The 130159-nt window shown below is 28.8% G+C and overlaps 2 protein-coding genes across 4 annotated transcripts in view; both read left to right on the top strand.

Moving 5' to 3' along the window:
* LOC111037527 (potassium voltage-gated channel protein Shaw-like) overlaps positions 1-9475 on the top strand; it is a 65497-nt gene extending 56022 nt beyond the window's left edge. The window contains exons 8-10 of the mRNA XM_022320156.1: positions 5814-5924; positions 6029-6141; positions 8557-9475. Coding sequence (XP_022175848.1) covers positions 5814-5924; positions 6029-6141; positions 8557-8679 — 347 coding nt within the window. The 3' untranslated portion in view covers positions 8680-9475. The remainder of the gene's footprint in view (positions 1-5813; positions 5925-6028; positions 6142-8556) is intronic.
* A 35480-nt stretch (positions 9476-44955) lies between these two features.
* Positions 44956-110529, top strand: LOC111037528 (potassium voltage-gated channel protein Shaw-like). 3 transcript variants are annotated; one of them, XM_022320157.1, is made up of 5 exons: positions 44967-45395; positions 78807-78983; positions 97150-97238; positions 97329-97600; positions 110364-110529. In XM_022320157.1, the coding sequence occupies exons 4-5, from the start codon at positions 97335-97337 to the stop codon at positions 110512-110514; spliced, it is 417 nt and encodes a 138-aa protein (XP_022175849.1). In that variant the 5' UTR covers positions 44967-45395; positions 78807-78983; positions 97150-97238; positions 97329-97334; the 3' UTR covers positions 110515-110529. The 3 variants fall into 3 exon arrangements, with proteins under 3 accessions (XP_022175851.1, XP_022175849.1, XP_022175850.1); XM_022320158.1 differs by lacking the exon at positions 44967-45395 and adding an exon at positions 71366-71411; XM_022320159.1 differs by having other exon boundaries at positions 44956-45395; positions 97150-97600.
* The last annotated feature ends 19630 nt before the right edge of the window (positions 110530-130159 follow it).

Raw genomic sequence — 130159 nt, 5'->3', positions numbered from 1 at the left:
TGTGTGTGTGTGTGTGTGTGTGTGTGTGTGTGTGTGTGTGTTCTGCAAGATGGTTGATAGTTGTTTAATAACATTAGTTCTTTAGGAGTCAAAAAGTATGTAACAAGAACTTCGCCATCCAGTTTTTCGAAGACTCTAATATTCTTCAATAGTTATAAAAGCAGAAATACATAGTCACTCAGACCCTCCCCTCTCCCATATTCGATACGACCTTCTTCTCACAAGTAGCAAGTAGCTCATCCAAGCATGAAAACCCTGAGATCGAAATCGCACTGGAACTCAATATAGGCAATAAAAATATACGGAACCCGTGAACATGGTTTCCCGAAAGGAAATGACATACTTACAAACTTCTACACAGTATTTCGCAGTATTTCACAGTATTCCACCTTTTTTTCCGATCAACTCAATAATATCGTATAACACAAAAAGTCACCTATGCCATAGCAATAAATTGTTTTCGTTCCATACAATACTGTAAAATAACAATTTTTTTTTTCACTCCGCACTTGGTAATCATCAGTAAAAACAACACGTTTTGCGTAACAAATCTACTAGGTATTAATACGCGCACTATTGTAGGATATTATATGATTTTCTCCTTTCCTATTTAGTTGAAAACCAACTAGGTAATATGCGTGTACATATAATATTATGTTTAACTCAATAATAATTGTTATCATTTACGTAAATTTACATCTTAAAAAAATTTTACAATCTTATCGTACCTATTTATATTGACAGTTTATTCCAATAAACTACTTTACAAAAATCACCTAAGTTGAGTTTTAGTCGGAAAATATAATAATTTTTATTTAATATTGACCGTTCACCAACATATAACATCTTATGTTGTAAACTACCTACCTATTATCACTACAGATGAAATTAACATAACAGTATTTATACAAGCTTATAACTGGAATAATAATCATAAAACATTGTTATTATACATTTACACTACGCAAATGGTAACGTTTTAATTGTTATCTGCAATGTGTTGAGTACCTATATAATCGTGCCATTATATTACAATTTACAATACTTAAAAATAAAAATAAAATAAAAACAAGAAAACGATATGTTTACACAAGAAATACGTTAAACTGGCAGCAATATAATATGATGAACGCTACATAATAAAAAAGGCAAACAAATTAGATACAATAATACATTTATGCTTTTAAAGTATGGTGCATAAATACTATTCTGATTAAAGTTGTTAGTATGACAAAATGTTAACATTAAACTTAAAATATTATAAATGTATATTAATTTGTAAACTGTATTATATTCAGTATTCATTCACTTGTTATTAAGCGTGGCAATTTTAAACTTTAAAAAAAAAATGAAAAAGTATGACTAAAATAAATTAAAATACTGCAAGTATAAAAGTTTTTTAATATTCTTAATGTTCACTGAAAAGAATTATATGTATATTTTATTAAATTACTGAAATGCATACGATAATTATTATGTAAATAAATTAAATTTTAAAATATACCCTTAAAATCTAAAGAAAACACTTTTCGTGTATTTTTTACAGAATGAGCCTGACTATACTTAAAGATATTTTGTAAGGTTAGGTTTATGATATTTTTATACCATCAGCAAAACACATTAATACTATATTTACGCTCATTGTTGTAGATCATTTTAATATAATGTCATTTTAATGTGTTGTCCATTTAAACATCACCAGCTGACCATAAAATCTTGTATTTACCAGTGGATATTTTTTTTTTTTGCGGCACTTAACCAAAACAGTAACCAATGGGATCACCTACCTTACTAATATTTGACTATGGCTTCGGTAGATTTTGTGTTTTCCGAGTTTACTGAGTAGCTACTAAAAAACTAACAACATTGTTTTATCTGTATACCTACAGTACCTATATATATAGATATTGTGAATAAATAAATACGGCTGCATTTAAAATTGTTACGTGTTTATGTTATTATTTATTCATACTAATTATAATATATTAAGTGTTTCCCTTCTTTATACGTTAAAAATATAACAAAATTAATTTTTTTTAATAGCAATCCGTAATGTAAATTTCAAAATTATTCAAGTTTATAAACCTATTTGTAAAATGTTGATGGCCACATATTTTATATCATATAAGAGATTCAAAGAAGTCACTGCCCATTAGTTAAATTGTTACTGCTTATACCAGATAACTAAAAAAAGAATTGAAATACATAATATTATAATATATTTGACAACTAGACTTGAGAAAAAAGATTACCCAGCGATGTTATATTAATAATAAATGTATATTAGTGCCATCGTGTGGCGGAGTGACTGACCGCAATCATCTGCTAGCTCCCGGATGGGTGACCACCCAGGCTTTTAGCGACGAAACACGGCACACATGCAGAATATCACGTGTTATTACCCTATCAACTCAAAAATCTACTAAAAACCCTCTACCATACCACCCTATGCTCATTGGCCTATGTCGCAGCGGGTTTTCACTAATAATATATATGTATTATACATAAATTTATACATATTAAAATTAACATAATATTAGTAATTAATATTAGTAAAATCTCTAGTTAAACATGAAAAAAACAACGCAATAATAGACACCATTCTTTTAATATAACAGTTTAAATTTAAATTATCGTTATAATAGTAGGTTAGCATAGGTAATACATAGCCAAGCATTTTATATTTTTGCACTCGCTTCATACAAGCTATCAATATACCCACGGAACGAAGAAATCACAATATTGGAAGTGTAATGTGTGTAATAAATATTGTAATATTGTACCTTTAAGCGTGCTTACATGTAGTGGAATAAAAAGCTTAAATAGTTGTAGGTATAGTTTACCACCATTTGGTGATACGTATACCAGATATGGGTACTCCGATTAACGAAAACAGATGTACGCAAAATATCAGTTTCATTTTTTTAATTATATGGATGTAGTGTTGTAGTATTATACCATTGTATAATCCTACATTATTGGGTCACCGTTTGTTTCGTTTTAATTCCCATTGTTTCAGAGAAATTCCAATGGAATCACTATTTTTTGAAAGCTCCTATTATGACATATTATTTAGTAAAATATAATTTTGTAAATAATTGTGGACTGGCGTCTCGTGGTTTCTGGTGAGGATGTGAGGTTAGAATATTACGTTTTGAAATGCTAAATCTTTTCCAAAATATTTAGGAATAAATTAACTTCTCTGTACATTTTTAATATAATTATTAAATAGTGTTATCATTTAACATTATCAATCAATGAATACTATTAAAATGAATAACTATGTACTCGTGAGCTATATAGATGTAAACTACGATTCATTGCACATATAAAGTATTACGACAAGTTCACTTAAAATGTATTTAGGTATCAATATTATAGCTGTTATGCATACATATTCATCAATATTGTTTACGATTTCGCCGCATGACTATTACAATTACTTGGTTTTAGAATTTTAATTTATGAATAAATTAAAAAAAAAAAAATTACGACTATTCGCGTGGCTTCAGATGAGTAGATGACTGTCCGCAGCATTTTAACCCAGATATCGTTACATAATAATAATATACAACAACAATATCTATATATTATGCACCGTTGTTATTATTATAATATGGTGGTGCCTACCACTGGCCCATGAGGACGGACAGCTTTATTGTTGGTCGGGGGAGGGACGGGGAGTATGGCGGGACATTAGCATTTTTATAGCCCCGCGAGTCGTAAAAACTCACCCCCAGCCGGCCACCCAACGCTCGCGCCACTGCCAGAGACGCGTGACGTAGACGTATTTCATACAACGCACGAGCTCACTATATTACAATAATAATTCGTCAGAAAGGTTTCTCGTGTAGCTTTCAAAATATTATTTATATATTATTATATAGTACGTGAACGCGCGTATTGTGTGAGTATATTTCCCACGCGTGTGTGCTGCCATATACGCATGCTCAGAAATAACACTGCAATAATGTAATATGTATTGTATACAGGTTTATTCAACAAACATTCTCACCCACCTTAAATATGTTTTATTTTTCACGCATTAAGCAGCAACTGGCACTGAATTTCTTCATTTCATACCACCCTCGGAGTACATTGGTGGCCTGTGGGACATCCTCTCACTTGCCTCACCCAAGCAGCTGGTATTTACTCTCTCAAATTTGTTCTCGGAGTACAATAACTATTTCATTCTGTATCTGTATACATAATGATCTCTGCTGTCCCGACAAAATTCTTAAACACTAAGCTGTACCATCTGTTTTCGTATTTCTTAGCTCAAACAGTTTCGTGTTAGTTATCTTTCACTGTTTTTGGCAGGTGGGTGTGAATTTTGTAGGCTCGTGAGTTGTGAGTTGTGACTTATGACTCACTTCCCGGTTGCCATAACTTTTTCCCGTAAAATAGACTGATTTAGATTATCAGTAGTTAGAATTATTGTGGTTTGGCCTCAAGCTCGCCAGCCAACGTTCTTTCAGTATGATGAACGTAGTGCACCCACAACGCAGTGGATTCGGTTTTGGTTTCGTAAACAGCCTCTCCGTCACCGGCCAGCTTGCAAGTACCTACCGTATACGAACATATTATTCTAACGATCAAAATTCTGTATCTGGATGATCTCCATCCATGCGAAAGGGCTGAACATCATGAGATTACAATAATATCTTTCAAATATACAATATAATATAAATTATACAAATATACCAGGAAATTCCACCTTATTGTTATTACATCTAGAAATATTGAGGTTTTCTCCTTTTTTGATAAATCAAGATATTTATTTAATCAATGATCAAGATATCACCCAGATAAGGACCTAGTAGTCCACTTGAAACAATAGAGTATTGGATTTCACAAGCTAATTTTAATTTGTTTTCATATAAATCATCAAGAATACTAAGCTATTATATGGAATATTTTGCATATTATTTATGAATATTTTTTACTGATATATATATTATATACTATTAAAAAAAGAATATGTATATTATTATGTTGCGTGATTTCTAGGACTATAAAACTATAAAAGGAAAACATTGAAATTAAAATTCAATGAAGTTTTTTTTTTAGAAATAAAGGCCCTAAATAAGGCCCACATCTTACCTAAAATCAATAAAGCGCTATTGAAGTGGAGTGGTCCACTATACGACACTTATCAGGCTCTATAGATATAAAGTTTCTTCAAATATAATGTCAAATGGTCTTTATTAACATTTATTTGTACAATCAATCGTTAGCAAAAAAGACGTAATTCATTTCTAGAAGAATTTGAATTTAGATCGTAATAAATAATTAATTTTAACTAAACAAACATAATTACCATTTCATACATGTATAATATTGTTTAACTGAATTTGTTTATAGCGTTTATTTAAATTCTAAAAGCTAACCATGTTTAAATTGATATTACAAATTGAATACAAAATGGTTTGCTTATCGCGTGTTGTTTTTATTATAAATATACACAAATCCATGCTCTAGACGCATAACATAAATCATAATATTATTATCTCACCATCCCGCTATTTAGAAAGAGTTGAAATGACAAACCAGAGTAGATAATCTACTAATATTATTCTGGCATGCTCGAGTAACAACATATTATTGTATAATAAATACAATGTATTATATAGGTACCTACACGCAAGCGAATTGTTCATCAACATAAATATATTGTATTTTATATTATTATTAAATGCATATTGATTGCGTCGTCTGGTAAAGCTTACCTGCAATAATGACAAAACCTATGAGACATAATACCTACCTAAGTCGATTGTAATTTGTTTTCCTCATATTATGTTCTTTTGCAGGCAACCTAAACGGGATGAACGTGCTGAGTCTCGCGTTCCAAGCACCACAAATACCGGGCATATCTGCACCGTCTTTTCTGCCGTACAATTCACCCCCGAGACACTCGCAGGGTGAGTACATCCGACGACGGGATCACATCCCGGCGTCGCGTATTCGTGGGTGTTTCGATTATTTTTAGCTATCATATTTTGTGACATTTTCGTTCTGTTTCCAGGACCGCAAGACTCATTTCCCGGAGGCGTACTTAACGGCCGTGGCGGAATTGTGGCCCCGGCACCTCTCCAACCCAGGGCGGCGACTATCGAATCCGTATTCCTTCCGTTACAGGTGAGACGCGTCGTTATCGCTTCGATATTGTGAAAAAATATTGGTATTATGACGGTGTTGTAACTCCACCCGATGCGCGAATGCACTATATCGTTTTGAATTGGTTCGATCGACAAAACAACGAAAAATAATATTTAAAACAGTTCATATCGAGACTTGAGAGGACGTCTCCTCAACATTCTATGCATAAATAGTTTTTTTTAAATTGCGTAAAAATTGCTTATATTTATACGTCATATTAAATCTTTATTTATCAATTCCTAAATTTATGTGCACCAGCCACCACTGAGTATGGTAAGTACCTCGGAGGTTATATACATTGATTCAGTTCCGACTAAAACAAAATGAAATGTCATCGTTATTCACCACCGACGATGAATAAAGTTTTTCATTAAATTCCGTACTAGACCCGTTGTATCAATTAGTTATTTTATGATTACAGTACATTGACGATTCTTGATACTTATTTTGTGAGTCCCGAAAAGTAGGATTTTTGTCTGAACAAAATTATATTAAAAATACTCACATCAAATTGAACATAGTGTATAATATAATAATTAATAGGACTAGAATATATTATTTTCTTCGTTATGGATATGCATTGATTTGTTAGATATGTTAACAGTACTGTATTTTATGGCTTAGCGTAGCGCGGTTGTTGCAATCAGTTGCACAACGTGATTGAGAGTATTCTGCCACTAGTTCTCGGATGGGTGACCACCCGGGTTCTTAATGGCAAGAACCTTGCCATACATACACGAATTTCCAACAAACGTGCCAGCCTTAACTTTTTAAAATATCCAATAGCACCCAAATGGCTTATGTTGTCAAGGGATAATTAATAAAAAAAGTACTATATTTTGGAATTTTGATTATGTCTATAAAATGCCAATACAAATATTATGACAATTATTTCAATGGCATGATATAACGAAGCAATTAGTGTTACAATATTATTAAAAATGGTCTTGTTTAATTTTGATTCTATAATTAAATATATTGATTTGTTATCCAGTTATGTAAAGGGACAATACTGCAATTAGTTAATTTTTTTATGAATAATAATGGGGAAACAGAATCCATCATATTAAAAAATATAGAAACGAGAACAATGTAATATCCTATTGCAAAAGGTAGTTTTTATGTTTGAAAATAAATTTATTTCGATTGAAATATTCCGATAGTTCCTAGAATCAGGAGTATAATCTTATGGAGTTTTAGACCATCATTTCATTATGTATACATAAATTTGTTTATTTAGCACGTTGGTATTTATTACCTATGTCCGGCCGTTCCCAAAAACAATAACAGTACGAACTATTTGCATAAATAATGTATCATTATTTGTTGTTCGGTTTATCTACACTACATCATCAGCCGTAACCGGTACACTGCACAAGTACGATAATATTATAGTTTATCGCAGTGAATATTATAACCCAAACAAGTCCAAACGTGTTGAAAGTTCTATCTGATGGCAATGATGATCATAGTGTATGTATACCTACCCACATATAGTGCATACGTATCATGTTTAATTATAATTAGGAAATATTATATCGTGAGAGAGGATGAGAAATAGCAATATTATGGTCTGCGGGTGCCCATTATGACACAATTCAGAATAACTTAGAGAAATAGGTGCTTCGTAAATTTAATTAAAATTTGACTACCTATAATATGGGTAAAATACAACCAAAAAGTAAATCAAAACCGAATTAAACAAAATAAACTTAAACTGTTCAAGTTGTATTATACATGCAGTTCTCTCAACGTATTGTTATTTTAACAGACATAATTAAAACTCATACTGACTCAGAATTTTTTACTTTAAACTATTGTCTATTTATAAAATATGTAAATTCAAAATTTCACGATTGTAACAAAAAAAAAAAAAAAATCGATCTGCATACAATGTTGATAAATAATAAGTATTAATAATTTGAATTGTCAGGAATTACTTAATGACGAACACAAACCATATACTATGATCTGACCAAAACCACTTCTCGTATAAGGGAATAACTTTTTAAACCTCAACATAATATAATAATAATGTACAAAAAATAACAAAACAAAGATTTCTGGTTGACGACGACGTTTGCGTCGTTTTACAGACCCCAAAATATGCATGCACGGAGTCACCAAATCAATATTAACACAGTGATATTATAGACCTTAGGTCATGTCACATAAAAGTCCACCGGCCTCGTTTAGGTAACGCAATGTGGTTCAAGTGGTAACCACAGCGAATCGGTTACGAATACTGAATTCCGGTTGAGAATATGTACTGCAAAAGTACGAAACAATAATCAATGTACCGATTACCCAATTTAACTGCCGATACATGATTTACTGAAACATTATTTTACTGACATTTGGTGTTGATGTTTTTGCTTTTTATTTTTTATCTAGCCAAGTCTGTTGGTGTCCTTGGGCGAGGACTCGGGACACAGGTCTCAGGACATTGTAATGCAGAGGACGTCTTCGTTGCCAAACTCATCCGGAAACGATTCGGTCAACCCGTCGTCTTCATGAACATTTTGCTCACGTTAGATTGTTTTTTATTTTTAGACTCGTTTGCAATGTTTACATTGGCCCAACGCCATCTAGTGTCGAAATGACGGCGGTGATCGGCACCAGAAAACCGAATTCGTTCGCCACACAGATAGCGAATACTCACTCACGAACGCTATAATGTTATTATTACACGTCTTCTGTTCCAAACAGGCTGAATATTTTTCGTACATCTTACTTAATTCTAAAAATAATATTGATATTGAATGGACAGGCGAAGCCCGAGGTAAATATAGTTCATCGTTACTTTTAGATGCATCGAAGTGTGTCAATCCAACTTGCGATAGTCGTCGATTGCGTGAAGTAATTTTTATGTACGGTAACAGTTATACCTAATCATATTTTTTGAGTAACCTGCACCCTGGAACAAAAATTAATTATGTACCTATGTATATCATCATGATTCTAAGTCTTTGAAATTAAAATATGAAAAACAATACACGTGTGTAATTTAATTTTAGCCCATAAATCAATCGCACGTGCCAAATATCATTTAAAAAACGTATTGTATAAATATTTTTCTTTCTGTTATGTTTTACGAAAAACCCATCACCATGGTCCACTTTATGAAATTTGTTCAATCTATAATATAATTTATTAATAACATTATAATAATATAATATATTGTACGTTACCACGCTTAAATATTGTATTACAATGTCCAACACTACGTTAATTTTACCCTTTTATAAATATTATGTGTTTAATACATTTTCATTATTCTGTGATATTTTGTTATATACATATTATTATGTGTCTTTTTTTTTTTAATTTTAATTTTGATAATAATTTAGTCTAACTATATATAATATTATTAAAAAAATAAATGAAAATTGTGTATTTTCGATGTCAAAGTAAATCTGTTTGGAACCCACTAATACCGAACGACTGATAATAATATTATAAATTATATTATATATACATATTGAGTCTTGCAAGAAACAAAAGAGTATACGGGGTCATAGATGAATAGGCAATTTACGAAAATGTTAAAGTATTACCTTAACAATAATACATGTTGTCAATATGCATTTGTAAATTCATCGCACTGTTGTTTTTAATTTAAAATAAGAAATATACCAATCAATCTTCAATAATAATTATGTGATTATTGTGATTATATTTGGTTTTTTTATTTTAGTATATTGTTTGTATATTTTTACATGAAAACAAAATATTATACAGTTCGGAGATCAATCAATCACTGCTTAAGGCAAAAAAAAAAAAAAGGAAGACCTATTTCATTACGAATAGTCCTATGTGTTCTTTTATTTTCTCCCTTTATAATGTATACTCTCGTTTAGATAGAATACCTAATTAGGTTTGAATAACTAGTGTTGAATTAAATTTGTTGTTTCTTAATTTGAATATTATAGAATATAAATAAAATTTCATAATACATAATGATTTTTGGTTTTATACAAATTACAATAAAAGAAGAGTGACGTACAGTGGACGATATTGCGAGTGAAGCTATTTATTTAAGTGGCAGTTAGTCCAATGTAGTATAATATCGCTAATGTTGACGATAATTTATAAATTATAAAGATGACACTAATATCAAAATATATTTTTGTAAATCTGTAAATGAAAGACTTGTCAGTATCACTTAAAATATGCAAGCAATTATTTTTTTTTTTTTACTAATACGTCTTCTAATGACTCTCACAAAAGATCTGGGTATTTTATATTTTATAGTCATACAAAGACGATAAGACTCAAAGGTGACTTCACACAGCAACACTGTAATGACGTAAACTATGACTTCAGAAAAGAAAAATAATATTTAAATTTATACCTAGTAGTTTTTATTGTGATACAATTATTCAAGTATTTTTATTTGTGAACTAAACGGTCACTAGTTTATGCCTTGAATATGATAGATTCTATTATCAAAAATATGGAATATACTATGGTAACAGTGTGGTAAATACCGCTTGCTTACCAATCGATTCAGCCAATCACAGCGACAATTATTTTTCGGAAATCATGGTTCACGTAACTACGACAAAGTATAAAATCGCCTTAATGCACACTTTTCACTATTTTTATCTATTTTTTTTTTTTTGGTTGTTTATATAAGAATTTGTCAATTTTCATTCTGTCAGGCATCATTTTAAGTAATTGTTGTAAACATTGTTAAAAAATCTAAAAGTGGATTATCGTATAAATAATGAAAATCTAAACGCTAAAAGAATACAACACAGTTCAAATTAGTGTGATCCATAGATGTCAATGTAGAAATGTATTTTTAATTTCACATTCAAACCAAATATTAATTTAGTTTAAATAGTTGTGTGAAGCTCTTGCGGCTATTGCAGGGTTGTTATTTTTTGAACAACGGTGCTTATCTTATATTAAGATACAACAAAATAACAATGAATATTATGTAGAACTGCAGCTACTACACTTTACTATTTACAACAATTTTTTTTCAGAATATATTTAAATATGACATTTTTTTTTTAACTTTTGAAGGTAGAATGTTGACGAATATCGTTGAAATAAACATTCTCTATTATTTTTTGTAGTTAAAAATGCATTACATTAATTTTTATTTTAACAGGCTAAATAAGCACTTAAAGCTTGTCAATTCAACCCACATAGCATTTGTAAATCATAACAGTTGTATAAATATTTAACTATATGATTGAAATTCAAATTTTTAAACTTTATCCTACAGGTATTGAATGGTTATTGAATTGTTAATAAGTAACTGAAATATTCAGTAAGAATTAATTAACATTTGGAAAAAATTTTCAATCAAAAATAAAATTACTTAACATATTAAATTTTAAATGAATGTTGAAATAGGATGAATACTATAGATACTAAGATTAGTAATTGTTTATCATTAAAAAAATGTACCTAATTGGTAAATAAATATTACATAATAATATAACAATATGTATAATATAACAATTATTAGTATCATATAATATTAGGAATACATCTTATAAATACATAAAACAATATTTGTAATAAAATATTTCTCAAATTGTCCGTCGAGGTGTAATATCTTCTACCGTTATCATTAACACATTATATTCTACCGATTAATCAACATAACCAAATATATTCATAACTAAATTTACTGTTGATAAATTTATGTATTCTATCAATGCCAATCCCGCCATAGTCGGTGAAAATCATCAACATCTCCTCGACCTAACGTCAACTCAGTAGGTACGCAAAGTGAAGAGTTAAAGTTTTAAACAATAAAAATATCATCCCGTAGGTATCGTATTACATTTATAGCAATGTCTCTTTTCTCCAGTCTTGCCCAACGAGAATGCAATAGGTAGTGTTTTATAGACTATGGCTAACAAAGTTTGGTATTTTTCTCTTACAATAGACAAAAGACTGTCTTGGTCTTGACTCACAAAATTAAAATCCAACTTAACCTATTACTATTGAAAAACCTTTGCAAAGCACTCTCCCTTTTTAGAGTAAATTCTTCAAATTCAACGTAAAAACAATAATTCTACAATAATAAACTTTACTAATGCCCATTTGCTCGTACATTGTACAAATCTCAGATCTGAAGAGTTCCAAAACCATCTAACGTTAAATAATCCAATCTTTAGAATTACCAAAACTCTTAAACAAGTAACTATTTTACCAAACACAATATATCTAATAAATTCTTCCATGCAGACCTGCACATCAACAGTATATAGGTAAATAAAACAAGGTCTTACCTCTATGAATGGATACAGATTACAGGAAATAATAATTCATTCGATTTGATTTTAAAAAATATTAAATTACAATTTAGTATCACTTGTATTTCTATTTGTAGTATATTTAGAAATTCTTTATCAAAACGTTGACACCATCACTATTATTTAAAGTCTCCGAAGAATTTATAGACTTGTAACCATTTAATGTAACCTGAATATCATTTAAAAGCCACGTGCCGTATAAAACAATAATACTAAAATAATTTTCAATTGAGCCAAATAACATTGCAAGCTCATTGAAATGAGCACTTATATATACTTCTCATATTTAATAGAAAAATCGATAAAACACCATTTGATAAAAAAAAAATATGCGCTAAAGAATCTACATAGTTAGAATCTATATTATTTACATTTAAGAGAGCACTAATATTTAGCATATTATCATTTAAAGTAATTCAATTTTTATTTATTTATTTATTCATTTTTTTTTTTTTTAATTAGGTATTTTGTAAGATAAAATACTAGCTATAAGTTTTCGATGTCTTGAGGTGATTTAATCGTCTTTATTTTGAAGTTTTCATTTTTCTCTACAAAAATATCAGCATTCAGCATTCGATAAAAATAGAAATGTATCTTAAAGTAAATGTTGTTATTGCAAACTGAGTATGTCATACCGCGTGTTAGAATACAGAATTAGATTGCAAAACAAAGAAATTATGAAATTGCATTTGTCTACGAGTAGAGTCTAATTCAATTTTGGTGTCCTGGATTTCTTAAAATTAAATCTGAGGACCCTAAATTAGACTTCCGTTTGCAGCTAGAAAATATTGCAAGTACTTAGTTTAGTGATTAAAGAGCTATATAGTATATAGAAATGAAGAACTTAAAATACTATGTAGTATAAACTATAAATGTAAACTTTTATAATAGTTAATAATAAAATAAATGAGATATTTTTGGAGAAAAATTATTTCAACCTACGAAGCCTACCCTGAAGTACCGTAAATAATATACCTTACAGATCACTATCTACTCAAAATCATTATTTTTAAGCAATTAATTAATCGTTGAATTCAAATTTGACACATCCATTACTCGAAATGTCCTAATTTATACTACGACGGTTACCTACTTGGCTAGATTTTTCTCCTTTCAAAAACGAAGATTTATTATGTTATAACTTTAGATCATATAAAATAAGTAATTTCATCAAAATCGTTAATGGTTTTTGAAATAATAATTTCCTACCTACTCTAATTACTCTGTATTTCACCTAAACTACTTACATTTCATGGTACCTAAATAAGTATTGTTGCGTATCAATTCTTAACTACTAGCTGATTCTGCACGGCGTTACACATAAAAAATCAAATGGGCGCGGATTCACACCTTCTTTAACTCCGTTAAATGTAAGCTGCACAATATTTGAACACATTAATTTGGGTAGTTCAAAGTTTTTGGTCAGATATATTATATAGACAAATATACGGGTCTAAACTGATATTCAAACATAATAAGTAATAACTATTTTATTTGTTGTAACCAATGTCAATAATATATGAATAAAATCATGACGAGTCAATTACATATTTACATTTGATATTGATGTGTTGAAAAGTAAAAAAGTCTATGATAAAGCAGATCTTGCTGGATCTATTGACAAATATTTTATGAAAAATAGTCTATCCATCACAAGGTCATAAGTTTTAGTTATGTGATGATTGTATTTATTAATTATAGCTGATCCTGCACGAAGTTGCACATGACATATTAAATACGTAATTCCAGTGTACAGAGGGCGTCTCCAGAGACATGGATGGGGAGGGGGGAGGACTAAGTCACAATTTTCAGAAAACTTTCGATATTCTAAAAGGTTTTTTTGAAATTTTGTTTTTAAAAATAAGAGCTTGAGAGTGGTCCGCTGCCCCCCTGGAGCCACCCCTGCCAATGGAATGATTCTGTATTAAGCTACGTTTGAACTACACATATTTTAAACACATTAATTTAGGTGGTTTGCAGTTTTTGGTCAAATATAATATACAGGTCTAAAATTATATTATCCAAATATAAATATTGTTTTATATTCTGTGACCAACGATGATTCAAAACATACTCTACAAACATCCAAATATTCGTTTTTAGCATACCAACAGTCATGTGTTTGTACAAAAATGCAAAATCTAAATATTTTACTTCGAAGTGCACATCCTCAGGTATAGGGTAACTTAAGTTCCAAATTTAAAAAACATGATTTCGATGAACTTTGCTGTAAATCGCTTACACAAAAACATAGTTGAAAATATATGGTTTTCATACAGCCACGAATTATCTGAATATAATGGACAAACATTAACACAATTTTTCACAATTAAAATTATAAATTGCTAATAATAATAACTGTATACTTAAAATTTCAATTACAGAAAGTCAGATAGAGTTTAAATGTCTCGAAGACCTATTATTAGTTTTAACAAATAATAGATTTTAACGATAATTACATACTTGCAGTTGAAATAATAAATACAATAAAATTACTGATTTGCTGTTTCTTACTTCATTTTTATAAGCTTAATATTCCTTTAAATAACCATTTAATTAAATAATTACTAAAATTGTCTGCAGAAGGAATATTTGTCAATCATTATATCTTCTTTTTTTTGTGGTTGTTGACATCTAGTTCAGACTAGTTGTGACATCTACTTTTATTTCATTTTTTTATTGTTTATTATCATCGTCATATTGTTATTATTTTAATAATTATTACTACCATCGTTAGAGCATAGCAAAAAGCAGTTACTATTTGAATAACATAAATTCGATTGTTATCTGAATGATGGGTGGGTAACCAAGGGGGCAAAGAAAAAAGTGGTTCAAACGAAATCAAAAAAGTTTCCGAGTATATTCTAAGAAGAAGGAATTTATTCATTGTTTCATTGAAAGTTTCTTGTTAATTATTTATTTTTACTGTCGTTTATTGTTTGGGAGAATAAAATATTGATTCTTATACTTATCTTCCAATCGAATTTATAATAATTGGTTTTATATTGGTATTAATTTAGAGTCGATGGGAACTCTTTCAATGAGATTCTTTCAACCAAATAATAAAAAAATGTTTACCCACATAATATATTCAAACTCGTCAGTACCTATAGCTATAAAACTTTTGTTCAATATACAGTAGTGGCTCTAAATTTTGAAATAATCTTCATAGGTGCCAATTAGCAAATCATAATTTTCAATAATAGTATACATGATACATTTAATTATATGATGTACCTATTACTTAATTATTCAAAACTGGTCAATGTGGCTGTAGTTTGGTCACTCTCACCCATAATTATTCTGTGAGGTATAATTGTTTATGGCTTGATTTACTCGCATCAAATTATGATATATACGATATATGTTTGCATATGATGTGTAATAATGCACTCCATTGCACTTGCCAAACGATGTAGTTACTGGTTGAATAAGCAGTGGGCTGAGGTGTAGTTTATTTTTTTTACATTGGAAACCTAATAATTAAGTATTTCATTATTTGCTTTTAATAAAATAATAATCAGTCCTAAGGTACATGGATCTATTTGGAAACTATATTCTTATAGTGATTGATTGTGTTTTATCATGGTAAGTGGATAGGTGTTTTTTTATCTTCCTGGAAATCAAATTATTTTGCTATAATTGTTTTGACTATTATTTAAATATTATTATTATTATATTGCATACGACTTATTGAAATAAATATACATTTATGTAAATGTATATTATGACTAAATCTAGGTACTTATAATCCCTTCAAATATAATAATTATAATAATTAATAATTAATGATAAATGTTTTATTTTTATAAGAGTAAGAATTGATTTTAAAATAGAATTGTATGAATAGATTCTATAATATGCTTTAAGTTCCTCTTATAAATAAGGTCCATGTACAACTTATTAGTATCTATTGATGCATGTTGGCTATTATAATACTATATATTTATGTCCTCGATTAATATACATAGAAACACAGATAAATTTAAAACGTTTATCAATTTTTTATACGTACCTACTTTATTTTTATTTTTTGGGGTTCTTTATTTCTTTAAGTATGTTTTTTTAAATACAGCTATAAATAATATTTATAGTAATAATGATAATATAGTTATTATAGTAATATAGTTATTCGTTTTTTTTTAGGAATACACTGAACACAGCAATACCTTTTTAAAAGATTTATACATTTTGCTAATTAGACCAAGGAACCAAATTCTTATAGAAATATTGAAAAAACTTAAATTAATATCAATTTTACTTAGTTGAATACAAAAGAAATGACTTTAAATAGTCAACATTTAACAGATAAAGAAGGTCAGAAGATACTTTTGGATCAAGAAATAGCATCACTTCCGGTAGCAGAAATACACGATGTTCAAGATTTTAAAAAAGATGAAACTCTCCCCGTTAAATCTTTTGAGAGCCCGAAGTCTCCAGAAAGACAAGAATGCAGTAAAGTTATACTGGTGGAATCACATGCGAAATATGGAAAAAAAGAATGTTTATGGATAACACCTACTCCTGCATCGATCTTCGAAGAACATTTTGAATCAATACCTAAAGTCTTGTTTTTCTAAAAATTGCATTATTTTATAAAACCGATTATTTATACTGCACATTCTTAAAGTCCGTAAAGTATATTTAAGTATTGTATGTATTGTATAAAATACCCATCTCCGATCATTAATAACACACAATTTATAAATATACATTTTAATTGGAGTTCAATATGTTATAAATATGATACATAAATAGCTTAAACTATTGTAATTACATATGACATAAACAGTGGCGTATTTAAGGGGACATGGGGAGAAATGGTCCCGAGCAGCACTTTTTTGGGTGGCCACAAATCGAACACTTGTGTTGTATTTTTTTCTTAAAAAGGCGAGAAAAATCAGCACTAAATAAAAACTGGTGGCGGGAGCCGGGAAAAAGGTACTTAAAAAATATGTACACAGGGCAGAAAAATCCTAGATAAGTGTAATTTTGAATAATAATTATTAATTTATTAATTGTTTAGATCACTCATTTGTGAAACGCATTAGTAATAATATGGGTAAGTGACTACGGGAATAGCTTAACTACTAACCTTAGTAGTACGCCCAAAGCCCCAAAATTATATTATAATATTTAAGGTAAGTATAGCATATTATGCAGAACATGTTGGCCCATTATATTCTATTGAAGAACGAATGAAAATAAAAATAAACTAAATAAATTAAATATACAATAAGTAGGTACAACAGGTATCAAAAGATAAAGATAATAAACTATACTATACCCATTATGCTCAGGCGAGTATCCAAATTAACAAGGGTCGAAATTTATAGCACTAAAAAGTACGAGGATAACGCGAATTTGAATAAATACGTAGTAGGAACTCGTGTTGCTACTATTCCGGTCGTCCTAAAACTAATTGCATACCTAATACACACGATTCTAGCGGTCTTACCGGCGGGATAAACGTGTCTACTTCGTGTCACCTCTTTGCGGTGTTTTGGACGGTTCACGGTTGTACGCGGTGGATGTTACATTAAGTAGGTATACGGGGAGCGAAATCCGATTAATGTTTTGCGAGCATAGCAGGCGTATGACGTCGAAACATTGTTTTTATTATTATTTACGTTTGCGGTAAGTATAGGTTAAGTAGGTGAATAATATTATACTCTTTACTATAATACACGAAATGATAACAATACCCTGGTATTTCATCAGTTTTGATGTGGGATCTGATGTGTATCCACTCTTAATAGAAATTAAATTTAAGTAGGTAATCCCCGCATAATGGAAAATACATTCTATAAAAGTTTTAATTTAATTTGATTGTTAAAATTAGCGATTAAAACTTTACACTGTATTAACATGACTTAGCTAGGGTATGCTGAACAGTATACATTCATTGTAGTTCATTGATCTCGTCTTTCACTCCCGTTATAATCAAACCAAAAACTAAAAAATACACATGTTAGTGGTTCGCCAAATTGAAGTGTGACACACGAGGCAGCGATTTAGTGATTTCATTACTAAACTGCTTAGTTTTTCGACACGGAGCACAGGTCTTATTGACCAAATATGATCAAGCATCATCACCTTGACTCGAAAAAAAAATATTTTTCATATTTATTACTGATTTCCATTCAAATTTTATCGTACCTACTCTTATTTTTATCCTTATTTTGAATAAAAGATCACATGCATGTACAAAGTAACCCATAGTATTGATAAGTCACTATTATAAATGGGTATGTTGATGATTGAAAAGATATGTAACTTGTTTTAAATTTGTGATGGGAAACTCCCAATGTAGTAAACTAATAATTTCAAATAGAATAATAAAATAATGATCAACATATTGAAAACTACAAGAAATAGTCACCTACATAAATATAATTCAAATTATATTTTCAAACAAAAGTGTAAGAAAAATGATTCGAGTTATCACAAATAAAAACATTAATTCCAATTTTAAAATGTGAATGTATTCTATAAAATAAAATAATACTGTTGGGACTTTTTAGTTTTTTTTATTATAAATATTTACAATTATAAACTTAATACTTTTGTGTTATCACATCACCGGGTAACAATATTTGTATTAGGATTTTATCTAAAACCACCTGCGATCGATCATGTTTAATTTTAGTTTAGTGGTTACAAATCCCAAAACTTTTCGGAACCATGAATTTGTAATAATATTGTCGAAATGGACGTGGAAAATAAAGTAAAATGAACTGCAGCGAATGTCTTGTTTAGCATATTCTAAGTCGCGTTAAATCAGTGTTAAGACAGTATGAAGTTTTAATCACTCATTTTGAAATCATAAAATTAAATTTAAACTTGTATAAAACGTATTTTATATTTTTTGGATTTTACTTCAATTTTATATCCATTAAAAATGGCTACACACAATATCCTTTATCTAGACCGATGAAACATTCAGATATAATTGTGTTACATATAGTTGGAATTTTAGAACACCATCAAACTATTTAGATGTATGGCCTAGGTTGCTATAAGATTACATTAAAACTACCTGCTCATTTAGATGCCTATTGAAAATTATAATATCTTGACAACTGCATTGCCTACTTTAAATTAAAACTCTGTCCAGTAATAATTCACAAAAATAAAATGTTTTAAAGTATACCTAGAAGAAGAATCGAGAAGATGAATATAAAAATCGATTAGACCATATAGAATATTCTATTTTGAGGATACAGCTAGTGAAACTAAAGAATTTGTGATAAATATGTTCAAGCTGCAAGTATTTTTCATCTGTCGCCTGCTTGTCTATCACAACAAAAAAGTGACGTATTTAGAAAAATCGAATAAAAATATCATAAGAATAATATACCTAGTGGTTCAGGGGTGAAAACAGGCAACAGTTTAAACTTCTAATAAGTATTATCATTATATGTTTTCATAATATTATGAACGATAGTTTCATATATTTTTGTTTTTTGTAGTATAGTTCGTTAAAATATGTACTTTCATAAAATGTACACCTACGTGTATAATATACATAAAAACAATGATAACGATTATAAAAATCGCATTTTTTGACATACTTCAATACTTGCTAATTACTTCTTAAGACGACAATAGTAACTCAGAATGAATATTAAATAATGCTTCAGTATCATTTTCCCTAAAGTATTTTATGTATATTTTTATTCTTTTAAGTTATTTTTCTTGCCATATAAATAAATAATTATTTTAAGTGATGAAAAAATGTCTCTGTAATACATGTACGAATGTATAAGTACCTACGTCCTACTTAGATTATTTTACTAAAAATATCTTTAGATATCTAGATTTTAATTTATTTAGTATTGAGTCTTTAAAATATTAAAACAATGGCTTTTGATCGTTCATCCTAATACAATCTCGTCCAAATATAATACACTCATGAAAATAAGCAAGATTATTTTTTCCCTGTAACTAAGCCATATTAATTTGTTTACCAAATAACATTAAATGTTTCGATTTATATTATCGTGAATCACAATACTTTAATCACAATATTTCAAATGTCTTGTAGAAACCCAAAGTTTTTTAATTATATTATTTGGATCATTATCAGCTATAGGTACGAATATCTGAAGCCACACACATTTCAGACTTATCCATTTGATCGTCATAATAGCCACTTCAGTTTCTTTATTTTCTATGTTAATCACATACATTTTTAAATCTAAAATATTAATTAAAATAATAGGTTTACTTTCATAGTATCGTTCATTAAAACGTAATTTTAAGCATTATCAAATATTTAAATAGGTATTACTAAATCTTTTACGTTTTCGTCAAATTAGCCTCAGTAACCTTATAAATCTTTTACAAATTATGAGAACTTATTTCTTAAACTTTAGATTTCAACCTTGATTGTCTATGATTTAAAATTTAAAATCCTTAATATTTAACAATATCAAAGTTAATAGTTAATATGGTTGAGTATTTTTAAAATATAGATTTCTGTTTTGATATTTGTACTTTCTTATTTTCTGTATACTTATAACCTTTTTACATACGTGTGCGTTTAATTATGTTTTAAAGGCTTGAGTTTGACATCCGACAATAGGTATATACAGACAGGTGACAGCCAAATGCACATGGAAACAAACGAGTCATTATAAATAATAATAATATTATAATTATTATTATTACTATATTATATACTGTAGACGTATGTCTATAATAAATGTAACTGGGTTCGCCCGTTTAAATTATACAAATAAATAAATAAATTAATTAATATTGTAGTACTATATGTATAAAACATAGGAAACAAAATATTGTAGTGTTAGATTTAATAGTATTTATAAATTGAAAAACATCTACATGACAAAAAAAAGGGTACCTACTCATCCCTCTTCATCATAAATACGCCTTTAGTTGGCTTTTCTGTGATAGTTAAAGAGGACATTTGGGAGATTTAAGGATTTTTGTGATTAGTACGTTGGTTTTGAAATCTATTAAATTATCGGTGGGGTAGTTTTTAGATTCTAAGCGGAGTGAATAAGAGTGATGAATGTATTGATTTTACAATGATGTGTTTTTTATTTTTTATTATGTGTCTTTGTATACGATAGGTAGGTAGTAGAAATAATTCTTCGATTCACAACTTCAGTATCTTTTCCGATGGTAAAATAAATCTTGTTAGTTTAGGGGGTTAAACTTTAAAATTCGAAGTAGTTTTCAAAAGCGAGGAGAAAAAACAAAAAATTAAGAAAACTGGATATTTTTTGGTTTTTTAAGAAATCGATTTTGATTTTTGATTGTAACTATAAAACAAATGATCTTGGATATAAGAAGCTTTCACTGAACCACCATACTTTCAAAATATTTTGACTCAGAATTTCATAAAAAATTTTATATTTAAAACTAGAATTTGAAAATGTAATAGGTTATGTCTAGAGTAATATTAGAGGCTGACATATCGCCTTCACTGAGAATTGTTTAACATTGAATTCAAATTAAATACCACCCTTTGCAGTGACCACACTTGTAACCTACTGAACAGCAGAGCGACATCCACTTAACCGTTTTTTGAGTATAAGGATATGTAGGTCATTGTGTATAACGAGGTTAGCCACTTCATATCTTTCTGTTACACTCTGTTGAGTCTGTATATAATATATATTTAACATGGTTGGCATTGGTTAAAGTTAGTAAAATAGTGGAAAGCAAAAAATGTAATAGATAAATAAGTAGCTGTTAGTATTATTGTATTATTAGGTACAATAAATTCATATAAATTGTAGACAATTGAATTATATAAAATCATTCGAATTATAAATTATTCAAAAGGTTAGGTTAGTAAATAATAATTTTGTAATAGTATTAAGTTTCGAAAGTTTTTATAGCTAACAACAAATTGAACCTAACAAAATGTATATGTGTTTTGTTATGTGTGATCATAAAGCACATTCAACTGATGTCTTACATTTTAATAGTTATCAATAAATTACCTTAAAAACAATTGTCGTAATATGGTATAACCTATATGTTATCATTATAAACAAGTACTGAAATCGTACCGAAAATTACTGGTTATAGACCAAATCATTTGTTAATGGATTTCGAGTATACTATTTTACAATTTAAGTTACATATTTAATATTTATTTGTAATGAATATTTGTATTACCTTATAACTGTACATTTTACAACAGTAGATCTACACAAGTGTATAAGTTATAGCAAATTAAACGAAATAATTATATACTCAATATTTAAAAAATATATTTTTGAATTTAATTTAACACAATCTAAACCTATTGATTTAGTATTTAAAAGCACATTCAAATACCAAACAAAGATTATGTATACCCTTTGTCTTAAAAATAATTTTAGTAATTATTGTCGATGTCTGAATATTGAAAGAGTGGACTTCATTAAATATCTTGGACTACATATTGATTTCCAACTAATTTGGTTGGCTCATATTCTATCATTCTATTTTGTATTTAGAAGCTTATGGCTCATATTTAATAAACACCAACTGAGAGTTATTTAGGTACACCTATACATTTTTTTCAATCAGTTATTTCATATGGGATGGAGATATGGGAAGGAACTTACAAGTTACAATGTATAATTAAACAAAGTTAATGTTATTATAAATATGATATTTAATAAGATTTATAAGTGAATCTAGTTTTACAAAAACTGATTATTTATATAAAGAATTTAATGTGAGTCTTAAATGTTGATAAACAGCTTAACAAATGTACCCTATCAACAACTTATGACCATAAAAAATATTTTCCTACATACTGTCTAGATTCAAAAAAAAAAAATATCACTTTAAATGTGCCAGCTTACAATTAACAATTTGGTGCCTGCAAGTGTTGCCTAAATCGTGCAATAAAACTGTAGATACCTAGAAGTAATCGTGTACAAAATGTTTGCAGATTTGAAATTTAGAATTTGTTGATCTAAGTTATGTCTCAATAAGATGTAACTCTGATAATCGATAGATATATAATTTTAAGGACATTCGTAGGTTTTATTTATAAAAATAATTATTAAATTATGATTCATTAATAGCAACTATTTTTTACTAACTAGCTAGCTACAAATCAACTACACTGGCCACACTATAACCCAGAAAAAAACGATGCTACAAAGCTACTAGTACTTAGGTATACTAACAAATTGTTGTTATAACTTTATAAGTAGTTAGTTTATGTTTAGCGCTTCTCCGAGACACATCTAGACACTTATAGAAAAAAAAACTCTTTGTAGTTAGAATATATTAAATGACACAAATGATGGACGCTTTGCACGTTTAAATTCCATATAGTGACTAGTCGTTTGACAATTATTCCGATGAGTAACGATCCATAATAGTTGACAAGCAAGGTTTGGCTTTAGATAGTGAGATAACGGGTGGGTTACTGTTGCGATGTACCAACTAGTCATCACCCGAGCTCAGTATTGAATCAACAACTGTATATCACGTCATAGCAGAGGCCGACCCGTCGCCGGTGAAAACATTTAGCAAGACTACAAAGTTAGCCGGTGCCCATGTGGACACTCCAACATTCGTGAAACTAAATCACCGATATTAATTTATTGATCGAAGCACTGGACTAGTTTGTCGATTGGAAAAGCACAGCTGTCTAACAACCCTACGACACAAACTTTCTGGGAATTTTCAGTCGTCGCCAGAGCCAAGTCTTCTGTCCCCGGTACATGGCAGAGTGAACACCGTCCCTTACGTGTCAGAAGAATTTCCAAGTAAACCTACACGTGGATCGGTTTGGAAGAGGTCCAAAAGATTCGTGTTGAAATCCTTGGTGAATGTTGCTCGTAGAATGTTTCTTCCAGAGTTTTGTGGATGTGGAGTAATATTTGTAAAGTTTGAACTTCACAACATCTGACTCCGTTTGTCATGTTCGTCTATCTGCAAGCTCTAAGTTTTTCGTCGACTCCATTTGTCAAGATTTTCATTCCACGAGCTTAATTTTTTTGTAGTTCGAGGACACTCGGGGTACAAAAATATCCTACTATTCTCGTACTCCAAACATACGAGAGTTGAATAATTCATATTATAATATGTATTAATTATTTATTTACTTATAAATAAAACTGTTAGAACCCAATAATCAATATATTATTTTATGTTTTGTTTATTTAAAATTTAAAAAAAAAACATTATAGATAAAACTTCATACACATTATGTTGTATAATCTGATCACCGAGCAGACAAAGAGATGCAGACACTCACTCTGTGTGTTTTATTGTGTTTATGCGACGAAAATATAAATTATCATTCCTTCTTCGCCTATACAAAAATTACAGTATGAAGAAATCCTGCTGATGAAACAATGTTGGTTGTCTTAAAGGCTAAAATATAATAAGATGGCTTGTGGAATGTACGGCACATACTGAAACCCATTTTATTACATTGATGAAATTTGTTGAGAGTAATATTTTGGTTTACTAAGAAAGCACGATAGCAGCCATTGGAAACAACGATAACCTTTAATTATATATATAGCGTTTTATAATTCTAAATAGCAATAGTGGTTTAAATGATTAAACCAATAGAAAGACAAAATTATTACAACCACCGTAGAGTAATTAAATATATGTTATGTTTACGCGAGATAAAAATATGTCCAATGTATCTATAGGTAGGTAAGGGTTTTAAATAATTCAATCTCTGTTGTTTACAATTAACTTCACTAAGCGTTAAGACGGTCGTAAGAATTTACTTTAATCTCATATAACATTATAATATTATAAATTACGCTATAACGGTGAGCGGAATAAAAAATTTAGAAAAAATGGAATAACTACTCTATGGGCATAGTCATCGTTTCCTGAACAACGACCGATATCTAGCTTCTGCGTAAAGTTTTTGGGTTTCGGTAAAATTTGTGCCACTTCATTCGACTAGTGCTGTAGCATACACCGTTTGTTTATTGCAACTAATCGTATTGATATGCGAATATGTGATATTCGTAGAATATATAATAATGTATATAGTTATTGTTCGCGGCACAAGTGTAACGGGAAATTTTAAAACCAGTGGTCCAGTGCAATGTCTATAAGAATATCGATTGACTAAAATCAAATGATAATATATAAGTAACTTTTTTCAATAATCGTTAAATTTTATACATATACCATAATATATATTTACCATTTAAGTACTTAAATACGGCTGCATTTTGTACTAAGCCAATACGCTGAAAACTTAATGCTGCCTACTGCAGTGGGTACCGTTTAACGTAATCACATTAAAGGTACACTACATTGATTAAGCAATAAATAAACACTTAAACTTACTTTTTAGATTTGTAAATAGGACGTATAGGTGTTACATATTATACCTATAAATAGTAAATAAATGTATTATAATTCAATATACCTAACTAGAAGTCTGGAAATTTGAAAATTGTTTTATTATGATATAGCACTTATATTAACAATTAATTAACACTGCCTAATTTTTATTTGGTCGAGGAGTATAAGACTTTTTTGGAGCTTTATACTGATAGTAATTTTCAAGTTGATCGTATACTGAATGTTATAATAAATCCCCACCCCCTCCCAGCAGCTATCCATCTTCAACAATACGTAGTTGAAATGTAATATATCAATAGTATAGTAACATTTACCAACAATCACAATAAATATTATTTTACTAGTCATTTATTAATATACAAATTGATGGTTACTTACAATTATATTCCAACATTTTTAACTATAATTATTTAATTGATCATAAATTGTAATAATGATAAAATAGACAAATAGACTTTTGACCACGGACATATTTTTAGTCAGTGCTTTTAACCTTATGATTAATTATCATAAAAAAATCATTAAACTTAAATATCTTATTGAATAGGTTAAACAACTTTATACAGGTACTAAATAAAAATTACAATATTACAATATTATTTCAATAAAATAAAATAAAATTTTTCGTCTTCCACTCTAATGAAAATAATTAAAAGAGTTAGAAGAGGTGCTCTCAAAATATAAAAAAATTGAAAGGAGCTTCATTAATCTGCGCGCCCCTCCCTCCCCCCAATTTGAGCACTTGTTGATACACTTTAATTTGTCTGGTACTTACAATTAAAACACTCAAACTATCTGTGTATGACAGATCGCGTATCAAAGTATTGCTTAAAAAATTAAATGTGACTATTATTAGCTAACGTAAAAATATATATTGTCTATTACAAGTAATATAATATCCATTTTGGTCTAGGTAATAGGTATAAGTAGAAATAATTTTACATCAGACAGTCCTCATGGATTTTTGATTCTATTACCTAACTATTAATAATTGATGAAATTATAGCTGTGTAACTCAATGCACAATTATATGTCTACAGTGGGCATAAGACGTGTACCATTTATAACATATAATTTATCGAGGAAAAATAGAGGAAAAAAGCTTGATCAGAAACTGAAACTTTAGTTAAAAAGAGATCGTAAAAACTAAATATAATAAAATAATAAACGAATAAAATTCACTAGCGTTTACAATGTGAGCCCATGCCATTTAAACGGTATAAAACTATAAAAGTCGTTTGATAATAATTATATACTTTTGCAGAATAAAAAAAAAATTAATAATAAAACCTTTGCGTACGCATAACAGAATGCCGCCACCTGCACCATCGGTCGGACGCGCGTGCACTTTTTTTTAATATTATATTATATACATTTTTTCTCCGCAAACTCGTATGTATACACCATGTGTGTGTGTGTGTGTGTGTGTGTGTGTGTGTACATAAAAAATGCGCGACGCTATATAATATGAACCGTTGAGCACAACCGCTATATACCTACCGCTACCGCGGTTACCACGGATACGTGCGTTGTGTGTGCGCTCGCCCACGGAGCCGGCGCGCGCGGACCGTGTGGAGCGCAAGTCCCACAGGAAGAAGAGCGCAGTGCCGTAACGACCGCCGCCGGACGCGTGTGCGACTTTGGCGCGAGAAATTTGTTTGGATTGCGATTTTTTCGTCTGCGAACCGCGTCCAGCTCTCGTTTTAGCGGATAATTTTTTCGCCATTAATTTTGTCCGCAGACGCGTAATATACATTGAGTTGCACTCGTGACTCGTGCTCTTTAACTTTTACCCACCCCTGGCGATCCGTCGCGGACGACCACCGGCGGCGTGTGCCCCGTGGGGCCGGCTCGGATAACCGCAAACGGATTTCACCGGACACGAAAGCCAACCGGAACCGTAATAGTGACAGTGGTCGAGGTTGCGGCCAGAGTAACCGGTAACAGGCGTCAGCGGAGGTGGAGGAGGCGGCGGCGGTGGTGGTGGTGGAGGAGGAGGAGGAGGAGCCATGCGAAAACCAAAGGTAAAAATTATACTTGGATTACGATAACGACGTGGGCATTATGTTAGGATTTTTAAAAATTTTTATCACGTCCGACTATTATTAAATAAACGCGTTATTATTTATTTTACCGTCTTATTCTCCCGCCGTCGCCGCCGACGCCGCAGCGACTGTACGAAAATAAAGAGATTTGGCGGGACAGAGGCCAAAACGCTATTACAACGCTACACGTAATACATCTGTCTACCGCGTAGCCGTCTCGTGTCCGCGGCAGGAAATTCGCACTCGGCCAATTATTATTACCGTTTTATTATTGCATCACACAACCCGCCACACACATTGTGACGGCAGCCACTACAGAGTAGAAATAACGCTGAGGTCTAAACTATAATATTATTATTATTATCATTATTCCAGGGAAATTACTTGTTTCGTATAATCATGTTATTTGTATGTGTGGACGGGTTATCCCCGCCAGGAATATTATTGATAATCGTATTATTGTTATTATAATTATTAATATCGTCGGGGACTGCAGTTGGGGCACCGCCCTTTACTCAAATACTCAAATTGTGATCAGTCTCGAAAGTGACAAAAACACAAAATGCATAATTAATAGTTACTATTAATTGTTCATAATATTAAAATCATAACTAATTAGGCCGTGTTGACAGTAACTGAAGTTCTGAGCCAAGTTCTTTTGCTGGATAATATCATAAAATATATGATTGAGTTATGAATTTATGAACTAATTATAATATAGGTGAGGATATAGGCATATAGCATCAAACACAATCTAAACTACATTTAACTGTTTTACATCGGGACATGATCATGCCAGGTCATACATCATATTTAATGATTGATAAATATATAATACTAAATTAATTTTGAATAAAAAAATTAACTATTTAGTATTTAGTGTATTAAATTTAATACTTGACAAAATAATTAACAGACAATAGGCAGTATCTATTCAGATAAAGAAAATATTAGAAAAACAAAAAATAATTGATTTTGATGCACGCCTCCCTAATACTCATGGTCGCCCATTAGGGAGGAAAGGGTGCAGACATGTCCTCCTTGGAAAATAAAATAAATTATGCAAAATAAAAATAAAACACAAAACAAGCTTATCAATTCTTGACTAACTTAGTAGGTACCTACCTATTGCTATAAATAAGTTTAGGGACCTAGTTTAACTTTGTCCATCATCTGAAAATCAACTTATTGCTGCTCTTAGTGTTACTTATAGGTTATGCCGTTATGGAGTATATACTAGATCGTATTTAAGCTATATTGAATTACATAATACATTTAAGTATCTGAATATTTAAACCATTTGGTACCACATTTTCTTTTACAAGAACATCTTTGGCAACCCTGGAATAATGTGACACCCAACCAGAGGTATTAAGGGCAATGGACAAGCACTTAACTGGTTTCAGGTATATTATTAATAATTGTGGCAACGTATTTCTGCCCAAGTCTATACAATTATTTTGCATAATGATAAATATTATATTTTTCGGTCTTCCGTCAACATCGGAGAGATACATAGATTAACTCTTAAACAGTATCTGACGTTTGCTAGGAGAAACTTAGGTTAGGTTAGAATAGGTTATAGTCACGCTGATTTTAGTTCAGAAAACTCTGTAACATACTAGATAAATTTTACAGTAACTCACAGGGGACATTGTCCCTCGCACATATAAGTGCGTTTCACTCGAATCCACCCGAAATCGTTTCCGCGATTATGTCGAATAATAAGTTTATGAAAACAAAATAATATCATTATTCTGTATTATAGCAGTAGGTTTATTTCATACCGTCATAGATCATATTGTCATCGAGTTATATTTTTCATGTAAATAGTATTAATTACCTTATCTCATAATAAAATTTGTTTGATAAGTCAAACAATAACCATGTATGAAGCTATTATAGTATAATATTATTGGTACAGTATCGATTATCGAAAAAAATAACCATTACTTTGCGCTAGAAATAAATGAAAAATCCAAAAGTAGACATCCCCAAGGGGCATGTTTCTAGCTTCCCCGTTTAATTAAATGAAAGGGGACGCTCAATCTATGAAAAATGAAAGCAGACTTTTCCGTCCACCTGCGTCCGACACAACTGGAGCACTGGTTATTATTATTTGATAATCCTACATTTGTAATAACATAATTTTCTTCAAATGAATGTGTACAAAAAAGTAACAGAAACTTAGGTATGCGTCTAAAAACATTAACATAACTCAAGATACACTTTGACTATTTGTTGGATAATATTAAAATTATTACCTTAAAAGTCATTAACCAAAATGCATAGCTTATGTGTACATGGCCCGCGTAATACACATTCTATAAATACTTTCGTCACATTATTTTTATTTTTGGTACTGAATTCGAAGTGCAATTATTTCAGATTTTTATCTTGTATTTGTAAGTACACAGGTTTATGAACTTTTTTTTTATTACTAAATTCGTCTGCGCCAGCTAAAGCCATGAAAGTACGCTGTTAGGTTAAACAATTAAGATGTAAATTGTATTTTATGGTATAAATTATAAAGTTTGAAGTATTTGAATAACTTGATTGTAGCAGTAGATTTTGGCTTGAAAATTACTTGGAGATTACTTCTTTTCTAGAACACCATAACACCAATATGTAGCTCATTAAATTCAAACCCATTGCCCATTTGGATAGTTTTATTTCTGAACCAATAGTATCTCTGATTACGACTTGTTAATTTTCAACTAGTTTTGTTAGAAAATCTACATAAAAAAGTAAAAATATAATACATCGAAATTTCTTAACACCTACTTAATCAACATACATCATAATAATAGAAAGGTTAGGTTAGGTTAGGCTAATAAAACTTATTAATGTAATAAATACAATCTTTTTACTAAATTCCTAAAGCTTAACGTATGAATATAAAGCTTTAAACAATTATCTATAACGTTTGAGCTGAATTTTAATTAATACTTTCAGTAGTGCAGGATTTTTATCTCGATTACTATTCAGAATAACTGCAACTGAAAATCGAATGTAACAGATCATTTTATATTAAAAACAAAATAGAATAATTATGTTATTCATAAATAAAATAACATCAGACAAAATAATATAGTAAATAGCATTATTATAATAATAATTGGTTATATTTAATAATAAAATCTAATAATGAACGAATATTAATAGAAAACAATTAATACCTATATTATTATGTCTAAACCTAGTAGTTTAATAACTATATTTTGAATTTGGATATTTGTTGTCCAATTAAATTAAAATCGAAATAAAATAAACAAGTGGAAGTTATAACTTACAAACTTACTTCAGTAAAATATTTTGGGAATTTATTTATTGAAAAATATTAATAAATTATACAACCGTACTTGATATGTATTAATCATATAGGTACTTAAAATATATCGGTAGGTAATTATTATAATATTAGACATGTACAGTTCTTAAAACTAAATTTAAATAGGTGACTATAAAATATTTGAAGAAAATATATAACAGAATTAGGTTAATATGCTTTTATTGCTTTATTATAAATAGTTAAATAACATTACTAATTTTAAATACTTTTAATGAAAAAACTTAGGTGTCGGTACTTATATTTTGTATTCATGTTTAAATTAATTTAACCATTTTCCATATTATCTTTATACAATTATGACATTTTTTTTATCTATTATAGTACCTACTGGCTATTACACAATTTCTTCTATTATAATAATATTTCAGTAATAACTAATAAGTAATTAATAATCATCGTCGACAAAAACTTTTTTGATCTTTTTATTTATTTATTTTAATTGTCATAGCATTTATAACTAATAAGTTATAACATTAAAAGTTAAGCGGGGGATACATTTCATGTTATATCACATTCATATAGATTTAAACAAATTATTAATAATTAAATAAATAAGAAATAATTCTTTACGAAAATAAATTCCTGTAAGTTAATTTACTAATAATAGTACAGTAAGTGGTTATTGATTGAAAATAGGTATAGTCTATAATATTTACAAATCAAACTTATTACAAACCCAGGACTTACCGTTATTTTATTTTTAGAATATATAATTTATTGTATTTATAATCTTAGTCAGGTGTAAATACACGGCTGTACCCATTTTCACGTTTTACCCATTAAAAGACAATTGAAGATTAAAAATACTTATTTATATAGATCTATAATATATTAATTGTATAGAACTCAAATTACAGTTTGTATATTATTTTTCTAAGACCTTGGTACTTTGATTTTTTTATACTCAACAATGTAGGTAAATCGTCAATACATCCAAATTTATATTCAAATGTATTTTTTTTTGTTGCTTCCGAATGAATGATTAATTCCTAAAACATTTCTATCCAAAACAAAATAAGTAAGTATATTTATTCAAACATTTTTTTTATATTATACCTACCTATATTTATAAAATCTAAAAAAGGCTTCAACAATAATGTATGATATATTTTGTAATAATGAAGAAAACAACAAACATTTTTACAAAAACGATTCAAGTTGAGTTGAGTAAGGATCCCCTAATAGTAACACGCACCAAGTGACACTTATTATTTTGATCATTGCCAAGCAATTAATTGTGTAAAAGGTTACGTTTTATTTTCAGTTAGCGATTGGGATTTCGTGAGAGTGATTTATTGTGCACATTGTACATTATACGTCCTACTGATAAACAAAAACAAAGAATTATTATTGTAAAATATTTGGTTAGGTTAGGAATGTTCTGAATGTAGAAGTGCATAATAAAATATGGGTACCTGCCTATAATATTATTATGTATACAAATTAAGGTACATTTCCCAAACAAAAATAAAAAGCGATTTGCACAAGTACAAATTTAACAGATTTTGCAACGTACTTACAAATTAAAATAGTATATAAAATATCAAAGTACAAAAAAATTTTGAAAAATAGTTTCGTCAAATAATTATGGTAATTGGCAACTGATATTAGAGTTATTTTGTAAGTTGTAAGGAGGATAGCAATAGTCGTTAGATGTCATATGAAGCATAGATAAGCATAAATGTATTTAAAAATAGACAATAACATAGGTAAAGAATATCACGACGAGAAATTAAAGACACAAATTAGAAAAAGAACAAGCAGACGAGCCTAAAGATTTAGTTATCAGTAATCGGTGTCATAACAGGAAAATGTCAAGAGGAGATCTTCAAAAACTTGCTGTTGCTACAAAAAAGTTAAACTCTAAGCACAATACGTATGCTTGTGTATTGAAAGATTTATTGTGTGGATGGTGGTGTAATTAATAAATATGTAATACAAAATATCAGAGTTTTTATTCATTTTTCGCACTTGTTTCGTTTAATTCTCAGGATTCTGATATACATTTGAGTAGTGGTATTTCATCCACAATATGTCTTAGTCAATTTACACCCAGCTTATTACCATTTCTGAACGTCTAAAATTTGATGAAATTTATATTTATGGCGATGGAGAAGCAATGATCTAGTACGCAAAGTAAAAAAAAATATTTTCTTGTCGTTATTTATTTATATTTTGTTAAAAACGTGGATAAAGTATAGAAAATCCAAAATTGTGTCAAACGAATTTTGAGTTTTCAGAGTACCTTCTGTAAATCGCATTATCCAACAATTATGGATTTGCATACATATAGATTATCATTACTTATAAGTTATAAGAATATTTACCATTATACTAACATTTTTATTATTTTCATCATTATTCTCAATATTTACACTTTGCATTTATTATTCACTAAATATTCTATATAAATTGTTTTTGAATTTATACACATGTAAAAACTTAGGAAAACCGCATACTATTGTTGTTTAAATTATAACTATATGGTGTAGTATGAAGTGTTTAATAGCTTAATCGGTATAAATTTTTCATTCATAAAAGTTTAGTATGTGTAAGTACTCTGTAATATAACAAATCTACTTTTAATATTTTAAAAAAAGAAGCATTATCTATTAACTTAAAAATTAATAGCAGTATATTAAGACTTAGCGGGTCAATACACGAAACATTTTCAGTATCGTTTAATAAAACAAATGTAATTAAAATCTCATCCAATTACAGTAGGTTACTAACTAAAACTTCTAAAACATATATATACATGGTGTGGAAATAGTATTACCTGTATACTGTTAGCACTCCCGTAAATTCCCACGAATATTCGGAGATATTCCTGGAAAGTGGGAATACAAAATAATTAAAACTTAAATAATTTGTACGAGGATTTCTTTTTAATAATAGGTTCTGTGTTATAAGTTTTACCTAAATTATGTTTGAAAATATTATTATAACTGAGGTGGTTTTTATTATACTCTTGTACGTATTCATTTTGTATGATCTGCAGTAACTACAACACTGTGACTGTATAACCACAGAATAAAATAAATGAGCTTTTCTGTGGTATAATTATTAACTACCTATCACTATAATTGCCTTGATAAGCATCATTTGGACGTTTTAATTTACTAGTTATAAATAATTGACTATCAATGCTTATCTCATCTCTCGTTTTAATTCAACATTTAATACTAAAATCTTAAGTTAATTAATTTAAATACATAAATAAATGATACATTTTCAATTTTTATTAGATTTTAACCTTAGAACAAAAGTTCATTACATTATATATTTGAGATATCTATATTATATATTCTTAATGTACAAGATTATGTTGAAGTTAGATGATTATAGAAACAGAAAATTATGATAATATGAAAACTTAAACAAAAATGAGTGCAATTGTTTTATAATTTATATATTTGGACATTCATATATGAAAAAAATTTGTTTCAGACAATCTAATTCATTTATTATTTTGATTTTTATATATTTAACAACATAACTTAAAACAAATACTACTTATTTATTTTTTCACTTTCAAGTTAATTAATTTAAAAATTAACTTTATATTAATTTTGATAAAAAAAAACTGAAATATCTGATTGATATACGCCAATAGAAAACATAGTGATAAATAAATTTATTAGTTTTAATTGTTTTATGTTCCCGGTTTCCAAACATTCCAGGAAATTACCGACTAGTTATGTTATCGGAAATAGTCCAACCCTAATTAGCTTGTAGAAGTCTATCTGGGTAGCTACATACATACTTAATCATTAGTCGTTGGAAAATAAATTATACTTGTATTTCCGACAAATAGGTTTTATCATACAAATACACTGCAAGAGTATTATAAACATCGCAATATTTTTTATTCATTATTTATTAATCTGATAATTAAATTCCTGCGGAAATGTTATGACATTTGTTATGGATATTCAAGTAAAATAAAGTTTTGTGATTATTTTCACTAAAAGTTAAAACATTTTTTTAAAAATTTGAATTGTCTTATTAATATAAACAGTAAATGTATAACCTGCACATACTATGACATAAATATTACGAGACAATATTCAAATCTGATATAATGTTAAAATGTGTTTTAATGCACAATAGGAGAAGTCACCCATTATTGGTGGTACTCCCATACTGTAATAATTGTAAAAGATAAAATATGGTTTGCACATTACAATACCTACCTACATTTAGCTTTTCCTTAATCTTTGGTAGACCATGCTACCAATAGTAATTTGTAAATTCCAAGATATCTTACATTTTGACACAGTTATCGAGACACCCATATTAAAGCTTTAAACTCATAATTTATAATTAGGTGTATAATATACACTGTATTTGTATAAGGAAATTGGTGAAATACTCACGTGGGACTAAAGTTAATCATTAACTATTTCCCATGCTTGTAGTAATTGTAACAATACTTATGGTGGAAGGTGATTAAGGATCTCCCCTTATTCGGCTCACTCACACTAAAATACTTATAAAGCCAAATTCATTTTGATAACTATAACACAATTATTAAATATCAATATTTAGTTACTAATTACTATGCTAAAAGTAAATTTCCTAGTAGCATAATACAGCTTAATATGTTTTTATACATCATTTACATTTATTTAACATATATTTGTCTATATAATACAAGAATCATTTTTAGTAAATAACATGACCGTTCGTCAGTTAATTTGATTATTATTAATTGGATTACTGCAGTAGACGTTTTCCCGCTAGTAGCTTCAACGGAGTGCATAGAAGTTAACGACCAGTTTACTTAAGGAAATACTGTTAATTCCCCAAGCGCCTTTAAACATACAATATATAACGTTATAATTGAGAAATGCTACCTAGTAAGAAGATGGAATACAAGTAGAAGAAATTGAATTATATCTTAGTTAAGCTATTTCGATACAATTTGATGACCGTAAATAATTTCAAGTACAGCTACGAACTGTTGCATTTACCAATAACGATAAATAAGTAAATAGTAAAAAAGTAACACTTTTTAATTTTAGCTATTCAATGTTATACTTATTTTGCATTTCATAAACACCAATTAGATAGGTTTAGGTATACATTTTTATCTAAACACACAAAGAACATATTTCGTGTATTTATTTTATTAATTGTGTACATTAAAAAAAAAAAATTTTGTATAATTTATAAATACATTTAAATGAAATAAATAAATAGTTCTAAGGATGTTTAATTATGGGAATCCATTATAATAGTAATCTGATAGAAAGTTCAATTGATATTTATAATTTTAGCTTATTATTAGACTTCTAATGTATTTGCCAAATGTCAAACAAGACATCAATTTCCTACCAATGGTTTCCCCTCAGTTCTTTTGTCAATACTCTATATAGAAATGGAATAATATTATTAAAACTTTAAAAACTACTGTATTATAACATTTATTACATTAACACTTGTTTAAACTTTTTTTAAATTGCTTCATTCCAAACCATTAATTAATGTATTACCTTCAAATTATTCCCAGTATTTTAGCTTTTAAATTACATTTTTTAACTGCAGTAAGAATTTAAATTGTACCCATTAAAGCTTAGTGGTAACTCTAAAAATCATGTGTGTACAGCATACATTTTACGTCAGGAAAATACCATAGTTACTTTTATTTTGGGAAACCCTATAATATTATTTATTTGAAATATATTATACGTATTATATCATAAATTGTAAGTGTTCCATATTTTGGTATTATTAAATTATTTATAATATTTTCGTTTTAAATTAAAATAATTAAATTAACACTAAACATATTTTAGCTATGGTTTTATATTTTATGTATTATAATTTATAACATTATAGTACACTAAGTCAGATAATAAGTTATCTATACTAGTTTATTAAATGCATTTTAGGACGTCGTATTTAGAGCAATTGCATTATTAATTGTATATTATGTATTGTATAAGCTGTAATAATGTACAACTATCTAAGTATAAAACATCTAATATCTAAACTTTTAATTTATTTATGGGTAGAAATTAAGAAGAAATAATTAAACAAATAATGTCAGAAATTATATTCTGATTATGTAAGCAACTTATAATTAATAATATTTCATCAACATTATAAATGTAATATTTTTAAGATTTTAATTATAGAAGAATTTTGTGATTTAAATATACATAAAAATAATAGTGAGGCTGCAGATAAGTCAAATTAATACGAATTAAAAAAAAACATATAAGTGAATATTTAAATATGTCTCTCGAATCCATAAAATATTCTAATATCACATTGTTTACACATTTTATTTTGTCATAAAGTAAGAAACCTTTTTAATATTTTTTTAAATTAGCCCTCAATTCATGCGATTGACATATCAAAGTAGCTTTCAAGTTCAAAGTAGAACTGGATGAGCGCGGGGAATCTACCTTTAAAATATTCTGTGGCCACCTATTTTACTTTGTACTTTATGTAATCTTTACATTTCAACACCTGAAAGAAACAAACATTTGAACTTGAAAAATTATTTCTTTAGGTCATATCTCAAAACTATATGAACAATTTACCCAACCTTTTATATCTATGTCAAACAAATTAGCTACTTCTTATCGTAATTTACGATCTATAAGTTGTACCTAAGTTATAACTGAATGTCATGAATATAATACTCGATTGTTTTTACATATACCTATATTGCAATTATCCATTTGATTTAATACTTAGAGTAGGTATTTATTTTATTACATATGGTTCTTGAATAATTATATGTAAATTATTTAACAACACAATTTAAAATACGATGAATTTTTATTTTCTCGGTTTCCCGCATATGTATTTTCCATATATATATAAAATACAATTTTAGCTTTACATTCAACTACGTGTAATATTTTTGCTAATTTTAACATATTTTTTAAAAACCTTCTTAGTTTATTGTCACTGCATAAGTGAATAGGTACACAATTTTACTGCTCGGTATGATGGGTTACACTTTAGATTAAGGACAAAAAAAAAATATTCGATGTAATGGTCTTATATACAACTTTAGTGGTTCGTGGTTGGGTTTTTGCGCTAAGTATAAACACTGTTGTCTGTTGTCCTGTAGCCTGTAAATTATAGGAGCGGACAGTGAAGTAGAGCGCAGTGTGATGTAATAATATCCTGAGCACAATGTTTTTATCAACGAATCAAGTGTGTGTAAGACCCGGATGTCGTGTATCTATAATAGGGATGGTGTAATCTCCGGAAATCCATTATGTAGCTGTGGTACAATAGTGGTGGAACTTTTGAGGATTACGGTAGAGGGCTCAAGACAACGACTTATTCGTTAATTTGAATCTGAACTTTTCATACAAATTAAACTCTTTTAAAATTATAAAATTCAAAAGTTTATATTATTGTTCTATAATATAATCTCATTACAAGGTGACCAAACCATATGCGGAAATCAGGTACAATTATTAAGAAGAGGGGCTAACAACATAATGCCTAGACACAATAAAAACTAATTGTCATTTCAACCGAAAAAAAACATAATGATAATTTCATGATAGATGTTATTATAAAATGTTTCAGTAACTTTGTTTAAGAGTTGTTCGAAACCATGTACATTTGAAAATAATTCGTACTTCTCAGTGCATAAAATTGTCAATTTAAATACCTAATACTTAAAATTATTTAACACACAGATTCCTATAGATCATTAGATATAAAAAATTTACAAAAAAAAAAATTCACTGATTTAAAACGCCTATTAATAGCTTAAAATAAGTTGAAATTGTGTAGAATATAATGTACAAAATCATAATTTATGGAACATTGGAATTTTTCAAATATTTATGAATAATAGTTTTTGAGTTTGAACAAAAAAATCTAAAATCTAATTTTAATAAAACATCGTTAATTATACATAAATATTCAATTTTTTTAAACCGATACTGTAGAACGTTCATTAATTTATCTCTATGACTCGTAAAATAATCCCGAGTTTTAAATTTTTGAACTTAAACATAAATATTACAATTTTTATGAATTTGATATTACAATATACACAATAATTTTGCAAATTTTAGTCATTTTGATGAAATTCGTAAAAATATTTGCTATTGACTCCTAGAAATATTGTGACAATGTAATTAAAATGTTCGATATTTTTGAATTTAATATATGAATAACTTGAGGAATCTGCAATAAAACATTTTTTCCCTAAAACCAAAAAATTATATTCTACGTGAATCGAAAAAAAAATAGAATCATTAGAATACTATATAGCACAAATGATCTAAAATTATTTCATGCTTAGAAAATGTTAATAACATGAATTTTCAGTGAGCAAATTGAAATGATCATAGTTATTGATTTTATAGTTAAAAAAATGTATAGATACAAAAACTTGAAAATGTATTATTTATTTATCAAAAGCTGATTTTGCGTAAAAATTCCTTTGTATTCAGTATTATTATTTTTTTCCCGGATATTTTGTAAAGTACTAGGAATATTTTTAAGGCACCCCCTAAGTAACAAACAGATTTAATTTACTACCAGAAACCACGCTCAAAGTTAAACATTATTACTGGTCAAAAAGGTAATGTCAGAGGGAAAAATAAACCTTACCATTGTAAAATCAATACGTGCATTACACTGTTTAGAATTTAATAACAATTTTTATCAAACGATATTATTATATATGATTGTATAACATAATTGTCTATACTTTATAGACAATGACATACTATTTTAAATATTTGAAATAGTTATTTCATTTCTATATTATAATAAATATTAATTTTAATATAGGGACCTGAAGGTAAGTATACAATAATTTCGATTCCAATAGTATTGTTTAAATGTGTAAAAATATTACTAGGTAATATTAATTTGGATAACAATATGAGATTTGTATATATAAAGTATAATTAGAAAAATTATCCATTTACCTGACGTTTCTTATACTACATATTATAATATTATTATATTATAGTATTATGCCTGTTCAAGGATGTACCTGTTTGCATAACTTAACACAAATTATGGTTACTATCGATTTAATTGTTTTATATGCAGTAAAAGCATAGTACTATAATTTATTGTCAAGTACCTCGAGTAGGTACTTGAAATCATTTTTTAAATAACTACTTAATTTAAAAATGTTTCAAGGGGAAAATCAGTTTTCAGTTCTTTTATTATTATTTTTTATTTGAAATGAATCAGATATTTTCAAAATGACTAGTTTTTTCATTTTAAATTTAAACTTACCTATAATATGTATTCTTCTGGGTATAATATATGCGTAATATTAATTGACTTCGAGTAACGGTGGACGTGACGAGGGGCTAAAAACTGTAAAATCCTCGTTTGGTCGTGTTATATTATAGGAAAAGCTAGTAAAATAATAATGAAAAATAAAATCGTATACTGCAGACTAGATGAAATCGTAAAACTCCCTGGGCAGCTGACAGGCTTTTGTGAGAATTTTCAAACTAAAATTCTCATACTTTCGGTTATATAACCCGTATACTACGTATTCCTACAATCGTAAATCTAGATGTATATACCTATATAGATTTTTTCTTTCTCTTTTTTTATGTTTTCTGTTAACATATTCGTACGCTACCCGATCGTAACACATTGATTGATGCTGCTATCAAATCCAGACATCAAACCCAGTAATACAAAGGTAGGATTGAAATTTGTGTACCTCTATAAGGGAAATGGATCATCCTGGGTACCTGAGAGTAAATTATACTCGCAAAAGTGAATACCGATCCTACCCTATATTTTGTATAAAGGAGTAGTATCCATTTTACATCTATAGAAATTGCTGCGTCACTTATGATGCAGTATTCATTCACTATCACTTAAAAAAAACTTTATACAGAATATCTAAAACAACCAGTCATCACTTCGTAAACTTTAAGTGCTCAGTGGAGTATTTCGGAATTAATTGCCCATAACTTTGAGTTTAAACTTTTACTGAAAGATAAATATAATTTGTATTTAACTGAAAATAAAATGTCCATGCTAAAGCTATAATACATTATTTTGATCCAACATTGAGTGTTTAATGAAATAAATAATACCATTAAACATTTATTAAAATTAAACCTATAGGCTATAAGTGGTATGTATAGCATTGTATGGATACTATTTTATTTAAATTTCATCACTATTCACCGTTTACAATATGTTAAGCTATTTTTGATTGAATTACATACAATATTACATTATGGAATTTGTTGGTTACTTACATGTATCAGTGATTTTCAACCGGGGTGTCGCTGCACCCTTTCTTAAGTTGTGAAAAATATTAAATTGACAGTATTAAACTGGTAATAAACTTATAATTCCCAATTATATACAATAATTATTTTGTATTTTAAGTCTAATTTTTCCATCATTTTTAAAAGATTAATATGCGTATTTATTTACGAATAAAAAAATTAATATTAAATTAAAATAAAATATAAAAACTATTTTATAGTATAGCTTCACAGTTTTAAGTAAAGATTCAAGGTGCCACGGTTAACCCAAGATGTAGTATCACTGGATTTTATAAGTATCATAATGTTTATAATCCTCTAATAAGTTATAATATTATATATGATTATTCTTTTAAATGTATCTACATTTTATAGAAAAGTTTTAAGGTTCTATATTTTTTTCTTTGATAAATTGAAATAATTGATTACAAAACTTAAGTGGAAAAAAATTATAGATTTTTTAATTTTTTTTTGTAAACAATTTTTATTTTTCTGTTTTTTTTTAATAAAATGATACATTTTTAATTTCATATTCCAAAGTTGAATGACTGAATTGTTGAGTATTTTAAAGCAAAAATCTCGAATTTCGAACAAGCCGTTAATTAATTATAATTTATAAGGATTTAAATTTTAGATGAGTAGTGTCATAGTGGGCAACATTTTTCGGTTTACTCTTGGACACTCCACTCAGTTCATGAAAACTTAAATACTTTTAATTGAGTTATAACGAATTAACTACTAGTTTAAAATTCAACTTTTATAAATTTAAATTCTTTTCAAAAATGTTGTTTTATAATCATAATGGCTTCAAATTATCCTAAAAAATGTTTTACCACAAACGTACCACTTTTTGAAAAAAATTGTGTATCTTAAAGCAATTTACTTAATATATTATTTCAATGAACATTATAAATTATATACAATTATTTTCAAATGTTTATTTATATTTAGTTGATTTGTTTATAAAATGCAATTTACTACAAACCATCTATAGCCTATAGGCAAAGTAATTGTATGTAGAATTCAAAGTCTCTATTTTTTTAATTACAGGAGTTTCAACCACCTCATATTTGTTAAATACGATATTACAAGAGGTATTAAAATTGTATTTGTTCAACAAATAACTATCATTTTATTGTGTTAAAGTTTAAAAATTCATTAGTGCAGTCTTAAAACTATATTGTATCGAAGTCATTATACAATCATATTTTTAAAATATCTATTTTCTGACCTCTAAGAAAGTTTATGCACTATTTAGACACTTAGATGTGAACAAGGTATTACAATTTAATTCATCTAGACATCAGTACATATTTTAAGTATTTTAAGCGTATTTAATTGATCATACTTCCTTTCAAAGTATATATTTGTTAAAAACTATAAAAGTTTTCACAAGTATGGACTTTCCTTCATTTTTAATTAATTTAAAATAAAAAAAAACACCTATTTTATATTAGGTATTATGATGATATTTTATAGCGAAAGCTTTTAACTAATTTGAACGTATATGTGCATAAATAAAAAAAGTGCGTAAGTGGATAACGACTCTACTGTACAGTTGCAGTCGAGTGTACCTCGTCATTGAGTAGGTCACTGTCATGGATGTGTTAAATAATTTTAATTCAATGATAAATCATTGCTTACGAAAAACGATTTTGTCCCAATACTGTCTAACAGCGTATAAAACTAAGTACCTATATTGCATCATATTTTGTATCAGCATCATTTTAATTTGTAATACTATTAGTAGGTAACACATCAGTTATACATTTATTTATTTATTTATTTTTGAAATAATATCATGTATAAACAATTCTTATGTAAAATATATTTTTTGAGGATTTTAAGCATTTGATCAAATTCACTTTCCTCTCAAAAAGGGAAAAAAATTGTAAATACAAGTTGAACAGGACGTACCTTTTAATAAAATATAATATCTCCATTTATGTTATTAATTTTATGACGAATATTGTATGATTTATATCACAACTATTGAAAATTAATTTCTGAAAATATATCATTGACTTAAAAATAAACTATTTGTTTATTATTTATCACAGTGGTGCTACACAATAAATATAAGTTTTAAATGTAAATAAGTAAATAATAATTATTTCATTTTTAAAAACACTATGGCTAACCCTGAATTTTTTTTTATCTGAATAATGAATTTTCGAAATAATTGAGGTGGTCGTGTTTTCATGTGGTTATGGTACTTAAGGTTAAAGCATTCCTCAATCACACACTCATTTATAATATATAGGTATACATTTACTGAAGAAGTTTTCAGCCAGCAGGATTTGTTATTATAAGTAGATTTATATTACGCTGGATTAAAGATGACTGCGTGTGAACACGTTTGTTGTGTCAAATAACCCAAATGTGGGGATGAGTGTGGTATATATTATAGTGATTTACGCTTATATTGAAGTTTTGTTGACGTACCTACTGTAGTATTGTCATTTTGTTTTTTTACAGGTACTTTTTTCATGTTGTTCCCCCCTAAAGATAATATGTTTTTATTTTTACGTATTTCAAAACAAGATTACGATTTGACGTTCCTCATCGTGTGTCACTCTTGTCTATTACGTTGATCATTTACTAGTAATATGGCCACATTTTTATATATTTCTAGGTGGTTGGGAAAAAATAAAAAATTATAATGTAATCATCAAACATGTCTATAATGAATGCAGACAATTCAAAGAATCCGAATAGTATTATTTTTCTTTTATGTGTACAAATAAGGTTGAAATGTAACTTGTTAATAGTATAAGAATCAATACAATTATTAAGTTTAAAAATAAAGTTGCTTAGAAAAAGTATAATTAAAGTTATACCATACTATTGAATCGTATTGTTGTTCACTAAATAAAATGTATATTTAATTCTTGAATTTTCCACTAATTTATACTTGAGTAAAAATATTATTCGGTTGTTTATTATTTCACCATCAATATATGTATTGATAATATTATTATACCCAATGAACATAGTTATGGCATTGTGCTGTTACAGTATACTAATTTATTTCTTATTACGAAATGAGATTTAACAATTTGTTTATTTAGATTTATGTTATATTTTTGATATTGGTATTCTATTTTTATTTTATTATAACATCAAGAATTGAAATTACATGTATACTGTGGTATGCTTTATTTTATTATTGGCACTCAGGTATATACATACAAATAATAAATACTTATATTCCTCGGCCACCGGGCGGCATTTTTCTCCGGACAAGTCGCGGTGACTGGAGAAAAAGTGCTGCCATCCCCCACCCCCGGGGCATGGCAGAAACCTACGGGTGCCTCATTCGAAATTCTGCCAAAAACAAACACACACTTGTTCCCCCCTACCGTACCAAAAAAAAACCTACAAACCATCAATACAAACATACAATACCTACTAATAGCTAATGGCCACAGTTGCCGGGCTCAAAATCAATAAAAAAAAAAATAAATAAATAAATAAATAAATACTTATACCTAATTAAAATTTCATTTGAATACCGTAAAATTACATCAGTATATTATTGTTTTTCTCCCAGAATACATTATGTAAGTGACTTAAAATATAAGTTTAGTAGCGTTAAATAACATTCATAAGGATTTTAAAATGCGCATCCATAATTTACTTGACGATTAAAATATCCAAAGAATGTTAGGCGGTAGGGGACCTAGATAATATTATTGCCTTCAATTATGCTAATAAGTCAATTAACTATAATATATTACAAATTACTGAGTGTAAAGACGTACACTTATTTTCCGAAATCATACATAGTATAACATTATAATAGGTATATTTAATTCGTGTTCTAGGATCCGAGAAACATTTACAACGAGTTTAAATGCATGACATCAAAGTTACAAAGCTTAGAAAGAAATTGATATAACAAATCACATGAAACTACTAAGCTGCTAGTGTACAACTATAAGTATATGGTCACAATAATAAATAATGGCCAAATTTACAGGTAGGATGTTAAATCAGTTTATCCACCTAAAATTTGTAACTCGTTAGTCGAAATTTATTATTTTTCTAACATAATTACCTACTACTAATTATCAATAAGTAAAATATAATTTCTAATAATAATTATTAGTTAAAATAAAAATGGTTATGATAATATTTAAACGCATTTTACCATCCCAATCAGTTTTCATTTTGAATATAATATTTGGCCGATATGGTATATATTAAAATTTAAAGTCAATATTTTGTGGATTCAAATTCTGTTTGAACTTTAAATAAGATTTCATCTGAGTTTCTTAGAATAATAAACGTACAACATTGGTATCGATAGAAATACGCCCGTTGTATTAGCTGTTGTTATAAAAATGTACGTTATTGACGTAATCTTTGCAGCTATAAAGACTGATACGATTTTATTTTCACATCGCCTGACAGTTGGCAATCATCCGTGGACTGTGCATGAGAGAAGAAGTAATGTTTACAGAGTGCCGATAAACCTATTTGGAATAAATATTTATTATCCACTACCCTTCTGTGTACATTTATAAGTATATTGCCCCTTCCATTTAAGATAGTGGTTTATACATACCGCAATCGAATGATAGTTACGGAGGGGATGCCACTTGTTAAAAGAAAAGCTTTATTTTTATTCTTCCTGTTGCGTATCTTTAAAAAAAGATATTCGTCGTTAACCGGTGGCTGTCATCGTTCTCTTTTTTTATTTTATTTTTTTCCTTTATCGAATAACACATTTCTTGGGTCAAACATTACGGTCGTTGGTCGTTATGTATAATTTTAACACATTTAAGGATAAAAAAGTAAAAACAAAAACTTCTTGATGGATGTTACAATCACGGTGAGTTACGAAAAGGTATCTCCGTTAAATTATTAATTGACTTTGGTGGTACCCCACTTTCGACCGTATATCGAGTGACGTATTCGTAAATTCCCAATACCCTTTTTATACCACTACATATTCCCCACCCACACAGATACTACTGTACACGCCCACAATAGCATTATTAACCCTAACATACGATCACAGCTCTAACTCAAGTCCCATCTATGTATATAAATATTTTATATGGACATTCGTTTTTTCTCATCTCGCCGTATAATACACTAACACACTGCAATCATTTTAATCTGAAAATAACATGCGTTGTAGCAGTTTACGCAGGTACTCGTATATTAATGTTTTGCCCGAACCATAAGCTATGAAAATATATGACAAACGTGAAATTGTTCGAATGGTCTGGTAAAAATAAAATAATAACAAAAATACATTGTTTTCATCAAATTTTTACAGTTGTTTCCATTTGATATTATGTGACCCATTTATTTTGTTCTTCTAAGACCATTATTTACCGACTCCAAGCCCAATGCAATGGAAAGTGCGTGTTTTTCATGTCTAAACTACTTTAACTGTACAAGTAATTATTTATATTTCTTTGCCACTTTGGTCCTTGATTTTGAAACGCAATAATATTCTTTATTCTAGTGACTTTTGTTAAAATTAAAAACCCAATAAGTCTATTATTACAGCTAAAATAGTAGTCGATTATAATATCTATTATTGAAAATAATGCAACATTTAAGAGTTTTTTTATTATTAATAAATTATTTATAGGTTTAAGTTAACTAGAATATACATAAATATATATATATTCTACATATGTATATACATGTTTTAATTTGTTTCGTTTAATATGTGAAATTGTACCTACTCAGTATTATAATTAAATGTCTTGTCAAATTTAACATCAAAACCCTTTTGGATTTGCTCGTTCAGTATTTACGTCATGATTATACTGTATCAGAAATAGACAGCGTTTTATGGTTATGGCCACCTAATAAAGTATAACTAAATCTGTATTACAATATTTTTTATACTTATACAATTATATTTTTACTAGTGTTTTTTAATACAATAAGAGAACAATAGCAATTATTTATTACATTGAACTCATATAAAGGTATCATAAATAATAAGTGAATTGTAATATTCTCTATAAACTGTAAAATGTAATTTCTTTGATGTTTCGTTTGATGAATCATATACTAGACAAAGCAAAATGGCAAGTAGCAGTTCTCTTAAGACTCTTTGGAGCTTTAAATATATAAATTAAAAATTAAAAATAATTATTTAATTGTTTTTAATATTTTATAATATTTTTTTTTATGCTTATATAATAATTCTTATTTTATTATGCATTACATTATTACTTTTTGTAGATCAAACTTAGTCTATATGTATACACACATGCATTTAAGAAACCATTGGATATTTTCAACAAATACTGCTTGTTTATTTGTTTTAACAAAACCAAACAAAATTTATAAAAAGTATACATTATTGTGGTAAAAGTTTGTTTAAGCTGGTTTTAGTTCAGTAAGGAGGATCAGTAACCTATATATGAGTATTCATATTATTATTCATAGAAATTGTTGATAATTTAAAGCTTATATGTATAAAAATAACTAAATTATACAGCTAAGCCTTAATGTTTTATTTTTTTCAAATTATTAAAAAAAAGTTCAACAGTATAATTCATTCTTAATAGTTATAGAATAAATTGGTAATTTTGGGGGGTTGGTAGTGGCTAATGTTTAATAACATGTAATATAGTGGTTGGGTATTATATATTTGTTATTCTCATAGTTAAAAAAATTATGGTGTGTGCCACAGAATTGTAGTTTAAATTTAAAATGCCATAAAATGGAATCATCACTTCGTATAATAGAATTGTTATTTAGCCAATTAAAGGAGCTAATCTATGAAAATACGCGATGCTGTACTCTTCTACAATTAAATTTGATTAGAACTCGTATAATGGTTCAGCTCTAAATCAAAACATTATTGTGTTAGTATTTTAATTTTCAACATAAGTTGTAACACGAAGTAACGTCTAGTATAATGAGTTGTTGAAAATAAAATTATTTCGTTAAGACTATACCATTAAGATTTTCAAGATATAATATCGTCATGTGAATGTGTTTTGTTAAATTCTTGCAAAACGAATGCTATAGTAGTATACAATATAGTAGTCCTTGTTTTTATCCCTGTTTTTATACTTCTTTACGTATTTTGCATTACGTACCAACAATTATACAAACTTTTAGTGAACCCTTTGTTGAGCACCACTGGCTTAAAGTAATATTTTTCGATTCAATCTAAATAATTTGTAGGGTAGAATCCGAAGATAAGTGTTTTGCCAAACATTGTATACTTGCTTGCAAAATTAATTAGTATCGAAATCCGTTGACTTTCTATTTCCGAATATAGATAACTATAATGTATCCTAACATAATAAATGTTTCTGACAACTAAACCCCTGACTTCATTGACCGTGGCATGGAGTTGCACAGTGGTACAGCCGTAGAGTATCTTCGGAAAAGGGGTTGTTTTGTTGTCGGCAGCGGGTGGATGGTCGTGGCAGATGGGTGGAGGGCGGTGACTGCTTAATGATATCCGGCAGACCGGTTCACGGTAGTCGCCTGTCGCGATGTCGCCGAGTCCTTGCGCGCGAATCAAATGTCACCACCACCGGCCGTCGGCACCACTGCCACAACAACCACCACCATCGTCAAGGCCGCTGGCGGGTACGAATATAAACGTTTCGGGCGTTGGTGGTGGTGGTGGGTAAACGGAACGGGCGTATTATTTCCACGGACACCACCGCCGGCCCATGCGTAAATATGCAATCGAGGGCTGGTGGGTGGGTGAAGTCGGGTAGGAAACGCAAGCGGAGGCGGATGACCGTAAAATCAATACGCGCGACGGGACGGCGGCAGTCGTGGTGGGCCGCCGCCGGCGTCTTGGGGAAACACCTCCAGCCACCCCAAGCGAACACGCACACCGACTCTCTGCCGATGCCCACCCGCCCACCCGCCAACCACTGCGCCACCACACTTCGAGCGAGCGTACCCCCTTCCCCTTCGGGATCCCTAAGCAGTATATACACCCCACCACCGGTCCGTCGGTTTTAATATTAAAATACGAATCGGATACACGCACACACGCACACGCACACACACGCACACACACATACAAGTTATTTACGTACTTATATTCATATACATCACAACAAAGGTCACCCAACGACGAGGGTGGAGTACATATCACAAGCACACTGTATATTATAAATAACAATATATGCGAGCATAATATATACACACGAAGACGGTACGCTGCGGCCTACAAGTGACGTGTTGCGCTTCTCGCGGGGGTGGCCGTTAAAACGTTACGTGGTCCAGTATTATAAAGCGCGACGAGGGGTGACGTTTATATTATAATATAAATATAGTCACGTAGTACTGTAAGTTCTTCTTCTTCTTTTTATTATTATTACTATTGTGACATCGTAGTTGACTCTTTAATACGTGACCATAATATCATACATTATTATCATTATCATCAAAATTGGAGAAAACAATTTTTAAAAGTGCACTTGTTTAGAATGAATATCCAATACTTAAAAAATAAGTAAAATTTCCAATGTACTCTGTAAATTTAAAAAAAAATATTTCTACAAAATACATTCCTATTACATCTGCATTATTTAATCAAATATAATGGCTAATATAAAATTATTTTATTTGGGTAATATCGGTTAAGTTTACCATGATTATATTCAATAAAGGTTTAATATTTTGAATAAGTATGTATAAGAAATGTAAATTATCATGAGTATATATTTTTAGGTAGGTGATATCGTTTATATTTTAATAATAACTTAAACTGAATTATAACCATTAATTTAACAGCAGTCGAAATAATCAAAGTTCTAAGGTTTAAGTCCTCATAAATAATATACCGACTTAAATACAAATAAAAAATACAACAATATAAATTTACTGTTATACATATTTCGAGATACCTAATATGTGCTAATGTATACAACTTTAAGGGAATAATTTTGTTAAGTATAAAATAATAATACCATACTGCTCTGTTATAAATTAAATAGTAATAATTATATAAGGACTATACATAATTTAAAGAAAATATTTATAACATTTTGAAATTTTTTTAATGTTTTAAAATTGTTTGAAAAATTGTGAAGAATACAGTATTGAATATATAAGTACAAAAATAGTATTCGAAAAGGATTCTGAATATACCTAAGTATCATAATTGTTTATTAATATAATATTATTATCGCCATTGTGACGCCAGTGTAAGTCATTGTCATTGACGTCTCTGTCAGCACTCTGCGGTCATCGATGTCCAATAACCATCATGCATCATATTTTTCATTTTTCATATTATCATATAAATCACAATAATAGAAACTATACTTGTTTTTTTTTTGGCTTAGTTTAGTCCAACCAGCTGCATACGCCAAGTTAAAGATATTTTCACATATTTTTCACCAACAATTTTTATTGTAAATTGTTCAAAACGTGGTCAGTGCTAGATTAAAATACTGAATTAAAAAAGAATTACTTTATCTGAAAATTGTTTATATTTAAGCTTGGAAAAAATAAAAATATTTCCCTAAAAATTGCCTTTTAAAATCACCGTTAAAAACTGTTAAAAATATTAATACTTTTATTAAAAGACACATAAAATCCTTAATTGTTTAGAACGATTTGTAACAAATAAAATTGCACTCTGAACAATAAATATTATGCGTTTTATGTTTTTCTCCTTTTATTACAATTATTAAAAATGTAATTTTTTTATAATGGACGTTTTCAAACTATACATTTCGGTCACAATAGAATAATTAGTAATATGTATTAAGTAAAAATAATAAATAAAATACATTTTGAAAAAATCATAATATTAAATTAATTTATGGTACAAATTTTTGTCTTTTAAAGTAGATTTATATGATAATATAATATTTGTGTTGATTATTTATTAATAAATTACTTAAATACATAACATTTTAGATTCTGAGTATTGATTTTTCAATCATTTGTGTTTTTATATTCATTAATTAATTAATTAATTTTTTTTTTTAATTTTTTGTGACTGTCATGGTTTTGGTCCGTTGTTATGACTTTTTTCAACAGTAACTTTTCTGGTAAGAAAATGAATCTAGTAGGTCGAAATTTAAAATATCCACTAGTTTTCAAAAGCAACAGGAAAAACAAACAAAAAATTAAGGAAAAACGAAAATTTTCAAGCAAAACCAGTTTCGAAAAAACGATTTTTGTTTTTAGTGTTACCCTAAGGATAATTACTGTAGGTACATGAAGTTTTCACTGGATATTTTTATTAACATTTTTTACACACCATTCAATTTTCAAAATATTTTGATTTGTTTTGAGTTATTTACAGGCATATGAAACTGTCGATTATTTTTTGTTTTTTTTTTTTTAAACTAAATATGATAAAAAAAATTTTGCTTTGTCAAAGAACTTGTTAATGTAATACAAGACTTATCGTAAGTTGTTATTAATGGAAATTAAAAAAAAAATTTAGTTCCATAGTAATTTCTTATGAGCGTTTAAACTTTGAATTTTGACAAAATTTGTATAAATCACGAAAATTAACAAAATTATATTTAGTTAGAAATGTATAAAAAATAACTGTAGACACTTGTAATGTACACCATATGTTTATTTTATCAATCCATATACTTGATACAATTTTCAAAATATTTTGACTCGTGAAATATATTAAAAATACAAAGGCGCGATTTTTTTTATAATCATTAAGCATTTAAAGTTCAAATTTGGACAGTATTTATCAAATTGAAAATGGAAAATGATTTTTTAGTTAAAAATGTTTAACATTTTCAATTTTTATAGCTAAGGATTGAAAATTTAAAACAAAGTTCCACTTGGCAGTATTTCCCGAATAAAAAAATCTAAAAAAATAAATGAATACAGTTATTTTTTTGCAGATATTGTAAGTTCAAATTTGGATAAAATTGCATATTAACACAAGAATAATGACTTTTGTCATTTTGTTGTAATTCGCGTCAAAAATAGTACAATTTTACATAAGTATATTTAATATTTTTCTAGCATCACTGATAATTTAATAATAATTAATAACGATTTAAAATATCCTAGTCTAACATACCGTCTCCGCTCAGAATCGTTTTTCGTATACAATGATATATCATTAAGTTCAAATTAAATACAATCTATTACCTAACCTTCTGGACACATAATGTACAGCAATGTGACGTTCTATTTTTTATTTATGATTGAGAAAATACTTTATTTACAATGTATAATAAGTAAATGTTATAATAATATAAATAGTGATACAGATAGGTAACTCTATAGGTGTGAATGGGGAGACCATTAAACAACAGCACGTAATGTTTAAAGCTTTATGGGCTCAAGTAATAAATTTGTTTATTATTTTTTTTTTTTTTACTTAAGAACATATTTTGGCAAATTTATATTTTCAGTCTTCTAGTAAATACAAATTAAATTGATTAATAAATTATATTTCCTAATGAACCATAATTATTGTGTTTATATTTTACACATTTTAACACATTCTGGTACCTCTATTATTACAATTTCGAGAACGTATAGTTATTTATCTCAAGTTTTATTTTATTTTTTTCATCACATGAATTGTTGTCACATATTTCGCAGTAGATGTTCATTTATTCATCAATTCGTTTACATTATTCAATTATAATACAGTTACAATATTTTCTTACATGTTTTTATGTGAACCAATCATTTTCTGTATAGAATGTTTAATATTTACAGTAGGTACGTGATAGGTTGGTTTCATGCAATATATACGGTGTTTGATATCGGTAAATATATAATTCATTTTTATCATGAAAAATAGTAAGCGATGTGTTTTTATTAGACTATGACTTTATATAACATGGTGAACTTAATAATATGTGCACTTAAAATTAAATATTAAAAAAAATTAAAAATTTTTAAAGTATTTGAATTATATTTTTTAATAAATGTAATTACGAAATACTTAGTATATACTTCTTACTTAATATGGACTATGGCCATTATATCAATATTTTTATAGTAATATAGTCATTCTATTTGTATAGGTCTGACTTGTGGATCGAAAACATTGTGTAATATTCCATCATTCACAAACAATTATACTTTATTTGTATTACGGTAGATGTTGGTAATAATATAGTTAACAGTAATAATACTGCGGTCACTATAATTCATCAGTAGATAGGTATTCATTTCAACGACGATACCAAAATTATTATTTTTTTTCACGGGTAAAATATTTCAAAGTTATGGTGCTCTCCTGCAAATAAGTTCCTGGAATCGTGCCTGGTAAATAGCACTTCATTCTTTTTGAAGAAATAGAAGCAAATAGTATGATGTGTGTCATAAATTATAGTATAATATCACATCATCACTTTTTATGAATACATCCAATTTATTATATATTTTAAGTTTAAATCACTGTAACTAGTTAAAAAATCTTATATCAAGGTTTAAATTTTTTAAATTTGAAAAAACATTTTTTATAGCTGTCGTCGTAAACGGTGTAGTTGTTATCGTCAAAATATACTGTTTCTCATTTTTATTTTTCTTTCCTCTTGTTTTTTTAGGAACTTTGGTGAGAATTTAAACTAAAATAATTCCGTAGGTGTTCATTATTCATGATTTAAAACGACTTTTATTTAAAATATTTTTCTCTATCTTCCTTTCTTTTTTACTTTTTTTTCTTAATATATACGTCATCCTTTATTTGTTTAGATTTTTTAAGTTTATTACAACGATAATATATTTGAACACATTTAATTATACCATCACACTTATTACGTTTTTTACGAACTAGAAAATTATAGAATTTAGTAATTCACAATACAAATACACAAAAAAAAGTGTAATTCCTAGTTTTTTGGAGATACTTTACCTATAATTGGCTATGGTAATTTATTAGTTATAGAGCAATTCTAATATTTCTCATACCATTTTAATATTATTTAATGATTAACCATTAAAAAATTATTGGTATTGTGCCTTTCACGACATATAATGATCTATTGCTTATTCGATTACGTTTTGATCACTAATTTGGTAACTTCTGTGACATTTCAAATAAAATATGCAGTTGAAAAAATGTTTTCCAATAAGTACCAATTCTCCGTTTTAAACAGTATAATATGAAATTATTTATACTAAACCAGTCGGAAATAGTTTTTAAAATATAGCATATTTTATCATTGTTTCTAGTCACCCGATACATTGACAAATCCAACTTCTATAGCATATTTTTTTTATACATTATAATGTAAACCCCAACCTAATTATTTTGAATGTTTTCCTTCATTATTATCCAGTTAGTGTTATTCATCATTTTTTGTTTCATATAATTTAATGTAATGCCTCTATCTATATTATTATTTATTATTATCATTTATTAATGATTAATTACATTCTTATTTAATAAACAAATTATTTATGATATTATACGTTTATATTTCGTTTATTTATGTACTAAAATATGAATAAACATTTTATATTTTACAAAGTAAACGTTACAGCTGAGGAATGGAACAGATAATAAAGGTAAAAATTTACCCAATGACAATAAGCCCAGAGTGAGATTTTAGTTACTTAGTCTCTTGGTAAACGTTGCTTTAGTCTCTGTAAAGGTAATGGATTATCAGGAATTGTGTTCGGTAATAAATTACTTATATAATAAGAGGATTTTTGAGTGAAATATTTATGTTCACTTTTTGATAGTTGGTGAGTTACAGATAGTTATTTCTTACTACTTTGCAATTGTTTTTGTAATTTATTGTTAGTACTTACTGTATACCCTGGGATAAATTTGTAACTTACAATACGTAAATTAAAATATATTAGAACAGTTTTTTATGTTGGCTGTTGTGGTAACTTTTTAAAACTACTCAAACAGAATCTGTAAGGAGTGCTTTATAATATTATATTATTACTATTCTTAGTTTTCCATACTTATAGAAAATATTTATTGGATAAGAAATTAAACATATAAGATAACATTTTAAGTCGATTGTTTTTTTCTTTTATAGTTTAAATGATAGTCAAACCAGGGTATTGTATTATTGTGTCGTCGTATTTCTTTATCATTTATGTTTCCATATTTATTTGTAAAATCATAATTGCATCGTCAAAGTAGAAATCGGACTTATAGTATGGTATAATGTATATAGTTGGCTTTAACATGTCTTTGTTGAAAACCGTTTACAAGAAAAGTTTTGTATTATTTCTTTGACAATTTTTCCATCCTATGATTTCTATTCTATGCATTGTCACCATTTCATACAATGGAAAGTCCAGAAATGATGATTTCAAAGAAGCTTTCCATTCTAATTGAAAAGTAAAAACCAACGGATCGTTCAAAAAAATTCATTTTCTAATCTAATACTACCGTTGTACTATTCTTTGTTGAATATCATCAATAACTATCAGTGCTCCTGAACACATGAAACGTAGATATAATTTTTAAAGAAACCAGGTAAACTTTATCAATATTATTTTAAATTCAATTTCCTAATTTTAATATAGATCAATGCTTTTTGTACATTCGTTCGGGATATCTTTATAATCTTTATAATATCCAGTTAGGACTTAATTTTAAGTACCTATAACAAAAACAGTATTACAAATATATAGATAACGTCAATGCCCAGAATCCGTTCCTCCATTTTTGTTCTACATTTTATATTCGTGGCCAATTCAGTAAACATTTGGAGGACAGTTTATCAGTCCTTTGTATTGCTTTCTTTTTTTTCTAGTACACCAATTGACTGTTAAAAATCATTGTTATATTAATTGTACACATTTAATATTTTAATTATTGAACTGTAATAGTTACTAAAGAAGTTCTAAAAATAAAAAATAATAAAACAATCATTTTTACAACAGAATACCCATAAGAGTATCTATATGAGCTTAGGGGGGTTTGGCTTAGCCACCCCAGTGTGAATTATTGTGGTCGATTTCGTTCAGGTAATTAGTAAATATAATCTTGCTTATCATAACCTAACTTGACGTGACAAATGGCATTATAATGCCTATACTTACTATTGTTATCAATTTTTTACCTATCCATCAGAATTTTTTTTTTTTTATTCGTGGTGCAGCTTCATGGTTACAGCTAAGGTTCCATAATATAGTAAAACAATAGTTCCTTAACTTAGTTTGTCCATCATAATTATCTGTACATAATAAATAACATAACTTATATTCTGAGAAAAGGAAGTTGCTGATTTTAACAGGTAAAAATTGAAATTCCCAGTACTTTTCTTGATAATAATCGAAAAAAGAAAAAATAATATGGGAATTCGGGGATATTTACTACGCAATGCCAGTTTTCAACAAAAGTTATATTGTGTTTTTTTTTTGTGTAGATTACTCAAAAACAAATAAACGTAGACATCTACTTGAATTTTTCACTAAATTGTTTATAATTGTTGAGCTAATTTAGACATTTTATGAAATATTGGATCTTATGTAATTTTTCATACTCAATAGTACCTACATAGTCCCAAAATAATTATTTATTTTATATGTTAGAATTTTAACAAAATTCAGAAAATTCAGTTAAAAAATGTGCATATTATTTTGTCACAAGTTTACTGGAAAATCGCATTAATTTGTTATCAGCGTTTGAAGTTCAAATTGTTTCTAAATTGGATATTCACCCATGAACTATTTCTAATCAATGGTTTTTTGATATTTTGATGTGATTCGAAAACAAATAATCGTAGATACGAACTTGAAATTTTAATCGAATCCTTATATTACTATTATCTAAATGTCCATGGTAATATTTTTTTCACGTTTTGATATTATAGCAATTTAAAAATATTATACCTAGGCGTGTTGTTTTTTTTTATAATGAATATCATTTACATAAATCAGTAAAAGGAGCTGTGAGGGGGGGGGGCAAAGAAAATTGATAATTTTTATTGGAGCTCAAGCCCTCTAATATATTTGATCACCTTACGCCCATGAGTATACCTAATAATGTAATTGCTAAAAATACTATATTAATATATATATTTTTTTTCAATACAATTTTTATTTACCAGCACATTCCCTGAACTTGTTTTTGAAATAATAGATGAATAATTGTATAAGGCGCAACCTTCATTCAATAATATTATTAACATCACCGTCGCAAGTGAATACAGAAATAAAAACTTTAATACATGAATTAATTTCCATACGATTATCATAAAATACAAAAAAAATAATATCATAATTTAAATTGTAGGACTTATACTAATGAGCAAATTTTTGTTTTGTTTTATTTGTTATGTTTTTTTTGTATATTGAATACTTTAGTTCTCCAATTTTTTAGTTAGGTAATATTTATATATTTAATAATCGTTATCAACTAAAAAATATTAGAGTATATAGTATATACCCGACTTAATTTATAATTATGTTGTAATACAACTAGGGTAAATAGTGTTCTTAATTTGTATCAAAAGCTTATAGTTTCACTGTTAAATAGTTAGGACTCCTGCATAGGGTACAAAGTGATGTGGGTTTAAAGTATTCAGTTAAGTTGACATGTAATTTTTGTAATCGTAAGCTAGAATTATTAAAACAAACATTTGGTTAAAGTTTTTATACTTAATATCATTATGTTTATAGTTTATGTCAGAAAGAAGACATTTTTTTCTACGTCAAAATAGAATTACTATAAAAAAATAACTACACTGCAAGCAAGTTCTGTTGTAATCAAAATTAAAGAGGTATAAACATTTTAACAATAGAATCATAAACTGCTTATTTATATTTTTTGATGTTGTAAATTGAATATTAAAGTTCTTTTTTTAGAATCAAACTATAGGGTACAATTTAAAACTAACGATTAAATCAATGAGAAAATTAATTTTTTTATTCATTAATTATTGTTAATAAAAAACCTCAATAATTTATAAAACTGATATTGGTTTATTAAAAAAAATATTTTTTTAAACTAAATGTCCATTAAATGTCAATTAATTCGTGGAAATATTTGTAAATCGAATATGATGATTATTTTTTGGAGGACTTAAGGTTTTAATTTCGAACTTGTATATAATAATAATTTCAGGAAATGCATAAAATTAATTATAAATATAAACAACTTATAATATTATCAAGATTAAAAATTCTGTTTTTTAGTATACTCTTATATATTTTTTGGTGAAATGAATGTTAAAATTAATATTTTAGAAACAATAATTTGTTTGAAAGTACTGGATTTAAATAATAATTATAGTTGTTTTGTAGATTATAATTTAGAGTCATTAGTCCAGTTTTAATTTATTTCATTTCAAATAATTTAAATAAAAGCTGTTATTTTTAATCTAAATATAATATTTTTGATTGAATTAATTTATGACTGTTTAACCAGAAACTTTAATAATATTTTACTTGTATTCACTATACAATAGGATTGGCTCAATCGTTTTATCTGGTTAATAAAGTATAAAATTAATTATTATTCTGTAATCGTTTCAAAAATATCCATTGTTTTCTAAGTCAGTATACTTATTTCAGAAATATACGGGTTTTCTTTTAACCGTATGTACTGTATCACGTATGTTAAATATGATAATCATCAAAAGTTGTTTTCGAAGTCTTTTAGAGCTTCCTTTATGAGACGCTTAGCACCTTATATCTCATTAAATAATTAATAAACACTCTTCGAACTTTTCACTTTGAATTCCTCTTATTATTCACGTTAGAAAATGTTTTTTTTATTAAATGGGTGCAAGTATAAAGCTTAAAATGAAAACACACTTTAAGAAATGTTTCTTCAATAAACGAAAACGGCAAATTCTAAGATTTTGATTTAAATTGTTCCTATCTAGCCATAAAATCAAAATGCATTTTAATTTTCAATCTTTTAGAAATAAGATAAAGATAGGTCTAATAAAAATATATTTATTTTTTAGACAAAAAAAAGTAAGGCAAATATTTTTAAATTAATTTAATGTTACCTACTTGATAATATAGTTTAAAATGTTCTGTTTGTATGAAAAATATTGATACATAAATAGATATTTAATGTAATTATTCTCATGTCAATTAAAAATAAAGGAAAAGTTTTAAAATTAAATACAATTAATGTGTTTTTTTTTATTTTAATTTTAATAAAAGTAGAGTTTAATTCAAAAGGACTTGATATGATATATTTGGAAACATCTAGATACTTTAAAAATACAAAGAAGGTTTTTATGTAGGTATCTAGTATATAATATGATAAATGGATATGCTCACTTTCAAAGGTTTAAGCTAATCGTTTAACGTGAATAAGCTTATCCCAAAATCTTTCTCCATCTGTCAGTTATAATTTATATTTTATACAGTTGTGCATATTTTATTTCTGCTTGTGAGAAATAATAGTAAAACATTATTGTACAGGTTAGAAACTTTATATTATATAACGTACACTCATATAATGTGTAGTAATTCTGTTTCATATAATCTAATTTTATAATATAATAAAAATTAATTATATTTAAATACGTATCTACCTTTATCGTATGATGCAAAAATTAAGTTGTAAACAATTTTTTTTTGTAATTGGTTCGTTACAAATTATAGTTTAAATATATGTATTGAGCTCAAACAATGATTTGTTTCTTTTGTATGCAATTTAATATCTGAGTATCTGACACAAAATCTGAACATGCATTTTTTGGTACATAATATACGATTATTATTCAGACACGATATAATAATAATTTATGTATAAATATTAATTTATTTAGCTCGTGCTTTTAAAATTGTTTCATAAGTTTAGCCTAATTTCGAGTAATCAAATTAATAAACGAATATTAAAATATTTGCTTTTTGTGTTCCTTTAAAGTTAATAACGATGTCGATAGTGTTCATAAAACAATAATTATATACGTATCAAGTATCAATACAATGGCTTTGAAGTCGGTACCTATATACTTGAAGGATCCTTATTGACGTCACTTTGTTTTTTATTCTTTTTTATCAAAAGCATTTTATATTGTGATTGTATTAAGTACAACAGTTTTTGAAATTGTATCACATAGGCATGAAATAATAATAACGTTTATATTATCAAAGGCTTAATATTATTGAATTATTTCAATATTATAATGTTTGTGTTTTATTATTTGTTTATCAACATATTATATTATTTTTATAGTTTGGTATTTCACACAATGATTTTTTATTCATGACTTTTACAGTTGAAAAAACTAAAAATGTTTCCATCTCTGTGAGTGGCATTTGTTTTCTTAAATATCTATTTAATCGCATTATAAAAACTATTCTATCTGGAAGTTTATTTTAAAATGCTAAACATGTGTCAATTCTTACATTTTCTATTATTTTTTTCCAAAATATTATGACAAATAACTGGAAATTGTATATTGCGCAACAAAACATTTTGAATTGAAATTTATTGAATATTATTTTCAGTTTTTAAGTTGGAATAAATAATTTTAATAAGCGGTTTTCAAAAGATAATTCGAAAGAGATCACAATAACCAAACATAAATTACATAAATTTGAATGATTTATTTCTTGTATTTTATTCTTATTCTTATTCAATTTTAAGAATTTAAAAACTAAGTTATGTTGGTATTTGTTAAACTATATTATGATTTGTACATTTGCTATTTTTCTGAAAAATTTACAGGCGTCCGAAAACCCGTCTTTAAGGATGCTGAAGGTCTGAATATATTAGAAGCTTAAAAGTCAAACACAGTTCATATCTTTATTTGAAATATTTAACATATAATAAGCGAAACGCTAGATAATATACATTTAAATACAGACTTAAAAACATTCAGTTTATACTCGTAATTAACTATGCACAGTTTTGAACTTTCCAGTTTAAGCAGCAATTGAATCGGTAGTTTTATTCGTCTATCGTCGTCAAATTATAACTGATTATAAAATATGAAACCTTGAAACGTATTTTAAAGTCGTATAAAAAATTTACTGTGGATTTCAGTGTTAAAATCATATTAACAACTTTAATGGATACAGCGCAGTTACACCCTTTATAATAAGCAACAATGCTTATTATTTTCTCACCCTCAGTTTAACCTACATGGTAGTATCAATAACATTATAATATAAATGATATTTAATCCTTAAAAATTATAATATCTCGGGATTCCATAATTTACTTTTTTAATAATTTATCAGCGAAATTCAGCTAATTTAGCTATCATTCGTGTTGACATTTATTTCATTGGACAATAAAAAACAATCAATTTAAAAATAGCAAATCAATGACAAAATCGTCTCTTTTTTAAGTTTTTAAACCTATGAGTGAGTACTTAATATCTATTATACTAATTTAAGTTGTTTCAATGCATTCAATGTATCTATTCTTGTTAAATCTTTATTGAATTATGGTTAATAGAATTTATACAGAATAACTCGATTGTATTTAAATATTAATATATATATATACTTTTTTGTTACAAAATAGCCAACGACTAATAAATTAGAATATTATACAATTTATATAAACTCAATAAACTAAAATTAAGTTTATTTATTTATTATTTTTTTATGTTTTAAACTAGTGGTTTTTGTATGATCATTTAAAGAAAAAAATTAATGCCTACATAATATACTTTATTTTTAATTTATTACGATAAAATCCATTCAGCGAAATATTGCACAAACAACACACTGCTCATATTGTCAAGCATATACTAGCTATCAAATATTATTTTGCACCTATCGAATACAATTTTACTGTTATTAATAGTACGTAATTTTACCAAAAATCTTTTTTCGTTACCTATACTACAAAGTTGTTCAACAACAACGTTTCGGTCGATGACGGGAAGAACACTCCCTCCCTCTTCCACCATGTCAAGCCTCTGAGGCGGATCCGATCATTACCTTTATACATGCCTCATGAGCCTCTTTGGTCCATGGAGTGTGTTGATGGCGGCTGCAGTGGCGAGCGTATTGTGTACATGTACACATAATATAATATTATATACAGTACTTAGCATATACTCTACTGCATAACGCTATAGCGAACGGCGGAAAGACATTAATTAATGCTCTGCCACTGCCACGGGAACAAAGGCAGAAAATGCTTCTGCAACTTTAATCTCCGGCATCCGTCGAAAAACGCTGCCAGCGTCCGCTGATCGATTGCCCCGTTCATCCGAATTATTACTATATTATACTATCGTACTTCCACTCTCTCTGTTGTCACACCGCCGTCGTATTTAGTCATCGGACCCGCGGGCCTCGATGTTAAGCGATTGTCGTCGTCATCGTCCACGAGTAACAACGAATTCGAAGGGATTTTATGGAAATCGTCATTATCGTTGGACTCGTCTGGTCCTGCGCAGTTATGCCCATATCGCACGACCTCAATGTCGATTTCGGCCTGCCGATTGGTTTTTGTTTCGAACAATTTTATTTCCATGATTATTCCCTTCGGGCTGTGGCCGTTGTGTGGCGTACCTATCTATAATATATACAGTGTCTTTCACTTAAATAGTAAAACGGAATATTTCAGCCAGATGACCCGAGTTTGAAGTGGGTATTTTTTAGAAAGGCAGAGGATATATAAATTCACATTTTGGGCACATTATCAAAATGTTCTGTAGAGTGATCGCGTTATACAACTTAAAATTTTTATAAATGGCAACACATTATTATCTATTAACGAATTCAAATACCTAGCCTTATTTTCTTCAAGAAAAATTAATGAATACACTTATTTTATCTCATAAACTATAGACTAGCTTACAGCAATTTAAAGTTTCCCGATTATCGTTGGCTTTTAAGGTAGAGAAATTTTAACATGTCAAATTAATGAATTATGACAGAATAGAAGTATTAAGTTTTTTTTTAATTAAGAAAAAACTATATAAGTTTAAATTTTTAACCGCTGTAATTTGGTCAATTTTTGAGGTCAAACAAAAGTTTATATGTCAAATTCGATTGAAAAAGATAGAGCTTTTGAATTTGGTATCTAATAATAATATGTAATTATTACCATTTAAAAATCATCAGTATTATAATTAACGGTGCATGCGCACTCCGAAATAGTAAAAAAAAAATATATTATTGACCCAGATTTGATGATCAAATGTCTCCTCAAAAATTCACATTTCAATTTGAGCTCATCCGGCTATAATATTTCGTCTTAATATTTAAATAAAATATGCTTTATTTTTATGTTACCGGTAGTATTAAAAATATCACGTATTCAATGGCCCAACTTTGAGGAGGGGGGGGGGGTGTTGTAATCGCCGAAAATGAATCACTTTACGTATTGTCTAGGATGGTATCTAAATAGTATCATTAAGTCATAAAACTGTAATAAATTTATTGAAGTAAAATGTATCGCATAGATATTTCTAATGTTAGATATGTTTAACACGAGACAATAATAATGAGAGATGGGGATCTGATAATAATTATATGATGACGACTAAGCAAATTAACATAGTACACGATAATAATAGCAATTGTTAATAATTATTATATTTTATTATTTAATTTCTCGTTATACATGCCTTATAAGTATTTGAAAATATCAATTTTAGATAAAAATAATACCACGAATTTGTCATTTTTGTCACTAGGCTATTTAGATTAAAATTTCTACTACTAATCGTACCAATGTACCAATGTGTATGGTTACCAGTATGCTACATGCTAATATAATTTTACAAAAGACCTAAACTACAGTAAATATAAATGTTAGACTATTACTTGTACAATAATTTATAGTCTTTAATAATATTCTATTACAAACATTTTTTATACGGAGATTAGAATCTGAATATTATAACAATGATAAAAACTATGTTACACAAAATATTTAAATTTTAACTGTATTGTATGATTGCTAAACTAAAAATTACCAAGTTAAGGGTAATACAAATTCTTATAAGGTAAAAATATCATTTACGGTGTATTTTTAACTCTATTATAATTTATGCTTCATGTAATAAATTGTTGTGTATTTTGCGGACTGTAGTTAAATTATAAAAAAGTTAGGAGGTACACTACTTCTCATGAAGACTAAATCGATATTAATATTATCCAAGATTAACTGGCTGATTTTAACACAACACCAATTGTGTTAAAAATGTATCAAACTGCATAGCTAAATGTTAACATTTTCCAATAACTATTATATTCATTAAGCTTAACGCCTACGTAATATCTAATAATATTAAAAATACTAAGTTTATAGGAAATTAAAGCCAATATTTGTATAAGCTTAAATCATATTTTGATAATTATAAGTGTTGTAAAAAAACAATACCTATGTTAAGACATATTTACATTTTTAAACCTAAGATCATATAAAAGTTATAAAATAATAATTATGCTTTCCAATAGTTTATTTTGAATTGAATGTTATCTAGATATATAGGTATTTTTAAGTTTAGCCTCTATATAGCATTACATTCGTATTCAAAATACTCATACATTGAAAGAGGAAACAGACACCAAATACGTCCAGGCAGTTATGAATTTGTATTAATACATAGAAACAGTAAACAATTGTTTCTCTTGGTTTTAGTTTTACTTTTAAACAAGATAATACCTTTTTTATGCAAATTAATGTGTTTGTACATATTTTTTTCTATAAAGAAATAACATTTTATTAGAGATTTGCATAACTACTGCTGAAACTGGAAAGTATATAAATGTATAGTATTTTTTTGAATTTCAAAGCTTAGGATAATTTAAAGTTATATATTTTTTTTTAAATGTCCAACTTTAAAAGTATAAAATGTGTAATACTATGTTCTCCATAGTTTATTGAAGCTTATAATCTTATGTCCCGCATGGTTATTATAGTGTCATATAATGTATCATTCCCATTGTAAACTAAAGACAAACTGAAATAGTATTGAAAATGGATTTTTCTACTTGCATTGTTTACGATCAAATCCCGTGGAATCAATAAATTATGATTGTAAATTCAATTAATATAAAGTTAAGTACAATTTTGCACAATATACTCATGGTATACATAATATAATGAAATAAATGGTATAATTGTATTACTATACTACAGTGTAAAATGTATGTAATTCATCGATTGCAGAATTATAAATTTACAACTTGAAATATTAAAGAATTTATAGTTATAAATACAGTAATACGATAGATTTAATTAATTTTTAACAAAACAAATTGCATACATTTGGTAAATAATTAGTATTGTTATAGAATGTTATAATAATAATATTACTAGCTGTAACATCAGGTACTTAACTAAAAAGTCAAAAATGACCTGTTATAGATCAGTATGAATGGGTTCGTAGTACAAATAGCTTAAAATTAATCTACTTAGAAAAAATAAGTTTGTATTTAGTAGCTTAGTAAATAATAACATACCTATGTAATGGTGAAAAGTTTCAAGATTCTACGAACAATATTTTCAAGTTTTAACGGAATATCTAAATTAGTTATTTTTTGATTAAACATGATGCGATAAATAACAGCTAGTTTACCTTTCCAGCTTGACGAATAAAATATGGTAATTATTTATTATTTTAAAATTGAGATTTCTGTTATTTCTTTTAAATTTCAACGGAAATATAAATCATGGTATATTGCCACTTTCTTAGTTTTAATAAAATAATTTCAGAATTAATATTAACAATACAATTAATTAATTAATAATGATTATTTTAAAAATTAAAAAGATATTTTAAAACAATGACACACATTTTTGTATTTCTATTGACGAAGTAAATTTAGAATATTCAATTAACTTTTTTAATGTACGTATCTATATGTATACATACATAAATTAATTATATAGGAGCTCAACGTTTCACCCTCGATTAAATTATTATAAAGCAAATATTTTCATCGATCCAATTATATTATTAATATCACCCTGAATTTATATACGTGGATATTGTAATACATAGTTTTACGATAAAATCATTTTTTATGCGATTTGGAGCGTAGCCGTTTTACATTAATTTCCTGTACGATACCTACTATTCAACTAAAATACCTATTGTACGCAAAACAAAAATATATTTAAATTTTTTTACTAAAGATTATATTATACACGTTTGGGCCCAAGATTGTGAGACTGTAAATTATAAACTGGCATCAGCACCCTTTAGTGCCATATTTTAGAGTCATTGTAGCACCCAGTGAATGCAAATTCGGAGTATGTGGCTTTTTTACCATATGGTACCCACCTATATTCAGATGTTTAACAATAAAAATAAATGATTATTAAAATTGGAAAATTAAAAATATATTATACCAATGTGCCATTAATAACTGCAACGATTATTACTTTCAATTTAACACAGATGTAGATTTTAATATGATGCCTATAATTTTGGTCGTTTATATTGTACCTACTCGTTTTAAATATTTAAGATTTAATTATCGACTGCCTACTTTTCACTGAGAGATTCGATTGAGAGTACCTATTCACATTACAATTGTGTCAATTCACGAATCTGTTTGTTGTAGATAATAATATATATGTACATTTTAATTTACTGTGGCATGTGTCAGTGGCGTAGAGCACGCTATAGCCCTTTTGGACTAGTAAAATAACTCGAGGGACTTTAAAATCTACTGGCCATAGACTAATGACTCAGACTTCGTTCTCTGTTAGTGTAAAATAATGTTCCAGCCAATCCTTTGCTCCTTCTTGAAAGGCGTGGTTCTTTCAAATAAATGTCTTATCGACTAAGGAAGAATCGCACCAGACGTCAATATTAATAAATAATAACCAGCAAAAGTGCAAACGGTTCTAGGAATTTCGTAATATGAATTAAATACATCTTAGTCAATTAGATTATTTCGTCGGAATTTTAAAAATCAAATGTTTTCTTGTATTTTTAAAAACAATGAGTGTTGTGTTACAACTGTTATACGTATCCCAGTGGTTAAATATTCAAATGATGCTAATTATATTAAATTTTTTAATTTTTAACTGTTTAGAATAAGCGTGATTACAGACAAGTGTTGTTAATTAAATTTAAGTATATTTAAAACTGGACACATTATAAATTCTGCTTTAAATATTGAGTTTTTTTTTATCAAGTTTACCGTAAATCATAATGTTCATAATATTAATAATACCTTTGAATGTTTAATTAGTAAATTTTGTTTTAATCAGTATTACGGTTACACCCTACGAATACTATACAGTCATTGTTTGAGTTTGGTAATTCCATTAGCAATTTTTGGATAAACGTTTTTTTATATTTAATGTTTGTTTTTTTAAAATTCTATATTGCATGGATTTATTTGAAATACCTATTATCATTTATTTAGTACACTAGAATTTACTATCAGAAACCAATGCCCCTTTATAGGTACCTAATAACTTTTTTTTTTTTAATAACAATATAGTTAATATTTATATTAATATTATTTAATAATTATATAAAATGTATAATAATATATTTATGTTAAAATTGATCAATTATTTAAATTCAATAATTTAATAACAATATGTATAGGAAATATAACTTGAATTAAATAGGTAAATTAGGAAAATAAACGATCATCTGGATTAAAATGATAATAATATATTGATGCATCGGTCGTTGTTTTAAACAGACTGTGTGATAAACGTTCAAGTTTTTAGTTCACGCTGCGTGGTTATAAATAATATTTTTGTTTTGTTTTTATTTTAATCTGACGTATTTTAAAACAATGGGGTAACCACTATTTTATAACATTTTTTCTGCATTTAAATAACTTTGAAAATAATTGTTATTATTTCATAAACAATAATAAACGTTCGTCGTCACCGCAGCGCGGCGTACCGAAGCTACAAACAAACAACTATATGCTAATGTAATATTAATGAAAATTACCCACCAAGTAATTTAAAAAGCGAAAAAAAAACAATAAACTATTTTTTATAGACTCGTGTAAATCATTATATGCTGCGTGAGTAACTTCAAAACATTACAATATTATTATGTTGTATAAGATAGGCCATCGCGTGGCAGACTAACCGAAGACGTCACATGGCTGTTTTCAATATTCCAAAACTTGTTCAATTATGGAACCATTAAACCCACCCTTACTTTCAGCTTTTTTTATAGAATTGAACGTCCTAGTACAATAAAGTACGCCGGTAATACATTGTTTAATATGTCACTAGTTGGGTTACCTACCTAAGTGACTTTATATTATATTTCCTAAGTAGAAACTAAATTTAGTTGATACGAGAATTTTTTTCAAAACTGTGCGTTTTATGCTAGGACTAGTTGACGAATATATTGCGAACATTTTTTATAAATTTATTTTTAACAATACTATGTCAACAAAATGCAATGTAAATAACCGTTTGATACGTTATAGCAAGATAATCCCATTTTGTGTAATATATTGTCCGAACATCAGTCGAAGTATCTTGCAATGTCAGGTCCCACGCTTATACTACAACAGAATTAGAACGAAAATCGTAGATATCCTTTTTTACCCGAGCAACAACGGTTGAACCATTTATTTAATGTACACTCGACGCCATCCGTCTTTGCCGCCCCATGAAGTGCGTACACGTATATACGGAAAAAAGAAAATATTATACATCTCGCTTACAAATTGGCTTGTCCATTTAACTTGTACGCACACTGACACTATTGCATTATATAGAAACGATTTTTAGATATGGATATAGTACCGATGATCAAGAAATAAATAGTATAAGGTGTACAATTTGAAAGTATAATAACCTAATTTATTCACTTGATTTAGAAATTGTATCAGGCATTTCCAACTTTTTTATATGATACTATTTATTTCAAATATAATTTAATTTAAACTCATACAGTAGGTATTAAAATATATATGATAACAAAGTTAAAATTAAATTGATTTCGGTATATTTTTTTTTAATGCGAACATTTCATAATAATATAGGACACTCAAGTACTTAAATTATATTTTTATAACCATTTATTTTTAATGATTTTTTTTACTTTTAATGGAATGTTAATTTTTACTTCTATAGATTATGTTAGTTAGGTATAAACTCAAAATTAATAATATTTGATTGAAACCAATTACAATGAATGTTGCATACCAAATTATTTTTTATTCCATCAGATTCGAAAGTCACATAAATTTGATAACACGTACCACTTAAATTAACGTACCCCTGAATTAGTGCAATTTATTAGGTTAAGTTAGGGTGTGGAAACCTATGTGCAGTTGTCTACGAAAAAAATTAATTATCCTGTACCCACGCAGTAAAACACATAATTATAGCAAAATCGAATTAAATTATTACAAAACTAATTCTCCCCGTTTAAAGATATCATTACACATTGATATGAAAGATATTATATACTATCAACTGTCTTCGTGATTTATACAAAGAATTGTGTACAATAAAATGTATAATTTACATGAATAAATTATAAAAATCATTAAGATTGAATATTTATGCATTTTCAAAAAATCACTTTTAATCGCTTACATTACATAATGTCGTTTGGTTTATGTGTTTCATAATAATGTATAGTTTATACATTAGCTAGAATTTTATAATAATGGGTATTAGAAAAAAAAACCTCTGGAAAAAATCAACGGGAAAATAACAGCCAAAAAATAAGAATGATTTAATTAAATATACAAATCAATAAATTAATTATGTTAATTGAATATTATGTATTGCTAGTAGTATACCTAAAACGGCTAAAACCTATTATGTAGCTTTATTTAAATTTATGTACATTTTGATATTTTTGTTGAAATGTATCTTTAAAATGAATTTCACTGATGAATAAAATAAAATAAAATAAAATACTTATGAAATATGAATGAGATAAAAAACAATTATTAATTATTTTGAAGTGGTGCAAATCATAATGTTGACAAAATGAAAAATTGCACAAATCACATTTTTTTTTTTGTGTTTGGTGCAAATTACATACGCTTGATAGTTTTTATAGATTCATAATCATAACTCATTACTATGCATCTATGGAAGCCCTGACAGCGGCGTTAATTTCTGTTGAAGTGGATCAGTGCCTAGTGGTGGTATTGATACGTTTGATTGTGCTTTGAACCCTTGGATTTCGGCCAAACTAACGTATGCAAGGAGAGGGAAATAAACTAGTTCTCACTGTCCTCTACTGAGTCTACCGTATATATAAATATCATAAACCAAAATAGTAATTTTAAGGAACACCTAAAGCACAGTATTGGTGGAGACTTAAGTTAAACCACGACAATATGGTCATACCCATACGAAGTAAATAAATATGACAGGTTAGTTTGTATTATTAACGGCAATACAATGTCGAAAACATATGCAAATTGTAAAACCAAGTATCCGTATAGAAATAACTTCTTTGAGTGAAATGGGTTTCCGATTGTTTCTCGAGCTACGGCAGAGTATTAATGATATAGAATGATAAGTTATTATTATTATTACTATTTCCGTAATTCTGGCCACTGTAGATCTTCTCGGAGCATAAGCCGCTCTTCATCATACAGCCTCCTTCACCGACTATACGAATCTATCCTCGTCGTCCTGGATCGGCTAATCCACCACCCGGTTTCTCACGCGACGAGTTAATCGAGCGCGCAGTGGTTACGCGTGGAGCGTCCTGTCGTCCCACTCCTCTACCATTGAAGTCCGCTACCGTTCGCAGACAACGGGTGGGCAAAGAAAAGGGTTGTACGCGAGCGGAAACGGTCATTAATTACCCCGAGAATATACACACTCACGCGCGCGCACGTATGTATACTAATCCAGAACGACCTTCTTAAGCACCGACGCCGCCGCCGCTAATACCGTTAGCGTCTCATTCGAATAGCCCGTAATTTGTCCCCGAGGAGCTCGCGGGCTCGGGGCTACCCCCAAAACCCCCCACCGGTGAGCCGACACCGTCATCGTCTCTGACAGAACGATATAATAATATAATAATGTATGCAAATCATATATACGTACGTGCATAATATGTTCTATAAATATATAAGCTTGGGTGTAGGTAAGCGTACCTATATAAAGACACAACAGACATTATTATGTTATTATAGTGTCGTAGTAGTGAGATGGCAGTGGCAGCGTGGTGAGAGACGCCTCTCGAAATTCATACGGGACAGAAATGTAAGGAATATTATACATTATGTAATACAATATAACTTGTGCATGGATATATGAGCGATTGTGTAGCTTAAGTCCTCGTTTTTTTAGATTCTGAGTGAAGCTATGAATGTATTGGAATTTATTACATTGATGTGATTTTGTTTGGTGTCTGTCATCTTCAACCCCAATATCTCTTCTAACGGGGAAATCAATTTTTTTATTTTAAATAAATTTCGATAAAAATAAGTACGCCTTATCAAAATGATTGATAATTCGTACAAGATCCAAGATAAGTTGTTCTTTTAATAGTATTTAAAAAAACGTTGATAATACGACATAATATATAAATTATCCCTTTTTTTATACCTAAGCATTTTAAGTTCAAATTTTGACGACATTGGATGTTTTAACGATGAATAACGAAATAAGTTATTATTTGTTGGAATTCCAATGGGTAGCATATTGGTGGAGCCTGAAATGTTTTGGTGTATTACTATATTTTATTATATCCAATGCCATTTTTAAAATATTAAGGGTAATAATAAGCTAGATATTGCTTATATTTACACCTTATAACTTGAATTGAAATAAATTAACACACTAGTAATATAAATATATGATGAGATGAACACAGAAATATAGACTGACAAACCGTCTCCGCTCATAAACGTTTAAGCACATACTATAAATTTAACACTTACATTACAGTCACGGACGAGGAACATTTGACTCCAACTACTGTACAGCAGAGAGGTTACTCGCCAGTTTTTATTTGTTTTGTCCTTGCTTCATGATTGGTAGGTATATAATATTATATTATACCAGCGATACATTTCAAAATATTTTGATCTAAAATTGCATTTTTCATTTTAATTACATCAAGTATAATATATTTTATAAATTATGACTTGCTTCCGAAATTTCGCATACTAACATAATGAATGATTTCGTCGCGATTCATGCGTTGCCTTTGTATCGTATACTAATCTACTTTATCGCAACTATATAATAATATATTGTGTATAAAATTACATTTTTAAAACTTTACCTAATTATCGTAATTGCATGTTTGGTGTCATAATCATACTCGAAATAATCACATTATAAAAGAGTATATTAAACATTTTCAAAAAAACATTTCAATATATAGTTTGAATAAGTTAAAAAAATAATGCAATTTACTAATAGTAGTAACTAATTATAGGGATAAGGTCATTATTGTCTGGTATCTATATCAAAACAATAAATTTACCATGAACACGGGACAGTATTTTATATTATAGTAATTTATCATTACAATTGAAATTATAGTTTTGTCATGCGGTTAATGTTGGTTATTGTTGCTCTATGTTGTTCATATGATTAATGAATTGCCTAATTATAACGTATTGTTTTTATAAGGAGTGTTCTGCGGCGATACAAACTTCAGTTTTTCAAATTAAAACATATATCGAAACATTATGAAATATCAAATAAAAAAATATCATAAATATGCTAAAATATTTTGAATAATTTAAATTTAAAAAAAATTTTCCTTTACACACAAACGGTCAAAAATTAAAAGAAGAATATTGTCTTATTATAGAATTTGATTGAATAATTACACTTGTTTGTACTTATTGTCTCATACTTAATTATGTAGGTACCTATTTCTTGACAAATAACAACTGTATGATATTATATACCCAACAACCCTCACCATATAGGTTCTTAATTTCAAATTATAATTGATTCAAATTATTCATAACTAGTAATAATTATGTAGGTACTAAATTAATATTTTAGATAACTACATTGCATATTATATAAACATAATATATATAAATATTTACACATATGTCGCGAATAGTCCAAAAATATCGTGATTATATGATCAATTAAAATGTTTCACTTATTTAAAATATGTTACCTACTGTTGTCAATAAATAATACGATATCTAAATCATTATAATAATAACCAGCCACTCCGACAAAGATATTTTTAAATTATAATAATAATTTACAAAATGTATTTTGAAAAATAAAATTATGAAAATATTTTGTTCAAACGACATTAAATTTAAAAAAAAATGTTAAGTTCGTTTCTGCACAACATTTAGATACAATAAGTACATATAAATCATAATTCATTTAACTCGCAATTAAAAACAACAACAATGCTTAAAAATGCAGTTTGTTGAAACTGTTTATTTGAATTTGAGTCATATTTTGTTGTAATTTGCACAAATATTAATAATTTTAAATATCATTATTAGTATAAAATCATAAAATAAACAAATAACTGTGAAAGATCCGTTGAACTTTTCTTGAAATCTGTTTCTTAAATTGAAAATTGTATTTATTGTAACTTTAACGGATAGACATTATATTATATTGATTATCGACCATTCAATACACTGAAATCTGCTAACTTGATACATTTTATTTCTTAAAGTTTATGATTTCAAATTTCTAGAAATCACTTTTTACAAGCTTTTTACAAGAAACCAACTTAATATAAAGGAAAAAATCATAAAATAGTAAACACACTTGTACAAAATAAATGTCTAAATCAATATATTGTAATTAAGTACCTAACCGTAAATTGGAATTTATTATACCTATTGTTGTTATGATTAATAAATTATGATAATTATTCTTTGCCAGTGGTTTTTTGATAATTGTAATAATTATAATAAAGATAAGTATGCGCAGGGACAATATTATGTTATTAAACAATGGGACATGTTCAATCAGAAAACAAAAAAAATGGCAATTATTATTTTACTCTGTGCTATCAATTTTTAAGACAAATTGTTCTATTTAATTTTTTTAATTAGCATTTAAGTAATTAAATTACTTTTCTCAGTGAATTTGATTGTATTTCAAAGTATAATTCAGAATTTTTAATTTTATTCGTATTGTTAACATTTCCTTTGTTAAAATATGTTATTATTTTTGAAAATGTCGCTCAACTTTTCAACAACCCTTGATATTTATCTGTACTCTCTTTAAAGCATTATAAGAATCTGTTTTTCTTTTTAATTTCATTAATTTAATATAAGTTTCAAATTGAACATTATTCATTTTTCATAAAACAATGACAATTTTTTAAAACGAATTTTGTGTAAATAAAAATATATTTGTAACTGGAAAACAAACTAATTAATAGGTAATAAAAAACAGGTATTGTATAAATTGAAAGTGCAATTGGTATATCATTTTTATTCATACAATTTATTTATGCAGTGGTAGAATAAAACTTCTTAAAATCATTTTCTCATTTCGGCCATCGTTATTTTTCAGGGGCCGTATATATATATATATATATATATTTTTTTTTTTGATTGTTTTAAATAAACATTGTACAGTCGTCGACGACAAGCAATTATTATACAAACACACAGGTTTTCTTTTGTACACTTGTACACTCTCTGTAGTAGCTGTTGGTGATTATATTCTGAAAACAAAGCCATTCGCTTTCACGTAATTAATTTGAACATTCGCTGTATACACGATAGTAATGTATAACGTACTACCCCTGAAATATTTAATTATATAGGTAAAATGTCTTTTTGGACGAATGCAATAAAGACCTATTCTGTTTCCATTGATCGTTTGGTTAGGTTTTCGCTCACATCTGCAGATATATTATAATACGACTAGGTAGCTGATTTCCTATATCCGCATTGTAATGTTTTGACGACAAAAAGTTTGCCCCAACTTTTCTCATTAAGAGGTCCATGTTTATTATTGTTTCGTTGATACGAGCCGAGTATATACTATATATATATATAGTTTAGGTTGTATATACATATATATAGCAAAAGCCGGTATTTAAATCAAAAATGTATTTAATTATTTTGGATATTGCAGTCATATCACATTTCATTTTTAAATAAACAAATTGTAAACGAGGACTTATTTGATGAGAGTAGTAGTCGTCCGTTTCACCGACTTTAACATTAAAGCCAAGGCGGCTATCTAGTTGTATTATATATCTGTGGTCACGTCATTATTTCCGCAGATACGTGGACCGCAGCGTATCCGTTTTGAGTCCCAGGTGTTAACAGTAAATACAAAAGAGGGTATATGCGGAAATGAAAGTTATAAATTATGATAAACCACACCATGATAATAATATTATTATATTCGAGAATATATATAATTATTTGTTTTGTATTTATGATTGCACATTAAACTAAACGCATATAATAAAATAGTAATGTATATAATATTGCACAAAAAATAAAAGTGGCACATCATTAATGTGTGCTTGGTATAAAATATAATGATCGTCGAATTTATTGTGATTTATAAATTATAATCAAACAATGCGTTGCAACGTCATCACTTGCAGAATCATCAATAAAATATGTCCATGTTCTATTTGGTTTATTCAGTAGTTTTTCACTGAAAAAGCTTTTTCGTTTTTAAAATAACCTTTTAAATTAATCCAATATCGATGACACGAAAATGTAATCATATTATACAAGTTATATCATACTTAAAAAAGATAATACACTTTCTAATCATATACTTAATCATTATTTTCAATGAATTTGCATAAACCATAACATTTCATCTCCAATTAAACTCAAGTTAGTAAATAAGATAATTTGATTTAATTCTAAAAGAAAATTGTTTTCTGCAACCTACCTATCACATATATCGTTCAAACTCGTCTCATTATATTCATAAATAACTATTGTAATATTATATATAAAAAACTAATATCTGAAATTCTATGACATAGAAAACTATAAACTATAAGCCACATAAGCCACTGAAATGTTAATCAAATCAATTTATTCTTTTTTTTTCGATTGCAATCTAGTTTTATTAAATTATTCTATTTTATTTTGTTAACATTTTTAGATTTAGATAATTCAATATTAATAAAGTAGTTTGTATCTACCTATGGTTATAAATATAAGTAGATATTTAATAATGATTTCTTATGGGTGTATATAGGTAAATTATATATTTTGTCGTTTGAAAGGTAGCTTAAAATTAAATTTTTTGATAATAGTCCAAACAAAATAGACAAATTTAATGTAAGATATTAATTACGACAATCGTGGATCATTGGATGGATGAGTAGTATTTTTTATCAACTGAGATTCATTGGGAATTAATTGATTGGAAATTCTGTTCCACGATTATAATAATATTATATTTATATAATATTCACCGTACTTGGTATTTGTGATGACTTGACATATATTGTGCTTACAGAACAGTTTGGCAGAAATCTGACGATAACACTTCATGCGAGTACACACTTTACCGATACATGAATATATGTATAAAATTCACACAAAGTTGGCATTTAAGTAAACAATATAGTAAACACTTGTGGTCTAATGCATAATATTTGATTTATTTATGCATAAATTCTTAATTTTTATTAAATCATAGTATACAATAATATAATAATATAATGGTTTAAATAATAGTGGTTATTATTATTTATTACCTCGATAATCTCCAAGCTTGTCCACGAAGATAATTATTATTTAATTATTTTGCTCATATATGACCCTAATACTTAGGTTAATAATATTTGTATAACTTATGTGCTTTGACTCTGTGTCATGCTTGTAATTTTTATATGAATTAAATAGTTATCAAAATGTTTTAAATTCTGATCTGAACGATGAACGTATTGATTTTTAAAATTTTAAAATGAAGTGTTTCTGACTTCTGTGTGATGTTTTGTGACCTGTGTACACTTTTTATGGTAATAAAAATACTTCGATCATCGATTGAAAGCGTAGTTTTTAGTAATAAACTAGATCTAGTTGGTACGGGGGGGGGGGGGCAGAAGAAACAATTATAAATACTATTTAAAATACAAGATCGGGTAAAATAAAAATATTGCACAAAAACTAGTTATCAATAAAATCAACAATTGTTTATTTATTGTAATTCAATTGTGTTCAGTTTGTTTTTATTTAAATTGATGCACTTGAAATGTTTACCAAATATTTTAAGTGTATCAATGATTATATATAAACAATTGACAAAATATAACAATTTTCGTTGTTATTGATCAAGCTTAAAAATGACATACAATATGCCTTATAGGTTTTTCTGTCTTAAAATTTGGCGAACGGGAGAACGGTTGTGAGGTGCACAAATTTAGAAGGTGAAATACAGAGAAGAAGAAATATTCGTATCACACGTTCAACTATTTGCCATTCTAAAGCAGAGCATGGGCCCCAAATCAACAGTATTATATTCAACAATTGGGTGGACTAGAGAATAATAAAGATAACCTATATAAATATAATATAACAAATAATAGGAATACGATTATACATTTTATGAATCGCACACATCTCATACATTATAGATACAATTATTTAATAATCAATTACTAATATACATATATTACTATCTCAATTATTGTGGTATGCAAAAATCACAACAAATCTGCTTCGACCCACCACAGCCTTACTGCGTTGTGTATACTATTAAAAATGACATACATTGATAATCACAATTATTATTGGAGCTGAATAAAATACGACACTTAATAAATAATATATATAACACCTATACGGTTTGTCTCACCCCCAGCTACTATTCATTCACTCACATGGCCACATGTTAACGACACTAAATTACTTCCACATTATTTCAACATAATTGTAAATAATTGCAGTAGTAGGCAAATCGTACATAACAATTAAATTATTCTGTTTGGATATTTTTGAGACTAAATGAAATGTCATCATCCAATCCTTACTTATGGCTATTTTCCAATATTAATGTACTTTAAATTATTGTAAAGATAGATATATTATTGATACCATTTTCATATTTTAAATTAAATATTAAAATATAAATTGGTTATAGGTAGTCGTAATTGAAACGCAAATTATATTAAAGTTAATGCATAATTTAACTGACCGATTGGTACACATCGATCTGTTTTCAATCCTTTTGTGGTTAAACTTTTATCTACGTAATTAATATTATCAATAAACCAAGTTTAAATTAACCGTTCAAACAATCGGGAAAAAAATATCGCCTTTTTATTCTACCGTCGATAGTCGAAACAATATCTTTTTAATGTTATACAAAATACACGAATTTAAACTAAAATTTAAAATTATGTCCCGGGTGATTAATTATTTTGTAGGTTATATTATGAAGGTTCTAGTTAATATTAACTATTTAGTCTTACTTGTATTTATCATTATGAAATAATAGTGTATTAAGTTGTACTATTATGTTATATATACATTAAATCTGGGGCAGTACTAGGGCAGTACTTATATATTATACTTACCAACTACAATAACATAACATTTATATTATATTATGCCATACCGTGAATATCTTGATATGAACAATGAAATAAGTTTTCTTAAACAAGAAATACACTTCGCATTAATATTTGACTTAATATTTGTTTTTGTCTTGTAGAAATGTCACTGTCCACGCAAAACATATGTGTGTCTATGATCCACACCCCATGCATGTTAAGTCAACGGTGGCTGCAGTGGTAGCAGTCATAGTGACACCGAAGAAACATCATAATTTGACTGTTCTCGTGAGGAATAAGCGGCGTAGAAAATTGACACAGTCGCCTGAGTAAATATCGTGAGTAGAAATCAGCAAAATATTTGCTTTTTCCCCCCTTCATCATGCTATATGAGCAATTTTTCCATCGTCATGTAAACCACTGACGACACTTTCCACCACCTCGTTTGACCCTCTCATCACCCCGACCCCTGCAGTCCGCACCGCCATTTCCAATTTATTATCGAACAACATTTCGGTCCCTCCTGCGGTAGCGGTAGCGGTGACAGCGGTGGCGGACTCTTGCGGTCACTGTATATGTATATATATTACCACACACTGTAATATAATTTGGTTTGGTTTATTTTCCGATGCAGTAGAAAGCCGTCGAGTGAAAGTATATATATATATATATATATAAACTAAAGTATCGAATTGAGGTTTAATTTTCGTTCGTCCCCAGTGCATTGAGATCAATTCTAAAGAATTGTACCACTTTGCTTGGGTTTTTATTTTAGTTTTAGTTTTCCACACAGCGAAAAAAAAACAAAGGCTGATGGTAGTATTTTATTTGAATTGTTAAAAATAGTTTACCCCACGAATATAAATCTATGTATAAATGTTTGTATTATAATAACCGTAACTATACTCTTATGACGATTTATTGAACACAGTATTTTTAATTTTTATTTTCCCAAAAAACTTAACGATTTCACCTTAGCGTTAGATAGTGTGTTGTATAATCAAAGTTCTTAATCCATGGTTCGAAAACTATAGAAATAATTATATGTACCATGTTAGTTTGTTTCACAGTGTGTCAAAGTTTGAAATTTGATTCAGTTATGCAAAATTATTTAATTTGCTTGTACTCTCGAATAATTTTTGATATCTATGAAGTTGACTCACGAGTTTAAAATTTACATTTAATCTGAACGGCGCATATCGGGTTAAATCCATGTTAATACACTTTACAATATACATATATGGTCCAATTATACTGGTCGACGTACAATATTATTATTTATTACAAGAGATTATAATAAATTGTGGTTATCGCACGTCACACAGAATAATATGTTAATTGCATGCAATTAAATTTTACCAATGCAATTTATTACCTACATAGACATGCATTACGATATTCACAGTCACAATAGGCCGAGCTCATAATATTTATTCATCTGTATAATAGAAATTGCTCGTTATTAAAATTTTAAGTTACAAAGTCTCACCGTATTTGAGTGTCAGGTGAAGAGTACAGAACTTATATATTTTATCTCCTCCAACTTGGGAGGTAAATGGCTGTTATATAGTGTCCCTTTCGATAAAAAAAAGTATGGAATTCTCAAACTGTCGGAGTCAGGGTAGGGTGACAGCCACGCGTTGAAAAATAATTTATAATAAAAAAATAAAAATATAATTTGAGGGGTAGAGTTAATAGATGGTTAGTGGACTACAAAAAATGAACCTTTTGAAGATATATATAATAATAGTAATATAAATAATAAAAATGTAGAATATCATCCAGGTAAAAACGTTTGTTAATTTATTAATATTAAAATATTAAAATCAAACTCAGTATTTAATTATATTTTACTAGAGTTTTTCTTTATGAGAAATTCATTAATGTACCTATTGTCATACGCGTTTACGGATATTTCGTTTTATATATTATTTTATTTTATGTTTTAATAGTAATAGTTGCAACTTGCAACTGAAGTCTAGATAAATATAATCTAACACAATCACTAATGTTTTGACAGTGATAATATATTGTGTTCGAATAAACTGTATCTATATGTTATTACGCTGGAATGATTCTCTAATTTAAATATAATTTTCAATATAATAATATGTATGTTTGGTTTTATTTTTATGCATCTGAGAATTTAAATGACTCTGACAGTTACATAATTTATTATATAGTTCATTCATCGAATAATTAATATAGGTGGATAATTTTCAGCTCAACAATACAAAATTTAGTTGTTATGTGGTTTTTCTATTGTTTTGTTGAACAATTATTTCGAAAATGAAAATCCAATGAAACGATTAAAATTTAACTATACGAGAATGAACCCTATAAAGGTTATAACTCAATTTATTATGAAATATTACTTATCAGTTAAACTGTATACAAATGTACATATTGTATATCAAGTTAATTTTCATGTTTGAAAAAAAATCGTTGAACATTTATTGAGATAAAAACTAAAAATTAGTTAGAACTTTTAGAAACCAAAGTTGGACTATTTTAATGTTTGAGGATATCGTCTCATGATTATACTTCATTCAGTTTAATAATTATTGTTAAGAATATTGAAAAAATTAATTGGAAATGAGCATTTGAGGTCAATTTTTAAGTCAATTATTTTTTACATAATATAAAACATGAAACCTTTAAAGTTTATAATGTAAAAAAAATCTTATACGGCCATGATACAATTCGGTTAATGTGAAAACTTTTTTCGATTATAAAATTATATTGATGGATGGATCAATGAGTATTCGGTTATAAAAAGCTGGTGCGGTATATAGTATTGAGCGCATTTGTACGACGGAGTTTGATTTTCGGTATTATATACGCAGTTTTCAAATATTCGGTGAAAAGTTCATCTGGGTGTAACCGTCATACTTTGCTCGGCATTTCCGACCAAGTGAACTTGCACAGAACTATTCGATAAAACGTTCAATATATTTTATTTGATTTATTAAAAATACCTCGACGGCCACGCCCAAATAATGTTTCCTCTTCAAAAATGGATTTCTTCCGACGCGAACGACGATAATAATAATACTATTTTAACCGGCCATATCGAGGAATATCAAGTTTTAAACAAAGTGCAGAGTTATAATTATTTCTGTAGGATATTTGTACAATAATTTACAATAATAATTACGTATAAAACATGATTATACTCCCGTACAATAAAAACGTTCTGTCATGTTGTCTGCAGCAGTTTAATATACCGTGTTGACGGCAGATTTGTATATTTGTACTGTGAATGATAGATATAAATGTATATTAAAATATGTATACCCCCAGTTGTTGCACGTAAATATCGTTTACCCAAAACACTGATAACACCGAATTAGAGCTGTCGTTTTAACCCCAAGCGAACGCCATCGATATGACGGACGCACGTCACAATATTATTGCGGCCACATGAAAAGCGTATCATTTTGAATTTCCACTAATAATAATATAATGTTTTGGCTCACGATTTAAATTATTATTAGTTGTAGTAGTATTAGTTATCGCGTGGGTGACGGTATTGCAGGTGTCTGTTAGATAACAATATAGGTAGGCAACTGATATAATATTGTAATTTTGTGCAGGATATTGTACTATAGGTACAATAAAGGGAGGTCTGACACTGTCATGTACAGTAAAGTTTTCGTCTAAACAAAGGATTAGATTTTCACGATGATAATCAACCCGTACCACTCACGGTTGATCTCGAGTCTTTGTCAATCACACGTGGTATTCAGTATACTACAGCCTATTATATAGTTGTAGGATAAAGAACATAATGTGATACACATCATCCCTATTGAGACATTTTAATTTGAAAGGAATGGCGGGGGGGGGGGTGATTGTAGAAAAATGAATTTTATTTGTAAAATATTATAAAAAATAAAGTAAATAATACTGTGCTCTTTTTGCAACAAACATATTTTGTACCCGATGGTGCTCGAGTAACTGAAATGCAGTAGGTATTGAACTATAAGAAGTGTTTTGAGTAATTGTATATATTTTTTTATACAGTTAACTTTTAGTCGTTTAAAATAACGCGTTTAGTTACCTAATAATCGTAATGAAATTTAAAAAAATATATATGAGTGATTTTCGTACTAAAAAGGATGTACCGTGGTCCCTGCCCCCCTATCCTTAATCCATTTCATTGGACAAATTAAAATCACGATCCACGTGAACACTCATTGCCCGATACTCAATGTTTAGGGTTCGTTGTATGCACATATACACGGAGCCATCTATTTGATATTATAATAATAGGTATGCAATATGTTGTTCTCGACTTAAAACCAAACGTGGATCGCGTAAGTCTTCATGAGTGTAGCTATTTGACTATTATAGGTTCTACCGTGATAATTATACGTGAGCGAATGACTATCATTGTACTATATGTATATACGCCAACGCCGCAGTGGTAAGCAGACTTAATATTGTTGATATCGATATGAAAATGTTGTATACACATGCACATTGTGCACTTGAACTTTTAAGTCGATATAATATGCATAACACACATATGTATAGGCATATTGTACATATTATATCCAAACGTGTACCTATGAAGCCCTTTTTCGGCAGTGTATTTTTAATAGCTGCAACCTATCGCAATGTACATAAACGTACTTACCCGTATGGGCACGTGACCGAACGACGCGCCCCGCAGAATGACCTCCGAATTCCTTACATAAATGAGCCTCGCGAAACGTCTTCTCAGCAGACGTCCTCTATATACCTTTTGAGAGCGCAAATACCATTAATCACCGCCCCCCTCGATATCTCTCTTTCTCTCACTCTTTCTTTCTCTTTCTTAGATAATATGTACGATATATTTCCCGTTTATCTCCGCGGTGCTCGTAATCGTCCCCTCACAACCATCGTCACCAAGACGCCGCGACCGATCAGAGGTTCAAATACCTATAGGAATGATAGCAATAATAATAAAAATACCAACTACAAAAAGTCTCGACGACAGTCGACAGACCGCTGCCGCTGCGGTGGAACAAAAACGCATTTTGTGGTCAAGCATATCGTCGGATTTATGTGTGCATAATGTGAGCATTTTGACTGTCGACATTCCACGTTCTATGTACAGGGCGTCCAGTGAGGATTTACCCATTGCGATATCTCCTGAAATACTGGAGATATCAGCATTCTGATTTTTGTACATGATTCGTATGGCCAAGGACTATGGGTATTTCATATTTTAATTGAATTTAATGGTTTGATAAAAATGTTAAGAAAAAATAATTCGTTAAATGATTTTAAAGTAAATTGAAAATAACAATTTTGTAGATTTATTTTTCTGAAAATGTCGACGTATCAACATTTTATTTTCATCAATCTATTGATTTTTAATTTTTTTTCTTATTTTAGTGAACATTGTGTAGAGCAAATGATTAAAGAAGTATTATCAGAAAACGAGACAAGATAATATCGATACATTAAAATTAACGATTATGATACTAATTAATAATTCTCAATATTTTTCTCGAAATTAAAAAAAACACTGAAAATCATGAGATTAAAATTAATGAAAATAAAATATTAAAACATCAAAATGGTTATTTATATTATTTTTTTTTGAAAACAAGTTAATAAAAAAAGCGTTCAAGTGTGTGACGTTTTGTTACATATAGATGGGTTACATATAGATAATGCTAATATGAATATTCAATGAAAATTGGATGTATTTATTGTAATTTTTTTTATTGTTATATCCAAAATAGATTTTGTCAAAAACCGTTTTTGGTAATAACTTTCCATTAATTTTTGGGGGTTTTCCTAGGTGCTTTTGAAAACTTCTGAGAATTTTAAATGTTGACCTCCGGTTTCTCCAGCTATATTTACTTTCATTCAAGGAAACGATATTGCAGTTGAAAGTAGAAAAATAGAAAAATAATTGAAAAATAAGACACATCATTGTAAAATCAATACATTTATCGCTCCATTCAGAATCTAAAGTAATTTTTTTAACCAAAACATTAAATTAAATTAAAATATGAAATATTTATTTTCATTGTTCCTTAGAGTCTTATAAGCAAATCAGAATTATGATATATCCATTATTTCAGAAGATATCCCAATGGGCAAATCCTCACGGGACACCCTGTGAAGTCAAAAATATATCTGTAGATAATAATATACAAAGTGGCCCAACGGTTTTTTTGGTTTACTACTTTTATTTGTTTCAACTTAAGACAGGAAATTGAAAATTGAATAAGGCCACTCCATGTTTATATATAATATTAGGTTTGACAGATTTCAAAAATGATAATCACATAATAAATTCCACACAGGTGTCTTTTTTTACCCTAGAATTTGGCTATGTTATGCATCGCAGTAGGAATACGCTTACATTCTGTACTTCTACGGACTGCGATGATTATATTATTAAAATGTATAACTTTATAAAGTGATTTTTTTTTATTTTGTAAATAAAAAAAATTAATGAGAAAGTAGTAATGTGCAAAAAGTTAATTAAATGAATATACCAAGCATAAAGTTTTTTTTAGGCAATCTTCAAATAGGTTTTGTTAAACTTTTAATTTTTTAATTCCATAATTTATTCCAAACAAAGTTGTAAATTCATAGCATGCGCATAAATTCAGTAATTCTGCAGGCATAGTATTTAAAACAACTTCCAACTTGAATACATTTATAAAATAACAGACTAAATTATGTCAACGTTTTAACGAATTATATTATACGTACAATAATATAGATATAACTTCACCGAATACAAAAAATTGAAATATTTTAGACAAATCTGTCCAATTTGTATTAATTAATGGATGCTTAATAACACAAACAGGCACTGTGCAGACAAATGGTTATTTAGCTTTTTAATTTTAACTACAACAAAAATCATTTGATTTATAGAAACTCGAACAACTAATTTGTCTATTCAACGATAGGTCACTACAACTATATCGTGTTTAAATTGCTGATGAGTGAGGGCGGGTGTATACGAAATACAGATACAATGGAATCACTCTCTGGTAAATTCCCTACAATCACACCACCTACACAATAATATGACATTTATTATGATAATCATTGCTTAAAACCGTGTACAAATTAGATTGAAATTGAACAGTAATAAATAATAAAACACAATATTGTATTCAACGGCCGTTTTGTTACGATAATATAAAATATATTTGGTACCTGTTGCCCCAAGTGTAGAGTACCTATACGTATATAAGCAGTGCAATGTCCCCGAAATATTGACTTTGTATAACTCGTACGCACAATATTATAACATTACAGAGGCCGTAAATATTTTTCAAATCATTATTATTTTTGCCACAGCAGCATACTTATATATAATATTATAGATGTATACTACTCGCCAGTCACTGCAGTTGGCACTCGAGATCTGAGTGTATATAGGAGAGGTGGTGGTGGTGGTGGTCAGCAAAACTTCAAAGTCCTCGTTATACACACTCACGGTCAAGTGCGATCACAGATCTAGAGGACTCGACGACGTTTTCGGCCTTTTGCCGCGATCCACTCACCCTGTGGCGGGGGGCAATGACGGTGGCGGCGGTGTGTATAGACGCGTGACGGATGTGTGTGCGAGAAGTTTGGGGTACAAGTCCGTGAGCAGAATACGCATTACGCTGCTACCGGCTGGGGCGGGCTGGGTGGGTACTGTGGTGGCGAAAAGGGGTTGGGTGTGTGTATGGCGGGCGAGGGGGTGGACGACTCGTGAATCGATATAAGGGTGGCACATACCCCCCTACCGCTATTACTACCGCCACACTACTATATTTATGTACACAACCACCTCCGATACCTCCACTCTATCGCGACCGCTACTGGTGACGTGGTGGCGATGTGTACATAGGTGTACGCTAAAATCGATATCGGGCGGACACACGCCGCACGACTTAGAGGTTTTGTGGATATTTTGACATTCGTATATATATTATATTATATAAGGCGTAGCGGGGTGATGGCGTAAGGGGGTCAAACGTAGGATGGAGCGGTCGGGTAGGTAAGCGGGGATCGCGATTGTTATGGGATTTTTGGACGGCGCGATGTGAGGGCGAAGGGTTAAAAACTTACTCTCCTGCTCTGCGTGCACAAACACACAAAATATAGTTTTTTCTAATGACCAATCGTAAGACGATATTAAAATTCACGGTTCGCGTGTTCCAAGTTAGTTTTCACGAAAACCACGGAACAGCATAATAAAACGGCCTAAAAACGTGGTTTTTACGTTCAATTCCGTATATACATATAATATAATGTATATTATATGTATATATATAATAAACATTATGTAGGTAGGTAGGTATACTGCGCTAATGTTGTAAAATAAAAATAAAATTCCACGCACGTGTGGTCATAGTGTTACACCATAGGGTAGTTACTATTATATTATAGTACAGTGATGTGTATAGTATTACGGTGCAGTATAAGTACGCACCATAATAGCCGGATTTTTGGTCGCACAAAATGTTATTAAAAATTACAAAGAGCTGCTATAATGTCAATATAACGCGCCAATTAAAAAGTTTTTTTTCAGTTTTTTAATACTTTAATAAATATTGTATTCAGACCGAATTGATTTATTATGAACAGCCTCGACGTAGAAATACGCAGATAATAATACGCATTTGGTACCTATCTTGTACGAATTTAAAAACGGAGATCCTAAGAGTATAAGTTTGATATTTCACACTTTCAAGTAAATAATATTTATAATTATAAATTACGTTATTTACATATGTACAGACTGATACGTTTTATATTTTCATTACACTATGTCACTATGATCATTTATATCTCGTGATTTTGAAACACGTACGAACGCTGCTTGTTTCAAAGATGAAATAACATAACTACCCACTATAGTTTTGAACATTTTACATACCTATTACGTTTGTAGCTTATACTTAACTTAACCACGCCCGTGTACAAAATTAAAATGAAATTAAAATGTCATATTTTTTTAAAACCTAGACATTTTTTTAATGAAATACAAACTGATACAATTTTATAAAAATAGGTATCATATAAAAACTATAAAAAACGCTTGCCAAGTCAGAGATCGGCATGTAAAATTTTTCTTGATTTTTAATTTTTAGAAATGTATAAAAAAATGTATAAAGACACTCGATGTTTATTTCAAGGAAATTATTAATTGCAAATTGATATATTGTGAAGATATTAGATTATAGTTGAATATAGTAGGTTGAGTATAACTGGTTTGAATTTAAAAGGTATTAAAGTCATTTATATTTATATTTGTTAAATTTGATAACAAATAGTTTACCTTATGTGAATATTTTCAGATATCACACCCAAGCGGTATAACAATTTGAATCCAGAAAATCGTTGGTGTGAACAGCCCCTCAAAAAATTTTTTTTGAGTTTGTTGTTTGGGGTCTTGTTAGATTGACATTGGCTAGGAGAAGTGCAGTGAAGATTTTTCAGAACTTAATCTAGTTAGTTCACTACAGACATTTAAAAAAAAATTAAAACACATTTTATTGAGCTTTTTTATATATTTTCAGCTGTAAGCTTTGTAGTAGATTAAAGATTGCAGATTAAGTTCTAAAAATCTTTACTGCACTTCTTCTAGCTAATCTGATTCGAACAAGACCCTAAACAACACAATCTTTTCTCCAGTTTCGGAAATCTACTCCTCTAAATGAAAATCTAGCGAAAAATTACTAATTTTTCAACTGTGGAAAATTAAATAATTTTTTTACTAAAAATTTTTAATTTCACATTTCGTATCTACTTGTAATCCCTTTTTAATGATCTATCAACTAACTAGCTATTATAGTTTAAGAGAAAAGTTCAAAAATAGGAATTTTGGGACTGTTCACGCTGACGTTTTTGTAGATTCAAATCGTTACACCACTTGGGTGTGATATTCTTTCAGATATCTTATAAATATTTTATATTCAATCTATCTTAATTACCCATCCACTCATTATTACTGAGTTACATTTTTACTATTTTTCTATTTAACACAAATTCTTGAAGTTTTCAGAATTCAGAATTTTTTCATTTCAATTGCCATATTTACCTGATTAAAAATCCAGAAAGTAATTTACACAAGCATAGTAGATATTAATATATTTAACATTTGAATCGTATTATAATTTATAAACTATTATGATCAAATGTATTTTATTTTGGGAATTTAACATTTCGTTTATTCTTGGAACATAACGTTATACATTTTTTTTTATAATTTTCATATTTAGCTGAAAGTATAAATTAGAAAATTGAAAATATAAATTTATATTTGTTAATGTTTATTTATAAGTCATAATTGCACTGAACTTCTATCAAATTTTATTAAAAACCCATTTAAATTACTTCTTAGCCAAAAAAACCATTCAATTTATCGTAAAACTTTCTTAAAATACCGTTAAAAATTGTATTAACAAATGATAATAAATTTATACACAATTCGTATTTATCTTCAGAAATCGCAATGAATATTTAAATGTGTATAGGTACTTAGCCTTTGTAACAAACGTCACCGTCGTATACTCGTGTGCTTCAATATTATATTTTTATAAAAAGGAAACCATTTTTTTCTTCGGTTGTATAGAGGCAATAAATTAATTGTACTTTTGTTATTATTTTTAGAATATAAGAATAATTAGTTTTCTTCTCGTAAACAACAATTCATTCGTCAATGTATAATAACACGATGCAAAAGAGCTAACCAGCATTCATTTTACTGGCTTCGACATTAGTGAAAACATCGGGTAAACAATATCTACACAATATATGTTATCTACAAATTTTAATACATAATTTCGTATTCTATCTACGCATAAATCATGTCTACACGTGATTTGATTGTGCTCAATTTCTCTTTGAATAATTGGTAACAAAGTGGTTCTGTCTCTTTTTCTGAACGATAAACAATCTGTGTTCTACGATATTATCAAGTCTACAACACAATTCATTTTTATAAATACTCGCGATGGTTGTACTCGTAAAACGTAATTTTGATTTGTTTAATTAATTTGATTTCAATATAATTTCTAGATTCTGATTCAATAATTTCTTCTCTAGGTTTACAAACTCCCTGACGGCCGCCATTGTACTTCCGCTTGCTTCAAATAAAGATTCACCTATTTCATATTTGCACTTCTGTCCCTACACCAACCATAGTCGTTTGTATGAATGTTAACTTCCACCTGTGCATTTCATAATCTTAGCCATGCCATTTGCCCAGTACCAGACGAGTTCTACTATATTTGATATACGCTTAATTCACTTATCAAATTTTCCATTAATTCGATATAAGTGAAAAACTGATTTTTTTTACGAAAATACCGATAAGTTTGACACAGTTGGGTGTTTGACGACCCAAGTACCTACATGTTTTGATTTTATAAGTTGCCCATCGGAATTTCGTTTGCCACTATTTTTGTAACATTCCTAGAGAATAGCATCAACAACTTCATTGTTAACATTATTAATTTTTTCACACACTTCTTGTTTAGGGTAGTATAAGTTTCATCACTATAAACACTAGGTCTCTACAAATCACCAATTGAACTCATTTTTTAACTCATATACAAATGTCAAACACACATGAATGGTGTACTACGATAAATAGTATTTGCAGATAGTATACGACATGAGCATTTATTGTGTAGTACTGTAGTAGATAGGACACCACTACCGAAGTTTTAAATATGCACTATTTCCCCCCTCAACCTCACCCCAACCCTTTCGATTGAATTTCGGTGGTTTGATACTTGTTGGTTTATGCTCATTTGCAGACGTTTGTAGTTGATATGTTCACACAATTTAATGTTTATATATTTTACGGAAATCTTATTTTAATAATAATATTTACAATGCTTGTAAGTGTATTATTTAAACCCGTACAGACGTTTTCGAGGTACCTATGCAGAGATTGTAGGTAGTATAAGGTGTAGCGTAGATTTACTGACAAATACTATTGTAATATTATACGCTGTACCCTAGCTTAGCAGTAAATTGTGTTCTTGTAATAACATGAAAATAGTAGCAAGAGCCAAGAAGGGGTCTATAGTTCAGTGCTTATGCGCTTGTGCGTACCTACATATATTGTTTCGTATTATTTTATATACGAGGATAGTGCACGCAGAGGCCGACTTTAACTCTGCAGTGTAGGTACGGACACTGCCGCCTGTAAATAATTTAATTTTCGTTACACAACTATACGAACTAAACATGAATTACTCCATGGAAACAACTGCTATGTATATAATACTAGTACATGGTACGACTATTTTCATCACGAACCCGGCAATATATTTGTGGAAAAATTTAATATTTTTTGTTAATCGAGCAATACATATTGTACACTGTTTTCATTATTATCGTTGTAGCTTGTCGAATCAGAATAAAAAAAATTAAGTTCCTCTTTAAGAACAGATTATGTATAAACTGTATGAATAAATAAAACACTCGAATTTCCAAATATATATATATTGCTAGGTTTTGCGATAAAAGAATCAGTCAATTTATATTATAGAAGTTCAAGCTCTCCATGCTACAATAGTATACCTATTATAGGTATTATCCTCCGGGCTTTGACTATCTTTCTCTCAATTATGTATGTGTAAATGTTTATTGTTTACCCTGTTTATATAAATGCAGCACCTTTATACTTCGTGACGGCGTCGTTAGGGGTTAGGTCGTTAGGGTACTATCCAAACGTCCAAAACTTCAATAGTCGTTCTAAAGCTTCGTTTATATAGATAGGTATAATTCCCTTCTCGGATTATTTCGAATAAACATTTTGCAAATTACAATAGTTCAATATTAACGAGGCAAACGATTTGATCCTGATGGGCTGTCAAAATGTATTACCTTCATTACATCGGACGAAATAAATGATTTATTAAAATTTATACGACAGTGTTTATAGTGCGACTATACATAAATACGTATTTTTTATAGGTATAATATAAACGTTTCGTAATTTAATTTTTTGTTGTTCCATTCAAAATATTTATTGTTGTTAATATAAAATAAATTAGTTAACTATATAATTTTATTTTATTTAACCAAAGCAATTTTTCATAATTAATATTTTAATAATGTGTGGAATACATAATTACTGTATATACCATTAGAGAACATTGACAATTTTTTTCCCCAAATCAAACACCATTAATACTTCGAACTGATAAGAACTATTGCAATACCTACGGATTGTAAAAATCTTTGGATTTATTTGTGATGCTATCTAACAATTTTAAACTATCGACCAGATACCTATTTATTATTAAATAATATGCATTTTAAAATGTTTACAATTTTAATTCAGGGTTTTGTTGCACATACATTTTTCAAAGTACAGGTAGTCCCGCAGGTAGGAGGTGCATATTTCACACACAACCCAACCACTTCTAGTAACCTACCAAAAGATTCAAAAGATATAATACACAAAGGTTTTTACATAACTGACAAAAACTGGATGGCCAACCAAATAACTCATATTATTGTTACGTAGGTGTTGTGCGGTCCGACCAAAACTTTGAATATTTTTTCGACTTTTTAACTTGGTTGGAGTAGTTATGGCCTTATAGACTTATAGTACATAATGGTGTAATGAACTGAAACTTACTTACTGTATTTTTTTGTTCGGATTGAAAACAATGTTTTTTTTTTAAATTTTTTGTCAGAGGTTGAATTTTCTGTAATTAATGGATTTAGTTCTAAATTCATTTTTGTAGGGTAGTCTGTAATCTAATTGTTTATGAACAAAAAAACATATTTTTCATTAATTTTAGACTCTGAGCATTGGATGTATTGGTTTTATGATGATGTGTGTGCGTTCTCTTATTTGTGTCTGTAAACTTTTTATGGTAAAAAAAATAGTTCAATCTTAAACTTTTAGGATGGTTTATATAGGAAAATTATAACTAGTTGGAATTAATACTTTGAGGAGGTTTAATTTTAAAATTTTCCAGAACTATGAAGAAAAATCGAAAAAATCAAACCAGTGTATAAAAAATAAGAATAGGTAATGATTTTAGGTTATTTTTTGAAATCCAAAAAATATTATTCATAGGTTCTTAAAACTTTTCTTTACTACGTATACCATTTTAAACTATGTGTACACAATTACATTTTCAATTATTCATACTGATAAGTACCAAGAGACAAGAACCTATTCAAATTTCAAATGGTATGCCAGGTATGGATAACAGCTACTTAGTAATATTCTACGAGATATTATTAATATTAAATAATTACTAAGAATATAATATTTGTACGATTAGTTCTTGGAAAAAATTAGTTCAACCTACCGTAGTGCTTGTTGAAAACTAAAATTACTAATAACAATTATTATATATCAAGTGGAATCATCCAAAGTCGTTTACCCATCGAAGAAAATAATTAATCATTGAATTAAAATTTAATATATTATCCTTCACAATGACATACTCAATGACTACAATGAGGTACACTTTCCCCCTACTATACAGTAGATCAACTTCCCGGTTTTTTTTTTTGCTTGTTATTTATTATTACCTAGCATCAACTGAGTTAAATTTATTTATTTTCATACGCATCCTTATTTGGAATGAAAATAATTATAATTATAATAATTTGTCTCTGAATACATACTCGATAATTGTATGATTCGATTAACGAATTTAAAACATACACTTTTGACTTGTAAAAAATGATTTTTTATAGTCCTCAAATCCATAATAACAATATTTTATGTCTTTGTTATATATAAAACTTACCTTTAGGCTTTAACTAGACAATTAAAAAATATATACGGACTCAAAGCTTAATGTCTGTGATCAGCTCTTTTTGATTACCAATCAAATAATTTTTAATTAGGTATCGTTTTATATTTTAGATTCTGAAGAGTCTATTGATTATACAAATGCGTGTTTGGTTTTTTAAAAATGTTTTTGTGTCTATATACTCAATAATACAGTCGATAAAATGCTTTGATCTCATCTATATTTGAGGGTAATTTAAGATAAAATAAGGTGTATCTAGTTGGTGTTTTTAAGAGGATAAAATTGAAAATGTTCACCATTTTTCAAAATAATTGGGAAATCTAAAAAAAAAAATTAAGAAAAAACAGCTTTGATGAAATCGATTTTGTTGTTTTTCGTTGGAGTAAAAAAAAGTAAAAAGTCATATATATTTGAATTTTTTTACCAAACGCTTATTTAAAAATTGTCTATATAATTATTATGTACATGTCGCTATAAAAATGTTCTTAATTAAAAACCATGAACATTTTATATTAGGTAGGTTCCTCATAAGTGGATATTGTACAAATTAAATTATATTGAAAATACATAGTCACAATATTATTTTTAAACGTGTAAAATTAGTTCCATGAGGTATTTCTCATAAGCCTCAGAAATTTCCAAAAATGTGAAACATTTTTAATATGCGCACCTAAGATTTTATAGCTTAACACAAAGTTCTTTACATGTGGCTTTTACTAAGTTTAAATAAAAAGTTGATTAAAATTCCACAAATATTTTTTATGAGCGTCAGAAGTTTAAATTTAGATGAAATAACAAATTCGCGAATAAAATTTCATGAGAAATTTGAGTTATTATTTTCTACACTAGTATTATATCAATTTCAAACGATTTTGATTTGTTGAGTTGTGTATTGACATTTTTACTTTTTTTTTCTATAAATAACTATAAAATATTTTAGGTGATTTTTAGGCGCATTTGAAGGTATAAATTTGCTAAAATTTACCAATATTAAAAGCATTTGGAAATTACTTCGTAGTTAAAAATGTATAAAATATAAATAAAAATATATTATTATACCTAAGACTTGAAAATGTAATACAAAGTTTCTAATAAATAGCTTATTTTGAAATAAAAAATCTAAAATAAAAAATCTTTTAGACATTTTAAATTCAAATTTCGACAGTGAGATATTTAAACAAAGAAAAATTGTCTTAATTATTTTATTTTAATTTCTTATGCAAAAATATTATTCACGAGGACTTGTAAATTGTGCGTATATTGTTATATTTTAATATACACACAATGTAATTTTTAAAACATTTAAATCTATTGTATCATGGGAGCCCATAGGTTAATTTTCAGGTGAGGGGACAAAATTAAACTACAATACAAAACATATTAATCCGTAATTAATAATTTTGTTTTACATACTTAATTATTTTATAATAGAGCAAAGGATAGGGCATTGCCTCATTCCCTAATGGGCTTCGTTGAATTGTATTCTATTGCATATTATATTAATACTGCTGACTTATACCTACAACATTCTACGGCGAGTAGGTATTGACTCAAAAGTCAATAACAATAATAATAATCTATAATATTTTTAAAATATACTATAGTATAACATAATAATTATCAAATATTAATAGTATAATAAATGTAATGTTTTAAAAAAAAATTTAACTCAATTTACCGTATTACTATAGTAGTAGGTAATAATATAATTACCATAATTATATCATAGGTAAAATATTCTTAGTAATATAAGCTCATAATACTGTCTTCGTTCAGAATTGTTTTTCGAATTGCAATGATTCATCATTGAATTCAAATTTAACACATGCATTACAGTGACTTACTGAGTAACCTTTACCAGGTTACGCTCTGTTTAATAAATTATTTTCTTCTCCCCTTTTCTAATTCATTAAATAGGATTTGATATATTTTAACATTTATCTAATCGGTTATTAAAATTAAAAACTATTGGCGACTTTGTGATTCGATTAAAATTAAATCAGTGAGCTCAAACTGCAAGTATGCATTTCAATAATTGCCAAATAACTAATAACTTGAATTTTGTAGAGTAGTTACAAATTACCAAGTCTTACAAAGTATCTGAAAAATATACTGTAATACAGTATAATATTATACATTTCTCTAGAATATCTCCTACCTACTCACAAAAAATTCTTGAGCGGTTAATTTTCCCCAAATGAGGTATTGTAACCACATGCAAGGCGATGTTGACGAGATCACTGTAATATGTAGTACTGAAAATTATGAAATTGTCTACCATCATAGCGGTGTGGATGATAGACAACATTTTGAATGTTTTCCCCTTTATCGTTAAAAATATCACGTACGCGTGAAGTCATGCGAGTATGTGTATGTGTGAGAGGTGAGAGTCGTTATCGAGCGTGGTAAAGATATACCTTCCTCTCCCCCCTCCCCGTTATTTGCTCCGTCACACTCGAGGGTCTGAGTTTATTTGTTTTAAAAAAAAAATGACTGACTGGGTCTCGGCCAATGGATACGATGATGGTTGATGATGTGGCTGCAACAAAAAAAAAAAAAAAATAAACTACTATTAAAAACCTCTTTTGTCGCTGGAAATGTTGTTTGCACAAGCGAAACGAAACGTTTTCATCAATGACGGCCATTATAATTAGAATGAAGATTTTTCGAACACAGAACGGAAACCTGCACCTTATTATAATAATAATCAGGAGAACGATGTAGTATACACCGAGTATAGTTGACAAGCGAAATGGAAGTCTTTAAACGATGCAGCAACGTCCATCGCGTGTTGCAGTGGCCTCTCATCTGGCAATGTTGTATACGCGTTTGGATATTGTGCACACGTCTCATTCGCTCCGTTGGTAATAAGCCGATCTCTTCTTTTTCATTAAACATCTAACCCGTGCTAAACGGAATAAAGGGTTCAGGAGCCATAGTATTTAATCAACTCTTTCAAAAGCACCGTAATAACGAGCCCATTTAATCCTTTCAACGATGACTTTCAGTAATAATCTGAAACGAAAATGTGATATATCGAATAGGAATTTAATAGAAGAAAATAATCCCGATTTTCTCGAACAATATACCGTGCAAAATCGATTCATTCAATATTGACGTATACAATAATTGCAGTGGCTGCATAGTCACTGGTGTGCAGGATGGTTATTGAAACCTTCATCCTTTGTATTTTATGTCATCAGTAACCATTCGAATAATCACATACGCAGCGTGCCTCGGCACATAGTCGTTTCTTTTTATCACCAAACTGTGCTCGAGAATAGTCGTTCAAGACAGTCGAGGGATGAAATCACTTCGGGGATATTTCTTATAGGTCTTTTTTCGCATTCTCAAAAATACATTTTTTTTTTTGTTAAGAAGACCTATAAAAATATATCGTTGGACGCAAAACTATATATAAATACTTAAACATAATATACAAATGAAACTAAATTAATAATGATTATAGTTAATGTAGGTAATGTAATAATAAGTGTAATTGTGATGGCGAACGTCGACACGATGTTTGTATGGATTTCCATTGTCACAGGAAATAATAAAAACGATCACGGGAGGCGAATAACACATTGAACATATCGATAAGACGGTTTTTTAACATCGATATCGGATATAGACAATATATAGTATGGTTTTTTCTAAACGATAATTATTCTGTATACCGATCTCTATTTGTTTTATATTATGCGTATTGTGTTAACTAACCCAATTTCGTCTTGTGTTGCAGAATGGGGTGGGAGATTGGCGTGTGGGTGATACGATCCACGGTCGAGGTGCATCTGGGTTCAACTGCAGACATGAGGACGCCATGTTAAGGTTTGTCGGGCGTAGTGGTACAACCGCGGTAATCGGAGCTCGGCCGATGGTGACGATAAACGGTGGCTGCAGTGGTTTCGTTCTGTTCAGGTTAACATGGTAGGTGGTCACCAGCCGCAGTCGACGGGAGGCGCCAACTGCACGGGCACTATGATGAACATACTGAACATAGACGCCGAGAACCGGGTGGTGCTGAACGTCGGCGGCATCAGGCACGAGACCTACAAGGCCACCCTGAAGAAAATACCCGCCACGAGATTGAGCCGGCTGACCGAGGCGTTGGCCAACTACGATCCGGTGCTGAACGAATACTTCTTCGACAGACATCCCGGCGTGTTTGCTCAGGTCCTCAACTATTACAGGTGGGTGATTTATACTGTATTACTGTAAAAATAATGACATTCGACTATAATTCAATCATGATATAAAAGTGCAAAACGTTCATGATTTGTATTGTATTGTATCATTAATGATATTTTAATGAAATATTTACTACTCAGTATAGGTACTTCAGCTCGCACCTCTAGCACAATATACTGTCACAACTCAAAATTTATAGTTTTGATAAAAAAGTGATTTGAAGTTTGAATTAAGATATCTTAAAGAGTTTTTTTTACCTATGCTTTCGAATCTAAAAAATCAAATACTCGCAAACACACTTTACAATATTACTTTTTTAAATATTACGAAATACTCTCCTGAACCCAAAAAGTTAGAATTGTAACCTTTAACAACTTCCAAGTAAATGCATGCTGTATTGCATCAAAAATTAATTTTATCACGTCCATATTCTAAAATATAGGGTATGGAATTTCATATTATAGCTGAAATATCACAAATCGTACATTTCATTCAACATATCACACAATAATTAGTTTTTAATTAGTTCATGAACGCCACAAATTGAAAGAAGGCAGTCTTGAATTTTGATTTTGGTGATTAATTATTAGGTAAATTAAAATAAGTATACTGCCACACAGTAAATATAGCTCTCTTTCTTTGAAAATTAAATCATTCAATACTGACACATCTTTTTTGTGGCTAGATGAAAAAATCATACTGAATGTGACTTTCTTGCATTTGATAAATCTATTTTTTCGCTATTCTAATGTAATCATAACTCAAAATTAATGAATATTCGATGGAGTCTTATTCTAGAGGTGCGATACTATCGTAATATGGAATCATGCATAATATTGTTCAGTGTCAAGGGTGTGTGAGTTTATGGAAATAAATAACATATGTTTTTTAAAGTTAAATCAAAGTATTGAACTTAAAATTATCAGTAAATAGTTCACCAGTAATATATTTGACTCTATACGCTTAAAGTTAATACTTAAAACAGTAATTACTTTGCTCAATTTATTTTTAAAAAATCAATTAATTTTTTCTTTTCATAATCACTCTTGTTCTTCACATAATATTATTGATTGTGCAATATTCCAAATGTATTCATAATAATTAAAAATTAACCATTTTTTTTTTAAACATTCATACTATACTATCAGAACTGTTGTGAATAGACTCATGTTTCTGAAAAATTGTTAAACGAAGAAATATGTATTGGTTTGATTGTATTTTAAATCGTTGTACACATGATGGTGTATACAGCGTGAAAAAATATAAAAACAACTTATTTTTGATTATAACTGTCGTTAAACATATATATATATATATATATATATATGTATGTATAAACAATATTTTTATTTAATAACGTATCATTTTTTAATTTACTAGTTAATTTATTAATTTTATAAGACAATTAACTATGTATTTATGTTTAAATGTTTTAGACAAATTAACCTTTTATCTAATTTGATGTTTCGTATATCATATGCTATACAATTCGTTATATGATAAAATCGTGTAAAGATTCTTATATACACTACCATGTAATATAATATATACGAGTAACGAAATATTCACGGTCTATATTTTAAGCTGTGGATCAATAATATTTATAGCTACTCGAAGATTATATTACTTTATTGCAGATTTCAATAAACATGAATATTAGATTCATAGAATTTACATTTAAAAAATATACTATTGTGGTCTGAGTGTACATTATTATTATATGTAATCAGCTTAAGCCAAAGCACTATGATTCCGTTCGCAGCATTAACTCCTGATCGGATTTAAAAAAATGACAAAAAAAAACAATAATATCCTTGAATAATGTAAAATATAGTAGATATAGAAATTCACAATAGAAATACATTTAAATTACATATAATATAATATTCAAGCTTTATTGTATGTGTGTCTTACCACATGTTAACATTAACATCCGAATATCGATTCGTGCGATTTGTTGGTTAAATGAAATTAGCCACCGCAATAATATTATATTGTTGCGATTACCCACTAGTGTATAGGTAAAGGTTTTTTGGTCGGAAACAATAGCTATGTTATAGTCACTTGTAGTCTTTGATCAAAGTAAGCAAATCTCGTGTACCCTATATTTTACGAAATGTAAAAATAAATGTCACGATTCTTTTTTTAAATTAAAATTTTATCGAAAAAAACAATGCGTAGGTATGTATTATAGAGTAAAATTCAGTTTCTGAATTAAAAAACAAAAAATGATCATAAATAAGGGAAAGTTACAAAATTATTATGGTATACCTTTTATAATGTATGAATGAAATATTTTCAATTGTTAATCGGACATATTTTTCTACAAATAAACATGGAAATGGATTTTCATTTTAGACCGGCTATATATATCATTTATATATTGCTCACATAGTAGTTTGTCTTATATATTATGTAGTTGCGTTTTCAAAAGTTTGTTTTCTTATTTTATTTCTTATTTTTTTTTTTAGACAGTGAGCTGTCGGAATATTCCTTTATACTCATCCATCTTCCATAAAACTCTCACAACTCACTAAATGCCTACTTTATGTCAATCATTGGTGTTATAACTTGGTTTCGTTTAAATTTTCTCGCTGCAGCCATAATAATAATAATAATAATAATAAAATTAATATTAAAATGACTTTTCAGGGTTAATAAAAAAAAAAAACCATTAGATTTTTTGAGTAGAAAACTAACGAGACAGGTTTAATTGATTATTCGCACCTACACAAACAAACGGACCCGCCCACGAGCCACAACACGAATAATGTCAAGCTTTTAACTTCATTATCGTATCATTCTCCCTTAATATTTTCAATAAGTTTATCATATAATAATCATACCATAAAATAATGTTGTGTTTAACTTCATTCAGCCTCGTGTTGTAGCTCCGCCTATATTGTCCGTCCGGCGGTAGCGTGATGTAGCGTCGTTATTTTTCGTTTTTATCTTGTTACAGCACTACTGTAGCTCGTGTAAAACAATAATAATGATAGCAATAAAGTACCGGCAGCGCGCGCAAATCGTGGATATGAGTTTTACCCTCGCCCTAAAATTGTAGGAATATCGAAAAATAAGGGTTGATTGTTTCAAAACATTTTTACAATGTACTACCTATTTAAAATTGTATGTACTATTAAAACTTGTGTTCGATTGGTTATATATTATAAACCCTACTTTAATAACTAAAGTATTTAAGGCATATTTTAATTGGAGTTTTTTTAATATCTGAAGGACATATGTTTTCTGTTTTTGGGGTGTATTGGTACATACTTGATGGTTAATAAATGTTTAATAGTAGTATAATTAAAAACTGTGTGTGTTAAAAATAAAGACATTTAATAGTGATGTGCATTAATTTTAAGTACCTATATTTTTAAACCATGTTAAATCCAGTATATACTGACTTTGATCTTATGGGTTGATAAAAAAATTAAATTTCTTGTATCTTCCATGATATTGCTCGTTTAACGATAAAATAATCATACTATCTATACGTAAAAAATATTATAATGACCGAAACCCTCTTCGCTGTATCAGAAGTAAAAACTCCCGGGAGAACAGCAGTAAAGAATAATATCGTGAAATATCGACATATCGTAAGTGCGAAAAAAGAGGCATATTTATATGCCTACGCGTAAAAATGGAGGTTTTGGTATTTTCGTTTTTATTTCATTTCCGTATACTATAGTAGATATGTAGGTAGGTATGTTATTATTGACATTATGGTTAGATTAGGTGGGTGCCGTGGTTATCATTTCGATGTATTATTATTATTATTATTATTTTCGCTTACCAAACTGGTGGAAGATATAACACAGATTTTCGCGTGACCGATAAAAACCAACACCGGCGCGAAAACTGACGATAAATCGGCGAGATATTACTGTCGTTTCTGAACCGACGCGCGATGTAGGTAATAATTTTTCTCCTCGTTGGGAACTGACGACTGCTGCAGTCTATGCCGTACGCAATATTGATCCACGGTCTTCTCGCTTTTTGAAGAACCTAGACTTAACTTGTGAACTCGTAAATGGTCGTTAAATAAATTTAACAACTGTTTCAGCGAATAATTTTGCCCTAGGAAAAATATTCAGTGAACAGCCCTACAACATCGGGATTAGATAAACATTTGTACCTGTGTCACGATACGTTACTGTAAGACTTTTAATGTTATTTGAATGTATACACCTAAACAAGAAATGCTTTCGTTGATCGTTTAAGTACATATTTTATTTCTAGTTAAAAATAAATTCTTAAGTAAACAAAATCATCTCGTACATTGAATGTTGTCCAAACGTCCGTCTAATCTATAAAAAATCAAAAAAAAGTTTACTATTTTTTTTTATTGATCAATGTATACCACCGAAATGAATAACTCAGTTCATCTTGTCATTGTTAGAAGAACTGATTAGTGATTACAACCAATGGATGTTATTAAAATTATATAATTTTTTTTACTGCCATTATCGTTAAATATCACAGTTCAACAATTACTAACAGTGAATAGATAATAATTGAAATTGAGATATAATCGACTTAATTTCAATCGTGTTTGAAGTGAAAAATCAACTTTCATATTGTTTTTAAATATTATTATAGTAATAATACCAATATAGTAACAATAATAGATACCTATGTATTAAATTTAAAAAATAATAAAATAAATATATGTAACACCCCACATGGTAAGAGTACAGTACTCAAACACTAAAATTATCGTTAAATTAACACAAGAAAATAATAACTGAAAGAACTGAGAACAAATTAAACATCAATATTCAAATTATAAAAACAACTTTTTAGCTTAGAACAGGAATCGAAAAAAAAAGTCGTCAAAATTACTAATTTTATTACAAATTGTTGATAGGCGATACACTGGACTATTTGTGAAGTAGTTGTTTTTAGAATGAGGTTGCAAAAGGTGGGTTAATTCTGGAGTTAAAAGAAACTAAATACAACTTTATTTCATTTTATTCAACTCAATATTTTTTTTTTTTTATTGAATTAATTAATTGTGTTTACAAACCAAATATTTTTACAAAGTTCTATTCTTACATACAATAAGTACAAATAATCATGAATAAACAATAAATATATTCTTTTTTTAGTTGTCTGGTTTATCTTCTAGGAAAACGTCTCATGGTGGGCGTGGTTTTTCCACAGGTTTTAGATGTTTTTAATCACTGATCATATTGTAATGGAGAGCTACTTTAGTTTTATTTATGAAAATGATGAAGTTTTTAGTATTAGTTAATTATCGATGTTGATAGGGAAATCCCGTGGCATTGAACTATTGATGTTTCACGTGAACTAAAAGGCTTTGAGTGCTATTCGTAGAATTTTTTTTGGAGAACTTGCAATATTTTTTTCATTGGAAAAGCGGCAGCCGATAATATACTGGGCATGCGTAAGATAATATCGGTCCTACTATTGCCTTAAATATAGCAGTAGACAGCATTTCATCTGCACGGTTGAAGTGTAGCTTAATAGGGTGTACGCTGTGTAGTACCTATAGGATTTTCATCCTTCTGTATCCTTGGTTTAGTCTTTTATTGATGTCGTCACAATTTAAATATGCATATACATGATGTTCCGTTATGTTTCAACTTAATATCGTTATTGCTTTATATATTATTGATCTTTGTGAAAACTGTCACATGGTAGGATGGCGATGATATAATATAATATATCACCGCCATAGTATGTGACTTTATTACATACCATATTATGATTTTTATGAAGCGAGATATTCTTTTATATGAACTGTTTTGTAGGGTAGTTCCTTTATTATATATAATGCATATTTTTAAGTTTATATATATATTGGTACCAACGACCCTAGTTTAATAAAATAATATCACAAATCCTTTTAACTCATCTAGTCATCAAAAACGGTCTTAATATTTCAGTCGTCATCGAACCCCCCACTGCTGCTTCTTGGCCATTAAAATTTGGAAAAAATGAACATTTACAGGTGAAGATGATTGTTTTCATCTCACAAACTCTTCCGATATTAAAGTTGGAATTATGGAATAGTTCTGAAAACGCTCGTGAACATTCATCTCCATTCCATCACATTGTCGCTACCAATACCCCCTACCTTTCTGGAAAGGCAACCAAAATACCCCAGTTGTTTAATACGCTTTAAACAGCAGCTGTCAAACATAGAAATTGACAAGTTGTCACTCTATCGTCGAACCCAACAAACTTGGTCATATTATAAAGAATACGTATATACACATATACAAACTTTGAATAATATATATATATTTTATATAATATGTTTGCGAGGTTTTTAACATAGTATTGATTTTTTGTCGAAAACACACACACACCCACAGATACATAATATATAATGTATATTATTATATATAATATTTATGTATCAGAATGAGAGAGATAGAACGCTGAACGGAATAACTAAGGATTTTTTTTAAAACTTTGATATGTTTTACAAATAAGAAAATGTAATTTATATAAATAGAATATTATTATACAAAAAATGATAGTTGCATTAAGCTTAGAAGCATTCTTAAAATTAAAATTATACAATGACAATATACTTACTAACTAAGCAAGAATGATTTTATGCTTTTGATAGATATTTGAAAACACATTAACCAATTATTTTTTTCAAGGAATTATTTAACATAAATCAAACATTATACAAACCACCAAAAGGAGTTATTTTAAATCGTATAACCATTATTATTATTTATATGAGTAAATGGCAATTATTATAATTGAATAGAAATGATACTCAGAACTTTAAAACATCACATAATAGTTTTATGAATATGGTTTAACGCTTAATGAGCCAGTTTAATTCTTACGACTGACGTAAAACGTATTCACATACACACAACACATGTGTATCAGTGGCGTGATGACCATGATTTTGAAGGACGGTTGCCCAATAATCTTAAAGATGTGGGTGGGTGCAGGGTGGATGAGTACTGGATTTAGTGGAAAATTGTAGTACCTACAAGACTAACTTCATCTGAATACGATATTTAATAAGAATAATAACTTCAATAATAAGTATAACTATACCATACCGAAGTAGTCAAGGGGTGGTAGGTCATTCAAAAAATAAATTGCTTGATAAAATATTTCATTTCGCCACGCCACTGGTGTATGTACCGTGTGACATACATAGCAATATTTTGTTGGATGTGTAATAGCACATTTTAAAATATATAAAATATGTCAATGTCAAAGTTATATTAATAAAATTTCAACTTGACAGTTTTATAAAATTATCTATATTATTTTTAATTGAACTGTTCGATACAAGTTTTCTAAATTACTCAAAAAAAGTTTATTCGTTTCTGTGAAAATATTTAAAACCTTATAACTATAATTTTAACTATTTTATTTTAGTTATCAATTAACCTGAGTAAATTTAAGTCCATCAACTGTTAAATATGATGCCAGCTATATGCAATACGATTCGTTATTATTATTATACATAGTGATAACAATGCAGACAAGCCGAGAACATTTCCATAAAATTATTGTTTCATCAAAGAGAAACCATAAGTATTGTTTCATATTTCCATATGGCACCGTACTGTAGTATAAATAAAAACGTGAAACCGCGAATCGATTAAATTGTTTACGAACAACGTATACTCAATACTACATTGAATCGTTTTATTCATACTACAAAAAATTAAAAGTTTAAGAATATAAACTATTTATATAATAGTATACAAACTAATAATTGGTACCTTCTCTTGTTTTTATCTTTACAGCGGACTTTTTAATCTACGGCACAACTGCACAAGTAATGATTATTATGTTTTTAGAAGCTCGCTTCTGTGCGTACTAAATACACGAGGTAGATATTTTTGTTGTGAAAGTTGTGGTGTTACTGTGTTAGGTTATTCGTTGTGTTTAAACCATGGTTAAGTATTGTATGATGTATATGCTTATATATTATGTTGTTGTCTTATCCTTACCTGCAGTTATTTAAAATACACTTATTTAAAGTCAATCGAATTACGAAAATATTTTTAGTGGACATTTGAATAATGACTAATGTTATCATAATTTGTATTTCCCACATAATGTCCTAAAGTATAAGTTAAATAAATTGTCAATATTTAAATCATGTATTACACTCATAAATATTTTTATATACAGTATACACTTATAAATGTTTATATACTACTTACAGCACGTATTAAGCGGTATTAGACTATTCTAGTAAGTTGTATAAATTAAAAGCTCAAAACCATAAATATCATTGACCTTGACCTTTAAACGGTGGCCCACCCTATATTATGTATCACGTTACAATATGATATGGACCATTAACTCTAATTAAAAAACAGCTTTCATTCTGAATAAATAACACAAGTCGTTTATTTTTTAAAACGAAAGAATGAAGTTTAAAAAAAAAAGAATAAATAAATAATGAAACATTTTTATTATTATTGGGTAAAGTGTAAGTTTTTTACAGTGTGCTGTTTCTGCTATTAAAATTGATATCCAACCATCATTTGAACAGTGATTTGAGAAGTGTGCGTTTTGGGATAATAGAAACGAACTCTGAGATAAGAATGGATCAACAGCACTTTGTTTGTTGACACAGTATTTAGAGCAACATCACAAAATCCATGGTTCTCAAAAATATAGCAGGATCATTTACTTTTTGATGCAGAGCCAGATAAATATTATAACTTAACTCTCAGAATCTGAACATAATACGCTGTACTAACATTTTATTGGAACAGTTTTATTTTTTATGAAATATCATGACGCACGAGTTGGTGATTACTACGAGTAATGGGTATTTTATATTAAGTATAATATTATCCCTCTTTATAAATCTTCTTAGTGCGCAATATCGATGTGGTGGATGATTTTAAATCAGAAACTTTTTCACTTTCGTTATTGTTTATTTCGATCAGTAAAATCCAAGAATAACGAAATGGAATATTAGGTATGCACAGAAACTTTCTGATACTCGGAAAAAAAACAAAAAAATTGATGATGGTGTGATAATATAAATGTAATATAATATCATGTTAGTTTATTGAAGTATAAATGTATAAATCACCGGTCTGTATTTCTGGCAGGTATAATAATAAAATAAATGGCATTTTGAATGGGTATAACTATGATGCAAAATAATAAAACAAACAAATAATAGCTATTCGAGTTTCACATAATATCCTGGGGCATAGGTGTATGATAAAAATTTAATACAATAGGTTCCTCGTACGTTTTTTTTACCCTATTTCTCCAGTAGCAACGCAATAGGTTTTAGAAGATTTTTTATATTTTGTTTTTATTTTCGTAAATTTACAAAAAAAAAAACAATCCCTAAAATGTACCTGGTAGGGTGGCACTGCTAAGTGCCCGTCAATAAAATATGCTAACCTCTTGTCAATAACCATAATAATAATTATCAAATTTACTCATAATACTTATGGCAATGTATACTTTTAAGAATAAAAATAATTTTAATTTAAAAAAATATATATATATATTAAATTGTAATAAACAATAGTATACGGATAGTATTATGACATTAAACCACAGCTAAGGCAAACATATAAACACGGTTATAAATATGACATGGTTTTGGTATACGTTTTATATTAATAATAATGTCAGTAGTATTTAATTCTTTTTTAAAGTTTCGTGCTTGTTAGAATAAATGTATATGGTTGTAGTTTTAAGAGAAATCCGGTAATATGTTCTTCAAAACGAAAATGCATACCAATATAAAGATGTAGTGGCCCATATTGTAATAAAATAAAATTAAAGTACTCTCCGATATGGCTATATGCATAGTGTATAATATATATTTGTGGGTGTATACCCGCCTTGCTCTTTAATCTCTCTAATCCGGGTAAAATTTATAATAATTTCCGGAATGCCGTGTGGCGTGGATAGTGGATCGGAATGTGCTGCAACGTCGTCTTATATGATATGCGCGTATCGTATATATAATATCATACAGGCAAAGCCAGCAGCTGAGACCTGCAGTTTTGCGGTTGTGCCGTCAGAGTACCATCGCACGTGATATACAATATAATATATTATATTCCCGTGCGCGAGTGCTTGTGTGTGTGTGCGTGTGCGAGTGTATGTGTGTGCACTTGGATAGGGAGTACGAAATTAATTTACCATCCACACCCACGGTCCCAGACGACAAAGAGGACGTTAAACCGGGGAGGGTGGTGCAGAAAATTGTGGTGTAGAGAAGGACGAGAAGAAGGAGAAGAACGAGGCAGCAGACGCAGTGACGAGCGTCAAAAGAATTAAAATGGACGTGGACAAAAGGGTGTCGGCAGTGGACTGGTGTACAGGTATATATACAGCGTGATCAATTTACATGTCTACACGAATTTCGAGATTTAAAAACTTGCGAACCACTATATGGTTGAAGTATTAATTTTTATTTTCAATGAAGTGTTATGAATCCTTTAAATCAGATTTTTTTGTAAAACACAAAAATTGACTATATGAGTTACCGTGCAAAAATACCTTCCCGTATACCTAGGGGTTTCAGCTGACCGTGTGGGCGATACGCTGTCGACGATAATAATATATCGTTTAATATGCATACGTCGGCAGGTACTCATGTAACGTAATACTCGAGAACTCCGTACAATTGATTTTGACATAGTCGACAACTAGGTGGTACAGTGCACGTGTACCACACTTGTTACGAGTATCTATGTGTGGAACTATTGTACCTATACTGTATAATATTATATGCTACACCGTACAAGGCTACAAGACTACAAAAACTTTTTACTCTAATTATAATTTAATAGTATGCGATCGAGTAAAAGGTACAAAGTTTCGTTTCGATAAAATCTATAGAAACAAAGGATAGATCACTCGCCGCTGCTCGCCTATCCCAACTGTTCTATGCATTATGTTGCTATCGTACGACGGATCATGGCCTATATATGTATATGGGGCGTGAAATACAAAATTATGAAATGTGTAGATATAATATTATAACGATTAATTTCTGTATTCCTTGGTTGTACGTGTTCATTGTTCGTGTCATACTCTAGAGAAAACTATTGAAACAATTGTTTGGTAGATAAGATGTTTTTTCAACAATAAAATTCCTACTAAACGAATATAATTAATAGTGCGGTTTGATCATTATACCTAATACAACTGTTTGTTTTTCTTGAGTATTATTCTTACCTATTCAGTTTCAGAGACAGCCATTTTTACGTATATAATAATATAATCACTAGTCGGTATTGCAATATCAAAAAATGTAATTAGTTAAATACTCTAAACTGAAGAAATATTAGAATATTAGAATCTGAAACTAAAGTTTTAATTTAGAAATAAGTATAACAATATTATTACATGCTAGTTGTTTAAATTTTTAAACTGATTTATGGTGGAATTTAAATGAAAGTTATTTAGATGAAATATAATATGAACATTATAATTTACTTAAAAATTAATGTTCAACGTTTATGAATTGTCATACGAATTGCAGTGTAAAATTATTAATTTTCTTTGTATTTTTTATTTTTTATTTTTTGTATTTAAAAAATAAACACAAAATGTTTATAAATCGTAGCTATATATTTAAGTGTATAACAATCGTATTTATAAATTGATATAGTCTAGAAGTAGGAAAATATTATTGATGAAGTATTGAGTGCCGGGTGGAGGGGAGTTTCGATGACTCAAGTTAAAATGTCTGCTATTCTATTGATTAAAGTTTTTAAGTAGGAACCTATGTTATTTTTATTTATATAATCTATTTTTTAACGTATTGGTACTTATGTTTAACGTGGGGAGTCCACAATAAAGTCATTGTGAATTTTTATATTATTCATTATCTTTCGTTATTTCCATTATATTCGTATTCTAAATATTACACTTATATCTACTTATATCTACTCAATATATTTAAAAGAAAACATCTGCGTGTACAATTTTGTTCCAAAAATACTGAGACCAGTGAGACTATTTTAGTCCTTTGTTATTTCACCCGAAAGTTTGACGTACTTTTTTTCTTTAATATATGCGCTATGCATTTTTTATTTCGAAGATGAAAAATGGAAGGGTAAAAATACACTTTTTTAACAAAACATTCTCAAACATTTTATGAATTCCGTTCCAATTATTATTCTATAGTCTCATTTTGTCAACAGTTATAAATTTTAAATCGCGATACTAATTGTATTTTTGTATTATTTGGAGTTTCTGCTCTTGTAATTTTTATGGAAGTTCCAAAATTATTATTTTTTTTTTCTAATGACATTTTGAATATAAGTAGTTACCTACGCTGGTTATGTTTGTTAAATTATAATATGTAAAAACAAATTTCTTGAATTGATAATTTGATAGATAGCTCTTAAATTGTGGCAACATAATTTAAACCAACGAAAGGAAGTGATAAAAAATACAACTCAATTTTACAATATTTTAAGAACCGTAAATATGCTTACCTATTTGTACTTACATTATTTCTCGTTAAAATTCCCAGTTGTGTTGATATGTCTATAACTTTTATTGTTCAACGAGCCGAAGATTTGCTCTGGAATTAATTTTTAAGGGTTCTATTGTTTTGTGGTATTTTAGCATATTATGTAGGCAGGTACTTGTGAACTATCGTAGTCCGTAAAATGATTTCAAGTACATATGTTGTCGAACGTTTCACTATAATTATATCCATTACAATTCCATAAATTATTTAGCAACTCAGCATCCATTTGAAGTTTGAACTTCATATAACAGCATTATTTTGTCTTGCAGGACGGGTAAACTTCATTACCCGACGGATGTTTGCGGGCCGTTGTTCGAAGAAGAATTGGAGTTTTGGGGTCTGGATGCGAACCAAGTGGAACCCTGTTGCTGGATGACCTACACCCAGGTAAGTTCTTACTCAGTCGATTTGCATCGGTAAACACGCCATTTGGGGTATATTTATATTATATAGGATGGGTAACTATATTTAATGAGCGCAAGTGTTGGTATATCTTATTATAATAATAATTACGGTCGTAAACTGTAGCTGAAATTTGATTACATGTTAAATTATAAATCCCTCGAGCTCGGCATCGTTCGACACCATTTTATTGTTGTTATTTTAGGTAGTGTTATTGTAGCGTCACACCGAAGTTTTGAAATTTATGTCTTCCGTTTGGTTAAATGCTACCGTAAATTAAAGTCTTTGGGGATCTCATTTGGACGTACTTTAAAATATATATAAATTAAAGGGGTAAGAACCAATGGGTTTATAGGCTTTAATATTAAGGCTTAATTTTTTCCAATTTCCGGATTCTTTATCTGTTTTCGTTCCTTTAAAGTTTAAACCATTCAATATTTTGACAGTGATTCTTATTAACATTTTTTAATTAAACTTAATTGCGTCCTCATGATTGTCATTAACCCCTGCATCGCCAATCCTAACCTGACCTAACTCATGGATCCTGTCAATATTTTTTTATTTTTTTTTTTACCAATGGTATATCCTTTAATAATTAGTTATTTATATTTTATTTTGTTTGGTCTGAACAACAATAATCAAACATAAATAACGAAACGAAATTAAAAGTTTATCGGCTGTTGTTATTGTACTCTGAGTCAATGATGTAATGCAAAAACACAGTTCAAAACTCACACAAATTTACAAAAACATTGTCTGATTTGTAAAAAAATAATAATAACTGATTGCATACTGTTATCTTGAAAAAAACCGTATTTATATGAAAACTGAGCTGAAATAAGTATCTATGTACAAAAAGGTATTTTTTAATGTTAACTTTTAAAAGTTTGCCTTAGATTTAGAAGTGTTCTAAATACTATTTTTTTTTTTTTAATATTCTCAAAAAACTAAACAATTACTGCACATTTGTAATATTTGAAGAAATAGAATAATTTATCGATTCATATCATTTTGATTTGAAATATTTTGAGCTAATAAGGGAAACATTTTATATCGTCCTTAGAATTCCATCTTTTGAGATAACGAATCGTGTTGCAGCTTAATGTCATACGAGATTATGTTAATTGCCTATGTTTTCTGTTATAAATCGTTCAGTGTAGTGATGTCAATAGGATTTTGAAACTCGAGTAATTCCAATTGACGTCAAATGCCATTTTTATTTCTAGGATATTTGATACCTCTATTCACTCTGGTGAAAATGAGGTCAAAATAAATACAAATACACAAATATATTTTATGTCATTCACACTCTAAGTAAATACTTAGGTACCTAATATTTATAATAATAAAACAATTGGCATAGTAATTATTTACTCTTATCCTGATGTATTAAATTCGACATATTAACAATCGTATATTTACGATTTTAATTATTTTATACAAGTTTATTAATCATATATTTAGCCCAGTAAAATTAAAATTAAAATAAGTAAAAAAGCTCGTGTAACTCATATTTTTAAGACATTTCATACGTTGATTGAGATTACAGAAATGTAGTAACATCCCAAAAGAATAAAGGTTTAAAGTCCCTCCCCAACATTCAACTATAAATAAATACAACTGAAGAATATTATTACGATATAAAATTAAAATAATTAATTATTTAATATTAAAATAAGCTCGGCTATTAATACAGAGGAAAGATGTATAGATTCTTAAGTTCCATCTTCGGTTCCACAATACACAATACATAATACATATGATCATATATTGATAAAATTAATCTTGACATAATATTAATAACAATAGCATTCTTGTTTTTGAGAAATATATTAATAATAATAATAATAATATTTCGTTGTTTGGAAACAAGTAACAAATAAAATTAAATTAAAATAACACGACAAACAAATTGAAATTTACTTAAGTACATATGCAAAAGAACTTTGAGGATCACAATAATATTTACATACGAATAATATCACATACAATATAGAATGATAAATATTATGATATAACATGAAATGTATTAACTATTTAACTCTAAAATACAATAAATAACAACAATCAAATACCCATAAATCATAATAAATTGTAATACATTTATCGTTTACTATGTATGCGTCTAGATAAAACACATAATCTATACTGTTCTGTGCAAGTAAAGGATAGCCAAGAGAAAAGCACAATATTATATTTTTTATGATTTAATTGCTATGATACTCAATTATATACAACTAATAATGATTATAAAATTATTTCATTAGTGCAGAGGGATATCGTTTTATGTGGTACAATCATTGTTTTTAGTGGAAAATTAACTTTACACACCGCATAGACTTGACTTTGGAGTGTTTATCAGAAAATTAACATGAATCGTGTAATTATATATTTTAATACTAAATTATTTTCAACTATACTTTGAGTTTTTCATACATTTTTTTATATCGCTTTAAAATCTATGTTTTTAAGTACAATATATATCAGAATATCATTTCTTGCCTGTAGCAATAAAAAGAAACTATCACGACGTCGGTTTTTTGGGAGAAAATAATATAATAGTATTGGCTTATATGTGCGAACGCTCTAGCTAGTATACATGTATTCGCTAAAGCGTTTTCCTATGGAAATTTTTCTTGTCCATTAGCTTTGGTCGAAATACTACATTTATCATCATGGGAAACATGTTGGCCCCGAGGATTCGGAATAAAGAATACTACCGTTGTACAATTTTTCTTTTAAGACTGGACATAAGGATTATATTATATCATCGTGCCTGTGGTCTATTGGGTTTTCGACGAAAATCAATTAAATTTAGTGGATGTTTGTGCGTAAAAGAAGCAAACTAGCTATTGAAGAATGGTTTCTGATAGAACACTTTCTGTGGGTTTTGAATAAAAATTACTACTTGCCACTATACTAATATTGGAACGCTGCTAATCTAATGGGTTTTACGGACTCATGTTTCACGCTATTAGGTGTATCAGTTAATTTTGTTTGTACAACGACACAGGATAAAATTATATTTTTTATGAACCATAAAAATAAAATATTGCTTAGCAAACATTTACTAGGTAAGTTAAATTGTCTCTGTTTCTTTCCATATTGTTATCGTTGTTTTCCACTTGATCCTAAATGTTATACATGCACATTTTCATGACAGATAATGTAATATTATTTATGAACTTAGCCCAGTCATTTTTGACGAACTATTTTTACTATTATATTTCATTTCTAGAACATTTTTATCTCTGCCATCACGATTAAATATTTTAATATCACCACGTTTTTGGCGTTGGTAGTATTTTCAATTTTATATGAACTGTTCCATAGGTAGTCATTTCAACGACATGACAGACATCGCACAATACGCACACCATTTTTTTTTATACAATAATCGAATAAATTGAATAGCTTTAATTTTTTATTAATAACAATACTATGCATTCGCCATCCACTGTAATTAATTGTCACAAAAAAAATTCCATTGTCATATTATCGTCGTGACGTAACTCACATTCGCAGTTGATTGCACGTGTCGACGTACATCACGGATACTGCGACTGCTGAATGGTGACCTATTGTACACAAACCCTACGACATATAATATTACATAATATATCACGCACTTAATATATTACACGTATTGCCTAGTAGAAATATTGTGATATTATGTGTCATGAATCCAAATGCTTTTTTCGGTAAACGTTTTCACATCTGGAATCATATTGTTTTTATTGCCTTTAAAGTCGTTCTGCTGATATTCCTTCCATAATCAGAGACGGAGAAAAAGATGCCGTTAGAACCATAAAAGCACATTTACGATGTACACTAAAGGTTTAGCTAGGATTTTTAATAACAAAGTAACATATTTATTTTAAATATAATTATGTATTACAATAAACAAATATAAAATTGAGTCTATGTTTTATTAAATATAGATTTGTTAAACATTTTTTATTATTATTATTACTGTCATTACTCTAATATAATTTGTAAAAAGTATTTACATTCTCACTCAATAATAGTAAATTGTCTAAAAAAAAATTGTATAGATTATATATGTTTACTATACAATACTAGATAGTGAGTTATTTAAGTCAAGTTTTAAAAATGTTAATACATTAAAGTAGATTCTCGAAAATCATTATTTTAACTTGAAGAACAAAAATTACAACATGATCTTTTAACAGCAATCGTATTTAAGTAAACAATTATAACTTTATAAGACCGTAAAACATAAATATTAATTTATTATATGTATTGATATTCGTACTTCTTCATTTATATAATTAATTTTTTAACAATTTAATACACAAAACAACAAAAAATTTATTTTTGACTTTAATATTAGTATAATGTATAAATGTAAATATAAATGTAAACATTTCATTTTTATTGTTTTTTTAAAAAATAAGTAAATTTATTACAAGAGACTGATTCTGTTAGTACTTTCAGTTAAACACAATTCACCATTATAACTACATAATATTATGCATTTCAATTATCAGTGATGCGTAAACACTGGACATTTAAAAATACTTCCATCCTATAATTAACTACGCATAATACATACCGATAAAAGATTAAAATATTTATAAGTGACCCGAGCTCTACCTCTGGATTATAATACCGAACAATAATAGGAAATTTATGAAAAAAAATACCTATAGCTAAATTATTATACACCTATTACATGTTTTATTGGTTTGATGATTCGATCAGAGTATGAAATATGAAGTACACATCAGAATCATTAGCGTTGGTTATGTTCCAAGTTAATTCTTCACATTAGGATTGCATAAAATACGAATAAGTGAGATAAAGACAATGATTTGTACAAATATAAATAATGAGATGAATGATTTCAATATCACAGAAATGTTTTTGAAATATTATTGAACAGGCACATTTTATATTTATACATTTTGGTATGGATTTTTAATATTCCGTATGCAGTTACCCTACTTTGCCTTCCCATTAATCCGCCTCTGTCCATAATAATATTATACTTTCTGTGTCAATATCTGTACGTTGTGAGACATAAAATCGTTAAAACTAAATTAAAATAATGAATAACATATATGCATTAATTTTTGTATTCCAAGTACTGTAGTAATTTTTCCATTCGCCGGGATGCGACAAGGGATGGAATGACTGACACTGTGTGGCTTAAGGACTGTTATGATTGGGCTGTTGTTCAGGGGGATTAAAGTGAAATTTCCATTTGCAGTTACACATACCCACCCGTCGCACTGTGCTTCGAAAACCCTATGTACCAAGTCACCTATCATGAATATTACTGGTAAAAATTAAACTCAAATACATTGCGAACTGTGTACATATCACAGTCAACAATAAATGTAGGTACTTACCCACATTTGTTCGTAGCACAGTGTTACCAAAACATTATTAAATTATTTATTATACCATGGTATTATAAATCAATCAACATTATAAATTCGATGATTTCCTTAGGTATGTTTTAATAAAGTCGAAAACCATTTAAATCATTTATTATTAATCTTTTTCATACAAATCAAACATTAATAACAATAAATTATACTATTTATTAATTATGGTTTAAAAAATAAAACTATTGGCTTTTAAAAATAATTTCTATAGGTAGTTACAGTTTACCAACATTACTGATATTAATAATACATAAGCTACATAAATAAATTTGACACGAAAGTACACATAAAACGCGGTATGCATTTAATTGTATTTACTTTCTCCTTTATAATTAATATTGAACCCGAAAACGAATTTCAAAAATGATTTAAGCCCGTTGTCATTTTTTAATGCGTACAAATATAATATATAGGTAAATTACGTTGTATCAATATTATATGGGCCATTTATCATTAATATTTTAAGTTATATGTACGTAACCATAAAATTATACCTAACTTTAATTAATTTAAAAAAAAAATACGTTTTGACTATCAGCTTTTATTAAAAAATATATGTTTTTAACTTCTGATTATTTCTCTTTAAAAAATTATTAAAAGAGTTTAACATGAAAAAATTTGAATCTATACTCTAGTCTTAAAAACAAGAGTGAACTATTATATGTATAGAGTACATTTAATATATTATACAAGCAATGTCATAATTATATTAATATGCTGAAAATTAGTAATTCGATTGTTTTGAATCCGTTTAAAGTTTCTCAAACTATGGACAATGTCTAACAAAATATTTTAATCAAATTGATTCTTGAGAACTATACTCGCCGTTTAATTAGAATTAATCCGTCTGAAGTAATTTTACTGTACATAAAATAATATTCTGTAAAGTTTAACACGATATGTTTCCATAGAACTATTTGTTTTTTTTTTTTATTATGTAATGTCAATGTGGTCCTTTCATATTCTTGAGTAGGTACGGATTCAAACGTTTCGCCGTTCGGTTAATAAAAATTGTTGATAAGAAATATTAATGTATGTATGTATTGTATAAAATCGATTATAATATAGGTACGAACTCTTAGTGTATATTATTTTCGATACCGGGTTTTATGGGTCATAAACATCGTTTCAATATGTTATTAGTATATTATTCACATCGACAGACGCATTTCGTTGGCAGTTTGGGATTTTATGTAGACGGCTACATAATATTATAGGTACCTCCTAAACACTTAACACAACTAATGTGCGTTGGAGTACCTACGTTATAGACTTGAAAATAATATTATACTATCATCGTTTACCGTTCTGGAACAACAAAATTACCACTGTTATTTCTTCTTCGGGGCAATGGTGTTTAATCTGTCGGTCGAGGTTCGAACGAAGGAATGGGAAGGGGGTCGTATATTATCATAAATATATATACCACACGGTATATAAAATAAAATGGTTTGTTTGCCAGAGGTCTCTGATACCTTTCCTGTAGATTCTACTGCAGGGTAGAAGGTGCAAGGCTACCATGTCGTTTCCCCATTTTTCCCATGAGGTCAACCTAGGAAAATGGGAAAACACTGTCGTCTGCCTAATATACCTATTATATACCTATCGTTCTCGGCAGACGATGCCAATGTTCTTTGGGACCAGTACGTCACATCCGCTTTTGAAATGCTAATCGCTTATACGCATCTTCCTGACCGTTTTATTGTATACATTTCATATCATAAAATACGTACTTCCATTGAAATTAAATCGAGTGTGAGTCTTTTATGAAGTATAGAGCTATAGCTTCCTCACTATAGTCTTTGTTTCCATACATCGATTGTGTAACACGTACCTACGAGACATAGACGAGATAATTTTGGTCCAGACGCTGTGTACTAACTAACTGCAACGATGTTGCTAATCTCGTGTGGTTATAGTCATTACTGGATATAGGATATACTTACATACAAAATGTTATTATATTTAGCATTATTTTATGCAAAATCATTAAAAGTTTAGATGGTGCTACATATAGAAGGTAAGTTGTTCCTACGCTCATCTCAATTTTAAATGATCATTGATAGAATAAAAAATATAATAATTATTGCTTAATGTGAGAAAAAAATAATACATACCTACCTCGGTAAATACGATAAACATTTTTAAAAATATTTTAAAAAATTATGTTTACTTAAAATGTGGTGTTGTAAAATGTAGGAATAGGTACCTAGAACTTCGTGTTTGTTTTTCTATACCATAAAAATCAACTTGGACAATTAGTGTAGTCCAGTAAGACTTACCAACCGCATATTATTATTATGGCGTAACGTAGAAACATAATTAATATTCAGTTACGTAGGTAGTATTTGCCTAGTTAAATATTGTACACGAGTCGAATGCTGTTTGGAAGTTTGTCCTTTTTGGGGAGAAACCTAACAGGTACTCATTGCTACAGGGCAGCTTGTTTGAAACATTTACAATTGTTTTTTCTCCGTATCATTGACAGATTTAAATGCATATGCATCAATGATAGATACAGTCCTTCCTGAACTATGTGGCTGAGGTTAAAGTAATGCTAACGCAGTTCTCACAAAAACACTTTTTAGGAATAATCATGAATAATATTTTTTTAACCTCTCTGTAGCTCTCAAAGTCATAATATCAAAAATGTGTAAGGCGTAAGTAACATGGTATGACGTATGTTATGACTTGTAAGACTCGGAATCGATAAACCGCTCTGTTATAATAATTGTTTGTTATTATTCCGAAATTTGTTATTATGTACAAGAACAACTATGAAAACGGCGACGACAGTCAAACTTGCCGTTAGTATATGGTATACACTATATAATATATTATGTATTGTAATATGGCCTAGAAGCGAAGAAACCCATTAATCAAGTAGGTTTCCTCTTGCGTTACTTAGAACATATTATTACCATGGTTCGAATGCGCGTTATCGTATATTTGGCCAGCAATGTCTTGCATCATTATTCCAATCATCTTCCCGTATTAATAAAAGTAACTTTCAAACGCACGAAATACGAAGTAGCCGTACTTAGGTGTATCATATTATTCGTATTATTGTTGTATAGACGTAGATGTCATATTATTTGATTTACTTGTATTTTTAGTTTTTTATTGGCTTGACAATGCAAATGAATAGGAAATAAATATTCAATGAAAATGTAAATGTTTTTTATAGTTTCAAACTAGATATACTTGTTACCATATATACTTATACGTATAATCAAGTGATCAACATTATCACGTTGAATTCAAATATTTGGGAATAGTTTTTGATATGCAATTTATTCAATTTATAATGAAATAAATCGCCGGATAACTACTTAAGTGCGTTTAGTGAGAATCGACTGTTCTTTATAATGTCAATCGTTTTCATGAATATTAAAAGCTTACACTGTCTTAACGACATTTTTTTTACTGATCGTAAAACTTAAGTTCCTAAATACCAATAAAGACACTAGGTATTAATGACATTTTTTTTTAAATATTATTATTATTGTGTTTTAAGAACATTAATTTGTTGAGTTTAAAAATGGGACCAGAAAAAAATCAGTTAGACAACTGGACCCTGATTTTTATATTATATGTAGGATTTGTATCTGTAGCTTACAAATCCTATAAAACGGAGCTTAAACAAAGAAACTTTCACAGAACATTTACTTTAAAGTACTTCAAAGCCAGTCTTAAAAAAAACATTTGAGTATAAAAGTTTTCTGTACAATATCGATTTCCTTTAGATTCAATTTTGAAACTGACTTTTATGTTAGATACTCGTGCTTATTTAGTTTGACGATTTATTACATTACGTTTATCTATTTCATATATATTTTGTAGAGCAGGTGTTTTCATACACATAAATTACTGTATTGTCTATTTGCATACGAACTTTTTAATTCCAATTAGAGGGTACTTTTTTAAAGAAACATCGCATCAGAACAAAACTAGTATTGACCAGTGACCTTTTTTTTTATGGGCTCTTATGGACTTTTCGTAAACGATATTTTGCACGTTTTATTACCCGTACCATCGCTTAGTTTGATGAAACTCATTAAACTTAATCGGTGTTAAAAGTATAGATTTTTTTACCTATAATATAAAATATGATTTAGTTCCAAAGTCTGAAATTAACAATATATATGTAAGTATATAAAATAAACGTCAGTATTTTAAAATTATTTTTTTTTATTTATTAAAATAATACCTTGCAACACGAACAATTATTTACGGCATCGCCTAAGTAGTTATTAGCCATCGACTACATTGTTTACATCTTATCTATTTATAAATTAAAATTTATATATTGACTTAATTCATTATTTTAGTAACTTTATAAATTAGTTTACAAGCTTCGTTGATGAGATTTATTTGATTGCTGGATGCCTCCGGTGTAGGTTCGTTTTTCATGGCATGTAAATATTAAATAACAAATAAATAAATAATATTTTATAACTACTAAGTAGTTATTATCGAGTTCACATACAAAATAGCTAATCTGCTAATAGTTATGATTTCATAATTCATACCAACAAGTAACTACAGGTATTCATATAATAGCCTGATAAATAAGTCATCGTAGGTAGGCAAGCATAATATATAAAAATAAAATAATTCTATCAATCATTATTTTATATGACTGCTGCATTAGTTTACATATACAAATGGCTGACAGAAGTTGATTAAGTAACTTTAAATGTTATATAGATGTTAATTTTCTTCATTCTTAATATGATCGATACATTACGTGTAATTGACACGTGATTGATTGTTATCAATTCGCTATTGTATGAAAAATGATGCAAATAATGTTTTTACAAGTGAAAATAACAATGATTTATATCACTATTTATTTAACCACTATAAATTTGAAAACATTATTTATTGATCAGTTTTTATCCAGGTACATGTGCATGTAACAATGTTTTTACTAAACATCGACAAGTATGTATATCATACTTGTCGAGTTTATTTCTCTCGAACATCAACCTGATGAACTACATTTAAAAACTGTGAAGACACAGAAAACATATTATTATATTCTCCATTGTTTTCTATCGGTTAAAAATGAATATAATGCAATATGAATATGAATATATTATGATATAATGCGAACACCGGAAAATCAACAATCTATCTTACTATGTTAGGTTATAATTTAATATTTTTGTTTTAGTTAATTTATAACATCTATATTATGTGTTTAAATACATTGAATCATCTCCGTGTCGTTAAAAAGCTTAACTGCTGAAATTCTATTATTATAATGTTCATATGAATCGATTGAATTACAAACGAGTAGACAAGTTTACGGCAGTATGACATTCATTAGTCCTGAATAAACTGCAGTTACTACAGTTTCATCCACTATGTAGAGTTATATTTTTACGTCATTGCATTACGTTGAACGTAGTGAACGGATGAGTAAGTAAAATAAAGGGCCCGAATTATTTTAATATCATTATAAAGCTCGCTTCGCTAAAAAAAATATACATTTTTCGGTTTAGTCGAAAAAAAAATGTAATTCCTTTCTTTTTTCCCTCTCTGCAATTCTGCATAATAACAAATATATTCTTTGAAAAAACAATGAATTTTATTTTTGTTGGACTAAAAAAATTATGTATGCATAGTATAATATTGTGTAGTTATATATATATATATATATATATTACGTTGCTCTATCTTATACTATTAGAAACTATGCGTATAATAAAAGCTATATTATTTTACTTTTAGTTGTGGCTATTGAGAACACATATTTACGTCGGTGAAATAAAATAAAATGGTATTAGGTATATTGGATACCGTGTACAAGTCAAATATTTCTAAAGTCGATAAATATAATATGTTAAAATTATTAATTTTATAATATGACACGATACAAACAAAGCGTGTAAAAATGCAATTTTAATTTACGATAGATAGTACGAGTAGAGCTGTATATGTTCTATTATACAACTATAATATAATCAATGTTGTGACGTTTTAACATTCTCTTCAAGGTATACAATTCAGTTATGATAAAACAGACGCATGTGTACACTTGTTAAAAAAACAACAAAAATAAGTGTGAAAATCAACAGTATTTTTAGTGAAGTCTAAAAATGTAAAACCATGTAGGCTACTCGAAAACAACGATGCGCAAGCACAAAAATGAATAAATTATGCGAGAGACACTAAAGGCGCATTGTCATGGATTCTAGAGTTTTTCCTCTTTACTAAAAATTCAATAACATGAATTATAACGTGATATCACTTTCTTTTCTTCAAAGAAAACATAATAATAATATTATCTTGTTTAATGTTTAATGCTGCACTCGAAGGTTATTCGACGTAAATTTTTCAGTATCGTTACAATATAATCACATAACACAACCGCATTATCATATTATTTCGGATAACGGGTTATATTGGGTCAAATATAAGCAAATAATTTATTTCGTAAAATATATTGTTAATTGTATACCTAACCCAATTGAAATAGTATGAACAGAGATGACCTTTCAAACATCGGAATAATTATTATTATAACAACCATGCAAAAATATTGTAATAGTATAATTACGTTTAACTCTAATCAATCTATATTACACAAAACATCTTAAAACTAAAATTAGTTTATACATATTTTATGTAAGTTTATACTAATGTAAAATCCAGAAAAAAACATTTCCACCAACACTATGATTAGGTATACTCTGTATTTATTTTAAAAACAATTAATTTGCTAGTACACATATTATTTGGAAAATAAATAACAAAATCATTCGATCAAAAAATTGATCATATAATCTATATCAAGGGGAAAATATTTTTGCACAGTGTTCCACGTGTTCATTGTTTTTTATGATGAAAAATTGACGTTAGCTAATTAAAAACTGTTATGGCCACCGCAAGTTGAAATTATGAAATTATAGTTACTCCCAAACATACTAGGTCAAACGGCGTTCCGCCAAAAGGCTGCCAGGAAATTAGCTTTCCATATACGTAAAATTCGAGCGGATTACGCGATGTGTAACGGTATACCTTCCCACTGTGTTTAGAGCTACATAACTTGTATTATTATTATTTAACGAAACGTGGCTAATCGGCTAGCGTTCGGATCCTATAAAATAATATATAGGTACCCGGAGGAGGCACTTTTGTTCTTGCTCGGCGCGGCGTCGACGATTTGTCATCGAGTTATTAATGGACGCCGTGTCCGGTCACTGCTGCAGAGAGAGTGTCGACCGACCTCGTGTGTGTGTGTTTGTGTGTGTGTGTGCTACAGTTGCGTTGTCGGCAATCCGAAAACTCCGTCCAGAGTCTCTATCGGCGTCCTATAATCGTTTTTTCGTTTTTCCCCAAATATTGTACGCGCACAGGTGCGGAAGAATTGGTGAAGTGTGCGCAGGATTACAGGAGGGTTTTATTTCCTCCGAGATTACGATATCTACACGTTGGTAGAGCTGATCGAAGCACCAAGAAACAAAAATATATACGAGTGTGAGAAGACAGATTTTAAAGCCGAATTGCCGAATATCACCGATGGACTTTCAAGCAACCCACCTATATTGATTTAGAGATACCAAGCCGGTACGAAGTCTCATCGATAGGTACGTCGCGAAAAAATTTAATAGATCGATTAAAATGTCTTTATTATTTGCAACCGTCTAATATAATAGTTGCATCCTGTTTACAAGCACGTGATATTTCTTATGATAATATTGCTTTTATACTGGAGTATCTATATTTATATGCCTATACCGGAATGTCAAAACTGTGTCACTTTAATAATATCGATTTCAATAGTACACAGTTATTGTGGTTTCCGAGTCCCGAGGTTTGAAAATGTGTTTGTTTAAATCGTATTTTACTTTGGCACGTGAATTGATGACACCAGTTCACTGCGGTGTTCAGACAGAAACGTCATCCGACTAAACCGCAAATAAAATATCTGGTCCAATTACGGTGGTTGAGTTTCGGACTGAATGTCGGTTTATCGTAATACGCCAAGATAAGTATATTATAATATTATAAGCTATCCCGGTTCGGGTACCGGGACAATAACACTGTCAGTCAGCACCTGTAACGCGCAGATTTTTGTCAATTTTCGTACGAGCTCATCACTACTCTGTGTGTATACATACACGGGTGCTCATATTATTATTATTATTATTATTATGGAATAAAAAACAACACAACAGTCGCGTCTATTGCAGTCCATCTTCCGCGTCTGTCGCCGTCTACACTGCATGCTTTACGATCACATACCGGTACAGTCGTCGCCGGTTATCCCACACGCCTGGCCGATATTTATTGCTCCTGTCCTGAACTCGGAGATATAAGAAGGCGTAGGTACGCTTTTGGCAGACACGTGAGATATCGCAGTGTTGTATCGCGTTCAATGTGTAGAGGTATGCATGTGCCACGGGCGCGGTTATAGGGACGATAATTCACTTTAGTGTCGCAGCCCTTATTTCCATCCCCCGCCGCCGCGCTGTTTGATCGTGTGTCACGAAAAAATACATTATACCTACGACTATGTTCAGATGACGCTGTACAACACATAATATATAATGCGTATACCGCGTGCGATGGCTGCTGGTGCGATTTCGGTCGGTAAAAATAATATTGTTCTACCTGTATCCCTTCGTGACGGCCTACTATTGTTTTCGCGTGAATGTTTTTCCTCTCGCCATCATATAACACGTCGTATGGAAAGCCAAGAAGACGACTGTTGCTGCTGCTGCTGCTGCGCTGCTGCTGGGAAACGGCAGGGGTTAACTCAGTCAAAATGCATTTTTCAAAAGCCGAAAATCCCACCTAACCCCGCAATCTGCTGTAAATAATAAATAACGAGTCGTCGTGACCTATCACTCTTTCTCATAAAATATTGCAGTACAGCCGTAACTCTTTAAATCTTTGACAGGATGTTTGGAGCTCAGAGACGATGAAACAAAAATACATTTCGAACGCAAATCTAAATTTCATATTTAATATAATGTCTGAAAAGTTACCGAAGAATAAAAAACTAAATTATTCCCAAAATTTTACTAGCTAACTTCTAACCTATATATAGAGCTGTAGTGGGACGCGTAGGGTAGAAGAAGGTGACATATTTTTTTGTACTAGCCGACCTCGTGCACTTTGTTTAAAAATTCCAACTCTATATGATTCAAACTTTGTTCAATTCGTTATTTGATATTCTGTGTAATAGTGTTCAAACGTAAAAATGTTCTCCGGCCATCTTGAATTTCAAAATACTTGTGCAAACACCACTTTAAAATGCGAATTTTGAAAAATACTTTCCCAGTTCACACTTACATAACATGGTGGTACGAATTTACTGGGAAAATGGCGAGCTTCGAGCTATCATTTGTTTAGGGTAAACTGTGATCAGTCAGTGAATCATTCAACAGGACACGTTCGATTACATTATATTATGGCCAACCCGCCTTAGGTTTTCCTCGAGGCTCGCTTGTGATTATGCTGGTAATATATTATCAGGACCCGTGAGGTGTGTGCGTAAGTTATAATTTTAAAGTTTCTAAGTTATAACACGTTTGTCGTCTTAACATATTGCGGATTGGATATAGTGTGCCATCTGGTTATTTTTGATAAATCTATGTAATATGACTTCGCTCACAAAAAAATTCATCAACCAATACAGAATACGATTTTACTTTGGTGTATACATTCGGTTTTGGTATGACCCTGCAGTTTAGATGAATACGCCAGGATGTAATGTAGCCGAAGAGACCTTAGCGGAAGTATACCCAACAACTTTCCAAAGTTTCATCGCGATCGGACATACATTCGCTTTTATATACGTTTAGAAGATATAGCTGTCGATAGCACATCGTTGCCCGTAAAAAACCCGCTACTTATATGATTTAAACTTTTTGTTAAATTCGTCACTTCATGCCTGATGTTGAAATGATGTTCAAAAGTTTAAAAAAAAATGTAATTTAACTTTGATTTTTCACACATTAATCATAACGTTTCACATATTTGATTTGTACTTACCTTTGCCTTGTATATAAAAGCTTGTTGTATCGTGTCCCTGACTATTTTTGAAATCTATTAATAACTGATAATTATGTAGTACATTGTTTTCGATTATGTCCAAGCTTTGTAAATAAACAGTTTTCCGTTTAATTAATTCCCTTTGATTTATCCCATCTTAATATAAATTAAAGATCATTTTGTACAGTAATTTTGATGGTTTTGACCAAGTATAAATTACAAGTCTACATTTTTATTCAATCATAATATCTGTTTTATTTTCTGTAGCCAATAGCAATTCAATAATAAACAAAAATATTACATTTGTTCGTGATTTAAATTTTAAAAAAAAATTGTTACCTCTTTATAATATTAGAGAAGAGTTATTTTAATTCCGAGTGGAATGAAGATGGTATACAGTAGTTTTAAAATTAAAAACATTATTTTTTTTTACAACATTTTACCAGAAAACTAAATTCAATTTGTGTACCCAGTTTTCAGTAGCAATGCATACAATCGGTACACACTTTTTAGAGGACATTTTTAGATGTTTATGATAAAAATGTGTGTAAGAAAAAACTAACAAAACATGGCGAAAAACGGTATAAACTCAATTTTGTCCAATTCGAGTGTCGTGTACTTATATGATATTGTTTGTATACATTTGTTTTTTGTACATACCTAAAGTCTTACTAAATCATATCCATTCCTAAATTTCCTCTTATGATCTACCCAATGCTAAGCATAATGAGTAGATTAATAGTTACCTATGTACGTTATCCAAAAGTTCCACTCAGAACCGATTGATGGTATATGGAATACATCCATTACAGTTCCTACTCAATGACGAGAGATATACAACACCTACTGTATAGTAAATCGAGTTTCTCTGTTTTTTTTTTTTTTTTATCAATTATTACAGTGAAAACAAAAAATACTGATTAAATTGAACGGAAAGTTTTTTTCCGAATTTATTTCAACTGAAAGTACAACAATTCCTTGAGATTATTTCAATGCATTTATTTGTTTTGTTTTGTTTTTTTTTTATTACCTTTCACAGTGGGTCGTAGGAAACAGCGATTGGGAAATAATAAAAAAAAAAACTAAAAACCAATAAGGATTGGTAATTTGTTAATAAAACCTTTTTGCGATCAACCAGAGTGTAATCAATATAAAAAGAGGAATTTTTACGGTAGTTTAACGTATTTGGACAGACGTTTAAAATGTACACGTCTGCAATAAAGATAATAATATATTATAAGGATCGATATGAACCGTAATCAGAGCGGCCCCATTCGTGTAGAACCTATATATAATACATGACGTCGAACCGAGTTTGTTATTTCCGTTGCCATTGGATATGTGTGCTGTAAAAAACAAAAATAGAAAACTTTTCTCACACTTTAGAACGGCATAGACGACCTGGATTATCGATAACTCGCAACAAACAATAATAATATTTAAATATATTATTGGAAACACACACTCGTTTATATCGTGCAGACGTGATCGCATTGGAATTTTGGAAACGACTAGGCCGTGCAAAACACAAATCAAAGTAAAATAAAAATATTCAAGATTTACACAGTGTCGTATAATATTACGCGTTAGCCGGCCGTCCTTGTTATCGAATTCGATATAAGTAGTATATTGTTACGGCAAACGCCGGCCGTAGCTATTGCCGCTGGCAGCCATTATTGTTATTTATTATATTATCATTTTTCAAACACAGATATACGTAGTATAGGCAACTTGTAGAAATCGATAAACGTTTTACGAACGATCGACGATCAGAAAACTCGAGTGATATTTACGATCGTAGTGCCAATTTATTATAACTAATATTATCATCTGTGATATGTGTTCGGTTTAAAACATGCCACCGCCCTGGACGCACTGTTACCAGATTACACTGCCAAACCACAGGGGATTATCTACCTTAGTAATTGTCACATTATTTTACAGCTGAACAGTTTTTATAAACGGTCATATTTTTGGCAAAAAACGAATTACAAAACGACAGACATTCACACTGACTATTGTGTCATATTTTGTGAAAATTAACCACTATTATTTTTTTTTTTTTTTTTAATGAAATGATTTATTTACTTGGTGAACGTGCTTTTTCATACTAAAAAAAAAATATTGCCCGAATAATACTAATTAACAAAAGAAAAAAAAGAAAATTGATGATCCAAAATATATTATATTGTGCATAAATAAACCGTTAATAGTTTGTTTGAGACAAACATGGATATTTACACTCTCCTAATTTACAAGCTAATACAATATTTAGAACTCGTTAAATAATAATAAAATTAATATACAATTATAGTTTATGTAATAATTTAATAGTAAAATGGACTTCCGAACATAGTTATTGAATATTAAAAATAAATGTACTCTTGTGAAAATAATAGCTCATTAAAATAGATATATGTAATATGTTATACGGTTAGAGATTATCAAAGAATGGAAATGACAATAGCTATTGAGGAAATTAATAAGTAAAAAATGTTTAAGCTACTATTTTTTATGGCCATTAGATAGAATAAAGTCGATAATAATTTAAATCTTTTGTTTCTAAATAAATGTCAACGAAACTACCGTTTCGTCGATTGTATTGTATGAAATTTTGTTATTTTTAGTCGAGTAATCTGAAAAAAGATTTATTCGTTTTCCAGTAAGGCCGGTATAATGGGAATGAATATATAATAATATTTTTGTTTAAAGTTCTAAAACCACTCTTAAAAAATATAATTTCAGAAATCTTTACAAAACTTCTATTAATAATGAGACTTTTTTTTTTTTTTGAACACTCCACCAAGACGGTACGGGGCACAATAATGTTTTACTTTAACTGAACACAAATCATATTTTATAACCTCTAGTGGTGATAATGGACGAAAGCCGAAAACCAATAAATGTGTCCCTCTTAAACGCATATCGTTATTATATTGTTGTCATTGCGGCGTTGCACCGATAATTGCGATGTCTGTGTGGACAGTCGATGATGATATCATAGCCGTTTGGCGTCGTCGCTTTCGTCGGACGGCTGACAACAAGTCAAGACTGTGCAATAACGAAAGATATGATATAAGATCGGGATCATATCAGAATGAATAAATGTCACCGTGGCGTTTTCGCACAAAAACCTATTCCGAATCGATGTCGTTTCGTCGCGGCCGACTTCAGGTGTTCACTCGAACAGTCTCCGCTCGAAAATCCCGGAAAACCGTCTCCGCGTCCACTGCAGCGTTCCGGGACTCGACACACTACCCGCGGGAATCGCGACTTTTCCTCGGACCGAAATTCCACACGCCTCGTTTCCCGCGAAGCCTTATTTATTTTCCGACGTCCGAGTGTCGAACGCGCATTAGTGTGTGTGTGTGTGTGTGTGTGTGTGCGTGCGTGTGCGTGTGTGGGGCCCAGAGAAAATAATAACTGCAGTCTCGTACGTACTCATATCGAAATAAATACGTAATGGAATTACTCGAAACCCTCTCGTACCACATGAGTATATTGTATGCGCATTGTTCGCACGTCGTATTGTTCAAGACCGTGCCGGGCGGAACAGTGGAGTGTCATACGTGATGGGTGAATTGTGGGCGTGTATTTTTAGGGAGCACATGTTTTTGTTCGTGTATAGATGAAAAAAAATACAAATAATACAAATCGTCATCTCCGTCTGTACTTGTGGGTATTTTAAATCCGTGGCCGGCAAATCGAGTGCCCAGAAAAGGTCACGGTTATATATTGTACTGCGCGAATTGCGGCCCCGGGTGGTATTTTTGAACGGCACGCGAATTGCGTCCCGGCATATTCTTTTTGTTTCCGGTCGGCAAGACGATTCAAAGATAATGGTATAGTAATCTACGATGTAAATAATAATATGTTCACTTGCAGTGCTGTATAGTAGCAGCCGAGTTGCATTTTGTCGTAGCTCTTGTAGATAATACCAGAATGGATAGGCTATATGCAACCTCATCACACGGGAATTAATAATTGAACAATATCGTTTGAGATTACAATCCACTCGTACATATCACAATATAACATAACAAACGACAATGGTGAGGTGCCCCCCCCCCTCTCCTCTTATTCGTAAGATACTTCAGGGCTGCATGGCCTATCCACTCTTATATTATTGTCTATGGTGTTCGGTGTACAGTAATCATATACAGAAATATCAACACGACAAATGGGTCGACGGGAAACTCGAGAGGATGTCGGCGCAATATATATTTTGTTTCCTCTCT

This window comes from Myzus persicae, unplaced genomic scaffold (genome assembly GCF_001856785.1).
Source record: "Myzus persicae strain clone G006 unplaced genomic scaffold, MPER_G0061.0, whole genome shotgun sequence".
NCBI lineage: Eukaryota > Metazoa > Arthropoda > Insecta > Hemiptera > Aphididae > Myzus > Myzus persicae.
The sequence above is the reverse complement of the archived record's forward strand: the minus strand, read 5'-3'. Positions and strand labels throughout refer to the sequence as shown.

What these genes read in the sequence shown, in the direction of transcription:
- LOC111037528 (XM_022320159.1), top strand. Translation starts at nt 97,335, where the DNA reads ATGGTAGGTGGTCACCAGCCGCAGTCGACGGGAGGCGCCAACTGCACG. An exon ending in CAGGTCCTCAACTATTACAG is followed by an intron (nt 97,601 to 110,363) that starts GTGGGTGATTTA and finishes TTTGTCTTGCAG; the next exon opens with GACGGGTAAACTTCATTACC.